We start from the raw sequence: 144,179 nt of genomic DNA, 5'->3' as shown, positions 1-144,179 counted from the left end.
AATGCTTCTTTCAGCAAGACACACTGACTTGGAACAACCAAATCTACTGTTCCTGGTGTGGAACAAAACAAGACGCAGCAGTAAAGGCCACCATAACCAAGGCACCGCAGATCATTATTTTTCACCTAAAGAGGTACAGTCTGTATGGGGCAGGACATGGCCATTGCTTGGGATTTGTGAGATGTGAAGGACAGTCACTTGCGTTTGCATAAAAGGAAAAACAACCACTTCAAATGAGTGTTTTCAGTACTGTTGGTATCTGGAAGTTAAATGGCCAGTTACAGCAATATACCTGTCAAACATGCAAATTGCATTCCTGAAATCTCAGGCGAGGTTCTGCCTTGCTCCGTGCTGCAGCACACCACGGTTCACTCACCACGTTTGGGATCTCCGAAGAGAAGAAAAACTCCACCGAGGAGCGACTGATTACAGATCAGTACAGCGGTTCCTGTGGTCAGGCATCCCCGCGAATACGAGTTCCTCTGGCAATGGGAGAGCTTGTGACTTGGGTTCGAAGTCTGAAGTTTGAAGGACTGAAACAGGGTGTTCTGCTTGTCCTTACTGCAGCTGAGACACTGTATTTTTGTTTACCTCTTAACTAAATCAGGTCTAAACAACTGGGTCTGCTAAACAAGAGAGGTGCATCAGTGCAGGAGCTCCCCGTTAGCAGACTTTACTAGCCACATGTGGCCAGATGCTAAACTTATTCTTAACAACTTGCCACCTATAAAGAAAATTACTCTGGGGTGATTTAGCTTCCCAGAACTACATTACGTAAAGTTGTTATTTAATTTCCCATTCAGCATCTGCTTTCCTTGACATGCTGAAAGGACCTTGTGGCCCCCAGCTGCAGCCCCTGGCCACATTGTAAATGTTAAAATGTACAGCGTCCTACTAAAAGTTACAAAGGAAAGAGGGTGGAACCTGGCATGAAAGAAGAGCTAACAATGGCAGTACAGTCCAAAACGTTTAGGACACAGTTGCAGTGGTGCAGATGTGACTTCTGGCTGCTCTTGGCACCTGTGTCCATTTCTGACAGACAGAAGGCTCAGGAAGCAAGAGCATTGCTTTTGTTGCTGGACATCCCTCCAGGGTTTAGGGCGTTTTCTGTCAGTTTGCTGTTCTTTCTCTTTCAAAGCACTGGGCAGTCATTCATTGTGTATCCCTTCCCCTAGGATAGTCAGTTAAGCAACCACCACAATGCAAGAAAGTTGATTGTTATTTAAAATAGTTCAAAATTTTATTTCAGGTTTGAATGGCAAGGCAGGCACAAAAGGAAACTCTCAACTGACATCTGCTACCCACTCGGCGATCTGGATCTCTCTCCCTACAGTTCCCCACTGTTCTGCAAGCAGGCAGAGTACAGCTTGTGTGCGGTAGTGGTGAGCTTTGCCTTTCCTGCTTTTATTTGTAATGCCCTACCTCATGGAGGAGATGAAGCCTCTGTTAGTTTGGACTTTATATATAGAGGAGATTTGTATTTTTTTCCATGAAGTTTTTCATAAACTTTTTTATTTTTACCTGCCATGGACATAATCCAGCAACAGTATGTAACCAGCGAAGAGAGAAGTTACTGCTGCTCTCTCTTTCCTCCCCCAGCATCCCAGTTTTAAAAAGCATCCACTCCTGGCAGGTAATGCCTGGTTGGAGCTGCCTCAGCCCCTTCAGCATCAACTCACAAGCCAATCCTGCATGGATCCTGTTTACAAATAAGGACTAAATGGTCTCTTTTTCCATCGCTCTCCCCAAGTGGGGCCTGCTTATAGTGACCTGTATCAGCCAATAGCTGGATTGCAAATTTAATATTGCAAAATAGAGCAGCATAATCATAATCTATTTATTTTTTAAAGCATTTATTTGAATTGATATTCCTCACTGAGGCCAAAAGGGGGTTAGAATCTTCTCTCCCATCTTTTCCAAGTGCAAACAAAAAATGATTGCCAGCTCCTAGCTTTGCTTGTAAGGAGAAAGAGCGAGACTTCTGTTTGAACACACTTTGTTTTGTTACAGAACCACACTGGTTTTCTGGATGATGGCCACTACACGGCGTTCTGCAAGCACTCAGTCACCAAAAACTGGTACAGCTTTGATGATGCACAGATCACTGAGATCCCAAATTCCTCAGTGCAGACTGACACAGCTTATCTCCTGTTCTACACCTGCCAAGGTCTTCTCTGCACCCATTAAAAATCTGCTAGCCATGGAAAACAAACAGTGAGTAGGCCAGCAATGAGAATTCACTGGCAGCATTAGCCAAGTCCTGTTTCATCAATAAACTAGAGTATTTGCGTTACTGATCATCTGTTGTGGTCTTTCAGGAAGTAATTTCTAGAAAGAAGACTTACAGCTTCCAAGCCTGTTAAGGAACAGGCATCCACTCCATTTGTACACGGCCTAGTGGTTGTTTTCCATGACAAACCTCATATTATCCCCCAAAAGAATGCAAGTGCTGAGCATATAGATGCACTTACCTGAAAACTCCTGTTACCCTATATCGGTTAAGTATATTATGCTGTTTTAAGCTACCTCTCGGAAGCCGACAGTAGGATAGTACGGTGAAAGGATATTATACGACCAGACCACGGAGGGTGGGTGTTTTGCAAGGGAGCGGGGGACGAAGTGACCATTAACATTAGAGAAAGAAAAGGCACTACTCCAGCACTGTCGGTTTCCTCCCTCTAGCACTGCCAATTTGTTTGCAGCTTGTAAGCTTCTGGAAAACAATCAATCCTGCCCTTAATTCCATCAGCAAGACACATGCACACATAAGCAGATAAAAGCTCAGAAAGTAGGATTTAAGATTTCTGAATGCCAACCTGATCAGAGAGGGAAAATGAACCGAAATCCAGAGCAGGGGAATGCACAAGATGCAACTACAATAGTTTCTAAACTAATCAGTTCTACAGAAAGTACTATTTTTGCCATCTGAACAACATTCAAACTGTGTCAATATGATTCGGACTATCATTATGTAGAATCCTCACCATTGCACAACTAGTGGAGAATGAAAACACCAAACCCAAACATACATTTAACAGGATATATTTTTAAATCATTTCTTCATTAAGGTTTTTAATGCATGTGTACGTGAAAATTTATATTAAAAAATTAAAAAGGAAAAATCTTGTTTGTTTAGAATAACTCTGAAGTGCACAAATATTGACAAAAGCTAACAGAAAAAAATACAGCTCTGCTTTTTTATTAAGTAGTGTTGCAATTACTTAGAGCTGGCAAATAAACGCAATCCTCTGAGTTTTAGAGATTCTCACAAAAAGGACAACATTTTATTATATACATAGTTCTGATGTGCAAGTATGCAATCAATATGTACACTTACATTCCTAACTGTTTACATCATTCTAGAGTATTCACAGTAGAATCAAGCTTAAGGTTAGAAATGTGAAAAGGCCATAACAGTGAAAGAAAAAAAATAAAAATCAAGATATGCCTTGGGATTTTAAGACATTTTAAACTACTTGTTAATAGAGTTCAGATGACTAAGCTAGACTTTAATTTTGGAGCAGACTAGAAATATAGGGTTTTTAAAAATAAATGGTAATGCAAGTATGCTTTTTTAAATGGGTTCAGAGATGGCAGTATTACCACAAGCATTATTAATCGGTCTTCTGATTTTTAAGCACTAGTACTGACCAGAAAGAGCTTGCTTGCAGGAAAGCTGCTGCAACCATCCCCGTATCTGTAAGAGGCTTTTTTTGTCATAGTTTTGCATATTTATATGCATTCCCATACCTACTTTGCTCTTATAAAAAGAAAACCAGTTTTCTTAACCCACACTACTTTACGTGGCCATGTCCACTGCTCGCTGTTCATAAGAAGTGTAAAAGAGAATATATGCAGCTGAGGATTTCACAGATGATGCTGAGATCTCAGATACTTCATGGTCATCAAACTTAAACCAGCGTTGTTTTGAAGCATTTTTGCAGTAGGCTGTATAGTGCCCCCCATCCAACCCACCATAATGATTCTGTAAACATAAGAAGAAAAGAAAAGAATTAATGGCCTCAAAAGCTGCCATTTCTTCCCTGGTTAGGGAAATAAACTAGAATGTTAAATTTTTTTACTTAATACCAATCATTCTTTCTAGAACACAACTTAATCTGCAGCCAGGTAGGCAGCCTGGAGACCTAGATGAATCACACAGGCTAACCTGAGTCTTGGCATGAAGACCAGCTGAACCTTGAAATGTGACATGGTTACTTACTGATACTGAAAACAGATTGTATCTCTTCAAGGTATTCTTTGGACCAATAACGTACTGCGAAAGGTCAAGAGTTTCCAATGGGAAGTCTACAGAAGTTTGAAGCTTTTGCTTCCATCTTCCATCATAGGAAAATCTAGAGAATTAAAAAGCATCATTGAAAGTTACAGGTTGTTCACAAACTATTCAGGAATGTTAAGCATGTTTGTTTTCCCTGTTTTTAACCAGGACATGACCTCAACTAAAGCATTTGGCCCCCAATTTTGTTAATGCTTGCACATGTGTTTCTTAGCACAAATGAAGAGTTTACTTGTAAAAGCACATTGTGAACTACAGCCTAATAACAGAGGCATCAGATGAAAATAAAATTCTTGCAACATTACAACTAGCAATACAACCGGAAATTTCTCTAATTAAAAACAGTTAGCTATTGCACTGGAACAATCAATCTCCATCAAAGTCTCGTCACTTCAGCCCAATTAATTTTCACCAATCACCATTTCTCTTACCGTTTCAAGTGCACAAGAAGAACAGGTGGTAATTTCCAAATTTCTATTTTTTTCAAAGAATCCCTTCGAGTTTTGCAATGGCTACAGTAAAACCTATTGTTATCAGTCAGCTTTTCCTCTTTGGAGAACAATCTAAGGCATTCCTAAAACAAAAGTAGAAACACAGATTGTGAAGGGCAGGTGTTTATGAAAGTGTAGCAAAAATGTTTTGTTTCCTATTTGGTTGTTAACCTGCATCAATTATCTGCATGCCACGTTTCACAAAAATGAGGAAAAGTAAGTTAAATCCATGTGTGGAAGTAAATTTTACTGTACATATTAATTAGCTGCAAGTCCTTCAAAATATACCTACATTATTTTGTTTAAAAACACAAAATATTTATACTGTGACCTACAAAAGCAAATACTATACATGTCTTTTCTGCTACTGTGGCTTCAATGTTTCCATCCTGCTTGCATGTCAAAGCTTTTAAGGAATGACTTATTTCTTTAAACTTCAAAGAATTTAAAATAATGAAGACTCAGATCTGTTCATGTTAGTGTAAATTGAGCTGGAATATTGATCAACCCCCTTCAACAAGAGGCTGAGCACAAGCAACATCATAGTGAAGTCACAGAGAAATGTTTTTACTTCAAGAATAGTTTCTCTCTAGTTCCACCGTACCTGCAGTGTACATTTACTAGTGGATGCAAGTGGTAACGACAAATACATGAAAGCCTCAAAGGTTCGGGACTTCTTGTGACATGTAAGACACTGCACTGTAGATTTGAACTGGCCTTGAAAGAGTGCCACAATAATGGATTCATTGAGCTGTTTGTGTTTGTGCCAGGCGAGTTCTGCTGCTCTGAAGTCATCAAGATGATCGTTGTTTTCTTCCTTGTATCTTTTCCTGTTGTCAGCCTGGATAACAGAAGTTTAAACACCATAGCCATATATTAACATATATAAAAATAGGAAGTCTTATCTATAGGCAAGCACACTATTTAGTATTTGCAAGAATATTTCAACACGTCAGTGTAGCCATCCATTTCTTACCTAGTTTGGCTTCTTCCATTACTCCCTTCAGTACCTTATACTGTTTCAATCTAAATTCCTACTTTAATTCTGAATACTCGCACTTCCTTCTATACAAGGTTCCAGTAACATAATCATCTTATGAATTAAGAGGTTCTTTTAGAAATTTACTTCTCTTGATCATCTGACAAATGTATAATTTGTTACAAGTGTATTGCTTACTTTATTTAGGTCTTCGTGCAAGCCATCCATTAGAAAGAGAAGCAATTCTTGGGAATCCTGTTGGCTATATCCTGCAAATTGGTCGTTAATCTTCCCAATTGTAATTTTAAAGTCTTTTGGACTGATGTATTTATACTGTCCTGTCCATAAAGCTTTCATTATTACACCAAACTCTTCAGCCACTTCACCTTTATGCCCCAGGAAATTTGACCTATACAATCAAACAGACAAAAAAAAAAAGCAGCCCTTCAGATAAATTTTGGTTTTAATATAACTGTTATTAATTCAAGATGGTATCCCAAGTTCAAAGTAATTTCTTTAGACCAAGAAAAACTGGCTGTTAGACTGAGTTAAAATTTTTGCCTGCTTTGGCATTGTAATGTGGTTCCATATTCAAGACTGGGCTGGTGGAAGGTACAGCAGTTTCCAGCTTGTTTTGTAAACTGCTATTTAAATATTCTGTTTGGTTTTAGGAGGCTCTAGTACATGTCTATTTATGACTCTGGTAAGCACAATTTAATCAAAACTGTCCAGTAAAACCTATTTCATCACACACACTAAATTTGAAAATGTCAAGACTGTTACAAGTTAGCATTTGTCTCCTACTTAAAAAACCAAACCACCCTCCTTAACCTCCACTAAGTGATTTTTTTGAATTAACAATCATAAAGGCAGATTTTTTCCTTCAATTACAGATAAAAGGATAAGAATAAAAGACTGTTACCTGTTAATATCATCTTGGTACAAGTTTCTGTTAAAATAATCAGCCAGGTGAGGTGCATTGCACAGACACTGTAATATGGAATTCATATAGCAAGTGTTCCCTAGATTACGAAGTCCTGTAAGAGCTGGTCCCGATCCCCCAAACACAGGATTAAGATTCCGAATTTGTGATGCAGAGAGTCTTGAAATTTCTGCTTTTGTGTAACACACTGGTCTGTAAGGAAGAAATTCTTTTTTAGGAGCCTCAGACTTGACAAGGCTGTGCACGTAAGTCAACAGAACCACTCTCCCTCCCAGGGATGAGGTATTCTGGGACAAGATGCCACCAAATGCAATACCAATTTAAAGTATTCAAAACCAGTCAATGCAATACTGAGAAATCCCTATACACTGGCGTATAATGAGGCTGTTATAGGCTCCATCAGCTGGTTGGTTTTTTTTAAAGAATGAGCTGTTGATTTCACCCAGTTTAAAAACTCAAAACTCTGCATCTCTCAAGCAGTCAGAACACCGGCATATAATATGTTAATACAAATACCACAACTTAAAAAGCAACTATTGTCCAATTACACTGTGACCTCTGAAATTTGTGCTAATACATAACAATTACATTGTCTCAAAAGATAACTACCCATACATTGAACTTTTTAGTAATGAAATTTTTATATCACTCTTGGATCCTTTCAAGCCTACTTAGAAAATATTAATTAATTTCACTTAGTTGGTTAAACAAAGTCCTATAAGCTATCATACAGCATGAGTTGTGGTATTAATTTATTAAACATACTTATTGTCACGATTGACTGCGGGAGTTACAGGAATTCTTTTCTTCTCTTCCTCCTGAATGGCTTGGGTTATATCCGGGGAAGAGTAGGAGCGCTTCAGTTTGGAGTGTTCTCTTTCTCGTTCAACAGTCACCTGTGGCTTGGGTTTATGAGTTGGAGGGGTTGATGGAGGAGTGGATGAAGGAGCCATTTCTGGTGGATACATATGAACAGTATTTGTTGGCGAGTGATAGTAACGAAAGGTTCCAGTGATTGGATCCAGAAACTTGGGGAAAAAAGAAATAATTGTTTCAAAACCAAGTAAAAATCCATCATTAACTTACCTATTTTTAAACTACTGTAAGAACAGTGCATGAGTTTATCAAACATTGACATGTTAACAGTCATGACTGGCCTCAGTACTTAATGGACTAAACTTACTGGAAGGAACCACTTTCACCAAAACGCGTATTAAAGAGCAACTGCTTAGTACCAGAAACAGCAGGAGCGCTCTCCTAGTTTCATTACAAATAACATTAAAATTCAGAAAATAATAATGTGGAAGTTGTAGGGGAAAAAAAAATTATAATGATAATTTAAGACAAAAAAAAAAAATCAAACAAGCTCTAACTTAGAAATAAGACAACTGAAATGCATTATGAAACTGCACAAGGCAAGTTGACTGCAACATCAGAATAGAAAGTTACCTTTGCCCAACCTGCAGGCAGTCCTGGTATTATCCTTCCCATTTCTTCACTTCGCGCTCTCATTAATGGCTCCCGCTGAGACTAATAAACAAACAGAAATGTAAGGTGCGTACAGTTATTTATGCAGAGCAGCAAGCTGCCTGTGACTTCCCTCTATAGTTACATGATTCAATGCAAAACAGTTCAGTAAGAAATCCTTGATTATAGCTGGAAATACAATGTATTGTAATGGTAATGTAGTACTATTTTTTATCACTCAATCTAAACAAAACCCATTTGTTGACATGCTCCAGAAAAAAAAAATACAATTCAGTCTCACAAAAGTCTGAATACTCAACTTCTTCCCTAAAGAACGTACTTTATTAGAAATATGTGCTTCTGTTAAACACATAGGGATGATTTTTCCTCCCTTTCAAAGTTAAGTGGTACGTGAAGGATGATGAACAAGTGTGGAATGCTTGTTAATGCAATCAGAAACAGATGAAGACTTCTAGTGAAAGCTTCAAATATTTTTTCAGATGAATATGACAAATGAAAAAAGTAAACAAACAGCTGTAAACATGCCATAGTCTTTTCTTAAGATGATGACTTTATAAATTGGAGGTGGAATTTAACATAATAGTCATAAAGCATCTACGCTTGATTGGTTTTGGCTACATGGAACACATTGTATTTACTTTAAGTCTTTCAGTATCTTGTTCAGAATCCTCTCTAAGGGGTCCTGGCTTTTGAGTTCCACTGTCTGGTTGTCCTTTAACCCCAGTTTGCTGTAAAAGATTTTGAGAGAAGACTTTCAATTTTTATCTGGAATGTCAGTAAAGAATGCTGATAAAGCAAAATAGGGAAAAAGCAATGTTATATTTTCTTTTTTGGTTGTTAAACACACATGCCACAAAGAAGTGGTTAGCTCAGATATCTACAAATCATTTTTATTCTTCCTAGTCTATACTACACGCAATTCACTGGAATAGCCTTTGTAGACTGTCTTATGTAATACGACATTCAGCTGTTATGTAGTTTCAAGAGCGCAGAGAAAGTACAGAAGTTCTGTCCACACTACTTCCCCCCCCAATAAAAGCTGTGTGTTTTACAATCTGTTTTTAAATGAAAGACTTTTCCCCCTTTTACTTCTCATTGCGACAAGCTTCTTCATGAAAAAGGCAAGCTGTGAAGCCAACATTATGAACTCTTTATCATAGGCAGTTATTTTGGGATTATGTGAAGTTGCTCTGCCAGTCAAAAGCTCAAGAACGATTGTGCTACGTTTGTTCAGGAAGATTTATTTTGGCTTTCTTGTGCATTTGCATTACACAACCATCAAAGTTTGGTCAAATAACAACTGCAAAGGGAGACAAAAAATATCCTAATGTTCTTGAGAAATGGTTTTAAAGACATCTATTCTATTATTAACTCCGCTTCACAAATGACTCCTGTTTCATGATCAGATGATTTTTACACTCAGAAATTTTGCAACTTTTTTCAAGAATCTGAGGAAAGAAGGAACTGTGACACCCAAGAGTTGGAACAGGACTGTTCTCAGCAAAAATATTAGATTAGGGTATTGCTTTGCTTCCTGTGTCAGTCAACAAAATCCTGTTACATCAGCATTTATGCAGCTGGGGGCACTAAAGAGTTTGTTACGATAATATAATTCTGTCCCTAGCGTGTGTTACAATGGTATAATATACAGAGCTGGGCTGGTACAAGAGATAAAATGCCACCATGCCTCTATTTTTGACACAGAGGACTGCAGCCTATGAACCAACCCTTCTAGTTCCATGTCAGTGGGAAGTGTTATCATCCTATGGGGATTCCATGCTGCCCACCTACAAGCAAGAACTGAGGCTGTCTTGCAAAAAAAAAAAAAAAAAAAAATCTAAGTATTTGTGTCTTGGTTTTAACTTTTTCCTCCACATTTACGTAAAAATGGCCTAAATAAAAATCCAATGATGTATTTAAAATGTCTAGATTGATACTAGAGTATGCACTCACAAATCATCCTGATTAATTACCCCACATTTGGTGATGACTTCCTCTTTTTCACTAACCTTGCCTGAAACAGTCACAAAGGTCTGAGATGCATCACCCAGTGCCCGTCTCTGCATTTCTGGTGTTGGAGTTCCCTTTTCTCTTTCTTCCATGGATATTTTGTCAATCTCAGTCCTTTTTGCACCAATGCTTTCTAATTCATTTTTGGTTTGCTTTTTTATTTCTATTGCTTCTTTGCGTGCTCTTTCTTGTTCTTCATCCTCCTGTTCTCTTTTCATTTGTTCATCCCTCTCCTTCTGTTCTCTGTCCTCTTTGGCTTGCTGTAGCTTTTCTTTGCATTCCTTTTCTTTCTGTTCTTCTTTTGCTTTTTGTTCGTGTTCTTCTTTTTCTCGCTTGAGTCTTTCTTTCTGTTCTTCTTGTTGCCTCACCCGAAGCTCTTTTTCCTGTCTGTTTTTCTCTAACAGAGCAGTAGTTTCTGCATGTACACAACTTTTTCCTTCTTCTGTCAGAATGCTCTTTGCATCACGTAATGGCTTTGTGGACCGGTCTGGAACTATTCGTCCATTCTCAGCAGGCTGGCTGTCACTAACTGTACTTTGAGATTTTGGTCTGTTATCATCAAGGATTTTTAGTGAAGGCTTTTTACTACGATCAACCTGTAACACAAAGTGCAGAACAACAATTCAGCTATTACTGCTCTGTTAGCTAAGCTTTTTCTAAATGACATTTATAAGAGAATAAAGATGATACAAAATTGACTTCTGCCAGGCAGATAGTGAACTTTCAATTTCATTAAATCTGAAAATTCAAATTGCTTGTTAGTAAAATTAAGTATTCACTTACCTTCTAGATGTGAGATAAGAATCAACAAGCCCTACAGAACTATAAGGATAGCAGTAAGCACTGATTACTACAACTCTGTTTTCAAGCTTTCAAAGGTGAACATCTTAGGGCAATCAAGCAGCCTAATTTGTGCTTGGCTCTCAATCATGTGACAGGGCATGTGATTAAAGCTGATCTGCCTGATGGGAAGAGGTATTTAAAAATGGCTTATGTTCACATCAGCTTCCTCAGGAGAGTGAGTTGGTTTTGATGTTGAAGTTCTGAAGAAATAAAAGCTTGCCTGGTTCAGGGAAGAACAGTGATAAAGTCTTTAAGTTTTTATGGTCCCATAGCTGAAATCTGTATTAATGGCCGTATCTAGAAGGGTTTAGCATTGTCTCCTAAGGAAAACATTATTTTAGTGCAAGGACTCTACAAAAGTTCTTTAGAAAGTTTTATCCCCATGAAAGGAAGAAACAAATTCCTATTTTTCCACTACTGGGCCAAGAGTAACAAACCACCTAAATGCTTTATTACTTGCAGGAAGATACAGCTGCTGGAAAGCAGACCTTTGGAATAGTCAAGGTAAGCCATGGCATAAATGCCCTCCCTGTATTTCATCGTATGTGTTTTTGAGTAGAAAAGTTCACTTACAGACTTTCTGAATTAATGATCAATTGCTGACCTTCAATTTCTCAGGTGCTCATATGAAAATATTCATGAAAAGCTCTGCAATTATGTTAAGTATATTCAGTTTGATAAAGTTCTGTGGATTAGTTACCATAGCTTCATGGACCACCAATAGTCTCTGTACCAATATACTGGCATACAAGGCTTAAACAAATATTGAGTATGTTTCCTTGTGGATTTAGGCTTCTCCATGTGGCGGGTCTCTCACAGATTAACCATATACTAACTCTGAAAAAAAGAAACACACCTTACCTCAGGGATACTTCTTGTAATTGATACTGGATTAACTACAAATGAACTGTCAGATTTTGGAACAGCAGCATCCTGTATATTTGGTCTGTTAAGTGATTTTAGTCTCTCTTCCAAATTATCTCCCATTTCTTCATTTTCAATCACTTCTGCTGGAGATGGCTTTATAGCAACAACAGGTGGAACAGAAGCTGGCTCTTCCAGAGATGGGTATGTAAAATCCACTTTATGAGGGGGAAGAGGAGGGAAGCATGAGAGCACTCTTAAAACAAAAACGTAACAGCAAAATAACCCCCATGTTCCACCCCAAAATTTAGATTTAGCTAGGACATGGCTATCCCGAACATACTAGAATGAATTAAAGATAGACCCAGTAATTATAAACACCTGGGGGGTGTCATCCTTTATACTTACAAGAAACAGTCACTGCTTCACTCCTGCTATGCTGGGGTGGAGTTACTTTAGCATTTGTTGTGTACTGGGGGAAACAAAGGAGCCAGTTTTCATAACCTCCTTCTAGAATTAAAGGTTCATTCTGCAGTATAGTTTTGCTTTCCCACTATAAGGAAAAAAGTTTGAAATGGTATTATTTAAAAATAGAAGAAACTTTTACATCTTAACAGTGTTGTTCAAATTTTTGTATCTAGTTGTTACATTGAGACAGGTTATTTTTGAGACTTTTAAAAAAGAATTAAATAGGTTGCAAAAATCCTTTGGGGAACAGGGATCCTCTCTGTGTTTCGAGAATGCCCAACACAGTTAGGTTCCTGGCTCTACCTACAACAGGTTCTAAATATTTCCAATATAGAAAGAACCACTTACTACTACTTCAGGTAATGATCCTCCATGCAGAAAAATATTTTTAGTATTACATTTGCTTCAGTTTCTTATCTGATAAGTTGGCTGAGTGATTAGGGGCATTGGCTTTAGAAAGCATAACATTAACTTTCTGAAAAACTCTTGAGAGTTCAGGCTCCAGACTGCCCTCCTCCTGAAGTCCTCAGTATTAGAACACGAACAAGGCACAGAGGCTCAGAGAATATTCTGTAAAGCAATAAACAGGGAGAACTGCCTGAACTATCTCTGAACCCCGGTCTTGAATGTTTAGGTAGATGTGCAGTCTTTCACAAGAGCCATCAATATAAAGAATAGGGACAACACAGCCATAGCCAGAGTTCTGACTTGAAAAAGTTGAGCATCAGCTTAATATTGAGTCTATAAGCTCTCTGCACTGATGAAGCTCAAATTTAATTTATGTTTCTCTTGAACTTACATTCAATAATGCAGAAAAGTTAACCAGGCTCAAAATATTTCTGGAGTCTCCTTTATCAAAGTGCCTGGCTGATAGGACTGTAAAGAAACTAGCCTTCTTTGGCCTGCCTATGCAGGTGGCCAGCCAGTTTCCCTGAATAAGGAATTACAGTTGTTAATACAGGAAAGAGGGTGACAATGTTTCTGGCAAACAGTACTAAGTACTTTCCCAAATAACTCTGTCAGCCAACAAGTTTATGAGCTAGTTATTGAGGAGGGGAGATGAGTCATTTTGCTGTTTACCTATTTAATAACTTATTCTGTCCTCTACTAGAGCACAAACATGGGAATGTGAAACCTCAGACTACACTTCCGCTATCAAAATAAGCCGTCTTTGAAAACTGAACCAAAATGTTTGCCTAAAGTGTCATTAAGTCTTCCATATACTTCGTAATTATAGGTGCTTTAAGACCTTCTTATTCACTGAGATGAATTAATATAAAATGTGAAACTTGCCAACCTTAAAAAGTGCATCTTTCAGGCTCTGAAGAGTTGTTCCTAGCTTTAAGTCTTCGGCAGAACTAAACCAGTCTAGAAGTATAACATAATCAAAGTGTCCTCTCCTCTTCCATGGATCTCTAGAATCCTCTGGGAGTCTAGCTTCAATCCAGTTTGCGGTAACTCTGAAACGTATTAGCATGCATTTAAAGACAAATGTACAAGTAACATTTTGTCCAATGACATATAATCCATACATGTTTATGTGCTTGGATAAAATAAATATGCTCTGGCTTGAAGTCACTACGTGCAAAAACAGAGCTGTCTACATACATCTTGCCCACTGGTATGCATCAGGGACTCTGAAACTAAGTGTACAAGCTTTAAAAGTATATAATTTTTTTCAGTCAACTTATAAATTATAAAATTAAATATTTTGCTATTATTTAGTATTATTTCATACCCAGGACTGATAGCTTCTTCTGGGACACTGATAGATCTTGGAATACAGGATTCCTGATAATCCTTCAATCTTCGAGCATCCATTATAATCAATTCAATATTTTTGTCTGACATCATTGCAAACAGTTTCTCAGCTGTGACTGCTCCTTGAAATAGAGAAGCTATTAGATGTAAAAAGCTACATTATAAATGGAGATAGCTATGAACACATCCAACTGTGCAATCAAGACTGCAAACAGATGAAACAGAACAGGAAAGTCCCACAAAATCATGGACGGTGAGACACTGTAAAATTAACATATTGGACTTTTGCTACCACTACTTCAGTGATTAGCACCTGATCTGCTGAATGGGACAATACTGAACACTTCAGTGATAAACTAGTTTAACTTTTTGTGGTCTCATTTAAATCATTAATTATATAGGCAAGCATTTGTAAACTACAGGCTGCAGATGTTCCTCTTCAGTTAAGAACATTTTCACATATTTATTACAGGAACAAAAACTAGAAGGTTAGGAGGAGAAAGGGAAAATTTCTTATTTAACTGTGAAAGCTGAGACATTTCAGCCTTGCCTAGATTAGGCTTCCAGTATTTAAAGGGGGCTTATAAGAAAGATGGGGACAAACCTTTTAGCAGGGCCTGTTGCCAAGAGGACAAGGGGGGATGGTTTTAAACTAAAAGAGGGTAGATTTAGACTAGATGTAAGGAAGAAATTTTTCACAGTGAACATGGTGAAACACCGGCACAGGTTGCCCAGAGAGGTGGTAGATGCCCCATCCCTGGAAACATTGAAGGTCAGGTTGGACTGGGCTCTGAGCAACCTGATCTAGTTGAAGATGTCCCTGCTCACTGTACAGGGGGGTTGCACTAGATGAACTTTAAAAGTCCCTTCCAACCCAAACTAGTCTGCGATTCTAAAATTATTTTTCTTATCAGGTGAGGAGACATTTTTCTAATTCAACCACTTTAGGGCCAATTCAGCTCTAGTTATTAAACTGTTGAAAAACTAAGTAAGGCTTTCTAAATTCAAGAGAAGTGATGAAGGCTGCAATACAGAGCTTAATTACTAAATCACTGTTACTGAAATGCAGGATACTAGAATTTCAAAATACTCTAACTGTGAAATAACTCCTTAAAAGAATTGCAACTGCTTAGGTGATAGGTGCATAGTCATATGGAGATCTTTTCCACACCTGTGTGAACATTGCATGTCTTACCACTTAAACTGTCAGACTGATCCTTTCTTTCCAGTGAATGCTTGCTCTCACCATTAATCTGTGTTGTAAGGAAAAAAAGAAAAGTTAGTTTCATATCTAATACTCAGAACCAAGGTGGCAAACAGACACTGACCTCAGAGCTTGAAGTAAACTGGTCAGACTGTAAACCACAGGAAGAAACCTAGAAAAAGGAAGCTTCTTCTAAAGATGTGTTGACAAATGTACTAAAAAGATAGCAAGGTTGCTGCCCTACCTAGACAGAAACCAGTTAAAAAGGCAATACAACCTAGGACAGCATCATCTGCTAGATGAGATTTGTGAAGTATTTGCAGAGAAATTAGTTTCTTTCCACACTATTGCTGAAAAGTCAGCTCTCTCCTAAAGAGGTGATGTTATTCATAACATCAGCTTATTACCACTACCTTGGGTTTCTCGCACTAGCCAGTTCTATTATAAAATAGAATTTGACTTTACAAAAAAAACTAGTCTATCTTATGCAAGACTTGCAGGTTGGTAGGACTCAGTATCTTACAAATAAATGTTAAAGAAGTGTTATGAGGAGTGTAAGCTAATTTAAAAAAAACACACCATGATTCTGAACTGGAAATGCTACTAACAGAGATCAAATGCTATATATTTGATAGACATTTAGACTAAATTAGAGAGTTGGTAAATGTTTTCAGTTACCCTTTGGCTTTTTCCTTTGGAATCCACAGCACTTTCTGAGGAGTTTTTGGCTGAACTCTTTCCATCACCTTTTGGTTCTTGCTTTTTCTGCAGCTCTTGTCTGTCTCTCTCTTCAAGTTTCTTCCGAACTTCAGCTTCTTCATACCTATTGAAAAAAAAGCCTTTTTTTCAATATTGCATTATTTTCTAGCTTTGGATAATTAACATCAGAATCACGAAGTCTTCAGGAGGAAAAAAAAAAAATTTATTTAAAAGTTTTAAAAAAAAAAAGTATTGTCAGTTTTGGTATTTCCAACAAACCCCATTTTTCCCCTGTGACTGCATGATATTATTTCTCCCACCCTTGGGTTAGTCTTCTTATTCTTAAACCCTGTTTTGGGTCTTATTTCATAGCCACTGCTTTTAAGGCTAATTCTTTCTCGCTAAACCTGGGGTAATGCTTAGCTGTGATACCACTAAATGTAATGGGGTTTTTATTTAATAAAGGAAAGAGTAAGTATTGATGACTTACAGGTAAACTTCAATATATTATAACAATCATCCCAGGTATTTTATTTGGTTTTGCAACAGAGTTAACAATAACAGCTCTGTCAGGAGTAAGTTAGCACAGTTACCCAACTTCCTTTTTCTGAGAAGCTGGATCAGAACAACTTATATGGTAACAGTCACCTTCAGAATGTAAGTTGGCTTTATAATACTGTTACGTCCTCACCTGTGTCCCTGTTTGTTTCAAACGCTGGGGTTACAGTAAAGTCAATGCAAGAATCATGTATACTCGAGAGTTTTGGTGGACCTAGGTCTTGCATACAGCTGTCCTTTTCATGGAGCCTTAGACTTGAAAATGAACTTCCCAGCCTTTTGCAATTGTAAGGACAATTACAATATTGTAAACCAGCGACCTCCAAACAGCAGCAACCACCAACTGCAGGTTTCTATAGTCACATCACTGTTAAATAGCATTCTATTATATTTAATATAATTGAGAAGCTTAAGGGTTACTAGGGATCCATAAAACAAAAAATGTTTTGAACTAATGATTCTGATGACTGAACCAAGCAGTGAAACATGAACACTGAGCTGTATTAGTAATTGCTCATTTCAATCAGATGTTGCCTAATCAGGATTAAAATGACAATGACAATACAGTTGTATTTCATATCAAAAGTACTGTATTAATAAACTAGATCATTAAATCAAATTCTGCCTCCAAGTCTGCTCCACTAATTGGCTACTAATAGGAAGGAGGCTGCAAGTCTGTAATTTTATTTTTTAAACAGGCTTCTTGATTTGGCAAAGGCATCATAAGTTAGAACAGAGCATGGTGTTCTCATTTGGAGTTAACAGCATTGAAGCACTTTTCAGATTTTAGTTTAATTCAGTCAGTATGGAATATCTACCCATCAGTTTCCCATTTATGCCTTTGAAGCACATAGTAGGTCTTTCATGTGGGTATTCCTACTCCTATAACAGATGCTGTTTCAGTAGCTCCACTTTTAGTTAATAATTAACACTCAAACTATTTGCTGGCCTACTGCCTGGAGAAGAAATTATACAAATAATTTCCCTGAAACCACTTCTGTAGTTACACAGGAGTCATGTTTCATTTGTATTCCCTTTAAATATATATACATTTTGCCCAGAGTAGTTGAAAGTTATGAGTCGTGTTAACTTTCAAAATTCTGTTCCTTTCATAAAAAGTCACAAGTTACTAAACAAATCTCTAAATAATTTCAGTTTTCTATAATTCTATCAGTATTTAGTCTCAGAGTAAATTTGTAGCTCTGTTGAATTGTAAGACTCTTAACTAAAAATAAGGAAAACCTAAAGATTGTTTCATGCGTAGGTAGCCAAAACAACCATACAGCCCTTCACTCACTCTCCCCTTGCAGTGGGATGGGGGAGAGAATTGGAAAAGAAAAAGTTAATGTAGCCCATGACTTTGGGCTCCATCTGACGTAAGTCTCTTAGGGCAGGAGAAATAGTGTTCGGAAAATTAACACTATCCCAGCTGAAACCAGGACACTTCGGAAAGTCTCTTTTCATGTATGTGTAACTACACTCTCATTTCCTTGTCCACCTAAACTAACTTTAAGTATTAAACAGTTTGAAGGGCATAGCATATGCTTTCACAATAATACTTCGGGGGGCGGCACAGGAAAGGAAATATGCCTAGCTGAAGGGAAAGAGTTAAAGGGTGAGAAAGGGGCGAGAAAGATAGTTGCTAAGGTCATCAGAAGCAGATAAGGCTAGAAGCAAGACATACTGCACTAAATATCACCAGAAGATAGATTCTAGCTTACAACTTCTTAATGACACAATTTCGTGGCTTATGGCACAAAGACATGTAACTTGACAGTTGTAAAGGAGCTACCCAAAAGCCTGTTAGCATCAGCTCAATTACATACTTGCAAAACTGTGCATTGCCACATACATGCCTGCACGTGGCAGAGGTAGAGAAAAGGTGTAGCAGCTAGCTAAAGAATCAAAAAATGTGTTTTGTTAGTGTAAACTAAATCCACACTAGGAGGACTTTTTAATCTGTGTAAATATTTAGGAATGTTCATTAGTATATTTGGTTTCAGATGACCTTATGATGAAAAGGGTAAGGAAGAAATGGCTCTTGATCATCTCTAATGTACCTATAGTTTGTATCTTGTAGTTTCTTTTTATTAGTCATTAAATAACAGGAGACAATTCTTGATAACTATGGTTTGTTGATATTAAGATACATTGCATACAGTGGCAAGTTACTGGAGTATGTGATAACAAAAATTATCTCTAATAACAGACTTCTGTGGATAAACAATTTAAGCTCTCTAGAGTTTTGGGTATCTAAGATCTACTCAAGTGCAACCCCTTACTACTAAATAGCATAAAAACCTGAAATTGCACATGTACAGGCTTCAGGTGTAATGAACAATATCTTATCTATTAATTGTTTCCACGTACCTGAGTTTAAGGCTGTCTGACAGTCTTTCAGCTTCTTCAATAGCTTTTTTTAAATTTGTAGGTCCAAGAATGGAATGAAAATAATCCTAAAATTATAAGCATCCACATATTAATAGTACAGCTTAATAATGCCTACTTCTGTGCATATCAAGAGCCACTAACATACAGAGAATTGGTGTTATAATGATATTAATGCCAACAAAAGAAACTGTTTTGAATCAAAATATTTTCCTCTCAGACATGAATTTCTAAGTAAAATTGTTCAATAACACTAATAAATAAAAGGCTAGGCAAGGCAACTGCACCCAAAAACTTTGAATGGGAAAGATGACAGGAATAGCTGTCCCTGAAAAAATATTCACCAATCTGGCAATTTATATACCTTACGTGTATTGAAAGCAAACTGTAAAAACAATTAACAGACTTGTCAAAAATAGGAAGGAAAAAAAATCGTGAGACAGTTTACTTAATACCAGTGTAATCCTTTGAATATACATTAGTGTAATTCTCTGTACTTCTGATACTTCTACCAATGCAGAAGAGGTCAATCAGAAAGCTTTTATACCTGTTGCTGCTTAAAATCAGGTCTCTTTTTAATAAAGTTATAAACAGTCACATATTTCATATATAGGATGTAAGCTTTTTCTTCATCTCGATCCAATCTGCTTTCCTCTGCTGCCTTGAAAATCTTAAGGGCACTCTGCACATAACTGAAATCAAAGAACAGGAGTAAAGCACGTGATTGTTGACTTGTCCCCAACCACTTTTTCATTGCAAGATGCCATTTTAAGTGTTCACAGCCTCTGCGCATATAGTAAGCATTTTATTTTACCATCTTAATATAAGTCTTATTAAATATGAATTACAATCATGCTCCTCCAAATGCTTCTCTTTGCTAGTTTACTAGCCTTATTTAAAATATTCCACAATTAAATAGCATACTGAGATAAAGAAAAAAGTACTTTCTCTTCTAAAAATAACTTTTTTTAAGGAAAAACTAATTCATAGTAAGACAAAATGAAATTGTTGATTGTCTAAAAATGCTAGAGGCAAAATATTTTCTATTCACACATTTGCTAAACTTTTTATAATTTTTAAGCATTTGCATTTATGTATCCTTTTCTCAAAGTACACAAACTTTCAGGGGCATTATGCTCTGTCCAAGTCATGTTTTGGAAGGATGTGAAGTTACCTTCTGTAGGCAGTAAGCATATCTGATGTGATAGTTGAGAGATCTATACACAGGACTATCAAAGATTTCATTTCTAAGAGAAATAATTGAGGAAATTTAGATCCACAACATAGTTGTTCTGGAATCTGCTCAGAGGAGTATCACTAATACTTCTAATATTAATCCAAAATCAATTAAAAAATATATACCTCTTTGTACTCGTCTTTTCAGGTTTTATTTCTGTCTTCTTGTTGAGATCTTTCAATGAAGTACAGAGATATAGCTCCTTAGGTACAGATGCCACAGCAGGCATGTTAATGTCGTTACTTATGTCCCTTCTAGGATGGTACAGCTGCTTAGAAGTGTCTATCAATATTTTTCTGTTGGTGGGGGGGAAAAAGTAGGGAGAGCCCAATTATATTCCAATGATTTTTAATACACTTATAGTTACTTGCATGGGGTTATTACCTAATCTATCTCACCTTATGTGAGCTAGCACTAGATATAAACAGAGTGGCTGAACAGTCAACAGTATAAATTAATCCCCCCAAAGTGACAGAATTATTGGAAACCACTCTAGGTAATTTATCAAGAATGTTAGCAATATGTTGCTAGCAGAAGAGTAAGAAAATAGTAAGAAAAGAAATGCTGACTTAATGTTCAAAATCATCATATCTGGCAAACTTATTCAACTGTAACACTAGTATGTATATTACAAAAAATTAGCTGACTTCTCTGTCCTCTAAATTTGTAATGGATAATTATTTTATCACTAGCATACCACAAACCTCTGCAAATACACACTACACCCTTGGAAAGGTGATTTCTAATGTCTTGGTAAAAGACAAGCTGAGTAAAGGACGGTTGCTACTGTTAAAGTCAACTTCAAACTTCTTGGACATACTGTAGGTCTTAAACTCCTAGGGACCGTTGTCTTTCTGCTTTCATTTGGAAGTGCTCTCCAGGTAGCCATGAAATAGTTAAGCAGAGTTTGGCCAGAAGGGACTATTACATCATCTCATCTGACATTCTGCATAGAGCAGTCCATTAAGTCTCATACAGATAGCCTAACTAAAAATCTTTGAATATAATACACTGTAATCTATTTTAGCCCTTGGGGTGGCAGGGGAGGAACTGAGCTCCCTCTCAAGAGGTGAGACATTAAGGTGCTAGCAAAACTGAAGAAATTAAGGGGAACTAATTAGAAGAAAGATGCTGAAATTATACCAACAAATAAATTATTTCCTAGTAGTGAAAACCCACGTGGCCTTTGACAAGATGAAGATAGGGCATTTCCCTTCCACCCTCAAGGTGATGACTAGCATGACAAGTGTGATCAAAAAAACCCCATCAACCAGTGACCTCAGAGTGAAGTTTCATACACCTGAATTAACCTGCAGCTGACTGGCACCAAATGAGGTGGTCCTGATTTCCCTCCCTTTTTCTCCTGCTGGTCTAGTACTTGTCCAACCTCTTACTGAGCCAATTCAGCTTGCTGAAGAGGCAGAAAGGCTACACAGCTTGTGCAAGGAGAGCAGTTGGAGTGCGCAACCAAGAATGAGAAGCCAAGATAGGAAGGTGATTCCTCCCCATAGCACACAGCTATTACAGTCTTTGAAGTATCACAGCACATAGTATCACTAGGTTGCCTGTTCTTGGTCTAGGAACTGGTTATCAAATAAAGATAGTAAGTTAACCCAAACCTTTGATAAGTCCCTGTTGGAAATAAATGCAAAAATAAGATACATGTCTAATGATGATTCTTTGGTTTAAGGTCTGGCTTGCCAAGGTCAGACTAAACAATAGCTAGCTAACTTACTGCTTGAACACAGATGCTGTACTTGCTAATTTCTAATTACACAGCAACTTTTCAAAGTTGATAAACTTGTCCAAAATCCTTGCTTAGGAGACTGATTTCCAGATAATTCTAGAAAGCAATTAATAAAGTCCTCAAATACTAATTTTAATACATAAAATTAAAAATATATTCCATACCCCACTTGGCTTGAAACATTGTCTTCCCTATATAAGGCGTCTTATGTTTAACTTTCAGGGAGATATCTAGGTGCTGAAAACAAGGCAGAAAATGCATTAGAAGTGCATTCAGTAGAAACAAAACAGAGACACACACCCTGCCCCAAAGAAAAGTACCTTTCAAATCTAAAAGCCATTTTGCCTAAAACATATCTTTTACAACCTCAAAGAATTACAAAGAAAGGCTTCACTCCTATTAAGATTTTAGCATTGCTTATCTAATCCTACCTTCAGAGCATGTCTTTACCTGGCTCTTTTTTTTTCCCCTTGGAACTGTAAATAGACTTTCTCTTTGAAGCTTTAAGTCCTTTCCAAATATATCTTCAATGTTTGCTTGGTTACGTAACCAGTATTTTCTTAAGATTAAGTGGCAGCATTTGCCTGTGTTCTAACAGAACATTGTAACTAAATACGTAGTCTGAAAAAGATATATAAAAAGTCTGAAAAACCCAAGATTATGTGGAAGATGAACCATTTAATGGAAAGCAAAAGATGCTAGTAAATTCTCAAGTGTGGCTGACACACCTTGACATGGGCAGCTCTTCTGGAACCTCATCTATACAAAAGTAGAACTAGTGGATAAAAGCCAAATCTGCATTTTGGCCCAGAACAAAAATTGGCTCTCCATGTTTTCCTGCTATGTTTACTAAGGTATAACTGCAGGTCTTTAAATTGCCAAACAAATTCAAAGCTGAACTTACTTTTATTTCCTGATCTGAAGACATTTCTACACCTTTTTTCAAAACATGAGCTACTAACCACAGTATCTGATGAATGAGGTATCACTCTTTGACCTCCCACAGCACCATAATACATACGATATGCTGCAGTAAAATAAGTAAGAATCGATTAGGAGTAACATGTTCTAATTTTTTTCTTTTAAAAATCAAATTCTCAACAGCCTACTTAATGGAATTACATACAGCATATGTCATAAGTTGATATGAGATTTCAGTTGCACCTTCTAATTCATTCTTCTATACAGAACCTTAACTATGGAACTATAACTAGCATTTTCATTTTTATGCATCAAAAATCCCCTAAGTGGATTTTAGTCAGTAGTGGCCTATAGACTGATCACTAGTTGCCAGTTGACTGCTCAGTCTTGGCTCATAATGACCCTTAGAACTCCTCAAGCTTCTATTAAATTTTAAGATCTGCTTGCACCTTCATTTTCCCTTACATGCAAATGAATGAGGCGGGGTTTTTTGTGTTGTTTTTTTTTTTTCTCCTTCAAGCAGGCTTTGGGAAGACTGATTTCAGAATCCAAATCAGCTCCTTCATATATAAATATAACCAGCTGATTTTGAACACAAGTTTTTGCAGATATCCAACTCCTAACTGGCCTGTTCTCAGTGGAGGAATCCAGCAAAATAAGTTGTGCTAACAAAGACGTCCAGGAGTAGTTAACATAGAGCAGTGAAATGCATGAAGATAGACTAGCTACTCTAAGTTCTGCACAAGGTCTTTATTTGTTTCCACTGGAGAAGCTGCAATGAACTGTACTTTGTTATCAGAATCACAACCATTTTATCAGGATAAACTCTTGCTGCTCCAGGCTGTATTGACTAGATTATGCTCACTTTTGCCAAGCATTCCATTTCCCTCCACGCTTACAATCACCGTATCGATACAATGGCAACACTGAGGCATCGATGAACACTTATAATTACATATGTGGATGTTTCATACATCTCTAAGGAAGAGAGGTATCTTCTTTCGCAGCAAGAAAAGAGCACTGGATCATAAAACCATGAATACAAGGGACTTCAGTCCATAATAGTTACATCTACTATTAGACAACTCTCTGAGGAAGAAGAAATGACCTATTTCAAGTTGTCAACTTTTTTCTTAAAAATTAAGATCAAACTCAAAACTGTGGACCTTTTCTGCCCCCAGCTGAACTATTATCTCAGGCTCCTTTTTAAGAGTGCTGAAAAACCAGGCCAATATGCCCAAAATAAGGGAAGGCATGCTTGGATGTTTATGGGCATTTAAATACTTAGAGTGAATAGTTTTACACTGACAGGGAAACATACCTGTTGGTAACAGGTTTTTCAACATCTAATTATCATGCCTGTTTTACTAAGGATATGAGTAAGCTTTAAGTGGAATGACCATAGCAAGAACAACGCACAGAAGCGGTTATATTGCAAGCAGCGTACACTAACACAGTCTGAAATAAATTGACATGCTAAGTACTGTGCATCACCAATTCAGGTATGTAAAAGTATTATTAATTCACTTATTTTTGTCTAAGACTTGAGCAAATGAGAAATGGGTTTCTCACAAGCATTAAGTTCCTCAGTTCTCTTGGAATTCAGTTTTACTGTCTACACTCAGACAGTTGTTATATAACACAAGAGTTGGTTTTGTTATCAGTATTAATCTAGAGATTCAGTATTTTAACACAACTGAACTATGCAATCAACCAGCATATTTATCTCTGTAAGCACTCTAGCTTTCTTTCAGGCCCTGGTACTGTTAATAGTACAGGCCTTCATCCTTAACTTAATATGCATAGGCTGATTATAATCACTGGGGCTTTTTATAGCAAGGCCATTATACTGACACAGAGTACCCAAACTTTCATCATTTTGCTGGGTACCACCACTTGTCATGACAGTAACACGCTGTGGGTCTGTCTTTGGCTGTGCACCATGCTTGTACCATCAAGCCTGGGAACCATTCTCTTCACACAGTGAGAAAATCCTTTCTGACAGTATGCTCATCCAACTGATACTGATGGGGTGGGAAGACACTATAAAGTTAAGTTGCTTTAAAAAAAATAAGTTGGATTTTATACAGGAAGTTTGCAAGTTATTCAATCTAACTCAGACTACGAATTGCTTCACTTCTTATTTAGATAAATTAAAATCTGCAAGGCGTATGCAAATAGCGTTGGTGATAAAAAGCCGGGGAGATGACAAGAGGGGCTGAAAACTCCTCCAAGTTTCTAACTGGGCGGCTAAAAACCCTGCGGCGCCAGTGTGCGGGCCCGGGACCCCGCCGCCGCGGGCAGGGCCGTGGCCGTGGGAGTCTCCATGACACCGCAGCGGGCCGCCGCGCCCGCCCCGGCCGGAGGAGTGCACTCTGGGAAGAGCTGCTCCCCTGCCATCTTTCTCCGGCGCCGGGCAGCTTTCCCCGACCCTGCTCACGCGTCACCCGGGCCGGGCTGCGGCCTGGGGGACTGCGGGCTGCCCAAGGTCACACCGCCGGCACCGGGGCGGAAGGCTGCCCGCCGGGCCAGGCCCTATCTCCCCCGCGCAGCCCAGCCCGGCTCCCCCCGGCCTCCGCAGCCACTTGAGGGCCGCCTACCGCCCTGCACGGTGGGGCCGGGCCCGAGGCTCCCCTCCAAGGGCGCCCGCCCCCTCCCGCCGCGGAGGGCGTGAGGCGAGTCTGCCTGCGCTGCAGGCTTCGCTGCCCCGGCAGCCCGGTCGCGGCGTCTGGCTAGCGCGGCGGGCCCGGCTGTGTACTCACCGCTGCGGGGACTCGCTGCCTCAGCCCGCCGGCCCGGGGCAGGCCCATGTCCGAGCGCGGCTGCCGAGAAGACGCTACGCTGCCATGGCTGCTGAGGCGGAACTCGGCGGTGATCCTCCCTCCCGGGCCTCCGCTCCCCCGCGGGGGCGGGGACTCTCTGCGGCCCTATCCGGGCCGCGGGGCCGGGCTCGGGCCGCGGCGGGAGCCTGGTGCCCAGTCGCTGTCCTGCGGCACTGTCGGGCGCGGACCAGGCGGGGATCCGCTCCCGCCGTGGCGCTCCCTCGGAAGCCGGGGACGGCTGTGTGGATGGTGTGAGGAGGAGAAGGGAGAGGCAGGCCACCGCCGATCAACGCCACCCGCGCGGGCTCCTCAGGGTGAGCCCTGGGGAGCGGTCACAGGGAGTGCGGGGCTACCCACGGCCCCGTCCCGCCGTGGCTGCCACCCGGGCGCTGCGCAGGGCTGAGGCCACCCTGCCCTGCCAGCCTCCTGTGGGCCTGCCGCCCTGCCTGGCCCGGCTCCTCATTTTGTTTGCAGGCGCTCTGTGTTGTCGAGGCCAGGCCACTAAAAGCAGGTTCTGAGGCCTGTCACATTTTGTGGGACATCCAGCCTTTGTATGGGATGTTAAACTGGCCCTTCTGATGCACTGTGAAATCTGGTGTGGGAAGGAGAGACACCTCCCCTTATGATAATATCCTTTTCTTCCTAGAGAAAACTGCATTAACCTGGTACATTGTGAGTTCAGATCTCCTATTTTGTTGATGGCTATGTTTTCTGTGCAGTTTGTGGTGTTACTACAAGCACCATACCTCAGGGATGTCAGGTATGTGCTGACATGCTGGTATACTCATATTGGGATTTAAAACACTGGGAGAAGGGATGGGAGAGGGTGGTGCTGAGCCTGTTGCTAGTCGGTCGGTGAGGCAGGTAGTGTCACCAAGGTCTTACACAAAACAGAAAGATGCTCTGTCCTGCCACAGTCCCAGCCTGTCCCCTAACTGTGGGAGATTCAGTTAAGATACTTTAATCTACTGCTCCATTTTGCCAATGGAAATATCCTGCGAACTGGAGCAGTTTCCCTTGGCCACTTTGGGAAACAGGGAGGTCATGAAGCCAAAATGAGAAAGATGCTTGGCTTCATGTAGCCTTCCAAAATACTACTGATTCATTGTCCAGAAGGCTTAATTGTACCACAGTACAGAGTGGTCCAGTAATGTTGGTTGGTATTGGGTACATGAAACGCTCAAAAAATATCCTCCATCTCTAATTCGCAATGCATATAAGTGATCAGACCTGTAAAAGATTCTGCAAGAAAGGAGTACAGCTCTAAGCTCTTGTGCAGAGGTTAATACCAAAGAAAAAAATGAATAATGTTAAAAACACAGTCCTCTTGTACGTGCCTTTTTTAGAACTGCTCCATTTGTTTTAGCCAAGATGGGTCATGCCAGAACGTTATGACAAGATGAAAGGAGTAAGAGCACTGATGTCAAAGCTTGGAATCTCAGTGTGCAAATTAATGTTGAGTATCACAGAGCATCCCTTTTATTGTTTCTCTCATATGAAAAAATTGTATCATAAAATCTTTTGGTCTTACATGTATGGGCAAACCCCAACCATATATAGAAAGGTCTTGGGGAGGATCTGCTTGTACAGTTAGCTTTACTATATTCAAGAACTTGTTAAAACATGCTAATATGCTGATTGTGTTATAACATGCTGTGGTGTTGCCTTAGGTTAAAAAACATTTTCCTATCAGCACATAAGTTACTGTGCAGCAGTAGTGAATAAATAAAAAAAGAAATTCAAATAGTAGAAATCAGTGGGCTTTTTAATAGAATGTATTAGATTAGTTAACAAAAAATATAAATTACTATCTTATAAAGCAGGGTAAAATAAAGGAAACCAGGTACTTTACAGATGTTAAATGTGGTTTTACTTGCCTACATCAGATATTGAACATCTCTCTCTCAAATGTACTTCTGGTGAATTCTGTCAAAAAACCCAGCATTAGATGATTATTTTAAAGATTTTTGTGATTTAAAGGAGCTTGTGATCACAATGATGAAAATTCATATCCAGTGCTAATGGACTAAACGCAGACTGCTTTCTTCACTTCTATAGAAGATTTCCAATAATACAGCACGTTTTGCTTTTCCATAGCACCACAGCTAATGCCACAAGGCATTCCTGCTCCTTGGCACATGCCTGTGAAGACATTGTAACATTTTCTGTATCTACTACTACTGTGTAAATAAAAACCTATAATACGGCAAAGCTAAATGCTTGTTGAGAGACACAGAACACTTCCCAACAATGGAAAAGAGATGTGATGACGGCAGGATTTAAGGTTTCTGTACTCTGGTGACAAGTGACAGCCCTGAGAGGTGTCTGGGCTTGTTCTCTAGTGCCGCCTTCTGGCTGATCACTTCCCAGAAAAAGAAGTCAACAGGTCCCTGAGCCAGGTGACAACATTTAAAGCATTAACTGGCTTTCCAAAAAGCACATGGAGAATTCCTCCCTGCAGCCTAACTCAAATCAAAAATACTGCAAGAACTGCAGAGAGTCCCATCAGACAGGGTGGCGTAAGCCCCGCCATTGCACTCAGCCAGGAGGGCTGTTCTGCCGCTGCGCATGGGAAATGCGTTTTTCTCTCCTGGACTGAACGGGTCTGTTTCTGCAGTGACTCGAGGATTCAGTTCTGTGACATCTGTGAGGTGACGTTCCCTCTCTAGAATCTGGTTATTTCTATTTTCTCCAAAGCTGTGTTAGGTTAGTCAAGGGCAAAAAATAAGGGATCTGTCAACAATGTTGTTACCAAGTATTCCTCTGATTATCTAGTAGGTATTACAATCTCCAAAATAAGAGTGGAATTTTGTGATTGATACCATTTTCTGAAGGATGTAGATTATGGGTTCTATACTTTATGGTGATTACCAGAACATTTGTGACTCGGAATAGCTTTGAGGAGAATGTGAGCATGACCATTTTGCATTGTTGAAACAAAACCAGAAGAAACATTTCAGGGGCTGGGATGTCTGGTCCAGTGCTCATTTGGGACTGAAGGCCAGAGCTGTCTGACAGAGCAGCAAAGGCTTAGGATCATTTTTGGCGTCGTCATCCGTATCAAACCCTATCTCATCATAGAGTGATCCCAAAGTGTAGCTAAAGCCTGCCTAGAGGAGAAAAGGCAGCAAAGTCCTTGCTCAGACAGGGCACCTTCGCCTGGCAGCACAACTGGAGCCCGAACAGCAACCCCCGCCGCCCGGTGGTAGAGGCGTCCCAAGAAGGCCGGCGTGCATGATGGTGACCCCTCTTCTTATTTCTTAAGCTGCTTCTGGGGACGATCCCCGCCGGCAAGCTGGCGGCTCGCCTCCACCCGCCGAGGCCGGCTGAAAGCGGCGGGCAGCGCCCTCCCCCCGCCGGGCGAGAAGCGGGACAGAACATGGCGGGCCCCTCCAGTCCCCGCTTCCCCCGCCTTTCCCCGCGCCGCCGCGCATGCGCGGCAGGCGGCACAGAGGCCGTATCCCTCCGCCAAGCCCCTTTTGTCGGGGATATTTGTGTAATAAGATAATACCTGCACCCCATGGTAAGTGCTGGGCGCCCCTCGAAGCGCTGCCCGCGGGCGGCCCGCGCTGCCTCACGCCCGGGCGCGGGCTTGGCGGCGGGGCAGCGCGGCGGGAAACGGCGCCCCTCCCATCTGCTCGCCGTGTCCCTCCGCCAGGCGCAGCGGGGACTTTTGTGTGGGGCTTTTGGGCGCCGATGAGCGGCGGCCTCCGGGGCCCCTGGTTGTTATCGCGGCGGCGGCGGCTGGGCCGGCAGCACGGTAAGGCCCCATCCCCACGCCCTGTCTCTCCCTCACCCCCCCGGCCGTCCAAGCTTTTCCAGGTCAGTCTGCGCCTTTGTATAGGGCCCTGTTACCGGATGTGGAAGTTGATCTCTTCGCTGGTAAAAAATAATTCCACTTCCCCCGGAACCCGGCGCCGCGGCTCCCTCCGCAGCGCCCAGCCCAGCCAGGATTTCCTGTTGGGGAGAGCGGGCGCGCTGGCCGGCCTTCCGGGGACCCCGCCGCGCAGGGGGCGCGGGCAGTGGCGGCGGAGGCCTGGGCCGCGGTGGCGGCCTGGGCGGCCTGCGGGGCGCCGGGCGCGGCCGGTGGGGCAGGGCCCGCGCCGGGGTCGGGGGCCGCCGCGCGGCCGGCGAGGCGGGGGCACGGGGCGCCTCGGGGCCCGCATGGCTGCGCCCGGCCGCGGCGGCCCCTTTCCCACGGCCGCGGCCGCTACACAGTCCCAGGAGAGTGCGGCGCGCCCGACGAGGGGACCAGGCGCTGAGGGGCAGAGCTGGGCCCGGCTCTTTCCCCGCCGGGCAGCCTGGTCTGGGCCGCGTGAGGCCGGTCTCGGGCTTCGCCTGGGATGGGGTGGCCGGTTCTTGTCGCGGCCTGGCGTCCCGGGGGCGGCTGAGCTGCGTGCGGAGCTTGGCGCCAAAGGTGCCCTGAGAAGGGGCAGCTTCGGTGGGAGGGGAGTGCTTCCCTCCTCTGCAGCGTTCCTCACCCGTAATCTGTAGCTCTTGTTTGGACACTCAATAAAGCGTATGATGGGAGCATAAACGTGGGATAAGATGTGTTAGCTTGGACTGTTTTTCTTGTCTGTCCTGGTAGTCAAAGTAGTTTCTGTTTGTGAGGCGCTGTTTGATGGCACGTCGGTGAAATCCACTGTAGGAAGTCCAATGTGCTTAGAGGTTTTAAACTTAAAGCAGTTGTATGTTGTCCTTTAACCTGCATGCTAAGGTAGCCTTGATTTAACGGCAAATACTTCATATTAGAGTTAAATGTGCTAAAAGTTGTGAATGCACACCTTGGAGTACTTCAGCTTAATATTTGTTAAAAAATTATTCATGACTTCCTAAGTGTTAGCAAGACTAAGCAGTTTGGTTGAAGTGTGTCTGCACATAGAAATAATTGTAAGGGTACATAAATCTGCTATGTAAATAAGCTTAAGAGTATACATGGCTGATCAGCATACACTAGGTGTAGACTCTTGTTCGTGACCCACTTTGCTGAAAACCTTTTATTTTCTGGGGGTTTTTTTTAGGCCTATGTGCCAGACAAAAACTGTCAAGGAAGATTCCTCATAATAAAACATATGCTTTAATTTAGAGAGGCTGGTGATTTTTTTTTTTTTTTTTTGCAGGTATTTTAAAGTTTCAAATAGTCTGAGGCATGCTCTGAAGGCTGTAGTACAGTTCAAAGGCTGCATCACAAGCCCTTAGATTCTTCATGTCAATCATAGCTGCTGTAGCGTAGCCTTTTTGGTATGTAGTGCCAAACTTACCTGTGAAAGCTTTGTAGCTTGTTGGCAGTGCCAACCCAAATCTTGATTGGTGCCTATGGTTCACCCTTATTGTGTAATATTTTTTAGATGTTGCATTTTATTACAGATAATGGCCAAATCTGTGCTTTCCTTTTTAAAGATTTTTCTACCGTCTGCATTATTTAATGGAGTTACGTTGATGATTGATGCTAATTTAAGTTAATGTATGAACCTAATTGGAGGACAGACCTGCATAAATACAGACTTGAATATCTTAAATGCTAAGCTATTCAGCAGTATGTTTGGTTTTCTGATAACGTTTTCTCAGATCGTATATTTTCATCTGATGCATACATAGTCCCAACATGAAGGTCATGTTGCTGTTTACACAAATTGGAGAGAATGTAGTTACAACACAGTCATAGAGGAAAGCTGAAAGCACTGGAACTAAAGCTGGTTGCAATTTAATATATTAGTGTAATTTTCATTTTAATAATAAAAATATGGATACTCTAAGCTTATGATATTTCTATGAAGATTTGAACTATGATATATGGAATCATTGTCAAAATACATTTGGGAGGGCATGATTCCTTTAGGAAACAATACACAATACAGAACAATACACAAGACTTTCTGAGTTTATCCCATGTAAGTTGCTCTAATCACTATTAAATGATATATAAGGTAAAATCATACCAAACTTTTCAAGATATGCTAGCACATGGAAATACACCTGGGTTTAATGCAGACTTTCTGGTTCCTTTAAAAGTTACAAAACTGTAATTGAAATAAAAACTTTTTGAAGCGTTGTTCTGAGTTCAAGTGTTGCACTATTATATCAGGATGTAAAGAAAAAAACCAAAAAAACAAAAACCAAAGCAAGTTGATCCTATTATTTCAATTCTAATAATGGCCAAAACTGAGTGCTTGATGAACGATTTAAGTAGTTACTGCTAGCTATTTATACTCTGTACTTAATTTTTTTTTTTTTTACCTTGGTATGGATAGGCATATAAAATTAGTTAGAAATTGCTATTTTAAATTTCTAGCAGTACTGCGCAATGTTGAAATCAGTAGGATGATGGCATTTCTGAAGATCAGGTCTGGGGAAGCAGGTTGATTTTTTTTATTATTATTATTTTTTTAAATAGTGGAAAGAAAAAGGCATTCTGAAAAGGGCATTCTTTTTCCAGACATAATGGTTGTGAGAGATTATGGGTCTCAGGCTATCTTCCAAGTATGATTCTGCTGGGTGTCACTTCAGTAGGGAAACCTGTTTAAATAGCATTTTATGGAACTTTGTCCTGGGGTTTTTAGGAATGCTTGCAAATCATTATCATAGATATGGTGTATATTTATTCAGTTTACCTTCCAGTAAGTTGCACTGCTGCAGTCCATGCTCTTCTAGCATAAGTATGTCTCGTTTAGGAGCATCCCTTGGTATAAGTACACTGGTAGCTGCAAGATCTCCATGTTAGCAGATATTCTGCAAGAACAGTTTTGTGCCTGTTGATTTTGACCAGCTGATGTTCATCACTGCAGGGGTAGCAGGGGAATAAGGCTGGGTCCAAGATCCTTGGGGCAGGACACCAGTCTGAAAGGTGCTGTAATATTTTAAGCCAAACTTAATTATCTTCCTTTGGACTGTAGACTTTGCTGCTCTATTGTCTGTAGGCTGTGGTGTGACACCTTGGGCTTCCCAAGCTGCATGTTTTTCAGCTCCCTCCCCAGAGAGCCTGTTTTGCACACAGTTCCACCTAAACTCTGGTGAAGTGCTGTTATATACCCCTCTGGTAACAGCATGGTGTTCAGAGTATTATAGAATGTATAAAAACTTAACTCTAAAATGATTACAAAAAAGCAGTATGTTTTCCTATTGAACAGAAGTAAAATAGCAGTAATAATTTGATGTAAGCTTTAAGTACCAATTAATTGTGTCATCTGGCTAATGATAATGTACAGAATGCATTGCAATAATGAAATGTGGAAGTTCAGGAGATGGTTAATGCAAAGAAGTCCAAACCCAGCAGAAGCTGTTCCCTATTTACTCAATTGTAGGCAAAACCCTCTGTTCATACAGTTGTGTAGGAGCTGTTAGAAGTCTGGAAACATACTCAGATTGCCGTGAGAATAACTATAATAGTCTCAAGACTTTATTTCAGATCCCGTGATGTTTCTGTTGTCTGAAAGCATCCTCTTATAAAGCATTACCCAGCTGTCATGCTAGCCAAGCTAGATGGAAATGACACGGTTACTGAAGAGCACACTCTAACGCAGTTCAGTAGCATTGATTTGTAACACTACCTGGAGTAGCAGCAGTACTAAGAGTGGTGCTTTGGAATGGAAATGTAATTTCAATTTTAAATATATTTTATTATACCATGTAGAGAGTTTTGCTTTTGATAGTATCACTGTGCTATTGTAGCATTACTAACTGATCTCAAGACAGCAGCTGAAGGAGGAAAGAAAGGGAAATCCTGATACTGCAGACCCTTCTTGGTATGTCCCAGTACTGGCAGTGGAAGGGTATGGGGGGAAGGGTGGGGCATGTTCTTACTCAAGGGTTTCCTGACCTTACTGCTCCTTGGAATGGTCTGCCAAGTAGAAATCAGCTTTGGGTTGACTACTCTTGAGAAATTTTGTGAATTCATTGGTTAAAAGTGACTAAGTTTGCATGAGTTTTGTTGGAAAGGTGTCTCCAGTTGCTGTTGTTAGTGCATTAGTGACATACAATGTGATTTTTGAGTTCAACTGTAAATTTTGCTAGGTTTTTAACTTTCTTCCACTAGATGGCCCAAGCATGCTTTCAAGTGCCCTATGAGAACTGAAACTTTTACTTAATTTCTACAATAAATTTGTGTGGTTTTAACTGAAGTTAAAATTCTACATCGTGAAACGTACGTGAACTTCCATGATGCTTCATGGTTGTTTAAAATACAAACACTTTATATCAACCAAGAGAGTGTTGGTTAATGTACATAACAGTAATGAAGGCTACATCATGTATGATCTTCCATGTCCCTCTTTTTTCCTTGATTAGAATATTTCTTGAGTGTAGTACAACGATGTTTAGTTTTGCATTGACATGAGAACTGATGTACTGTCACTCTGGCAGCGTGTTCAATAGTAGTGGTTCAGAGGGACTGAAAAGGTGTTGATCCCAGGCTGAAGTTTGTGCCTAACATTTCCTGGGAGTAAGACTTGTATTTTGCAGGCCACCGTAATTCAATTTTCTTTGCCGCTTGATTTTGCCACATAGGGTTTTGGTAACAACTTTGTAGTTTATTTCACCAGTATAGATGTGGTCAGTGGGTTTGGAATAGGTGTAGTTGTTAAATGTACAGACTGTAATTTAATTCGCCTATTTTTGTTGTGTAACAGACAGCAAGTATAAGCTTGTTATCAAGACTGTCTTTTTGATTAGTGGAGAAAGACAGGTATACACAGAAGGCAACTCTCACTATGAGGGTGGTTGGACACTGCAACAAGGCTGAAATGGTGGCATGTTTGTCCACAGAGACATTCAAAACTCATCAGGACCAAGCCCTGCGCAGCCTGAGCCTGCTGGGCCGGCTCTGACTAGGAGGATGAACTAGGTGATATTGAGAGGTCCTGTCCAGCCTCAATTACTCTGTGATTCTGAAAAGAGACTTTGCTAGTTCCTTTTCTCTTCTGGTGTTTAAAACAAAAGTAAGTATAAAGAAAATGAATTGTTGTTATTTCCAAATTAGTTCCTAACTTCAGTATTTTGCAGTAAGTTCCAACTTTTTTTCTGAAGACCTTCATTTGGTGGTATTAGACCACCAGAAAAAGTGTGTGTGTCTGTGTGTGCTTTTTTTCCTTCTTAAATTGTCCCGTCCCCCCAAAAAAGGGTGTCATATAAAGAGAGTGCTATATTCCTTCATTTCATTGCTGCACTTGCCAGATGCCTTCTCTGTCCTATTGTTGTTTTATGTCATTACTTCTACTGTTTGCCTTTAATGGTGATAGTAGATTTTCTCTTATTCCTGTTTCTCTTTTGCTCTTTTTCTTTATGGGACAGAGTGAGCTGTTGTCCCTTTCTCTGCATCTGAGACTGTTTTTTTCCTTCCTTTTCCCATTGTCAGTATTTGTCCTGTCCTGCCACCTTCCTGCTCGTCTTCCCTTTTCTGGCTGGAGACAAACCAACATGTCCATGTGTACTAGAGGGATGGACATAAATGGAGTATAATCTTGGTGAAGGGGATATTGCTGCCTGCAGTCAGTTCTGTAGACAAAAAAGCAACAATCTGCTCCAGTTCATGGCTCTACTGGTACATGTTGGAGGTCTGAATTTGCAGTATTTCTGTCTTCCTTTCTAACTTCTTCCAAAGTCAATAGCTTTCAGCTTGTTGAGCAATATACCACAGATTTTTCCAGTTGAGCCAGGTGCAAAGAACTTTCTAAGTATGTTGGTTTTGTGATAGAAGTCTGTGTTTAAGAAAAGAGATTAAAAATTATCATGTTGGGATTTCTTTCTGAACTGATACGCTCTAGCTTTATGTAGGAAATTGGCTGCATGGCCTTGCAACTACTGTTATTACTAATACATGCTTAACTTTGCTTGTGACTGGAAACCAAACTGATGAAAGTAATTCCATTCTTAGAATCCTGGTAGTGGAAAACATAGGTATAGGACTAAAACATTAATGATATATTTTGGTTAGTAGTGTAAGTTATGATTTTGTTCTAAATTTCCTTTTTACTGAACAGATTTAATATCAAGTGTGAAATAGAGTGGGTTTAAAAAGTTGTTACACTAGGAAATCTTTGATGCAACAGAAGCATATGGTAGGTGTCATTTGTTTACATATAGTTTTGCATGCTCTGTATTATATGGAACTTTTGAGTGCTGTAAAATGGTGATTATCTAAAGATGATGTGAAAGCTTTTCAGCTAGTCATGTCTCAATCAAAGTTTTGCACTTAACGTGTTTTTAGTAACTATAGACAGTTGAAGCAGGTAGTAATGTTTGCTTTCAGGCAGACATTTTAGTTCATATCTGATGCAAATAGTGCAATAATATATGCATATTGCATCATTTTGTAGCTGGGCATACAGAAATTACATTTTAGGGTGAACAGAATGGAGTGATAGTGATGGACAAGATGTGAGAAATGTGTTGTATTTCGTATCTACCTAAATGCATTTACATAGTGGTACTTCTTAGATACCTATAGGCATTTTGAATAAGTGAATGTAGTGCCATTGGGCGTGTGACATAGCAGCCATGATGTAGTACCATTTGAAAGCTGGACAAAGAAGCAGCAGATTGCAGTATGAGGTGAGAGCTTCTAAACCACTTTCTGCTATAAGAAATGTGCATACAGTTCAGTTTAAATTCAGTTTGATGCAGCTTTGCAGCTGCTATGGTTACAGCATTATAATACTGAAATCTTCACCCCAGTGTCACTTCTGTTTTGCTAACAAAAGCAATTCTAAAATCAGGCTGCTTATTACAATCAAAGCTTGTTCTCAAGGCTAAAACACCAACTACAGTTTTTGAACTTTTCAGAGTAGTTCAGAAATAATAAATAAAAAAGACAGCAGCATTTGTGTACTTAAAATAGTATTAATGTTGTTATTTTTTCTTTATATTCCTTTATGTCCTTCACCAGATGTCACTAGTAGATTTGGGAAAGAAACTTTTAGAAGCTGCACGAGCAGGTCAGGATGATGAAGTTCGCATTTTGATGGCAAATGGAGCACCTTTTACCACAGACTGGGTAATGAAAACTTTTGCAGTGTTCAGTAAATCCTCTTACTTTTCTCACCTGAAGACAATAGGATTATTACAATTAAGCATTCTATTGCAAGCCTGGCAAGTTTCTTCTTGGAATTCTGCAGTCACATCATCTAATGTCTAATGCAAAATTACAACTGTCTGTTTCTTCCTATGACCTCCTACTGATTTTAGTAACAGACTGTGAATGAGCTTGTTCTGGTGGTGTTCATTTAAGATGAACTTTGGAACAGTTAACGGGAGAAAAGCAGCAATCATCCTCCTAGTTACTGTGTTTATGCATTTAGGTCTGAATTAAGAAAGCAGTCCCCACTACCTGATATGTGTAGTTGAGAGCTCCCTGATATAGGGGCCCAGACTTTTCTTTTTGACTAGGTTGTATGGGGAGGTCAGGTACTTCAGAATTCTAGGATATTTACAAGCCCTTAAGTACCTTAATCTACTTAGTAACCTAAGTTTCAAGTTGATTCTGTTTTGAGCAGGAGATTGCACTTAAACAACTTCCAGAGGTCCCTTCCAGTGTCGGTATGGCGTGTTGACCAACACTAAAAATGGGGTTAGGCCCCTTGAAGCATCACACCTTAAAAAGACAGAAAAAACGTAGCACAGACCTCAAAGTTGCTTCCAGTGAGCTGTTTGTAGTGTTGTGATTATTGGGGGGAAAAAACCCGCAACTTTTTTTCTTCTTCATACTCTGTAAAAGCCCCAACAGCTTCTTTCCTTTAGACTGCAAGGGAAAATGATTTTGAAATGGTGGCCTGACACCTGAATTTGATAGCGCCAGAATAAAACAAAATACTGTATACTGACATCTGTTAAAACTCCACTTTTTCCGTTACATTGCAGTTGGGAACATCTCCACTTCATCTAGCAGCACAGTATGGACACTACTCAACAACAGAAGTGTTGCTGCGAGCAGGTGTAAGTCGGGATGCCAGAACCAAAGTGGACAGAACTCCATTGCATATGGCAGCATCGGAAGGCCATGCCAGCATAGTAGAAGTCTTACTTAAGGTAAAGACTGTTGAAACAAGGTCTGAGGTGCGGATATTACAATGGTTTATGATGAAATATTTCCTTTTAGTGATGAAACCAACATTGAAGTTGTATGAATATTTATGCTGTGTGCATTGGGTGCTTTGTTTTCCTGTTAAACTGTAATCTATTTTAGCATTAAAATGACCATGATTTCAGATGAATTATTTATTGCTGTCTCAAAATAAGACTACTTCCTAATTTGACATTGTGTAACAACCTTTAGAACGAAGACATGTTATGTTTTAGGGAGTCTTTAATCTTTCGAGGTAAGTAATTTATTTAGTAGTTAAATTGATGTACTTTTAATAAATCCATAAATATAACGTAACAGGACATTACTGCTGGAGAAAGACAGTTTAGAGCTTCATTGTGTGATCAGCATTATTTAATTCAGATACTTGTAATGACATAGTTTATGCAATGATCTTGTTTATAGCACGGTGCTGATGTCAATGCAAAGGACATGCTCAAAATGACTGCGCTCCACTGGGCTACTGAACATAACCATCAAGAAGTTGTAGAACTCTTGATAAAGTACGGAGCAGATGTTCACGCTCAGAGTAAATTTTGCAAAACGGCATTAGATATTGCAGTAGACAATGGAAATGAAGACCTTGCAGAAATATTACAGGTAACTTTTGATTCATGATGTTAAGGGAACTTAGAGCAAAGTACTTGTTTACACATGGAGTAAACTAAGTTTTTAATATAGCAGCTGTGAGACTATGTATTGACTGATAATGCTAATCTCCAGTCTAGTTCATGTCAAGGAAATGAGATTAATGTTAGTAAACATTTGTTGGCCAAAGAGTGTTTTCACCACCTACAAATTCAAGGATAAGTTAAATTTGAGTGTTGTAGTACACAGAACTAGGTGGAGTCTTCACAAGCAAGGTGTAAAACTTAACTCCCTACTGTGCCAGTGTGTGACTATACCCTAGTGTTCAATTAGCTTCATATATGAATATTAATTTCCTAACAATTGGAGATCAGGAGAGGAGAGAAGAGACGACAATTTTCCCAGAATTAGAAAAACTAGGATCAAATTGTTGAAGTGATTGGGATTATAATAGATACTTCCATGGAAATGTGTACTCACTCTTCAATAGTGTTCTTAAAGGCAAATTTAAGTGCTAAGCATTATTGAGAAAAGAATAGAAAGCAAATGAAAGACCATTATGACACTATAAACGTCCCTACATCTTGAACTGCATGAACTTCTGGTCTATTCCTTTAGCCTCCTCTTTATTGCAGAAAGGACATAGTAAATAAGTCAATAGTAATTCAAAGAAAGACAAAAAGAAGAATGCCATCTACAATTCATGACAATTACTAAGTTGGAGCTGCCACAGCAGTCTTGGTTCTTCAGGCCTCTAGTAGATACTTGAGCTTGCACGTGTACAGAAGGGCCTTGTCTTTATGTGATCCTCTTTGTTTACAGTAAATGGTAAGGAGAGGTAGCAGTGTGTCATTATTCTTTTTCACTTCAACAGACTTTTTGTCTTTAGGTTTCAGCAAAAAAAAAAAGTTTCTCGTACTTACGCAGAGCACAAGATGTGACACGTTGTGTGTATATTGCATGAGTAGAACAAGGGAGATGCTCCCTGTTAGAGTGGAATGTGCAATTATTATAGTTCTTAGAAGGTAAATAACTTCTTTTTAGCTACAGTTGGAATGATATTATTAACTTTGTCTCCTAGATTGCAATGCAGAACCAAATCAATACGAATCCAGAGAGTCCGGACACTGTGACGATACATGCAGCAACACCACAGTTCATCATTGGACCTGGAGGGGTGGTGAACCTAACAGGTCTGGTATCTTCTGCAAATACATCAAATGGAACAGGTATTTAGATGCCTATAGGATAGCTACTGGGATTTTATACTTTAATTGATTTTCACCATTTAGTGAAAAGGCTTGAGGAAAAACAGTGGTAAGAATAGAGTAGTTACCATGTTCTTCTTCAGTGTTTTTTACCTGTTGTAAATATTTCTGTACTTAAAACAAGTCATCACAGAAATAAATTATCGGAAGTTGCATTTGCTTAACAAACTTGCCTTCAGAGTAGCACTTTGGTTAGCAGAATGTTGCTGAGAACAGAGTGTGTCTTCAAAACTTCAGTGCAATAATAATAAAAAAAGGGACTTCACTGATTTTAAATTATCCACTAACTTTTTCTTTTTCATCTTACTAGATGAAACAGGAGTGTCTGCTGTACAGTTTGGAAATTCATCAACGTCAGTATTAGCCACATTGGCAGCTTTAGCAGAAGCATCAGCTCCACTGTCTAATTCTTCAGAAACACCAGGTTAGAAATCTAAGTCATATAACCTCATTTAATAAAATAAAAGTATATAACTGGTGCTTTTGGAGGTACAGTTCATACAGAAATGAGATTACAATCTTCCTTTTTTCAGTGTAAACAATTTTCTTTTACTTTCACCTAGAAGGTTGCCAGATTTGTATGTACAATTATTTCTTAATAAGATTTCTGACCACAACTGGTATTTCTGTGCCTAATATGAGTAGCATTCATCTCGCTGAAAGCAAGCATAATTCAGGAGATTGAATTCACATCTTTGTCTACATACAGTCTAGCTGCATTTGGTGGGAGAACGTTTTCTTTGAATGCTTCTTTCTGTTAAATATTGGGGAATGGCCCCCAATGTTGTTTGCATATACTTTCTTAGCAGTCGTCTTAATCTTTCACCCAAAAGCGTAAGAATATTTGGTGATCTTAATGTCCAGTTTGCCCACTAGAATGCCTATGGGTTGTCTTTTCAACATTGAGACATTCTACTTGAATTTATAACAATATGCAGTGATTAGTATGTCCCACTTCAGGCTGGTATGCTGTCATGGCACTGCAGGTAAATGTAAGCCTAGCACTACATTATTGTTCTCCTAGGAAGAAGCAGCCTCCATCCTTGCTGCGGCTACATGCACATTCCCTTATTCCATAAGGCCATGCTGAGAAGCCAGAAAGACACAAGGAATTCTGTTGCCCCTAGTTCCCAAGTTTGCGTTCCTCTTTCTTAACACAAAAACCCTTTACCCCTGCCCATGGATCTTTGCCAGTTACTGCTTTGTCTGAAAAAAATTTTGGTCAAGGTTCTGTACTCTATGAATTGCCCTGGATATCTTTCTCCATTCTTTCTGAATAATGTGGTGCTTACTTTGTGTGCTTTTCCGCATTATGTTCATTACAACATAAAGTGAAGAAAGAAATAGCAGTCAGGAGTCCTATAATCAAAGTGGAATATAAAGACTCGTCATTACCACTACGAGGTTTGAGAAAGAGAGATCTAAGCAAGGAAAAGACCTCCCTTTATAATTTAAGCAAGCTGTCATACCAGCTACAATAAAGTTAAAATGTGATCAAAAGCTTCCGAATTATTGAAAGTTACTTTATAAGAGGATGGCACTAAAGTTCTGTTCCAGACCATATTTTCCAATTATGGTATATGTTAATATCCTGCCATTGCATAAAAAAATCAGGTAAAACTAGCACTTGGGAGATCAAGTGCTATGTTAATTCTTTATTGGGTAGCTTTGGGACACAGAAAGCCCTAGTTTTTGTCTCTGAAGTAGGCTATATGATGTACTTAAAAAAAAAAAATTTCTGTTATTCTGAGAGTCCCAAAAATTGTTTTGGTGGAGATCTGGCTTTCTGAAGAAAGCTGTGAGGTATTTCATGCATACTTTACTTGCCCAGTGCTGTTTTTGCATATGTTGCTCCCTGGTTTTCTCAGGCATTATGATATGTCTGTAGCTTCTGGAGTTTTATGGTAGGCCAGGTTTGCTTTTTTGTTTATTTAATATTTATAGTATTACACTGACATGTAGCAGTGTAGCCTTATTTCCAAGTTAGCTTGGGATTTTGAGCACTGGTCGGTGATATGTGACAAGATGAGCCTAACCTCAAAGCCAGTGGCTGGAGATCACTGTGGAGAGCAACAACCCTCTGGTGATCAAGGGTTTCTGATGCTTATGGTAACCTGAATTTTTGTGAACATGTTTCTAAATAAATGCACTTATTTTGCTTTTTTTGTTGGTGTGGTCAGTATGATAAATTTTACAGAGCTGAGATACTTTGCATGACTGAGTCTTTGGTACTTAAAAATTCTCACAGAATTCAGCTTTGCAGATGACATCATTCTTAAGGACACAGTTTTCACTGAAAATATAGGAGAGATCTGTACTCTTAAGACTTGCTGCATGACAGCTGCATCCCAACGTATACCTGAGTGTTCATCTTTAAGAATTTTGAAGTCCTGCAGGATTTCTTCTTAATACAGCTCTTTACTACTACTCAAAGTGGTACCGAAGTACAACTGTACTGTTTTATCATTTAAATATTGCAAGTGAAGTGGATGATTCAAAAGCAGAATACAGTGCCTTTCATTACAGAAGAAGCTGCTGATGTTTTCAGTCAACTGATATAATTCAATGAAAGTCAGATCTAATTGTAGGAGAGAGAAACTCAAGGAGGGATTGCATGGGATTACAGAGCATTAAATGTATATCCAGGACTCGGTAGTAAATAGACTTTGATAACTAACTGAGTGTTCTCATGTTTCATGGCCCTACCCTTGCAGTGGTGTAGCATAACTTACGTTACATGTCAGTAAACCACTGAAGATAAAAATTATTAGGAGGCAGGAGATGACAGACAGGAAGGAATAAGCTTGAAATCTTGATGCTGTAGCTTCCCACCTTCAGTAATGCATCATAACTAACCCTCCTGTTTATTTCAGTTCTTCTGCTTTGATTTTTATGCAGATGCATGAGCAATCTTGCAGCATCATAGTATCTGCAAATTATTTCCTGGGTTCTTACTCCTGTAATAGTTTGTAAAGTGTGAAGAACACAAAAGTAGCTTTTTGTCACCTGTGCATCAGTAGTAAGTTTGTTCAAGGAAAAAAAGAAAACAACAACAAAAAAAAGCTTTGCTTTGTGCTTATCTTGTAAAAGATCCATTTATAAATATTCTCAAAAATTGTAGGATTGAGAATTCTGGTTTTGGCTCTTACCTTGTATTCAGCCTCCTGTATTTAAGACTGTATAAACTTGGGCAAAGAACCTAGGTTCTACCTTTTATGTTATTTCTGTCTAGGTTTTTCTTCTCTTTCCAAGTTAACTTTACCCCGATCTCTTCCCCCTAGTTCTTCATGTCTTACAGTTAAAAACACATCAATTTTGTAAAACCAAAGAAAGAAAGGTGCGTCTCACTGGAGCTGAATAGAATCACGCTTTTTTTAATTGTTACTCAAATGAAGTGTGTATGAGGACTTGGATGTTACGTACAAATGCGGTGTATAATGTATGTACGGAACTCAGAGTTGGAGTAGACACACATCTTAAACCAGATTTTTATTTGGAATGCAGTATTTGGCGTGGTACAGTTGGAATTAGGCATAGGTCTTACTGCATGTGCAGGTGTTCTCCTGCCACACACACTGACGAAAATAATAATGCACATTAATACAGAGATTCTTGAAAAATAATAGTGCAGCTGTTTTAAATGACTTCAGCTTTCCTTCAGCATATGAAATAGTGTGGTAACTAGTGATTATACGGATATAGACATGGAAGGAGAGCAAGGGAGGAAAAAGGAGTGTATTTATGGGTATACTTTTCTTTTATATAGAATAACTTCTTTTTAGACAAATCTCCATTTTTTTTCTTTCAAGGTCTGAAGAAGTCCTAATAATGTTTCCTTCCAGAACTAAAAGCCCAACGCTGAGTTTGAAACTGAAAGATCAGAGCTGTTTGCCGCAGCAGCTAGCATTGGCACTTGCAACTTGGAATTTTTGGTGACAGTGGTCTTGCTTACTGCTGAGCCTGTACTTGGAAGCCAAATCAAATTCAATACAACACCACTTATTCATGTAGGACTTACTGTTTTGGTTTACTGAATAAACACTCTATGAATATTTAAGCAGTGCTGTAGGACAGTAATCTCTGAACATAAAGATCTTCGGAAGGCAATGACTGCAGTCATTATTTGAACTACAGAGTGATTTTTGTGTCTGTTATATTGTAATTAATTTAAAAGATGAAAGCTTCAGGGATTTATCTACCTTCTCTCATCTTGAGTATCACAACACAGTCTACAGGGTTTTAATTTCATCTCTGTAGATAGAAGGCACTGTAATGTCTGTTATTTAAATCAAAGGCTTTGCTTTTACCCTGACAAATTGAACATAAAATACAGAGTTAGTGTGCTTGAAATTCTTTGATTGTGCTACTAGTGATCTTGCTCTTTGTCTCAGTATCTTGTTGTTTAAAAAAAGCCACAAAATGGTGGTAGAGCAAGACCCCAGTTACAGTGGATACTGCAAGCTGTGGTATGTGTTTTACCTATAAAATTATACATACAATGTTTATTTTACTTCTTTAGCTTTATCTTTCTCCTTCAAAGATGTAAAAATGTTGACTCTGCAGAACTTTTCCTTTAGTCCTGTTTCATGCTTTGTATACTAAATAAAGTTGTGGTTGTGTTTGAAGTACCCATGTAGTACAGAGAAAACTTAAGATTCTCTAGAGGTCCTTCAGTCTGTTACTGCCTTGAAGACCATTATGGTAAGCAGAGAAATCTGGGGCTGTGTCCTGAGGTACACCTCACAAGGCACTGGTTGAGGAGTAGTTTCAAGGTAGTATTTGAAGGTTTTTTGTTTTTTTTTTTTTTAAATTCTGTTAGTGCTTTATGTTGGCCTGGTGAAAGATTTCTATTAACAATATAATATGTACTAATGTATTAATTGGGGGGGGCGAGCAGGGATCAAATTTTAAAAGACATGGAAGAAATTTTTTTCTCAGCTGCACCAAAATGCGTTTGAAATCATAAAACTTAATTTATTAAATTGACTTTATTCCTTTACTACTCTGTTGATAGTTGTTGCCACAGAAGAGGTTGTGACTGCAGAATCTGTGGATGGTGCTATTCAGCAAGTTGTCAGTTCTGGAGGTCAGCAAGTTATTACTATAGTTACAGATGGCATTCAGCTTGGTAATCTGCATTCGATTCCAACCAGTGGAATAGGGCAACCAATCATTGTGACCATGCCTGATGGACAGCAAGGTGAGTGGAAACTTGTACAATTCAAGCTTGAGGAACTATTTTAGTTACAGTAATAATAATAAACTGTTAGGTGCAAATAGCTTGGACAATTTTGTGTAATTATAAATTTAAATACGTCTTTGAATCCTTATACTGCAAAAGGCTCAGATGCATGAGCTACTGCGGTTCAGTGAGTTGCCACATGTCAGCTGAGTCTCTGCATTGGAAGAAAGAAGGGAAGAATTACTAAACTGTATGCAAGAGAAATGGGACATTTAAGGGAAATTTGATAACTACTTGCTTTGCTTTCAGTAAACTTGATTCTTGCAAACTTGTTATGAAAACCAGAAGATGGAGTAAAACAAAAGCTTTCTTCCAATACTTATGGAAGGCTGTTGCCTTGCTGGAAGTACTGCAGGAAGGTGAAGCTTGGATTTAGAAATCTCACGCGTGAAACAAGCTGTGCAAGTCCCATGGAGTGTGTCTTTAACAGAACAAAAGCCAAGTCTTCCATGCTTGAGTTTTTAGAGGCGCAATGGCAGAACCAGTGAAGCCAGGGTGACACAAATTGTCCTGTTGGGACATATGCGCTTTGTTTGTGGAAGTTGCTAGTGTAATAAGTGCTATTTTGTGACATGCCTGTGTTTTTGCTGGTTTCTTTTAAAGATGCTTTGCCACTACTGTGTAGACAAAAATTATTCCTTCTCTGGTTTCTTCTTGAGGGCTCCCAGTGTGGAGCTTGAAGAGTTGTTCACAGGAGACAAATGATTTGGTTCACAGTCTCTTTGAACACATACAGCTAGTTATCAGAAAACCTGAATATGTGTAGGTAGTAATGAAAATGACAGTCACAACATTTATTTGCCAGATGGTTGCATGAGTAAATTAGAGTATGAATGTCTTTAGATCCCTAACTTTTTTCCCTCTAAGGTTAGTAAGTACTGGATTTTCAGTTTACCTAAGGTGTTCTAATTAATCAAAATTAAAAACCAGTTTTGTGTTTAGTATTTGCTTAAGAAACATTATAAAAGAGATGGCCTGCTATGTAAGTTACAGAATTGACAGACTGGTAACTGCTGCAATTCACTTACATGTTTGTTTACTCTGTGAAAAATGGCAATGATACTCCAGAGTGACAGCTAACTATTGTAGACCTCAGCAGCAAAGAACTTTAAAATTCTTTAGTAGCATACAAGCAGCTAAAGATTTTAGTAACTTTTCCCTGTACTGACTTAATAATGCACTTTATTACATAGTTGTGTTTTCATAAGGGAAAGTCTTTGCCTTTTATTGCTGTTAATAAAATAACTTAATTATATGAATTTTATATACTGCGAATATTGTTTGAAGTAAATGTACAAATATGTTTTCAGTATTAACAGTTCCAGCAACAGACATTGCTGAAGAAACTGTGATAAGTGAAGAACCGCCAGTGAAGAGACAGTGCATTGAGATTGTTGAAAATCGTGTGGAGTCTGCAGAAATAGAAGTAAGGAGTATATTACATGATACGTGTTAGCCAGGGTGTTCAGCACCGAGTACCTGATAGTGATTTTTTTGTATTGTTCTAGAGTTTAATTTCTGTGTTACCACAGAATGAAGTGTGTGAAACAACAACTTGTTCAGTCTCCCCTGTTACTGGAATTCATCTTTTACAAAGTTGTTGTAAAAAGAATGTAGGAGGGCTGTTTGCTTCATCCTCTGGTCATGCACGTAAAAGTGATACTTGTTTAAGTATTTGATAACTTAATTTTGTTGTTTTTCCTTTAAGATCATTAGCTAGTTTTTAAAACTAGGTACTGATATATTATTGGGTAACTTGACTCTTTCCTCTAGCAGTGAATGAGAGTACCATGCCCTCATCTTTCTGTTATGACCACATGCTAGTCCTGATTGTGAGATCATATTTTTAGCAATGTTTCCTTTCCATTCATGATATCTAGATAACTGTTAATGGAAATGTGAAACAGTAAGATTCTGTGTTTGTGAATTCTTATCTGTGTCCCACTCCCTCCCTCCCCGCTTTTCTTTTTTAATTCTGGAGCAGTTTACTATTACACATCTTTTGCACCGTCCTGTTTTTTTAAATTTATAGTGCAGAACATGTAACAACATTGAGAGAGCTTTCCTTTTTATATACGACAAATAGATGTAGCTGTTAAATTTAAAATTAGAGCTTTTTTTATATTAACCACAGTAGGTCAACCATCTCATTCCTTCTGTTACTCTAACTGTGCTGACCAGTTTTGGTCAAAGGTTTATGAAAACCACTGTCTGCCTTGACTAGGCTGTAAGTTGTCATTTTGTCAACTCCATGATATTTCACTTATCGAAGGTTGTATTCTCCAGCTTCTGTTCATATTATCGAATTGTGCCTCATTGAATACTTTTTGTTGTACAGTGTGTGCTATATGTTATCCATGTCTAATAACAATAATTACCACTTTTCATCACTTGCTTTCCCTCTCTTTAAGTTGTCACATCATACTTTTGGCCTTTGCAGCTTTGTGGTCATTACAGATTATCATGACAGTTGCAATTTTCTTGCTGCATTTTTTAAAATGTATGACTGTTACAATAAAAGCGTTTCTTTTGTTCACACTTTTAAACATCTGCCTGAATTATTCCTAAAGGAAATTATGTTTCCTTAAGTATTTTCATAATTGTTAGGTGAAGGGGAAAAAAAAATACAGATTGGTTAAGCAATAAATTGACCTTTTCCTAATTACAGGTAGTTGGTATAACAGTACAACTGTTCTTTTTGGTATAACAGTGTGTGTGTATATATTAAAAACTGTATCTATTTATATATATAACTGGTATAACAGTACAAACAATTCTTTTAAGGGGATTACCAGTTTCAATTATATATTTGAAACACATTTCTCAAATATCGAAATAAGTTGGTTTAAATCAATTACTTTATCTGTTACTTTTAAGTGCAAGTTTTGTCCCTACCTGTACAACTGGAAATGCAGATGCAGACCTCTGCCTCTGTGTGGAAGCCAGTTGACTTCAGGAGCCTTATTGTGGTTCACAGGGGTATGGTGCTACCTCACTTTGGTAACAAGGACATTCAAGAAGTGCACATAAAGTCAGTTCACTTCAAACTTCATCGTCATAAAAGGTGGTAGATACTTGGATTTGGAGGGAGGGGGACCCCTCCCCTCATTAATTTTTTGTTTTTAATGTAGAAAACCTTTATTGTTTGGTTTCTGTGCCTCATTGGCGATTCGTTCCTTTGTTTCATTATATAGAGTTGATTCAAGGCTAAGAGTGCTTCTCTTCGGCTGTTTTAAATTCATAGTGTATGAACAGTTAACTGTAGTTTGAAAGTCTTCAAGTTGAAGATCCTCCCATTCATGTGAGGTGACAAACTTTACTGTGCAAGTATTGTGAATGGCAAAAGCTGTAGTGGTGTGTTTTGATTTTTCTCTTTTGGGTCTGTTAAGTTCAAACATTTCAGCTCATTTTGAAGCGTGATGCCAGTTTTCCCAAACAGTTTGATATGTTAAACATAGGATGGCAGCAAAAAAACCCGTCACACAGATATTCTGTTTTCATTTTCATGCATAATTAATTAACATACGGTGATTTTTATTTTCATTCTTGAATTTGACTGTCTTTTCTATGTTGCATGTTGGAAAAGTGACACTCATTAGAAACAGGACAATAATTTCATTAGACTAAAAAAAAAAATCATAATTGTAAATTAATTATTTTAGTGAATTCGTATCATTGCTTTTTTTGTTGTTTAAAAAAAATGCTTGTTTGGTTATTTTAGTTATGGGTGTCCCTGTTGTCAATATAGAGACTGTTAAGAAAAGTTACATGTAATGAAGAAAATTGCCTGCTAAAATGGAAGATTTAAGAGCACTCGGGATCCTCTAATTTGATTTTTACCCAGACAGGTTTTTATACTGATACAAAAGGATTTCACATTATTAGAATGCTTTCAGTTGTGTTCTAAAAAATGTGCAAGAACACTTTCTGGATTTGATTAAATTAATAGACCAAATATAGTCCTCCCTATTCTAGATGTCAAAGTTAAGGAACCAGTTTTCACTGTTCAGTCCACTGTAGATGTGCATTGTTCCTCCAGAAGCATTGGTTTCTTTCCACTGCCTGGTTAAACAGTATACTTGGCCTCAGTTCCTTAATGCTTACGTTAGGACTATGACTGTCTAAAAACTACGCTTATTACTTGCTGGACTAATCTACACACTTTGGATTGCTAGTCTGTCTGGTAGATACTGGGTTTATCTTCTTGTCTCTGCCACTGAGAATTTTTTTTTCCTTTTTTTTCTATCCCTTCCTTAATGTGCTATAGTCCTTATGGGTACGTGGCTCTATTTCTCTCTTCTGTGCGAAGTACTCCTGTGGTCTGAGAACCTCTCCATCCCCAAATGTTTGCAGTCTGCACACACTCCATAGTAGTGATAGTGCCTTTTTGTAATGCATCGCAGAACCACTGGCCGGTGAGCTACTGGTCATTCTTATTCTTCTGCAGCCCAGTAGGTAGAGCAGCTTTGCTTCTTGCCACTAGTAGATTTCTGATAGTTTTTATGTGACAAATTCACAAGATAGAGAATGCCCAGCTCAGAATATAGAGCTGAGTGACTTCAAGAGGGAAGGGTTGCTTTCCACATGTAGCAGGATCAACTGTGGTGACTGCTTCCCTGAGAATTGCCTTGTAGCTTTTTTCACCAACTTCCTACTCCACGAGGCTGTCTTACATAAGCTGTTGGCTCCTGTTAAACTACATAAATAGCTTACAGAAATAGCAGTATGTTTTGGTTGGACTCATACTGGAACAACCTTGATGTGTTTCAGATCCTTTGAGATGTAGGCTCTACTGTTCATTTGGCATTCGTCAGTCTAGCTGCTACGTGGGATGTTCATAAAGTTGCTTAAAAAGCAGAATTCAAATTTTCAAAGGTGGAAGCTGAACTTTTTCAAATAAGTAAGCAAGATAGATGAGTTCTCATTTTATCAGCATATACTCCAAATGAAGCAAATGCTAGCTAGCTTCTTTCAGCTCTTAAAGCCCTATGTAAAATCAGGTTGTACTTAATGGAGTTTATTCTGTTCTGTATTGTAGATAGTCTTTATAACCTGTTAATAACATCTCTCCTTCACCTGTTGTTTTTGCTATACAGATGCTGCTGTTAGCAATGATCTGATCACCTATGTCATTATATTCCAGCACATTCAGCACAGCATGTGACTGCTAAATGTGACTGTGACAAGTACTGAGAACAGTAGCAAGTAGAAGGGAGGCAGAGTATTTTCTATTTTCAGGCTCTGACCATGAAAATATGTGAGTGCATCAAAGAGGTGAAGAGTAGAGATGCTGTTATGGGGTGTGGGGGGAGAAACTTCTAACAACTGTTTGAGGTATTAAATGGGAATGTGATACTGAACTTCTGGGATGGGAATAAGGTAAAAAGGCAATTTATTTTCACTGGGCCTCATTTTTTGAGAAGAGTTTTGTTTTCTGGGAGATAGGTCGCTTCTCCGACAACCTCTGTGAGTACTTAACAACTACAGTGGAAAGAATGATTTGAAATGGAATACTACCTTACTCATAAAAGTATGATGCACTTTAATGAAATGCTATTTGGTTGAAGATGAAAACAAAACTATTTTCCAAGCAAATTGCTTTTTTAATTGGGCTCAGTGCAGCATCAAACAAAATGACAGGACCTACGTCACTGGAGATAGAAATAAATTCTCCTTGGTTCCTGAGGCAGCTTCATAGGAAGTGGCATTTCCTGTATTATTTTGCTTGGAAACCATTTACTAGTCATCCATGACCCACTTGTATGCAGGACGGAGCCTTAAGTTTTGTATACATTTTTTTTTTTTTCCAGTATCAATTGTTTCAGATCACTTCATTTAGAAACCAGTTGTGTGTGTATTTCGATTAGTGGGCAGCTGTCACTTTCCAGTGCAAACTGCTGTTAGGTAGCAGTTTTTCATTTTAACTGTCTGATTACAAACACAACAGAGAGGGACAATCGTGTTAGATTGGATTCCAATTCAGAAAAGTAACAAAGGGAACTGAATAATTGGATAAATGTTAATATGCTATGTTAGTATTTGATCACCATGCTTCCGCTTTTTTATTTCACTCTCTTTCCATGAAGACTTGCTTGGTATCTTTGCAGATAAAGAAGCTTGGGTTTGCTATATATACACTTCAAGCCTTTTTGTGGGGAGTCCATCTGCTGTGACAGTTCATGTCTAATTTCCACAGCAGCATGCCTATAGGTTTGCCTGAGTAAGAACTGAACGGTTTCTACATGATACCCTAACACTTAAGCTGCATGTAAAGGAAAAGTCTTGCCATTTTAACTTGTATTTGATACATATTTGACAAAATATTGCTGGTTCTGTTTCTAATAGGAAAGAGAAACTCTTCAGAAACAGCTGGACGAGGCAAACAGAGAAGCACAAAAATATCGTCAGCAGCTTCTAAAGAAAGAACAAGAAGCAGAGGCCTATCGGCAGAAGTTAGAGGCAATGAACCGCCTCCAGACTAATAAAGAAGTTGTTTAATAAAAAATGAACATACTACAAAGCCTGTTACTTTCAAAAACCTGCAGTACAATCTTGAACTGTACGCTATATAGGTACAGACACAGGATTAAATGATAGAGAAGATGCTACAAGTTGATAACTGGACTTAAGCCGTGAGCTCTGAATTTCTTGTAACATAAAACCTCTGAATTTAGAAATTGTGAAAAGTATTTAAAATGAAATACTGTAAATAGTTGGTTTTTTTACAGTTTCAAAATTAGTTGATAAATCTTTTTGAAGGGATCCAGAAACACGAGAAGCCAATGTTTTTGTGAAATTTTTGATTTTAGTATGAATCTAACTTCTGAAAATCAGAACAGTTTTAAGGGTGATGTTGTTGATTTAAGCTGACAACTTGAAAATGAATTATGTGACAAAATGAATGAACAGTTATTTCTACATGGTAACAACTTAAACTTCTTTGAATAAGACATTTCCAGGTGGAAATCTTTGTACAGCTTTAAGTAGTTGTCTCAGATTCTCTGAAAACCGTTTTTGGTTGTGTTTTTTTTATTTTAGGTCGTGAAATTTTTATATTTAATTTCAGATATATCCAAGTAGAATTACATGTATATGAAGCTAATATTTTTTAAACTTTTCAGTTTGTACATATGCTGCATGTTTTTATAATTTCTACACATCTTGCCTAGGTTTTTTTCAACAAAGATGAGAAAAATTATGAGAAAAATGTTTAGTCTATAGGTCATTTGAACTAAGCTAGGAGCCAGTTTTATTGTGGATGGTATATTTCTTGGAAGAATGTAATTTGTAATGAAAAAGAACAAAAAAAAAAATCTCAATTTACGTATTAGAGGCAATTTAAAATTTGGTAGTGGAGGCATTTAAAATTCACCTTGTGTGTCTTATAATTTTCCTGTAGAAACATGTTGAAGTTCAGTAATGAATAGAAAAGAATGTCTCCACTGGAACACAAATAGTAGTTCTTTTAGAATATTCCTATTGATCTCTTTTCCCCCTTGAAATTATTTCAGTGATACATTTTTTTCTAAACGGACTTTTGCATTTTGATTATGCAATTGGACAAGTGATTTTTTTTTTTTATGTTGTAGTGATGCTCTTCTTACCTAGCATCATTGTTCTTCACTGTGATACTGTGTTTGTGTGTGTCTGTGCAGTGATCTATTATGCTTAGGATTGATATAGCACATGACATCTTCAGAGCATTGTAAAATCTTTTAAAGAACCCTTACTGTACTGCCTGAGGCAGGTAAGTGAGTGTTATCGTCTCAATTTTATAACTGGTATAAGTGCAACACAGGGAGTGTTAAATGACTGGCCCACAACTACATGAATCTGGTGGACCTGGGAATAGGTCTCAGGAGTTCCTGGCTTCTAGTCCTGTGCTTAGACTGATCTGCCTTAAGATTGTTCAGTGCTGTGTTACATGAAATTTTGAACTACTGTGCAGATTCCCTTTTTGTAAGATAAAACTTTGTGCTTTGCTTTGTTGTTCCATGTTTCACTGCTTTTATGGAATTGTTTATATAAACTTAAGCAAAAAGTCTAGTTTACCTATACTGTACACAGAAGAATTACCCTTAAAACTGTACTCTGGCCTACTTTTTCTATTTTACAATTAAATATCTTTTCCACATATGTATAGTGTAGAATCAATTCAATTTCAGTTGTTTTGTATGCACATTAGAAGGTCAAAGCTGTGCTGTGTAAGGCATTCAGAAAAATATGAAAAACAGTTTTAGGCTTAGAATGGCCCTCAAAGGAGGAGGGAGGACTGGGGAAAGAATTGCAGTATACAATATGAAGTAAAATCTTCCAACTTTGACTTGAGCTTATAGAATTGGCAATTAGGAAAAAATCCTAAATATCCTCGTATTAGTATAAATTTGGCAATTTGATCCTGACTGGCAAATTTGACCCCAAAATAATCAAAAGATAATAAAAAAATAGAAAATCTGTGGTGGTAGTTTTTAGAATAATTATTTTCAAGGATATAATCATGCTCAGCTGATACTAGGCCTTGAAGCAAGCCTTGTGCAGTGAGTAACTGGAAATGGCTATCTTTTAGGGTTTTTTTCAGAAACTATCCATTATGTCACTAGCAAATGAAGGAACCAGTTAGTCAAGTTACATGCGCTGGTTAGACATTGCTCCAACTGAATTATCTGTGATCAAAATAATGTTTGTGTCCTCACATCCCACAAACTTAACTGCAGTTAAATCTTTGTGAACTCTTAATAACGATAAGAATTTCAGCGTTAGTCTGAGTAGTGATAACGGTAATGTTCACGTCCAAATGGAGAATTTCCCACGGCTTTGACGGCACAGACCTTTGTAGCAAACAAAAGAACCTTTTTTATTCATTCTGCTTCCTGTGAGCAAATATTCTGTTCCTCATTGTCTGTAACAAAATCCTTCCAAGTGCAGGGTAGCTATAACAAAAATGTTATAACAGCAATATTTACCCTACCTGTAATTCATTATCATCTATTTTATTCCAGTTCCAAACAGGACCTGCTGTTTGTTCTCTTTTGTACAGAACGAGAAACCAACCTGATGAAACTATAACCTTTGAGCAAAGGCGTAGGGTATATGTCACATGGAATATTTATTGTGTAGCTGAGCTCCGAAAACATTGTGAAAAGTGTTGCTCCTTATTTGCTGTTCCAAATTGAAATCATAAATGTAATTAGCTACCAGCTTTCTTTGAACAGACATCTGTATATTGACGTAATGTATTAGTTACTTGTAATGAGCTAGAATCACAGTTTTTGAGAACTCTGAGCTCTTTTTGAGTTGGTCCTGTACTTGATGCCAGTCCCTTCTCGCATTCTTTTTTCCCCTTTATGGTTGCATTTACAGTAAAGCCAGGAGACGTTCCTAAATTGATATTAAGTGTGTGGGCAGCTTGTTACTTTTTTTCCTAATGTTTTCAGAGAAATAGGAGATAAAGCAGATGAATATGCTAGAGTATGTTTTTTTTCTGCGCTTCTTGTACTACTTCTTTCCATGTCTTTTTATCAAGTTTTTTTTAATTTCAGTATATTAATCTGATGTGCATGTATCAGAGCATCTTTGTCATATCTATGAAACAGTTCTTTCTGAAATATCTAATCGCAGCAGAAACTAGGAAAGGTTTTCATACTGTTCTGTAGAAAGTACACTGTGGAAAAGGACATAACTTTCTAGAATAATGAAAGCGTTTAGGCTGTGTTACAGTACATGAGGCAGAAAATCAAAACTGCTCTGACAGCCAGTTCTCTTCTGTATGATGAGAACAGAGAAACTGCTGTCGGGTATCAGACGAAGGTTCTGCCCAGCCTGGTATCCTGTCTCCAACGGGGCCAGCCTTAAGCAGGAGCCTAGGGTATGGCAAAAATAGGGCAAACATATATTGTAGTATGTAATAATTTCTGGTGCTTAGTTCATAAGTCCTACCTCTCTCTTTTCCCTGGGCTGCCTGGTATCAGTGTAGAGCAAGTGAGTTCTTTCTGGTGAAGAAGCTAAGTGCTCACCATTAAGTGCCGTGCCAAAGGTCGTGCTGCCAGAGATAGGTCAGGATATATTTTTCAGGTCCTAAAACTGGAACATGGGGGAATCTACATGGCTGTTCTTTGAAACTGAGAACAATCCAGGTGGAGGACTTTGGGGAATTCTGGAGATACAAGGCCAAATCCCAGTGCTTTTGCATACCATATGTGAGAAAAGCAAGCACAGTGGGGGAAAAAAGATGTGTTTTCCCAGCTCAGCAATCTAGGATGATACCAGTGGAGGAACATCACCCTGCAGTGTAACCTGGTCTGATCTGGAAGGGCAGGCAATCCACAAAGAGGATCATTGCTGCTTTGGATTGCAATTCTGGGACTGGCCGTAATTGTAATGCCTTTCCTTCTAGCAGGAAGGGACTGACAGCATAGGGACTGAAGACTTGTGAGGATGCAAGTATAATCTCTTCTTGGGGAAAACTCAGTCCTACAATTATTAAAAAAAAAAAAAAAAGTCCCTGCCCGCAATGTCAAATTCATTATATGCTGGTGCCTTGCTGCAATGACTACTGCTAGCGCAGTAGTTGGGTATGCTAGAGTCACATGACTGCTTTTATTTGGTTTTGGAAGCTCTTGAGATTTTTCTCTCCCACAAGTCTTATGTTAATGTGTCTTATATTCTTGACATGGATTACTGTAAGACTTCCAAAAGATTGTTTGAAAATGGGAAAGGAGTAGTGCAGAGACAGCTCCTCTTTAGAGACATACTATCTTACACATCAAAAGGGCACAGATGAGAACATAGAAGAGACTGTAAAAGCCCTCAGCTGGGAGGAGTTAGATAAGCACTCACCAATAACCTGCCTACATTAAACCTTTTCCAGAATGCATGAGTCTGAGAGATAAAGGGAGCTATAAAGGGTGAAGCAGCTAGCAGGGCACCAGACCAGACTGCCCACAGCTCCTGAAAGGTCGTGGCCCAGGTTTGAAGAGGTGCTTTTAGAAGGAATCTCTATGGATCCTGAGGAGTACAGAGAGAGAGGTGAGTGATCTCTGCTCTTGGAAATAGGTAGCATTTGCTCACAGAGATCAACTGTTGTAGTGCTGGGAGCGGTACCCAAAATTAGGAGGGGCTATATGCTCTTTATTTGCACCTGTGTCCTTGAGACTTCGATCTGAGGCTATGACAAAAATGTGTCCCAGGGTTGAGTTTAAATTAATGGATTTGGAGTCAGTGAATGACTTACGCTTTTTGGTCTTACATTTAAAATACTGTGGGGAAGCTGCAAAACTGATTCTCAATAAACTTGTGCTCAGGGGTTGTGCACAGTGGTTCTTCCCTGGCTGACCCCGTGAAACTTCCAGTGATACTAGCACAGTTCTGGAGATGGGGAGCAAACTTTAATCCCAAGGCTGGAGATTGCCTAAAAAGTGGAGAAAAGGTATGGAGCTGTGAGGCTGTTTTCAGAGGATGCAGAAGCGGGTATGATACAACAACAGGGAAACGTAGGGCATGATAAAAATTTCATTTCTGTGAAATGCAGTTTCAGTTAATTTGTAGGCAAGAAAAATCTGTCTATCAGTAATCAAACAAACTGTACTTGTACCATGATTGTATTTTAAAGGCACATTTGAACTAGTCAATGATGACACTGAAATAACCCTGTGAATCTGTTCTGTCCCCACAAGAAGCTGTGTGTTAGACGGACCAAGAAGGGTGTAGGAGGAAGGTTAGTTCCTGTGGCTACCCTGGGAGCAGTTTTCCAAGCCCTGTCCAATGCTAATGACAGACTGTGTGAAGTACTAGTACTACTAGTTAGTTTTCCCACAGTCAAAACTCAAAGCACTGGTTTGCCTCTTCCAGGGAAAGAGATGGTGGATTACATTTGCCAGTACCTGAGCAATGTGAGAGAGAGACGGGTGACTCCTGATGTACAGCCAGGATACATGAGAGCCCAGTTGCCGGATTCTGCCCCAATGGACCCAGACAGCTGGGACAACATCTTTGGAGATATAGAGAAGATTATTATGCCTGGGGTAAGAAATAAAGTATAATCATGACAGGAAAAAGCCATTACTACCTGGAGTGAACACCAAATCCTGAGAATGCCCAGGATACATTTATCTAAATAAGTAAAGGACCCAATGTAGAATAAGTCTTGCAGACATTATGTCCACAGAATAATTCTGGAGATTACTGTTGTGTTCCTAACTACAATTTTAGGGGATAGACTGAAGTATTTTATACATTAAGAATAACTCATGTTTGCTTAGAGGGAAACAATGATTTTCTAGCACTGGTGAATTTAACTTCACAAAGTCTCTACCTGCTGAACTGCATCATTTCAATTTCAGAGATGTGGAAAGTCATAACACAGCAAGGTGAAACATCTCTTGCCCAAGGTCTTGTACATGTAAGACTTGTCTCCTGCTCTTTGAATGTAAAGGTCTCCTTCCTCTTGTACATAAATACTGCACATTCTGCTAAGGGAGTTCATATTACCTAATTAAAAGCTTTATGTAAGAAACTTTCAAAGTCTATTTTAAAATTTCTGTTACAGATGTTTGCAGAAACTTGGTCTGTTACAGGAGAGCATTAAACATGCTTAAGCTGGTGTCCCACATACAAGCTCCTCAGGTGTATAGAGCGGGGCTGTATAATTGTAAATTGCTCTGTGTAGCTAAAGGCAAGCTGTTGTTTGACAAAATGAGCAAGAGCAACTTTGTTGCAAGGATTCCCCTTATTAATATTTTGATAAATGCTTCTGAGTCTGTTGTGCAATGTTCAAAAGACCATTCTTTCCTGTTCAGAATCTTTGTCTGCCTGTTTAATTCAGATAAATGCTTTTGCTATAATTTGGAATTTATCTAATAACGACACAGTGTTATCATTTGCTAGTGCTGCACTCCTGTTGATATTATCTCTGTAGCTTTCTGCTGGCAGATCTATTATTGCATTTATGTTGCTATGATCCTTTTCTATCACTTTAAACAGATGCTGATCGTTACATCTCGTGCAGAATTTTGTGATGTTTTCAGACTTAATTTGTAGATAATTTGTTCCAGGTAGTCCATTGGCAAAGTCCACACATGCACGCCTACTTTCCAGCTCTTACTTCCTGGCCTTCACTCCTTGGAGATATGTTGGCTGATGCAATTAACTGCTTGGGATTCACATGGGTAATTTTTTGTTGTTGTTATTTTAGATATTCATCTCCTGTGTGTATTATGCAGGAGCAGGTCATAGTCATTCCTTCTTGTTCTGTGAGTCAGTATAGTTATTTACTTCAACAAATTGTATGTTGTTTGCATAAATGAAAAATGTCACTTGAAAAAAAAATTGGATATATAAGAGCAAACACTACCTAGTAGTAAGATGCAAATGAAGAAAATATACCACTAGAAATGTCTGTTTTCTGATTCTTTGCATATCTCACTGTGAGCATTGTCCTGTCCTCCAGTCTGAGTGCCAAGACTGTTACACAAGCACTGCAGGCAATAGAGCAGCCACCGTCCATGACTGCAGGCTAGGTTGGGCTCCATTCCAGTTCTCCTGCTCCTCTGAGGGAACACGTTTCCTATTTTTCCTCTTCTGAAAATAATTGTTTGGTGGCCTATCCCAGAATATCTGAGTATTTTGTATTCTCCTGCAGCAACTACAGAGCACTACTTGGTTATGACTGTACATACCTCAGTAGTGTTCTGAAGCCAATGTTTTCCCCAGTGGTGAAGTTGCCCAGATTTTTAGATGTGTGTCTCTGTGTAAGAAAGCGGTAGAAGCTCATAAACCTGTAAGAAATTGATGGTTATGGTCTCCGTGTAGTTGTATCAGATTAGCTCATTGCATACACAGAAACATCCAGTTGTATGCCTTCAATCTAGTTTTGATAGATTTCTGTTAAGTTTGCAGTGTAAACAGATTCTCTCATAAGTGGAAAGCTGGACACTGCAGAACAGCTTTCATCTTTCTTTTGCCACTCTTCAAAAAGCCTCCCTTAACTCTCAGTTGGAAAACAGATCAGTACCCTTTCTCTGTAGGGACCAAGAGCATGTACGCGTGTGGTGAATTGCAGTTCCACGGTTTTGTCTCAAATGGCTCATTGTGATTTTTTTTTTCAATGACTCTGAAATTATTGATAGTTGAGAAGCTCAACACTGAGGTGATGCAGGTGATCTGGAGAGAACATTTTGAGGAGGTTGGTGAGAGTCTCTGTATTTGGTGCTGCACGACAGCAACTGGTAATGAGCAAGGTACCCAGAGGTCACCCTCAGCTGCAACCTTAACATAGAGGTCTGTATTACAGAACTCACCAAACATCATTTTTATTACAATAGTGTTGTGTTCTGCTAGGTATGGGCCATAGTATGACACAGCTGCTTATATATCCAGTGCTACAAGCTTGTCATCTGCCTTTGTTGCATCTCAATGAGATTTCTCACAAGGCAATTAAAAAGTGCTAATAGCTATTAATTAAAATGTGGTATGTGGTTTACTCTAAGGGTTATACTCCTACTGTGTTTGCAGAATGAATTACAGCCTGATCCTCTTTTTTGATTTTTCTAGGCCTCCAGTCCAGCCTGTACAGAACTGGAGATGAATGTGATGGATTGGTTGGCTAAAATGCTGGGCCTTCCAGATAAATTCCTGCACCACCATCCCAACAGTGTGGGTGGAGGAGTATTGCAGGTAAGGGGGATCGGGGGTGGCCTCATCGACATCTTGTTTTCACTCAAGTGAATTTCCCTCTGCGTGATAATTTTCCTGGAGATAAAACCAACAAGATTTGCTCTATGGGTCTGAATAGTGACAAGTCGCAATTTGACATTACTTTCCCAAGTTTTATTATTAAATATAGAAAATCATAGACTAGGAATTGCTATTGCTTTTAGTTCTAATTCTGTTATGGACGAGGAGCAGGTATTCTTGTGCCCTTACTAAGGATAAATGAGATTTGGTTTCTTCAGTCTGTTTCACATCACCAAATTATTCAATAAAGTGATTCTTACATAATTAGAGAGGGGATCCTTGTTACTGTCCTTCTCCCAGCAGTCTTTAGCCACACAGGAATTTTTTTTTTTCCTTCATGTCTACTTTGTGTCTCTGAGAGTTGCAGGATCAAGACCTGAACCTTTACCTCCTTTCATAAGGCCTAAGCAAGTATCATCTGGAATCAGTGCTGAAGCTCTGTGTTGTTGTAAGGACCTTTGCTCAGGTTTATTATTTTTATGGGGGATACTACATTTTAGCTGTATAGGAAAATGTGATTTATTTACTCCCCCCAACTTGGTCCTGCATGTTAAAAATATACAGCAGTTAAAAGGCTTTGTTTTGTGTTGCTGGACCAGAGCGCTGCTCATCAGCTAGTGACTTTCCACCACATCGCAGAAAAGCAGTACTAGAAATAAAAGAGGGAGTGGGCAGCTGAGCACTTCAATAACTTCAATAAATCCCTGACAAGATAGCAATAGAGGAGGAATATATTGCAGTAAATGAGCAATGTCTTTGCAGAGCACTGTGAGTGAATCAACTTTGGTTGCACTGCTAGCAGCAAGGAAAAACAAAATTCTGGAGATGAAGCTTTCTGAACCAGAGATGGATGAGTCCTCACTCAATTCTCGCCTCATCGCTTATGCATCTGATCAAGTAGGTTCTTATGGTTACAAAGAAAACAAATTTGCTTCTGCTATTTCACCCAGACTGTACAATGTGAACCACATTTCTGTACCAAGAGAAAACCACAAACATGAATGCCTCACAAGCATGAACGAATCCCTCTAATGTTGCTTTCTGCAGATGTGGAAACGAAATCGGTGTGAAACGAGGTTTTGTAGGGTCCTGGCAGTCCTCAAGAGACTATTTCATATGACTCATTTCTGCACTTCCTTCCTGTTTTTCACAAAGCCTTACTCCAGTAACTAGGTGCTGATCTCATGCTGCTTCAGCTCTTGTTTCTTCACAGCCTCCTTCTATTCAGAGACAGGGCATGCTCAGGGCGTTACCTCAGTGCCGCTCCTGGTTGCGGTCTCCACTCTAGGCCTCTGTGCTTGTTCTTGGAGGAGATATTTACACAGTACTGTGACTCTGCTGCAAAACCCGTTCTGTCCTTGGACTCCTGAACTGAACAATCATATTCCCCTGTGAAAACTGCAACAGGAGAGATGCTCATGTTGGTTCTCTCTGAGTATAACTAAAAGGGCTTTTTCTTGTGAAGGGTTTTCATCTACCACAGCCCAGAATTAGTCACACTTCAGGGGTTTTTATCTTCTCATGGCAGGGAGGAGGAAATAAACTGAGGTAGATCAGTTTCTAGAGGCTCCTTTAAAATCCGAGTTTTGATAAATGGCCCTCCAAATGCAAGGTGAGGATGCCTATTATTACATTTTAGAGACCAGTACCCAAATAAATGGAGCATATGCATTCCTTGGAATTACAGTGTATTATTTATTTTAGTTACTCACAAAGAAGAAACTTTCAGACTTGTATTAATACACATTATAATAAGGACCTTATCTCTGCTTTTCTTGCAACCACTGTCTTTTATAAGGCCATAACTTATCACAGCTGTTCAGCCTCAGAGCTTGCTTTCTTACTGTTTGTTTGTTTTTTTTTTTAAAGGCGCATTCTTCTGTAGAAAAGGCTGGCTTGATTTCTCTTGTGAAGATGAAGTTTCTGCCTGTGGATGAGAACTTTTCCCTCAGAGGTGAAACTTTGAAGAAAGCCATTGCAGAAGACAGAAAGAAAGGCCTAGTGCCAGTCTTTGTATGTTCAACTTTCTGCTTGGGGGTGTTGACATAGCGTTGTATTCTTAATGTCAACATAAAATTACATCTGAAACATTTCTTATTGTGCTAAAATACATTAGCTGAAGGTTAAAATGTGTACAAGAATTTCTATTTTATTGAACAAAAAAAATTTAATATCATTTGAACTATGACAGCCTCTCGACTTTCAAAGTGCTGCATCCATTTATTTAAGAAATGCCATCTTAACAAGTTTGTTTTCTTCTAGGTTTGTGCAACTTTGGGTACAACTGGTGTCTGTGCTTTTGACAATCTCTCAGAACTAGGTCCAATTTGTAAGTGCCTGATTTTAAACTATGATAACACAGAAAAGACGGTATGAGAATTTTTCATGCCAAAACCAAGAAGAGTAGGAACACTTATCAGATGAGTTTTTCAGATGTGTCTTGGAATCGGTGGAGTTAGCGCAAGACTTTGCAGTGATTTCTGTAAGATTTAGATTAGGATGCTAAAATACATTCTATTCAAGATGGATGAAATTTGCTAGCTGATAAATCTTTAATGTGGTTATTCAGGGAATACAGACTGTACAGTACAGAGTGCAGTAGTGTTGTAGGATGGATACATAAATATCTAACCTAGCAAAGGAGTTTTGAAGCTAGTGTTTGGTAGGGCATCCTTTGTAGCCACCAGTTACTGAACAGGTAAATTTGACATGGTTGCATTTGACATGGCTGCAGATTCTATTCCAGAATAAATTCTGACAAGTAATTACTGAAGACTTGTGGCACTGTCTCTTATGGGTCAGAGTGTGGCTTCTATCTGTGTCATTTTTGCTTGCCGTCTTGTCTTTATTATGGCTTTGTGCAACTGAGTTCTACTGGGGAATTTCACTTAGTAAAAAGGCAGGTGAGAGAAATCAAATGTTAAAAAGCCTCACATATGAAATATGGAATAGTGAATTTTGTTATAGAGTCCATCTGATTTCAGCATTTTCCTATATTCTGGGGTTCTGAATCCACAGCTGTAGCATAAAACTGGATTCTCAATTGTTTGTCTTGCTTACAATTTTTTTGTCAGCCTGTCTGCCTCCTGCAAAAACAGACACCTAGTTTTCAGAGAGGAGAGGTTAAGCATGTACTTTGGTTCCTTATGTCCCTTACATAACAATTTCAATTCCAACAGGTGAGGCTGAGGGACTCTGGCTTCACATTGATGCTGCATATGCAGGAACAGCATTTGTATGTCCTGAATTTCGATTGTTCTTGGATGGAATCGAATATGCAGATTCCTTTACTTTTAACCCTTCTAAATGGATGATGGTTCATTTTGACTGCACTGGATTTTGGTGAGTAAAGGCAGAACACAACCACCACCAAAAGGATAACATGCAAATTGCAAAGTCTTTCTCTGCACAATTTTTTGCTAAATACAGTTCATTCTACAATTGGTAGGGTTAAGGATAAATACAAGTTACATCAAACCTTCAGTGTTAACCCTGTCTACCTCAGACATCCCAACTCGGGAGCTGCTGTTGATTTCATGGTAAGTTGTTCTTTGAGTTGATATTTTAAATTGCCTATAAAATGTTCAAACAGACTGCAAAATTCCTCACACTCTGGAGCATGCTTATCTTATAGCTGGCCTTATTACTTAAAAGCGTAAACCCAATTATACTGAGATACTAATGCAGATTAAATAATAAAACTTTGAAGTGAGCCCTGATTATGAGAATTAATTATAAAATTGCTTTCAGATAGAGAGATTGAAGTACTTAAGATTTTTACAGAGATGGGGATCCAGCCTTGCCTTTTTAGTTAGAAGGGTCATTTCTGTGTGTTGTGTTGCTGAAGTAATTTCTGCTGATGGCATTTTGTGTTCTTCTCTGTAATATGTAATAAAAGATAGAAAGGAGTAAACAATGGAAACATCATGCTCTTAAACAGCAGTAGTATGAATTATATTTTTCTTGAGATTTAAGGTATTCATACAAGAGCTAAGAGGCATTTCACTTTAGATCGATCTTACAGCAGTTTTCAGTACAGTAAAACAAAAGAATATTCACTGCCAATTTTTTCTGCTATGATCTCACTGTAGTCCTGAGAAGAGAATTGTTTGCTTGAAATCAATAGTGCTTTTCACTAGAGAGTGAGTGTAGAGTGGCAGGAAAAAATATATCAATGAGTCCCTCCTGTGGTTGAATAAGACCCTGCATGTGCTTGTGTAGCTCTCTAGGAGTATTCTTTTACATGTTTTGTCACTCTTTTCCATGCAGTAGGTGTTACTTCTTCTGGAAGGGTCTACCCCTATATCAACTCTTGCTGTTCATGGTTGATTTGAGAAAACGTTAAAGATGGCACTTAAATATGCAAATTATAGGAACTGAAATGAGCACTCAGCCCTAAAGTGTAAATGGACACATCTTGAGTTGATAATGCTCTTTAGATGCAAAAAGGTGCGGTTAATTACCTAAAAATTCTAATTAGATGCAAAAAGGTGCGGTTAATTACCTAAAAATTCTAAGCATATCTAAGACATAAATTAAGAGGAATAGCCAAAATCTTATTTTTGCAAGTAATTGAAAAGTATGTAGACATAGCATTTCTTTGATGGCTACTTCCTAGGCTTAGCAGATTTTCAGTAATATGAAATTATTTGTGTCAACAGAGATTTCTGATCCGAGTCTGAAGTAACAGACTCAGTGTAAGGGGACACTCCTTTCAGTTGCTTTTGCACTCATTGATACACTGTTGTGTTTTCACAGCACTGGCAGATTCCACTGAGCCGTCGATTTCGTTCTTTGAAGCTGTGGTTTGTGATTCGTTCATTTGGGGTGAAAAAGCTTCAAGCTCATGTCCGACATGTACGTGAATTAACAATGCAAGCGTGTATGTATTATGTTAATTTATTGGTAGCCGAGTTTAATAAATTCAGTGATGCAAAGATGAGTAACAGAAATCCTCTCACACACAAAGCTTGCACGTGAACGCTAAATGCGTGCAGATTTTACTCTTAAGTCATCTGTAAAGATTCACTGTGTAGACAAAACATTTCCTGTACCCTTCTTGGAAGCACTAGGCAATGGAAAGCGACTCGATAAGTCAACGCCTTCTGCACATTACTGAGTACTAATCTGTAGAAGCTTTCTTTGAGGCAAAGTGGCAGCTGTTTGGGAGGCAGGCTGTGATGGATGGCTGAACCCATTGCTATGAAAATTTACAGGCTTAAGTCTTTGATGGAGTGTAAATACAAGGGATCATATTGTGGATCAACAGTTGCTGCAAAGGGACTCTAGTCTGAGAAGGCACAATTCTGTTTTCAAACCTTTTTCTAGAAAACTCCTATGAATAGTCCAGTCACTCTTGTCCGTTGTCACGCTTTTGGGTAAATAGAGACAGACTTTAAAATTCTTAGCTTTGTTGTCATTCTTCTGTTTGCTACCATTCATTCATTGGAATAATGTGTTTTAGTAAGGAAAGGAATTCTTTTTAACTACTTAGTTTAACTGTGTCTTACAGTGGGTTTGTGACAAACCAATACATAACTACTTTTTTTCCATAATTACAGGGTGCTGAAATGGCCAAATTCTTTGAATCCTTGGTTAAAAGTGACCCACTCTTTGAAGTTCCTGCCAAGAGACATCTTGGACTGGTTGTATTTCGCCTAAAGGTAAAGATTGGGCCTTTTACATATCTCTTTGTAGAAGTGACCACAGCTGATCTCTCCCCAGACATTAAGAACTGAGAATAAAGTTTCATGTATGAATTTGCAATGCTGGAATTCTCAGAGACGTTTAAATGTCACTGGAAATTCTAACTATAGTATTTTTTTTTAATTCATATTTAAAACAGGGTCCCAACTGGCTGACGGAAGAACTCCTGAAAGAACTAAGCAGTTCTGGCAGGCTCTTCCTTATTCCAGCAACCATTCATGACAAGTTCATCATTCGCTTCACTGTAACATCTCAGTTCACGACCAGGGAAGATATTCTGCAAGACTGGAACATCATTCAACACAATGCAGCCCAGATCGTTAGCCAGAATTATGGGTTGCACTGCACCATTAATTCTGGTGATGGGGCAAGAATTCCTAATACGGTAGTTAAGCCTAGTTCTGATGTCATTAGTAATGCTTCTCAGCTTTATCTAGATGGAGGAAAATACAAAACACCTTCCAGAAAAATAGTAGTTCAGCCTAAGAAGTTACCTGTGAGTCCCAGTATGTGCATGATTAGTAAACAAGTGAAAGGTCAAGGGGATCCTCTAGATGACTGTTTCCCGGAAGATGTCCAAGATGTTACCAAACATAAATTAACCTCTTTTTTATTCAGTTACTTATCTGTTCAAGGCAAGAAAAAGACAGCACGTTCCCTTAGCTGCAACAGCGTGCCAATGACTGGTAGTCTTGAGCAATGTAACCCCAAAGCAGCAGCCACTGACAAGAAGGAGTCTCATGCAAATGCCAGAATTCTTTCCAGGCTGCCTGAAGAGGTGATGATGTTCAAAAAAAGTGCCTTCAAAAAACTAATTAAGTTCTACAGTGTCCCAAGCTTTCCGGAGTGTAGCATTCAGTGTGGCCTTCAGCTGCCTTGTTGTCCTCTGCAAGCCATTGTTTAACAAGTGAAAGAGACTGGTCCTTAAGATGTCTCCAGGTAGAAAGAGAACCAAAGTTTGCTTATTCATATGCAATACTATGTTACTTTGTTCAATATGTAAGCAGTGGCAATGACCACTGAGAAAATTCCTGTGCTTTTACTGGTGGAAACTTTGTGTATTTATAGATTAAAATGTCAAATAAATCTTGTAGGCATGTAACATGAAACTCTCCCTTTTGTAGACTGTGGTAAAGAAAATGCCAATTTCTGCCTTACCAGTCCTGGTAATGGACAGTTTCTAGCTGGTAGGCTAGAACTGTTTTTACAAAATATGCAAGTAAGTAGTAAACAATTTAGCTCTCTATTTTCACCATTGATTTTTTTGTTTGTTTTTTAATATCTTGACTTAAACCCTCTAGACTGCTGTGAGGATCTGTGTGTGGAGACAATGCCAACATCAGCTCTGAACTGTGCAAAAAGAAAGGTGTAACCTCTTGTAAGAGATTTTGCTGTACTAGGGCTATTTTAAAACTCCCCAAGTTTAAAAACACAGCAGCCCTGCCATTCCATCTGTGCACGGGAGGCTTTTTGCCCTTGCTAAGCACCTGTGGCCTTTCTTGGCATTACCTAAGGTCTGTAAATCCCAAGCGCATGAGGAAAGAGAGTAAGAATGATATTTCACCCTTTCTCATAACAGAACAGAGAGGCATTACAGAAGAAAGGGTCTCTATGCAGCAAACAACCTTATTGCTACAAGAGACCAATGATTTACATAATTTCAAGAATAATTTAAAAAAATGGGGGGAGAAAAATCTATTGAGGGCAGTTTACATTCAGAGATACTACTGTTGAGTCAGGAAGCATGATGATTTCTAGGAGATTATTCTGGGAAAGCACTGCTAGATGCTTACTGCCTCCTTCATAGTTCTTTCCAGACACCTACAGTCACTCCATCTTGAAGGCAGCAGATCTTCAGTCTGACCCAGTACAACTCTTCTTACATTACATATAAACAATGAGACTGGTTAATCAGAATAATTTCCATACCTTTATACAACATCAGCTAAACTCACAGTGGGGTATATCGAGGCATGTGTTACAAGGAGCAGTAAAATTTGGCCTGGTAACACTTTCTAGTAAGAACAGGTTTACTTTATTCCATTCTGTAATATTATTTGCCTTTTTTTAAATTCTAGGGAAATCTAAGCTACACTTTATTACTGAAGTCCCTGGCCTGCCAATACTCTATTTGCACCCAAAGGAAAATACGTCTTAAGTTATTATAAATTGTTCTCATTCTGTGTATGTATTATTTGGTGCATGAAAAATAAGAGGGCATCTCTGCTGCAATGGATAAAAGTTAATGTAAGCATCTAATACAGATTTTTTTGATTAGTTAATTTGAGACAACTGTTAAGTTTCATTAATGGTCTCTTTTAATGAGTTTTGTGTTTTGACTTAGAGATGTAATATTTACTAATGCAGTGTAAATGCAGTCATCCTTTAATATCACTATAAATGTATTTGCATAAAGATGTCTTACCTTGTACCCACTTTCACACACTCAGATGCGCAGTATTAATGTTCACAGCATTAACAATACATCCATACACAGTAGGAAGCTAGGTAAGATTCAAAGTATGAAGGAGAGGAGAAGCCAGGCTAAGATACAAGTAGACTTGGAGAAGATCTGCTTTATTAAAACAATCTCACATTCACGCTTTATTTCAGATACTGATATTTGCTAATGTTAATAAGTACGATTTCCTGGTGAGGTTAGAATAACAGATGCTTTAAAAACTTAATATTATAAAACAGATTATTTGACATGCTCACAATTTGAAGTCATGTTTTTTTACTGAGTTATAAATGTCCTGGGTCATTTGTACATACAGGTTTTCTTTGTCATCCAGGAAATACAGGTGATCTTTGACGACTGCTGGATTGAAACCCTCCTCCACTAGTTGTACTTTACAGTACTTAAAAGTTGCTGTAAGTTCAATGGCACTCTACAAAACAAAATTACGTCTCTACTTATTAATGTCATCATATAATTGTGGGAATTAAATTAGATTTCCTAAATTTAAAGGGAATCACATTTCAAGAAAATCCATACAGTGCAGAAGTTGTAAGCCTTACTAATAGAGGTCTAAACTATCTGCATTCATCAGATAATAACACGACTGTGGAATATGTGGGACAGTAAATACTCAATGTACGAAGTGCTGGGGCCATCACTGAAAGGCTTACCTTACTATTCTGTTGAAATGAGGCAGGAAAACACTAGTTTTCATCTTTTAGGCAGAGACACTCAAGGGTTTTATCCAGAAAATAATTTAATTATGTTCTCAGATAAAAAACCAGCAGAAGTTTTCTCAGAAAAAAAGCAAAGAAAAATGGCAGTTGGAGACTGGGCAAGACTCACTGTACTTTACATGGGATGCCAAGACAAACCACTACCTTGACTGGTCAACTGTTTTGTTTGTACAACTCAAATTTAAAGATTGGTGAAATAATTAGGCATGCTAGTATCTCTGTGATAGTCCTGTTGAATCACCTCAGTGAATACGCAACTGTTCTCAAATAAGCAATGTTTATTTTAAGTAAATAACTTGTGAAGTACAGTGAGAGTAGCAGTCTTACAACATTTTCCTAATTCAAGTTAAACTTCAGTTTAGAATTTGGCTATTTATTCACTGGTAGGATAAAAATCTAAGGCCTCTCTTGCAAAAGACAGCTCTCTTGCAAGCTTTTGTTTGCGGGGGGATCTTTATTTTGCACAGAACAGTCTGTAGAGGGAGCTACACTAAACTGAGAGCACAGCTGTGTTACTGTGCTGAAGGAATCCAACAGGAAATGTATTTTCCACTAAGAGATCTTCCTGATTTTATATGTTAAAATGTACCAGGTATCCTGTAGCTGCTCATGCAAGTTGTTTTTTTTCAGGCTTAACTGAAACATCTGGGTGCAGTTCTACTTTCATATTGGTAAATGACAAGAGCAAGTGAAAGACAAAAGAAGCCTTTTTGAGAATTGCTAGTATAACTAGGAAGTCCACAGTCCTTGTAGAAAAGAGAGAAAACACAATGCAGATGGACACACCAAAGCTACTCAGGAACACTGGTTTACCTTAATCCTTATAAAACGAGGTCTTGCGTAGTTTGGAAGGTGAGTGTTAATATGTCTGTAAGTACTTTCTCCATTAAATTCAGTTTTCCTTTAGCCGAATACATGCCATTCCTGTTCTGCCTTCATAACCTGAAGGAATAACGACAGCAAATACCTGTAGTTCATACATAAACTTGAATTTCAGACTAACTTTTTTTTTCTCCGATAAGTGAACCCTTCCTTCTAAACCACTTTAATAACATACTAACATATTTTCCTTTAGACATCTATGTAATTAGATTTTCTAAAGAGCTGAAGAGCATGCTAGATGCCAAATTCTTTTGAAAGCCTAGCATCAGAATTATAGATGGTAGACATTTTGAAAATCATCCTTCTTTCAAAAGTCTTCAGAAAGACTTTGGAAAATCAGGTCTCAGTACTCTGAGGCAGAAGTCAGCCTGCAGCAGGATTTAACTGTGTGGGTTAATTTACTTTACAATAAATCATGGTAAATATGCTTGTACTTGTGCTGACAAGATCCATGCAGAAGGAGAACAGAAAGGAGTAAGACCCAGTTTAGCATTGTTTATTGCCACATGAACGATTAACTAAGCACTGCAAAAATCCAAGTACTTTAACTATGTACCAAGAGGGCTTCTTCCTCCCTTTTGGTGGCTGAGGGATGGGACACCATTTAAACACAAACCTCTTGGTGTTCCTTCTGTTTTCTGGGATTATAGGTAATGCAAGAAGAAACTGGTAATATTCTTATACAAAGTTTTACAGTAGAACCATATGAAAGCTTTCACAGAATTGCGTACAGGAGGAAGTGAAAACAGTAGCATTCTCTAACGTTTAAAGAAAAGTAGAGCACAAACATATGCTAATTTAAGATGAAATGTTCTTCAGTTTCTTTTGAGTCGTGTTTCTGTTTGCCTTTCATGCCATGTACTGATGACACTTGGCATTCCAATTTGTTTATTCAAACCTATAATGTTGAATTACTGAGTTCTCAGGTGATCTATACTATCACCCCAGCTACATTACTAAAGTACAAATATTTCTGTGCTGTGTGAAACAGGAAAAAAAAAATCCAACAACGCACAATTCACCCACTTCTTACACAAATGTAAGGTGAGAACCAGTTCGAACAATATTTTTTTTTCATAAAGTTGTTCCATAATTAGTTATTAACAGCTTTTCTATGTGGTTTTACAAGAGCACTGGGAATACGAGCATAACTTCCTCATCTCCTAGAGCGTAATCTGAGAAATACATGAAGAACTTAGACCATTTATGTTGTTAGCTTTCTTTTGAAATGTCTCCTAGGGCAGCTTTGTGTTTATCCCTACCACAAAGCAGCTGAAAAAATAAATGATTTAAAGAGAGAGGCTTTAATTTTAGATCAACAGGTGTAGCAGAGATATACATGATTAATAAAAAGTTTATTCATTTGAATTAAATTCACTATTCTAATAGATCATCTTTGTTTATAAACAGCTTTGTTATTCTAGCCTCAGAAACACTGGCCATTTCTATTGTCGTGTCTTCCACTTTTAGTAGAGGAAATAGTGAGTGGATCATAACTTTAACAGAATTTCTCATATTTTGAATAAGTGGTGGAAGGAAATGGTGGGTGCAGGAAGAATGTAATCTCTAACATGCCTTTTAATTCCAAAATACTAAATTGTCATTGATGGTGACCCATGTTATAATATACCATCGTCTGGAAACCTTTCTGGAAAAGTGTGATACCTGTTAAGTTAATTAATATTGTTAATGAATTCATAATTAATCTGTTATACCTGTTAATATCTGTTAACTTATTTAATAGGGGCTCCAAAATGCCTTCTCCTCTTTAAAACTGCTTTAAGGGCATGCAACGTATTATGCCACCCACTCCAAACCACTTGCGCAATGCAATACTTGGGATTTTGATCAAATCTAACCTCATTTGTTCGATTTTGGATCCCTACATTACACTGTAAGAATGGGTTCCATTTTAACTGTCCATCACAACCTAAATGCAGTGAGCAGCTAGATGGGAGTCCTATGGATCCTAGGTGAGAAGCATGGACAGGAAGGTACCTCCAAAATACAAGAGACAAGAAAGTATAGTAAAGCTATATGTTTCCTCTTTTTTCTTCCAGTATCTCTGGGAATCTGCCTTTAGCAGCACTGCCTCTCAAATGGGGGAAAAAAAAAAAAAAAAAAAAGAAAAACAAATCTGCTGTATGCACTTAAAGAGTTTATAAAAGTTCAAAGATTTCACAAATTTTTGAGGAGTAGAAAAAAGGCAGTAAACATGTCAGAACTACTTGCATTCCTTCAGATTGTTAAAGAAAGGTGAAAAACGGAGGAATCAATTTCTGAAGTAACGTTCTTGTTCTTCTACAAATTCAAGTCTATTTTGTTTTTCCTACAGTACAGTAATTGCAGAGCTATATTCCTGTAAAAGATGCACCAATGTTTATATCGAGGATACTTAATCTCAAATGTTCTTACATTCTCCTGTTAGAATTCTTTTTATACTACATCAATATAAGCTTTGGCTATTTTTTTTTTAGCTAGTTAATATTGCATACATTTAAATGATGGATGTATCAAATGTAGCTGACGAAAGATAAGCTGCAGTAGGGCTACCTATACTCTGCAGTTCTGTGTATTTTATTACTGTATTAAAAAATTCTTTTGTTGAAATACTTCCAAGTATTCCACTCATACCTGGAACAGATACTCCATATACAATAACGTCTTGAACGCAGTCAATCAGTCCTAAAACATCTGCAACTTCCGTTGTAGAAACGTTTTCCCCCTTCCACCTGGAAAATAAGCAGTCAATAGTAACGATTTCTACGTGTATTACATATAGCGATCTCCAGTGTTTTAATGTCTGACTTTACAATGAGCTAAGCACTGAGCTTGAGATCAGAAAGCACTTTTGCACTAGAACACGGAACTTGTTATCAAAAGTAAAGAAAAACATGCTGCAAAATTCAACAATGCATTCCAGATTATTCAAATCTCAGAAGAATTTAACACACTTAGTTTAATCATGCTTAAAATGGCTCTAAACAAACAAACCCCCAAAATATTACTTACCTTAGATTCCATCCGAGGCTTTCTGAGTTTTAAAAGTATAGTGAATATTGAAACCACAATGTTTTTCTTCTATGAATGTGACTGGTTTCTGACTGTTCAAAATAGCATTCACTCATCACCGTAAGCTGAACCTCTTGTAGGCTCTGTATGTAACTATGAACACAACTCAAAAAATACAACAGTGGAGATGACGTGGAGTCCTCTCTCTTTCTGACTGAAGTCAGAGAAATTCCTCTTCATCAGTCAGTAGGAAAGACTGGATATGAATTAAAACCTGAGAATGAGTCAGAATTTTCTCTTGTGACAAGCATCAATAAACTAACCGGAATGTGTCTCCAGTTCAATCATGGAAATAAATGAAGTTATCATTGTCGATCACTAAAAGGTCACCACTATTAAAATACAAATCCCCTTTTTCGAAGACATCTCTTAATTGCTTCTTCTCTGTTTGTTGTTTTGCTCCTGCATAGCCAGTAAATGGTGCATATTGGGTGATTTTGCAGATCAGTAGTCCAGGTTTACCTATGAAGAGGAAAAACATTTGTTTAAAAAGTACTGTTGTAAATTGCCAAAGTAACTAATTTTCATTGCATCAGTGAAGTTTGCAGATGTTACAGAGTTATTTGAGAATTTTGCCATAATCATAATCGTTTAAAATCAGTTGTGGATGTACAGATTGAGTTTCACCTTGTCCTCCCAATTCACTAGCCCTCAGAAATGCTAGTAGATAATACAACTTATCACCTGCTTGTATTAATGCAGCAGAACAGAATCTCTGAGGTGTTGTCTGGTAAGTGGAAAATAGTTGCTCACTCTCTAAAGAGCTTCATAAACCTCAGTTTAAAACACCTGACTCAACAGGAGCTGTGTCTACAAAGGAAGCACACATGGCATCAGGCATGTCTTTAGAAGGTGACCATTGGTACAGGCTACTTCCATGTAACTCAGTTGGCGTGGGGCAGCCCTACCTCTCAACCAAAAGATTCAGTTGGATTTAGGAACCAAGTATTGAGATTCAGCTTGCTTACTTTGAATGCAAAAAAGACCAAAAGGCTGCTTAGTATGTTCTTTAGTCTTTCATGTGCTAGAGCTGGAGTAACTTATGAAGGGAACAGGAACACCTATATATGTTTATGTAAATTGAAACCCAACCCATGTTATGTAGAACATGTACCTGCTGGAGTGAATTTTATCTCTATACAAAACAAATTACAGTCCGTTCCCATTGAGCCTGGGATTTTACATTTTTTCATGGGTTTCTCTCTTACATTGCAGATATTTTCCACATTCTCTGCAGTTCAGCAACTTAAACACTGGGTGCATTTATATAAATATGGAGTATTTGTGTGCACATCCCTCCTCATGCCAACTCAAGAGACTGTGTAGGGAGAGTTGGCTTAGGAGAGTATGCTTGTACTACATAGGCATACAGGCACTCTTAACATAACTGGTATATTCCCTGGCAATGAGAATTTAACACAATTGGTAACCTGTCCACCTGACCCCTGTGCACAGAGAAGGTGAGAATTTCTGTCCTCACTCACAGTACTGACTACACATGTAACAATAGAACAAAATCAAAAAGTATCACAAGTATCTAGTTTAAACACAGGTTTGCCTGTACCAATATATAAAGCCCTCTTATGAAAACTGATATTAAGAAATATTATAAAAAGAGTATTTTCATGTGTGCTTTCTATATTGCCAATGGCAAAAAATTTCAGCCACTGCTGGAAAAGAGAAGTGATTTCTATTTTGCAGATGTTTCTTCAGCCGCATGTTAAGTACAAAGTCTGAGAAGAATTAAATAGCTCCTGCTGAAAGTCAAGATCTGTACTCAAAAATGTTAGCATGTCACTTTTAAAACTAAACAAGTTATTAAAGTCTAAGTGTATAGATGCTGCATTCTGCACTGTACTTACCTTTCTGTTAAGCTGTATTACAATAATACTGATTTCTTACATACTTTCTAACTTTTATTTAAAAATCTGGCTTACTTGATGGCAATTCTTAGCATCTTTCCAGACAGAAGTGATGCAAAGAGATGTTATTTTAAAAAGTAAACACCTTCCTGAAATTTTTTAAAGGAGTTTTTACCTTTGGGAACTCTTATGCAGTATCCATTTTCATCTCGGACTGGTTCATCTTTCTCCACGTCATATTTAAGGAGTTCATAGTGTAAGAAAATTTGCAAAACATATACACACATGAATAATCAATCTTTGAAAAATATTTTCAGAATTATGCTTCATAGTCAGCTTTCTATTTAACAGGAGCCAAATTCATCACATTTTCACTGGATGTGCTGAGTTTAAATGTTTTTTTGCCTGAAATAGCAAGAGGTATCTCTGGTATTTACCACAGGCAGCTATAGACTGTATTTAGGTAGAATCTTCTCCCTAAACAAATTCATAACTGAGCCTTGGGTTCTTCCCAACTTGTCATACAAGTGGCCTGGTGTATGCCCTTGGCAATACATCAGACTTCACCAAGAGGGACAAAATGCCAGGTTTTGTTGTTATTGTTACCTTCTGCAGGCAGTTTACTCTTCCCACTGCACCAATTTTTCCAGTGTAATTAACAAAAGAAATGTTTCCTTCAGTTGATGCATAGAACTCCAAAATATTAATATTTCCAAATCTTCGGATAAACTCCCTCCAAACATCAGCCCTTATTCCATTTCCTATGGCAAGTCTGACTTTGTGATCCTGATCATTGTTTCTCTAGAAACAAGAAACAGTCATGAATTCACATTTCTGTTGAATGAAAGCAGAATTTCTACTTCTGGAAAACTCTGAAGGAAACTTTAGTCTAAAAGTATCGAGCATATTCTGAAGCAAAATGTGTGCAAACATCATTACAGTTAAGCTCATGATTTTGATGTTGAAAAGGAAAAGAAATTACTGAGCAAGTTAGGCTATATATCTACCTGTAGTTAGTAGTTAACTTGATTTGGATGAAGGCAGGAACAAATAATTCTACGCAGAAAGCCAGAATGAAACTCGGGCACTATATTAACTATTTTGTTTGTAAGCCTTGCGGTGACTATCAGCAGAAAAGTGTAATTTACCCTGAATTCAGCAAAAAGTTTGCAGGATTTAAAATGGTGTTTGGGTGGAAAGGAAATACCTTCTGCCATTTTAAGTGCAGGATTGATCCTGCTAAAAATTCTATTACCACATTTCACATCACTTTTAACAGTGCTATTAGATCTTTCTGTTTACACAGTAAAGTGATAAACACATAGTGAGGATGGCAGTCCATTTATGTCTTCTCTTAGGTGTTTGTATTTATCCTCAACAACAGAAAGTACTGAACTGGGTCAGATATTTGTAATTCATAAACATATCTAACGTGCTAGTGAATAACAACAGCCTGAGAGAATTTTAGTAAAATAGGGAAAGGCTCTTTTGTCCCACTTCCTGCCTTTTGCTCCATTTCTTTTATTACATAATTTAATATTTTAAGGTATGAGAAGTCTTTTTAAATAAATATTGGCTTCTTAACTCAAGAGTACTTTGTTGAAAGAGTAAGACTATTCTATCAGCAACAGACTGCAATGTGAATTTGTGCAGAATAAGTATGTTGGCTCTATGTCTTTCAGAAAATACAGTGCAGAGAGCAAAGCAGTAGATGGTAGAAGATGAGAACAGAACACTGGAATTGCAAAACGCTCTTTCAAGGAGCAATTCAAGAGAGAAGTCTGGCCATTAAGACAAACATCAATTGGTCTTATAGTGTCATATTTCCAGAAAAGACAAAAAAATGCCATAATAAGATGGCTACAATTTTTAAATACTGTAAAACTTTATTTTGGTCTTCAGTCATATCACTTCTGGATTATTATTGCTTTTCTGCAGAATAGTCTAGAAATGGATGTTTAAATTTAATTTAAAGAAGAAATACATTAATATATAGTCCTCTCTGTGATATTGAGAGATCTGCCATTAACATGTTGGCACAGAACCAAGCTTAAAATAGAACAATGAAAATCTGCTGAAATTCTGCATAGTGTCTAAATGACTTGCTGTTCACCTTTTATAAAATCTTCCGTTTGTTGCAGATGATGCCCTACAACACTGTACGCAATACCTCAGTCTCTCATGAGAGACTCCAGTTGATTGGGCATTTATACATCTGAGCGTATATCTGTTTTGAAATGATTCACTGGGGACAGGATGCTAGTTGGATCCACGTTGTCCCTCATCTTTTGTTGTTCTTAAGTCTGTATTTTCTATCTTTCTTCCCCATTTGCTTAGGCAGATAAAGAAAATTTGTTATTTAGACATTAATTAGTCACAGTTAATGCAAGAGGAAGGAAGGACTTAATGATTCACTCTTAAGGTGATTTCTATATTTCTGAAATGACTATGTAGGTTAGCTGGAAATATCATCAGGAAAAATATATTGATGTTTTTGTCATATTTAGGGACACTGAGGTTTTCTTCTTCTGTGGGTATGTAAAGGAAAGAAATGATAGCATAAAGTTACTAACATAATAAGGTAATGAAATGGCCTCAGTTAAGACAGATGACACCCTACAACAATGTGGATCTTGCTATACTGTGACTTCCTCATGGAAAAGACTGTCTCTCCATTACATCTGCAATAAGAAGCCAAGCCCTCTTGGCACCAAACAGTTTAAGTAATAATATCCATTCTGTCAAGTTCTTGCATTCTTAAAATGTTACTCCCATCTTTCTGGGAGTCTTGTGCACTCACAGTAGCATGCATATGGGTACATGAGATCAAATATTAAGCTTATAAACCTTGCTTATGTAAAGGTGTTTTCTCCACTGGTGTTGAATTCTACATACTTAAAATATGACCTTTGCAGATAAGCAGCCACCAATAATGAGTAATCTGTAAGACAGCCTCAAATACTACTCAATTGTATCATTCAGTGGGCTTCAGGTTCAGCCATTCATGTTATTTTTGATTAACAGGTCACTTTAATGGCTAAGCTAAATGTCTCTGTGTAGCTAACATTACCAAACTCACCCCATTTGGGAACTAATTTATACTTGTCTGGCAACTGTACACATCTTTGAGATACTGGTTGAATTCAAGAATTTACAAAGTATGCCCTGTGTCTCAGTTAAATTTGTGCGTGCATGCATGCTATCAAGAAACACAACTGTATCAAAATTATTAGCTCAGTCTTTAATTTTATTTTCCTAAAAAGCCATTCTGTATGAAAGGAGATAATCTAGTTTTTCACTTTTTCCCCCATTTTATTTATACCAGTTGAGTATTGGCCAATTATGAGTACTTTGCTAACTGGGATTTTCCATGAACTGCAGGAGTGATGTATAACTTATCACCACCCTTAACTATATGTTTCAAGTGCCCAGTTTCTTTAACTCAGTTTAAATCTCCTCCACCCACACTTTTTATTTAAAACTAGTGGCCCAGTCCAGAGGCCAAGTCTTCTGATTATTATAAAACTTTTATTCTATTAACTGCTCATTTTGGGATAACAACTCATGAAGAAATAATACAAACCATAGCAGAATCTTGCTTAGATACCTAATTCCTGAGGAATCCTACTGATTTCCAGTGAAGTTATTTCATATCTCTGTAACTGACATCAGAATGAAACCCCTGTGTATTTTATATTTTGCACATGTACATAAATTACAAAGAAATTGTGGACCTGATTCTCTGTTCTGGCTTATGGTTATCAAATGGTGCTAGGAAGACTGATTGATACCATCTTTGTTCTTACTAAATTCTAACTGCAGCTGACTGGCCTACCTCTGTGAAAGTCATTTTATGCAAACAGTTTTGAAATTAAGGGTTCACTAATATGATTGCAGGGATCTCAGCAGGGAAATGCCTATGAATAGATACCCTATAATAGTGCATCTTCAGAGAGGGCACTCTTTAAATAATCACATTAACGCTTTCACATGGGGATCAGCTGACTATCTTGGGTTAGGACATCTTAGCTACAAAAATCCCAAAACTCCTATTGCCCAACACACAGGTCCACTGGTTCTTAGAGAAATCTTCATTTTTGGTTTGCAGCTGGTGTGCTTATCTAAGGTAAGTGTTTTCTCTATTCATTTTAGCAGAATGTCAATTAATGGATTGCCATTGTTCCACTATTCAAAAGAATGATTAATTCAAGCCAAAAGCTCCTTTTTTTTCCCTGGAAAAAAGTTCATGTTAGTATGCAATGAGATTACAGCCCTTGTTAGGGAAGGTTTTTGTTGGGCTTTTTTTTCCCCCTACCCTTATGGTTAGCTTTTAAGCATAATATAACAAATATTTACAGTAATTTAATTAGCCAAAGAAGACAGGCAGTTAATGTTACCTGTGGCACAGTGCATAAATACCGAAGCACTTCCCCAATATACTGTATCACTGTTACGTTATATTTTCTGCAATCATCCCAGAACTGGCTTGCTGAAAATCTGGTACGCAAAACAATAGTTGCGCCTATAGTAAAAGTATATAGTAGAAATACTAGTAGAAAATATAGTAGAAGGAAGTAAAACAAATAACAGAAGGAACAATTCTTATTATATCATAAGACATATGATATATAATTATCATATCATAGATTACAATTTCTTAGCACAATGTTGTAGAAAACTTGTAGAATTAGGGTTATATAGCTTTTGGAACCAGTCTTCTTAAAACGTGCTGAAATACAATCCATGCTGAACAATTGGCTTAACCTCTATTTCTATTAATCAGAAGTTAAAGACTATTATTGCAGATGAAACTCTGTAGTAATTTATCCCAAAACTGTGCAAAGAGCTGTCATGTAAGATAGGATATAGCCTGTTTGTCCAGATGATGACAAAAAATTTGTGCAAGTCATATGAGGACAACAGAGAAATGAGAATGTCTCTTGACTTACAGAGTTTCTGGTAACAAAGACATGTATAACCAAGTATTTAATCTCAAAGTTTGGTTGCTACAGAAAGGCTTACTGTATCTGTAGTCATAACTGTGCATGAATTCTGCACAGTAACACATCCATTCATACTAGTCAAGTGCACAGTACCTTTCATGATACACCCATGGACCCCAACGAGGAGGGCAGAGCTATGATAGAGTGGTAGAACAGTATATACAATATCTTCTGAGGTAACATTGCCGGCATCAAACAAACCACAAGCTAGCATTATGCGTTCATGGTTAATCACTGCAGCTTTGGGAAGACCTGTTTAAAGTCAAGGAAAAAGCATGTAACTTCACTTGAACAATAAACATAGTAAGACCAGTCGGTTTCACAAGGGTTTACGAAAAGGTTTTCTCCCACTCACTGATAGAAGTGATAGTTCCTGAGTTCAGGGAGGTATGCAGCTTGTGTCTGTGTTTAGCCTTAGTGAAGCTTATGTCTTCTCACATGTAACTTCTAGGTGATTATCCCCCATCAAGTGCCCAAATTCCTAATACTATGGTACCTAGGAATAACAAGTACCTAGAGAATGAGGAAGTGGGATTTGGAGAATCTAGCATGCTGAGCAAAGGGAATGGAAATGCTAAAACAGATGTTAATCTCAGATCTTGCATCTCTCCTGGAATTAGGTATCCCCTTGCAGCCCTGAATCATCCTAGATGAAACTGGAATTCATACTACAAAAATCTCTTCTTGGTTTCCCATCAGACACAGTTGAACTCATTACTTGCTGAAAACAGATCCCAGAAGTCAAAATTATGGTAGTGCTTGCCTATTCTGTAAGAACAGCGATGTCAGAGCCCTTAACAGGGACAAAGACACCCAAGTTAATTGCCTTCTGAAGCCCGAGTAAGATTCAAATTTGTACTTCCTTCCAGGGGAGTTCCTGCCCTCAGAGGCAAAAAGACTGAGCTAGTGTGGAGGCACACCCTGCTCTTCATAATGAAGCTATAGGTGTGAGTGCCTTCAGGTGTTGTCTTCATCCCTGTCACCCAGTTTCTGCTGCAGTTAAGTGCTCTTAACATTAGATGCCTTTATGTAGAGCAGGTTGCAGCTCTTATACCAGGTGCAGTTTTGCACAGCAGCCACGACTAGCTGTATTTTCTTCTGCCCTCACTATTTTTGGTACTCTGACACCCAAAAATTTGATGGCCAGCATTTATAGCTCATGATCCAAAGACACTGAGTATAAGGTGGGTGCCAAGGCACATACCTAGGCCAGCAGCGTCTCTAGGAATGAGAGCGCAGATGTCTGGTGACTTTACTGGCATAAAACTTGTACCTTTAATTGGCTTTTACTTCAGTCCCTCCCCCAGATATAGTGCTTAAAGTCAGCCTGTATTCTGTGAGCTTTTTGGGTTTAGATACAAATATTTTCAGTTTCCTGAGGGGGAATGAATGAGCGTAGGAACTAATGTGTAGTAATAGATTCTCTCTGACACAGAGAGAGGAACGTGTGGCCTTCCATATAGTTTTTGTGAATTTATGTTACCTGTAGTACCAGAAGTATAAATGTACATGGCAGGAGTTTTAAAGGTTATATCTGATCTCCAAGACAATGGAGTAGACTCATCTGAAGCAGCATCTACTTTATCAAGAAAGCTCTCAACTCCTTCTGTAGCAGTTGTCTTGCTTAAATAGTAAACTTTAACTTTTTCTTTCTTCAAGAATGGCAGTATTTCTTCAACAGATTCCTTCAGCTCTTAAAGAGGAGAGAAAAAGTATTTTAAGAAAATTCTATATTATTCTGTGAACTATACTATTGGTGCATCAACTTTGGCTCAGCAGCTTTCATGTTTAGCTGCTGCTGGACAAACTTATGTTCAGGTCACTTCAGAATCCACCAAAAAGGACTGAGAGGAACAGTGTGTCCCCACAGAACTGGGAGTGATTTGATTTGATCCGATTTTCTGCAGCAGGAATAGAGGTGCAGAGGAGCAATCCAAGCACACTTCTCCTTGCCTGCAGACCCCGCGGGACTCTGAGGGAACGTACACCTGGCATCACCAGCTCCACGTTGCTACCTTCGCTATCCAGCATGAGGAAATGCCTCACCTGGCAAGCGCCCACACAAAGTTAGGTGCTGCTTAAATCACCACTATGTTTTATGCATAAAGATGAAACTCATCTTTCTCAAGTCCCAACACAAGTGGAAGTAACACTGAAAAGCAGAATGACTTTACTCTTACATGAGTAAGAGTGTCTTAGTAAGTAGTACTACTGAAGCCCAGACTCCTACACAGTTGCGTTCTGTCTCTCCCTATGCCTGTCTCCTACACGTGTCTTGATTAATCCCAGTTGTTCTCATATTCCCTCTGGTATCTCCAACTAACAATGTGCATGATTTCATTTATGTGCAATGAGTAGGCTACCTGCCTGCATGATCAAGTCCTGTCTGCCTTTCTCTTACTGAAACAGTAATGCAGGTCTCTCCTCTCTACACACTGCCAGTTTCAACCAAGTTGGAAAGAACTCATCCCTAAGACTTTTATTCCCTTAAGAAGCTGGATAATGGAATGGAATGAAGATGACCAGACAGCTGGTGCAATTATATATATACTTTGTTTCTTTAGGAATCCAGACTAAAAGCCTTCCAACTCAGAGCCACTTTTACTTGAATGGATAATCCACAAGATTTAAAGTGAATCCTCAACATCAATTTCACTGAGACATCATAATATAAAACTTTCCATAACATGTGATTTTTTTTTACTACTTCTATTTTATTTCAAAGGAAAGAATAAATTTAAATATTATTAAATCCACAAATCTCTGAGGTAATTTAATACTGAAAACTAAATCTGTTACCGAAAATTGCATCTCCACAATAACTGACTAGATAAAGCCAAGATCCACATCAAAAGTTTGTCTCAATTGCAATAACTTTAATAAAAGCATTACCTTTTCAAGTCTGTCAGACCCTGGAATTCCCCATCAAACAATTCTGTACTTCTGCTGCAACTTTGATCAAAAAAAACCATCCTGGGACTACTGTGGGTGCCCTTCAGGCACCAAGCTACTCATGAAAATCTAAAAAAGGCTTCTTCTAGTGAACAGGTAAGGAAACCTTAAAATATTAGCACAGCCTGGACTGTCTTCCTCCATTCCACCTATGCTCTCCAGGACTGCACACAGTAAAGTTGGATGGGAGGTGAGTTCTGCTCCTTAGACACTACCAGGCATGAAAGAGATAAAATAAGGCCTTTTCTGCAAGTACCTAGTGAGTTGGCACCCTAGAGATAAATAACCCTCCAATAAACTTTGACATTCCTATTTTATCGTATGTGTAAGTAACTTCAATGACATATAAACTATATTAATGAATTCAGCATGTTTCTTTTCAGAAACTTATCTGTGCAAGCACGCAGAGAGGATTTCATGTGATGGCAAGTTCTGATAAGGCCATATTTATCTTCTGCATGGAGTAGCAAGATAGTAAAGGATGAAACTTAATAAGGATAGCGAGAATAAAGATCCAACAGAAAAGACCTAGACTTCTTTTCTCTCCTGATGTCCAGCAATCACTAATGGAACAAAGCATGTAGTAAATGTTTATGAACAAGGCTCAATTTTTTCTTTTACTTTTTTTTCCTCAGAGCTGAAAGCTTTTCTTATAAACTTTGAGGCATGTTATAGAAGGAGAAAAAATACATTTCCTATCCTACACATTAGCTTTTCCCACATATGCTAATAACTCAAATACTGATTAATTTTGAAAGTTAAGAGATTGCACAAGATTTTTTCTCAGTGAGGCAGAAAATTATCATAGAAGGAGAAAATTTCATTGAACTCCTACAGTTTGGGGGCATAGAAAATATTTCAGTTACATACAATAATGAATGAGTTCAACTAAGATGAAATGGAGTATGTTTTCCTGTAGAAGTTGTTAACTCTAGGCAGATAAAGAGTATCTTTGACTTTCCATACGGTCAGTCATTCATACTGTATGCATACACATACAGATATACATAAAGGACTGGGCATGAAGTAAGGTCTCTGCTCTATATGGAACCGAATGCAGCGCTCCATTTAAATCATACTAATATGTCAAAGTCTCTTCTATCGAAAAGGAGTATAGTTTGTCTACACAGGTTCATGCCTTTTTCTTTGAACTGAAACCTGACAAAAGCTTTTATGTGGACTGCAACTCCCTTCATGTGTCTAAGCTGCTGTCCAGCTGCAGCAAGACGATTCTTCTGCATTACCTTGTTTATTTCTAATTTGGACATTTATGTGAACATAGCTGTGCAGTAATTCTGTTGCTTGTGGTCGAGGGCTATTTTATTTCTAGTCTTCGTTACCCTTACCAAATGGCTAACAAGCCATCAGAGCTCAATGTCCACGTCTTGTACATGAGCTGAAAATGAAAACACGGTGCAAACAGGAAACCTTGTCCTTTCACCTGGTCTGAAGCAACTTCCCAAATTCACCTTCAGAGGACGGGACGCAATCAGAAGAACGTGTCTCTCCGCTCCCCCCCAGCCCCGGAGAGGCCCAAGGCAGGAAAGGGCGGCGCTGCCTCCTCCGCGCACCGGCACGCCCGGCGAGGAGCCCCGTCACCGCGGGGGCGACCGAGGACCCCGACGCGGCTCCGCTCCGCTGCCCACCGGCCGGCGCCGGGCCTTCCTTACCTGGGGCCGCCAGAAGCACAGCGGCCGTGCTGCTCTGGAAGCAGCGCAGCAGGGACGCGCTCCTGATGTTGGCGTTAAGGCAAGCCACGGCGCAGCCCAGCTTGGCGCAGCCCAGCCAGACCCAGACGTAGGCGGGCCGGTTGCCCATGAAGAGGGCCAAGCAGCCGCCCGCCCGCAGCCCCGCGGCGTCGTGCAGCGCCCGCGCCGCCTGGCTGCTCCGCCGCTCCACCTGCTCGTAGGTGAAGACCTTGTCGCCGAAGAGCAGCAGCGGCTTGTGCGGCGTCCGCCGCACCCGTCGCGCGAAGACGTCCAGGAGGGTGCTGGCGGGCCGGCGGGCACCGGCTTTCCGCGCCCTCCGCGCTACCCGCGCCATCGTGAGGGCGAAGCGTAGGTCCTGGAAGAAGTAGGGCCGGGCGCAGCGCAGCAGCAGCGGCAGTAGCAGCAGCCCCGCCAGCGCGGTGCACAGCCCGGGCAGCATGCCGCCTCCCCTTCCCGCCGCGCCGCGCGCTGGGGCACAACCGCTGCGCCTCGCGCCGGGGGGGGCGGCCACCAACGGCCACTCCTCGCGCCCAAGGCGGGACGGGGAGAGCCAACGGCCGCGCCTCGCGCCCGCCTCCTCACAGCCCCAGGGCCGCGGCCACCTCAGTGCTGACTGGCCCCCGCAGTCGATCCTTCCCCCAGGAGAGCTGTCTAATTTGATGGAAGTCCCTCCCCGCCGTAATTAGAAGGCCTGCCTGATCACCGCTGTAGGGAATGGAAGTACAGCAGGTGGTGTGTACTAAGGTGGAGTGGCAGCCTTGCGGGTGCATGCGGGCTCCCCGCCTGCGTGCCGTGTCAGAGCTGGGCCCAGCGACGCAGCAGAAGAGACACGCAGATTCAGGGCGGAAGGTTGGCATCTTTCGTTGTGATCGGGACCAGTACCTCTCTGGGAAGCTGAATGCGTCCTGCATGGGATACAGGACATCTGTGTGTCCCCTTTTGAAGCTGCAGTCACCAGTGGCAAAGGCAGCCAAGCCTACTCAAGGTTCACACTGGGAGAAATTTAGGATGTGGTTTCTTGGCAGATCAAGTGGTGAGCTGCCCTGGGGAACATGTTCCTACCCTGCTCTTGTACCAGCCCTGGTGCTATTCCTTACTAGGTGATAAATAGTCTAATAGGTAAATTGTAGCTGCGCCAACTGAAAATTTGGGTATGACTTAATTTTTTTTTGCTTTAAACCTCCCACATTTATTAGTATTCTAGATGCACAAAAGGAATTTACAGTCTTGGTTTCTCTGTCTTGCTCTTGTCCAAGGCTGAAAGACGCATTAGTTACTCAGACAACCTTGAAGGAAACTCCAGGAATTTCACCCTTCTGACTGGACGTAGCAACCAGAACTCAGTGCTTTTCTTGGTGTAGTTTCAGCAGCTGTTACTGTGAATAAGGGCATTTTTTTATTTCTTTTTTAAAAATTATTTTCAATTTTGTATTTTCTAAGTGCCACCAAGAGGGCAGTTTCCTACCCTCTTGGTCACAGTTTTCTGCTCCCCTTTTATGTCAAATCTGATACTTCTCACCACAAGGTGAGTTGATTCAGGTCATTGATCTGCCAGGAAACTTCTTTCTTCACTGCAGACTTTGTTTTCCCTGCCACATAAAGTCACTTTGCTGCTAGGTGAGCTGTGGCTAGCTCTAATGCAATACAAGCGCTGGTTGTTCAAGCAGAGTGGGAGGAAGCAGAGCCATACAGTTAGTTTAGCTGTGGTCAAACCTCCCAGGCAGCTTCTGCAGTTGGAACTGGACCCGGTGGATTGCAAGTAGCCTACAGTCAGTGTTGCCTTTCCTGCGCACATGAGCCGGTGTTAGAACTCATGGGACTGAGTGAGGAGCTGGTTCAGGGAGCTAGTGCAGGTGAAAATAAACTGGATTATGTCTGGGGTAAATTTGGACTATCATTAAACTTTATCATTTGGATAAATCAGAGGGTTTTTACAGTTCTTCTGTAACAGAGCTACTGTTTCAAACTGATGCCTCAGGTATTTTTTTTAGAGTTACTGCACAGCTGTAAAAACTACAGAATATTTTTGAGAGCTACTTTATCTGATGGTTAACTGCCTGGGAGAAGTATGAGAAATTAGCACACCCTGTTAGCTACACTCACAGCCAGTCATTCCAAAGCATTGCAGAACTACTATAACTAATTCCAGCCTTTTGCTCGGAAGAGTGTGTAGCAGTATTGTGCTGTGGCCCTGTAATGGGCTTTCTGAAGAAGAGTTTTCCTATGTAACCTTTTTTTCAGTTACATCCAACCTTCTTGAATGTGGCATGGGTAGTGGCATTAGTTCTGTAACTTTAGTAGGGAATCGTAATCAGCAGCCTGGAAAGCTAAAAGCCTTAGGTTAATTGATCATGAATGTGTCTCAGTGGCATTTTGAAGGACCTTTGGCTGCCTTATTATTCAGGACTAATTTTTAAAAAAGACTTGGAAATTTTCATACAGCAAATACTTGGTTTGCTGTCCAGGCTTTTCACAATACATTGTTCTTCTGAGCTATTCCTCGAGATAAATGTTTTCCACTGTCCTACAATTACAGGCTCCTCATAAAGGTTTTCAGCTCTACAGAGATTTCAGTCATGAGCTAGCTACCTTGCTGAGACAGTTAAATTTCAGAGGCAATATTTACCAATGCTTAACTTAGCAACGGCAACTAGAATTCAACAGTTTAAACAGTAATTATGCCAGCATTACTAGACATTTGAATAGCCTCTAAATTTGAAACAAACTACACTTCTTAAGTTTGAATTATTTTCTTGAACATGTACCAAATCCTAGCTACCTATGTCTATAGTGTTCCTTCTGATACTTTTGATTTAGCACTAAGATTTGTTTTGTTCTCTAAAACCATACAAAGCAAAACCCTGTTGGGAATTAGGCTGTGCTGCACACTGGGACAATCTGTTTTTCGTCAGTAATCCCAAGGGGTGAAGGTATGTTAGTCAACTGCTAGACATAGTTTTGTTTGTTTGAGTAATTCTCATTTCTATAGCAGTTTTAATAGGTAATTAACTATATTGAGGTTAATATATCATGAAATGTGTCACTTATGATGTGGTGTGACTTTGAAGCGGCTGGTGCTTTTGTGGTTTTTTATTTTTGTGGGGAATTACTAATCTAGGCAGGTTATTTTGTGCTTGACTTGTGATGTTACGGATGGCCATAGTGTATGCTGATATTTTTACTCAAATAGCTGTCCCTTTGGCTATATATTGCAGTATGTAAGCTTCAGTATTTTTGATGAACCAAGTATCAATTTAAATATTGCTAGCCTAGGGACAAGGAGTGTGTTTTTACTGACTTAGTTGTCTGCTAGGTTTTATAGTTCAGTAAACACTATTTAATATCTTATCTTCCCTTTTTTCGCAGTCAGCTACTCTAAATGCAGATTTTTTGGAGAGAGCTGATGGACCTACCTATGACAGGTTGATTCTTGTTTAGCATTACAAGAGGCATGTGTGCTTGAGCCTGTGCTGGAAACTGGTCAAGGACTTGGCCCGCCATGGGCAATCGGCAGTGCGGTCCTGTGCTGGATGTTGCCCATAGGACCTGGCTCTGCAAAAGGCCTCTTGCCAAAGTTTGGCACTGCCCAAGCACCCCTTCAGAGCCTGCACAGTCATAGGCTGTGTGGGAAAAAGATGCTGCTCACAGCTGTTCACTCTGGTTTCAGTGGGTACTCAGTTAATGAGTTTATGACTTCCCATGTATGCTCCATTCCACCGTATCCTCATTTCTGGCTTTCAGTCTCCTAATGCTTTGTGGAAGCACTTGAAAAACAGATACCTTTCTGCTATAGCTCCATGATAGCTGACATTCATGGAACTCTTTCTTTTCTCTGCATCAGTATCCTCCACTGGGGATAGATCGAATTTCAAGGTGTCTGCAGAGGTCACAAGGGACTCTGACTCATTTTGAAGGGGCCTTTTTTGGAGGTTGGTGATTGCAAAGTATTTCAGTGAGCAGAGGTGTCAAATCAGCTGCAGATTGGACCAGCAAGTCAGCTCACCTAGCTGACTTACTAGAAATCCTAACTAGAATCTTACATTTCTTGTTATGTAGAAGTGATTTTTTCCTTTCACTTCAGCTATGAAATCCTAATTCCTAATTGCTCAACACTTGGTTATACTCAGCTTTAGACATTAGAACCTGTTTTATTAATAGAAAATATAGTTAATGAAATTTATTCACTACTCTCCTCTTTCCTGAGTTTCTGTGGTCTATTCTCTCATTTGCTTTTTTCCTACTTACCTCTATTACCAGTTCTTTGTATAGCGGGGCTGTTGCTACAGTGCTCATTTGCACTATTCACAGAGCAGGAAAGGAAGGAAAAATTAAGAAAAGCTAAACCTTTTCGGATGCTATAGAGTTTAGACTTGGGAAAGAGACTTCCACTCCACAGGTTCAGACACCCGAGGCTTTGCAGGGTTTGCCAGCAGGCAGGGATATCTTGCTTTGATCCACGAGATGTCACCAGAGGGTAACAAGTAATTGGAAGTTTGTATTGGGATTCAAGCTCACTGTGCTGTTAAGGGGAAGGTAAGTGGACAGGAAGCATGGGAAAGCACAGCACTCCTTAAGCTGGCTAATCATAGGGTTCTCCAGGCTGCATCATCTTCTGTGCAGCCAGCCTCCTTTCTTTTCTCTTCTGTTTTCTACTTTTTTATGGTTTGATGGGAGACCTCACTGTAATGGTACAAGGCAGCATACTCCATTCTAGCTAGCTCAAGTGACAATAATCGTAGCACAAAACAACACTTACCTAACTATTGATGAATGGCCCAGAGATGGGGTTCAGAGTGGATGACTTGTGGCTTCAGTGAACCTGTGTAAAAGGTCAGCTGTGTTGGTTCTTTTCTAACCTGTTTCACCTGACCCTTCCAGCTGAAAGCCTCAACTGGGTATTTTTCAGGATTGCTAAACTGAAGTCTACAATCTTCAGTTTCCAGTTTCAAATGCCTTTCTGTCCCATTTTCAAATTCACAGCTACTAAAGTTGCTCTTAAAGGTTTATTTACAGTATTACCATAGTGTTTCTGTAAGGTTGCAATCAGATGAGACAGGCTGACCTCATCTAAATCATTGGTGCTGACAAAAGGGGTGATTCTGTCTCCCTCTCCTCCTCATGTGGCCTCCTAGCTCCACTGCCTCCCTTACTTCATCTGTGGTGTTCTTCTGACACTTCAATGATGAATTCAGCTCACTAAGCCAGCAGAAGACTCTATTTTGCTGGGTGACTTCTCTACTGACTCAGTAGACCTGGCTCATCAAGGGGTCGTAGTACCAATATTAGGACCAATGCGAAGGAGGGAATGAGGAGATAATAAGCAACAGCTTGATCTCCCTTCCCTAGTGCTACACCTCAAATTCTCCTTCTGTTCCCTTCCCACTTCTATGTGGGTTGCAAAGTGTCCATTAACCAGGCAAAATAATTTTTCTAACTGTAAGAACCAAGTTCGTAGTCTGTGGAGAGATAAATCACTGAACCTACTCATGGCAGAGTTCAAGCCATTCCATTTTTGTCCTCCCTGTCTGGCAGAGGTTGAGGACATGATGGTCAGTGAAATATATGCTTATATATATGCACTTAAACTGTGATAACATCAGCAGTTTATTGGTACTTTTCCAGATCTTTCTCCACTTCTGAGGGATGATGCTTACAAATTTGTAATGCATCAGGATTTCTAGTAGGTCAGCTAGGTGAGCTGACTTGCTGGTCCAATCTGCAGCTGATTTGATACCTCTCTTCACTGAAATACTTTGCAATCACAAACCTCAAAAAAAGTCTCCTTCAAAATGAATGAACCGCTCCTGTGACCCTGAAATTTCCAAGAAAATTTTGTCTAATGGATTACACAGGTCCCTCCAAAACCAAGAGATCTAGATGTTACCTTTACCTTGCTGCACTCTGCCACAAACTCTTTTATGACATTGCTTTTAAAAGATAAAAAAGGTGCAACCTAGCAGTGAATAAACATGCCATGCCTTGTTAGACAAAAACCATATAGATAGTCCAGCATTGTATGCCACACATATAGATATCTAATAGTGTAGACGTACAGGAGATCTGCTACACTCCACAGAAGATGACAGGTGTGTTAGCAGGGTAGCATGAAATGACAATACTACTACTATGTATGCAATTAATAGCTATGGATCTTAGCTACCCCATCCTGCATATCATGACTTAGTAGTTTAGCCCACCTGTTAGAAGCATATATGGTATCTTGAGAGGGAACCTGGTCTTCAGAAGGCTCTAGTAGCTGTAGTTGGAGATCTAACCATTTTGCTGCAAAGCCAGAAGACTTGTAGCATATGTGTAGCACTCCAGCAGACTGTGAGTGTCTGTCTTCCCAGCAGCCTGTGTGGAAAACTGGAGCAGAAAGTGGAAGAAGGAAAGGGAACCTTTCCTCTGTTCTGTCTAAATTTATTGGATATAAAACCTTTTAATGATACCTTTCCATTTCAAGAAATTGGCATTTTGCAACTAAGAGCTTGTTTTGCTAGAAAATGACCCACCAAATCTCTTTACTGTGTTTGTTTCTAGGCTATTGAAATTAAAAATCTTAAAAAACTAAAAAACTAAAAAAAACCCTACTTTGTATTGAGTGGTGAGCTTAGCCATATTTCTCTGCTCATTTATTACTGGTTAAAGAAATTCTAGGTGAAGCTTTCTGAATCATAGTGAGACTCATCTTTCTGTTGCAGAGGTGTTAGAAGCAACTGGTATGAAATTCTAGGAACAAAATTGTAATATTCTACAGTGACATGAGAGATTCCTGGTGTTGGATGGTAACTAGATTCTTGGCACTGAGCCATCCTCATCTTCCTTGGATGGACATGGTTGGGATTCCTCAGAACAGATGTGCTTTTCAAGATCAGGGAAGGGAGCTGTGAAAGCTCAAGAATTATCTCATCTCCGAATACAGAAACACCAAAGGGAGCCTTGCTCAATTCACTTTCATGGAGTTGAGAAAATGTTTCCATCCCATAAATAGATTTTGAGTTCTGTTATTTCATTACAGATACACAGCCAAACTCATTCCAGAGCTATGCCAGCAGTAGTTCAGACAGTTAGGTTAGTACGGGTATCCCAGTCATTGCAAGCAAGCTGCTTGCTCCCTCCTCTCTGCTGAGGCCTTGTTATCTGTCAAGAACTGAAGTGGCCAAGGGGAAATGAAAGGGTAAGGATTAAGGAGAAAGCTTAGCTGAGCCTTGACCTCAATGGAATTTAAAATTACTCTTTTCTGCTAAATTTTGACTTTGCCATTTTGTTTTGTTTGCGATGGAAGAGTAAATGACATTCATGTGTCCAAATCCAGTGTTGTTTTTGAACCATTAACTTTAGGCTTGAATTCATGATGAATTTTGAAATCCTCTGAAGGAGACACTCAAATCAAACCCTACTTGTGTAATTTGTTACTATACTACCATCAAGGCAAGCTTATGCTCAGCAAACTTTTAAGAGGCGTTACAGTATGAGCAACACTCATAGAGGCTGCCAACAGCATCAAGTGATGGAATGTGCTTATCAAAGATCTTAGAAAAAAGGGAGGAGGGAAAAAAGAGGCTTTATCCTCACAGCCTTATTTACTGAGCAGTATCAAACTGAACAGACAAGATCTGCCATCTAGTTTAGTCTAAGGGTACTCCAACCTCTTTCACAGGAATGAACTGCATACATATACTAGAAGATAGTAATTGGGTAACTGCTTGCCTGTCAAAGGGAATATTCAAAAGCTCAAGAAACTACACAGAGTGACTGAGGCTCTATGGCTTATTCCTCTTGCCAGGGAGTCTCTTCAAGGTATTCTGTGGTTCAGTGTGGAAAGGAGAAGCAGAGGAAAGCTGTTTTTGTAGCATTCTCCCTAAAGTAAATAGAGGTCTAGTAACTTTGGTGCATTGGGCTGTCCTCTCCTGGAAGCTTGGGATGGGTAAGAGGTTATTGAAGAGCCAAGGCTTCCTGTCTCTTCCACAAAAGAAAACAAGTGGAACAAATGCTAAGTATTGCCACAAAAATAATGCAGACCCTTTCACATTAGGAGGCCAGTAACCACACAATGGTTAAAGGAACCGGAACTTCTGGAACTGTTGTCAGATGTATAATGTGAGATAGCTGCAATTTTAACTCCAATGGGAGTGAGAAAACTGGATGCAGTTGTTATCTCAGGGGCACAGCAAAGTTATATTAATAATTTCTATAAATATTCTTCAACAAAGATGTGAAGCAGTTTCCCAGTTTTAAATGCTAATGTACAACAGGCTACATCGCAAGACCATATATTAGACGTTCAAGAGATTTCAAATGTCCTAGAGCCACAAAATTCACTTGGCAGCCCTGACAGAAAGTATTGTCACAGTACTGACCCTAGAAAATGTTGGCAGATCATGTTACTGTATACATGGAAATACTGGTCTGAATGAAATCTATCCCACCAAGTGATGTGCCTCTTGCTGCATGAACCTCCTGCGTTTTTCAGTAGTCAGCATTGCACTGCCTCTGGAAATGACAGAGTGTAAAATGTCATGGATTACGATCACCAAACCCTTTGCCTTCATAGAACTTTCTTCAGCTCTGTCACTTTTCTATAATAGGAACATGACATCTAAAATTAGAACAGATGTTTATATGTATGTTGGTACACATATTTACGTGCACATACAGGGTAGCTAGTCAGAATGTGGATTTCTGCAAGCTCTATTAGGAAAAGAAATTAATTATTAAATCGGTCATTTCTATGTGACATGATTTGTGAGTAGCCAGAAGGATAGTGGAAATTCCTACCTATCTGAAATCAGGTAGATTCAGTCAACAAGGACTATATTATTTGCTCAAAGTTCCAAACATATTTATTTTTAACAGGTCAAAAGTTTTGTCTAATGATTATCTCACAAGAGCTCTGTCATTGTGTTTGCTATTTCAGTTGCAACTTCCATCTCCTCGCTGGCCAGTGTCCTGCCTTTCACATGTATGCACATGTATCTACTACCTGTACTGTTTCCTTTGCTCAGTTACTGAGCCTTGTTTTGGATGGGAATACATAACTGTGTTTCTCTACAGCCTCCTAGTATTCCAGCTGCCTGGTTCCCAAAAACGGAGTTAAATTATTTCCTAAATTATCAGACATGTTTGAAATTTGGTGCAATATATATTAATATCGATAAGTTCTTTTGAACTACATATGTTGAAATGCATTTTGATTGTATATGTGATTTGATTGCATTCTGCAATGAAATTTTAAGGGCATCTTAACAGAAACATATGAAGAGCAGTGTTTGCATAAATAAAATAAAATAATGCACTAAGGATTGAATCATACCAGCGTGCTAACAATCTTAAAAAATTTTGATTTATTGCTACCTAAGGTTCATATAGAAAATATTTACATAGGTAACCTGCTTTCAAACAGGAGAAATTTTTTCATCATTTGATTTCTTAAAGACAAGGAAGGTTTTAGTCTTGCTTCCTAAGAACATAAGGTTATATGACCGTAGGTTGTATACGTGCATGTATGTCTGTGTCTGCTCTCTCCATCCCCTCCCTGTAACTTGAACCTGTTGGCTACTTTCAGACAAATTTGAGAAAGGGTCATAGGTCTCAATGGTATTAGATTCCTACAAGTTTTGTGATAATAGCTAGCTGGATAGGAATAAAAAGACCCTTTAAGTGCCCCAACTAGCAGAAAGTAGCTGTTAGATACCAGAGTATCAACATTATGGAGATTCCTTATAAATTCTGATCTCTTATTATGGTAAATACCATCCAATTTATGATCATCATTTACCATATGAATTGCAGAAAAAGAGAGGAAATCAGTTTTACTTAGTTCTTTTACTCACAGGAGTAAGTATTTAATTCTGTAGTCAAATCTCCATTGTAGCAGATTGCGTTCAGTCTGATGGAGAATTTGGCACTTCAGCATGTCACACAGTGAAGATATCCTGGCAAGGAAGAACAGAAAATCTTCCCAAAAGTACCCAGAATTGGCATTTGGACAAAACTACAGGATTTGTCCTTCAGTAACAGTAAGATAAAACAGGCAGAAGCCATGTAGAGTTTGTCATCAATTTTAAAGATTAAATCAGGTTCAGTGAAGCTGGGATTAGGGAGAAAGAATTTCCTGCAATTTTACATATGTAGCTTGTTTGGTTGGATAAGAGATTAAATCTAATTACATCCTTTTTTTGACTGTGAAGAATGATAAAGCAAGATTTTGTATTATTTAATTAAAATTGAAATATCTTTCAAAGGACTTTGAAAATAGTACATTGATTTTCAGCCCTTACTATAGGTCACAAGTTAAAATATGTTAAATTAAAGAAATTGTTTTAATTATGTGTAACAAAGTATTTTTACTGTTTTTAGAGTTCAGAGTTGACAACAAAATTACGAGCTTAAAGGATTAAAAAAAATGTATCATTTTAATATTTTGAGGTGCATTTATTCTTCCCAACTGGAACAGTCCAGACTTCTGAACTTCAGGAAGTTTGAAACTTGCTTTCTAAGAAGCATACTGGATTCTTCTGTGTTGTTCCTGATAGCTAACAGATAAGATTTGCTGTGCCAAATTCTTTTCTTGTGGGTGCAGTCCGTTGGAATTTAGCAAGCAGTAGCCTTGACAAGGCACTAGAAGGAACTGAAGTCTCTCACAATCATATTGTTGAACAGAGTAAGCTTCTGTAAGTAAAGTAAAAGTAAGGATAAGTAAAAACTGTTGAATGTATGTAAATCTTGAGACCAGCTCACACCAGATATATTATACTAAATCACTTTAATCAGTAATATAGCAGAAGTACTGATAAGAAGGTGTAAACTGTTCCTTACCCTTAAATATCATGTCCCTCAGGTGCTTCAGGCATGTTGCTATACCACATTACAAATCTAAACAATGTCTGCTCTGAAAGGCAAGACTCAAGTCCTGGGCAGATAGAAATTCCCATTTAAACAGTAGTATAATCCTTTGAGACTTCTGTTTCTCTAATAGATATGTGCTAAAGACAAAGACATATGAGACTGAGACCAGGTACTGTCCTAAAACATAGCTGAGTTTATACTTTGATCTTCACTAACATGGGTCTTGTTGCCAAGGATAACTTCTCTCTACAGTATGTGTCCTGTTGCCTTTTGTAATTCTGTGGTTTTAAACGATAATTTTACTACTTAATATCTTATTCTCTAATGTTGTTGGGCCAGAATGTTGTTCTTTGTTAACTGGAATCATATTGCTTTAAATGGATTACCTAATTATCAGAAAGAGATGGTTTTGTATAAGCCTGCAAGGCATCTTGTGTCATTCAAAAATGAGGGATAGAATATTACAAAAAGTGCATAGAGCCCCATTAAAAAAAAAAAATACACCAAAACCTGCTAGTTAATCTTTATAGGCCAGATCTCAGCAATAGCAATGTGAAGCTCCTGTTCCTGTTTGAAGTTAAAATTCCATACTGAGGTGAGGTTGTGTGTAACAACATTAATGATGTGAGCTTTATAATAGGATCTTCTGATCTAAAGAGCTCAGCACCTACACAGTCAAACCACATGTTTAAGTAACTATCTTGTATTTGAATGAATAAACTTGGCTTTATTTACATTTGAATAATCACTACTGGTGTTGTGCTCCATGATTTATGTCACTGTTAAAATGTACATTGGTAGATCAAGCCCTTCTTGTAGAAGAGGAAGAAAAAGGTATAAAGAGCTACCTAGTATACAAAAGGCAAGTGGCCTCTCGTTTTGATGCCAAAGCGGGAACTGTGACAAATGACACTTCCATACACCATAAATGTGAACTGTATGAAGTCTGTATTGGGTGTTAGGGAATAAAAAGACATAAGCAGGGGAATATAAGTAAGTGACTGCTTTAAGGAGACAAATGTGACCCAGAAGATGGTCAAGTGATGCAAGAAGCTTAGGGATGCCACTAGAGTGCATTGTAGATGGTTAGTGCATTGACAGCATTGCAGGTATCGAGGCCCATGTGAGGGCAATCTGTGGGTCAAATGACTGGTACTCAGTGAAGGATGGAAGGAAGATGCTATTTACCATGAGTAAAGGTTTCAAGGTCAGACCATAAATGTACCAGTTAGCAAAAGGACAGAATTTCTGCTTTGATTGTACTTAAATGAAGATTGGATTATGTCCAGGAGGATCTACCCTGAAGAAACAAAGAAAGAGACCTTTGAGATACAGGAGAAAATGTTTTCACTGAAAAAAATGTAAGCACAGAAAATGCAGTCCAGCAGGAAAATAAATAAATGGTAGAGCATTCAACATGAAGCTCATTGTAATGATGTTGAGGAACCCTGTAAAGCATCAAACATATGTAGTAAGTAGAAAAAGAAGTATTGTGCAGAGTCAGAAAAACTATGTAAACCGAGTTGATAAAGAATGATTCAAAGGTCCAAAACCAGCTGATAAGTCAAGAAGGACAGAAAAAGCAGCAAGACCTTTGGATTTAGCCACAAGCCAATCATTAATTTTTTTAGAAGGTCAATGTGAGTAGAGTGACTTTAGCAAAATCAATTGAATCAAATAACAAGCATTTGAGCCGAACTAGCATAGATTTAGGTTTTCTTTAAAATTAACTAGATTACAAAAATTGGTAACTAGGAATCCAGTAGCATAAAGATAATTTCTTTTTGAAACTAAAATAATATCCTTGTATCCTTTTCAATACAAGAATAGGGTTTGAAGCAATTGTGTTACAAATGAGTCTTAACTAACTGAGTGAGTTACAAAAAAGTTCTGCGGTCATATCAAACAGGGCAAAGCACGCTTGGTATCATACCAACTAAAATAATTAACTTTGCTTCGTGAAGTATGTAAACTCATGAAAAGAGAACTCACCTTGTCATATTTCTCCTGGGAAGGTGTAGTGTTTACTTGTGCCAAAAAGGGAAACTGCTGAATGATCAATTACCCAATAGAATAAAACTTGCTTACTTGTATATCTAAGGCGTTTTTAATCTGTAGCTCATTTGCTGTATTCTAAGACCATAGCTTATGTTTTAATATACACTAATACTAGTGATGTTTACCTTTTTCCTGCTATAGATATGTCTGCTGAGTTCACTAGCACTACCCGTGATCTCGCATATAGATATTATGTTAAATATCATGTCTGTTCACAGCCATGCCCCGCTGTGCACTGTACCCTCTGAGTAGCAAGGCATAGCCCGAAGGAGTATTGAACAAGGCTGAAGAAATGCTAGGCACTGCATGAGTGATAAAGGCAGAACCAAAACAAGTAAGGTTGAAAGAAAGATGCAGATTTTTACAACTTTGAACAGGGTAACTCAGGCAAAACTAGTTTTTGATACGTCTGCTTTTTACTTCTGTAAGGGAAAATCCAATGATTTAAAAGTGAACTTGTATGCAAAGTTCAGAAAGTGCAGAATAACGTATCAGGCTAAGGGGAATATACTAAATATGAGTAGAGCAGATAGCAAACACATTTCTTGTTGTAGACTGCAGTTCTGTTGAGGTAGAAGTATTTTTGAAGATACTTCTGTTGATTTTATCATGGAGAGATTTTGCAGGGAAAAATAAACATAAGTCTAGCAGGAGCTAACCATTTTAGGTTTTCATTTTAAGAGGACTTTTCATCATATCACAATATGCATTTTGAAAAGACAGAATTTGAAATTAAGTGTTTGGGATATTCTTGAAACACCCCTTCAGTAGTTAAAGAATTTAAGTATTTTTAGGTGAGTTGCAAGATCTTTGGGTTGTAGTCTAAAAATCTGAATTCTTAACGTGAATTATTGGAATTTTTTGGTAAATTTCAATTTCTTTTGTCTACTACAGGTTTAATGAAGAATGTGCATATTTGATGACTAAAAATAACTGAATTATGCACTTCAGTGCAGTTTTTAAGAGAATTTTAAACCTGACTGGAAATCATTGAAGTCAAATTGCTGAAGAATGGAATTGTGAATTGTGGAAATGAAATCCAGGTGTGCCAAAAGAAGCTAGTGCTCAGCTTTGGAGATGGCCGGGCTGCGCCTCCCGGACTCCGACCGCTCCTAGCTGCTCTTTCATCCCGACTCGCGGGCAGTGCCCAGTTATCCCTGAACCATGAGCGCGGGGGCGCCGGCCAGGCCATCTCCCACCGGGCCCCCCACCCCCGCCGGGGCCCGCCGCCTCCCCGCAGCAGCTCTCCACGCACAGGCGGCTGCCGCCCCAAGTGGGCTCCACGCCACCCCGCGCCCCCAGCCGGCGGGCGGTGTCGGGGGCGTGGCGGGCCGCTATAAAGGCGGCGGGGCCGCGGGAGCGGAGCTGTGTGGAGCTGTCTTGTCAGCAGAGATGCTGCGAGTGCGGTGCTTGCGTGGGGGCAGCCGGGGAGCCGAAGCGGCTCATTATATCGGCTCGCGGGTTGGTGCCGCGCAGCTCCGCCGCCGGGCTCGGAGGGGCTGGGGTTGAGGATGCGTCGTCAGGACTGGGGCCTTGCGGCCCCTCCGCGGCGACGGGTGTGGGGGTGCTCCGTGTGGTGGTGGGCGGGCGCAGGATGACTACGGGCTTTTTTGAGTGAGGCTCACCCGTGCATCCTCCCAACTCAGCAGTACGGAGTTCAGCGACTCCAGTCGCCACTGTCAATGCTGTGTTCCTATGAGCACAACGGTGTGTATTTTAAAAGGCAAATTGTCCTTTAAGCATCTAGTAGGCTGTGAATAAATTAGAGTGGCTGTAACAGTGTGTTTCTGTTAATGCTCAAAATAATCAACTTTGCTTTGGGATTACAGTGTAAGGCAGTGACCCATTGCTTTTTGCCTTTTGTAAGGGAAACATAATTTTCATTCTTATTTTTATTTTAAGCTTGGAAGAGTCTTTACAGGATGGGTGCAGCGATCTTTCCAGAGCACCCAGGCAGCTACAGCCTCACAGAACACCTGTGCTGCTGATGACAACAAGGCTGCTAGCCCTGTGCCTAAGGACTGTCCTGTTTCCTCATACAATGAATGGGACCCGCTGGAAGAGGTCATTGTAGGAAGAGCTGAAAATGCTTGTGTCCCGCCTTTTTCTGTGGAGGTTAAGGTAAACAATAAAAACACAACCTTAAATAGGAAATAATGTGATTTTTATATATACAATTTGCTTAGGCTTTACAGTGCATAAGGTGTGGTCTTTACTCATGAGGATTCTTCTTTCAAACTGGTTGTTTACAACTGTGAAATGTAGCCACATTCGTGGGGGATATGCTTTTTCTTTCCACTTTGACCAGAGTTGGCTGTTTTAACAGAAGTCAGCAGTAGAGACAATCTGTGATATATACAATCTGCTCTAGTAGTATAGCCCTGATGCTATCAAAATACACACCCTAGCATTTAAGATAGTTGATAGCTGTGATGGAAAGTTTAACTGGCCTCAAAACTAGGTAGTGTTACCACTTGGGAAAAAAGTGTAGTTTTCTACTTAGTAGTTTGAGAAAGATTGAGTTCTGTAACTGTTGACTAGCAGGACCGTTCTGTTTAAAATAGCTCACTGGAACTCCTACGTGCTACAGTAAGTGGTGTATGGAAATGCATACTCCTCTGTTTTTCAGGGTTTTTCTGTGCCTAAAACTACAACAGCAACCTAAATAAATTCACATTTCTTTGTTCTCTGAAATGTTGTATTTTAGAACAGGAACATTCAAACAATGGTCTTCCTCCAGATTGTGTAATTTACCTGGACTTCAAAGTTGTGAAGTATGTGTTGTTACCTGCATTTGTGGGTACGATCTTGAATTGTTCTCTTCCAGTGTTACAGTACAGTACTGCCTTCAAGGCAGCATATAATCTGTGGCTGTCATAGGAAAATGAGCTGGTGCACTACTTCTGCTCAAGAGACGTTAGTAAAATTTTAAGGGATATCTTGACAAAGTTGACCTGAAGACCTCAGTTAGAAAAAGAAAGGGAATTCTTCAGATCTGACATTGAAGGAATGGCAAACAAAGATACTGAAAATATGTTTAAAGTGTTGGGAATGGTAGTTTAGAGGAAGGTTTGGATGTACTTGTGTAGAAGACTTCTTTTCCCCCAGCCCCCTTTCCATTTGTATGTTTTTCTTTAGACTCTGGGAAAAACTGTTTGGAGGAGTGTGACTGAATTACTGCAGCTTGGTAATTCTAATCCCCAGATAGAAGAGTAATCATTTGACTTGCATTGAGACATTTGAGATGATACCTTGGCCCCAGCGAGTGCAATGAAGAATTCATTATGACTTGTATTTACTCCTTGAAAGCTGAAGCTCAGTTACCAACTTCTGGAATCCTCTTTCAGTCACTCCAAAGATATTCTAGCAGCTTCAGAAAAAGAAGCAGATGAGGATTAGCATTTCTAATATACATGTGTGTACCTTCATGTACTTAAAACTGCCATGGTGAATGTACAACAAGAGTAAGGAAAAAAAGTTTAACTTTGTTACATTGTAACATTATCACATGCCTTCTGACAAGTATGAATGAGGGTCACTGGTTATAAAAACTGCAGTTTAAAACTAGCGAATTTGAGTTGTATAAGGAAAAAATTGAGGCTTTGGACCTGAGATGCTTTAAAAAAAAACACATCTCAAATCATAATACTTTTGGTAAATACTTGCTTTGAGGTACTTCTAAGTTGTGTTTTAGGATTGTATGCATGTTTGTTTACAAAATGTTTAAGTGCAGAAGTATGGCTGTATTCAGCGCTCTCCTGTACTTTGAGATGTTGTTTTGGTATACACAAGCCTTTTTGCTGTGATGTAGGTATGATGTGCTTGGCATAAGGAGGAAGGAAAGAACTGAATAGGGAGCCCTACATATCAGATGAATATTAATGGGCTGACACGTCATTGCATATCCTTTTGCAAGCTTGACATGGGCTATGTAGGTTATGTATGGGTAAATACACTATTAGGAAATGTGGGAAATCTTAACTAGGAGGTTAACAACTACACTAAGTAGGAAGACGCCCTTTTTGAATTAGTGCTTTGGTCAAAAAATCTCACAGTTCAGATATAGTCTTCTGAGGCAGTTGACAGTCAAACAGTTGAGCTTTACAGCTTTGTACTCTGCAATGTTTTTCAGTATATTTTGTGAATAATACTGGTGTTATTACTTTGGTGTTATTACTCCGTTATTACCACAGATCATTGTATCTTGAGTGAGAAGCTGGGGGGAAGTGTTTACTACTGAATTAGACAAAAGCATTTTGATCTGAATTTCTGTTTTAATGTCCTAAATTTAATAACTGTCATTACTAGCTTTAAGGTACAGCTTGAGAGTGTTAACATTGATAATGTTAATTATTTTCCACAACAAATATTTAAAATACATAGCAACTATAGGGAGTAATTCTGCTGTTTCTTAAAGATAATCTTTTCCTTATAGCACATTCTTAAATTTCTTTCTGAAAGGAAAGGATTTTTCTTAAATGCTGCTACAGTTTCTCAGGTACTCTCAGACAGTAGGTTATAAGATGCATTGAGGAGATTATTTAAAGCTCTTTTCTGTGTCCTGGCTGTGGTACTTTTTGAACAGTCTGAAGTGAGTTATATGTATATGATCAAAGGGACCTGAAATCTCAACCCTGAATTGGGATTAAACAGACGTTCCAGTCATACACCTTTTTCGCAGTTATTCAGAAGGTAGGGAATATGAGTGGTGTTATGGTATTAACCCTTACTCTGTCATAACTTTGAGATTATGCCGTCATATTAGTGCAAGACAAGTGTAATTTCTCAGGTTTGAAAAAGAACAATATTAGAGGACACCTGGTGAAGAGGGGAGCTGCAGCTCTTAGGAATTAATAATACTCAAATGCATCATTGGGTGGCTCTGAAAATAACTAGCTTAGGACAAATTTGTCTCATTAGCAGAACAGGATTCCATAGGAATGCTAGGCACTTCATATGATCTGCATGTGACTTCTGAACAGCTGGTGAGTCTGAGGTGATCAAATTACCCAAGACCTCCCTTAGAGAAAAAGAATAAATTCCTTCAGAAAGTTTGGGAACAACCTTCAGCAGTGGAGGAGCAGGATGGCCATGCCGAGACCTTTGCCTGGGCTCTCTACATAAATGTTAAGGATGTCTAAAAGGTTGAATTTTCTCTTCCGTCTCACCTCTCTAGCATGAGGGCAAATGTCCAGAAATAGTAGAGAATACCATGGATAGCATGGATTTTAAAGGAGGTCAGGCATGCCTTCAGATGAATGGCCTTGCCTCCTTGGAGCTCACTGACAGTACTAGCACAATAGGAACATAATTGTATTTGTGTTTTTTATGACAAACATAAATGTTTTTTTCTAGAACACTGCTTTCTGGAAAGTAGTCAGCACTGCAGTGTCAGGAAATAACCTCATGTTTGGGCGGTCAGGTTCTCCTGTGTCCCATTGCTGTCACTCCTGCTGCCTGAATGAGCAGGACTCTCTTTGGTAGAAGGAAGGCCTGGCCACTTGCTCACCTGTTCCTGATCCCTTCTGCTGCTGTTCCAGAAGGGCTCTATATGCACTTGTTCTTCTGTCATGTTAGTGTTAGCAGAGACCCATCAAAACTGCTGGTTTCACAGCTTATAAATCTGAATGAAGTACTTTCAAAGGTACACTGAACTGAAGCAGCATAATTGGTTTTGATTATGTATCTGGATTTTCTTAACCATGAGAATTAGGACATTATTTTGAATTAGTTCTTAATTTGAGAAGCTTATCACAGGATTTCAGGAGCAGAGGATTTAGGCCTGTAAATGTTGTACTTGTTTTAATCCAACCCTGATGGGTGAATTTAGTATCTCTTGCATTTTCTAGACTGCCGCTGTACCTGAAGTATGGCCTCTTCTAGCCAACAAGGCATGTTACCTGTACTTGGGATGCCCTTAGAATTTCTGAGGTCACCACTGTGACAGTACCAAAGTGGGATTTTAACAAGATGACTACTGATGTATGTGTTTTGCAGATGAGCTTAAGGTTGTTTTACTTTAAAAACATGTCTGCTAGCCTTACTAAATAACAGAGTCTATAGGGTTTGCTGTGTTTGTACAAGTCTAGTGTAATAAGGATCAAATCTTTCATGGTCACTTGGCAATACTAGCCACTAAAAATTAACTGAAGTGTAATGTAGTCTCTTAGTTTTCATCTGTGATTTGATAAATAATGAGACTTTCTGTAGGGTTATGGCTAAAGAGAGGAAGAGACTTTTAGGAAGATTTATTACATTACTTATAATAGTATTTTCATCAGTAGAAACAAGTAATATAAGCTACCGATCCATCTATATTCAAAAATACGAGGAAATTAAATATCCTGAAAAGCCCATCTAAAAGTCAAATGAAACTTGCAAGTGGGAATGAAATGTGCACTTGCCTCTCCATATTCCTGAATGTCTTTCCCATCTTTTTTGCTGCTGTTCCTCAGAGGGCTGTTTTTCTTGGGCATCATGACACATGTACAGTCTGTCAGCAGTAGTGAAACTATCTGCTAGTTCAATGAAACACCTTAGAACATAAGCTGAAACTTAACTTTGTTACTGTATGTAAGTATTTGTGAAGACATCATCCATTCACAACTACTCTAACATCTGCACTTACTTACATAAGTTTAATGACTGGACACACATGCACATCAAAACATCTGAGTGAAACCTTGCCAATGGCGTGTATAAATAGAAGTAGTAAAGACAAAAAATAAAGACAGCAGAGTGCTAGCGGGATAGGGATTCTTAACCAGGAATAATTGAGTGTTTATCTGGAACACTGAAGGTTCTCCCTTTTGTTTTTTTTTTCCCTTCCTCTCTCACCCCTTTATTTTAAAAGAATCATCAGGGCATTAACAATTCTTAGCAACTCTTAAAAATATTGCAGAAATAAAATATAAGGCACACTATGATGTGTTAGGGTCATAATGCATACAAAACAATGGGAAGTCAGTGAAGGAACAAGAAACTTTGAACATTAAGAATTGTTTATTATGCACCTATTTCACTCTGCCAAAATAACTAATGCTTATTCTTTGTCACTTACCTGTTCTTTTGTTTTAGGCAAACACATATGAAAAGTATTGGGGATTTTATCAGAAATTTGGAGGCCAGAGCTTCCCCAAAGACCACTTAAAAAAAGCTATTGCTGAAATTGAAGAGATGTGCAATATTTTGAAAAGGGAGGGTGTAATTGTTAAGAGGCCTGATCCAATTGACTGGTCTGTGAAGTATGAAACACCTGACTTTGAGTCTACAGGTAAATGTTCTTCCATTGCTGAAAGCCTTGGCTGTTTAGCTCTTGTCTGAGACCTTCTGGATGTCTTCTAGTCTACCTTCTTGCTTGGAGCAGGATTATTGCCAGTGCTAGATGAGGTCAGTGATGGCTTTATGTAGCTATGACTTCGAAAATCTCCAGGAACTGGGATTCTGCCACCTGGTTTGCTGACCTGTTTCAGTGCTGCATGGACTTCCTAATGAAAGATGTTTACCTATTGGCCACATTCTTCCTTGTATAGCACCATATGGCTTTGGTTATTTGCCATGAGAGCCCACTGGCTCATACTCAGTTTTGCATCAAGCATAGTCTCCAGGCTCCTTTCATGTCAAATGTATTCTTAAGTTGTTCTAGAGTAATTCAAATTCATTAGGGAACAGATAATGATAGTGAAAAGTCTAATGGGACTGCTTCCTGCACTACATCTGCGTAGCATCAAATTCCTCTTCTGTGCTATTGCTTTTTAAAAGGATCGCGTATAAAGAAATGAGGTCCACTTGGAAAACTTGCTACCCATCATCACCTTTTAAAGTTCTCTGAGTAATTCACAGGAATCTGTCTAGTTAATTTACATTAAGCAAATTGTGAAATGGAGGCTTGTAGATTGTGGATGGCTCTAATCTAGCCAGGAAGCTGTTATGAGTGAGGCTTTGTAGCAAACTTTTTTGCATGTATTTTGAACAAAAAAAAGTCACTTTCAAAACTTGCTGAAGAATGTAAGGACCTCAAATTATGTGCTGGTTTCCTGACTTCTGCAAAGATGCTTTTTGCCAGTCTTTTGGATAGAAGTAAAGGTAAAAAGGAGAATGAAAAGTGAATAACCTGAAAGAGCTGAGAAAAGCATATTTGTCTCATAGGTTAATGGCCTTTTTCCTTTCAGGTATGTATGCTGCTATGCCAAGAGACATCCTGTTGGTGGTGGGAAATGAAATTATTGAAGCGCCTATGGCTTGGCGTGCTCGGTTCTTTGAGTACAGAGCGTATAGACGAATAATCAAAGATTACTTCAACTGTGGTGCTAAATGGACAACTGCCCCCAAACCCACAATGGCAGATGAACTCTATGATCAGGTATTGTTCTTATTTTGCTTCAGAACTTCAGTTCTGGTTATACAGAATTTTATCAATTGTTTCAACCTGATATCTAGATTTCACAAAATTGGGGGTGGAACAAAGCAAGTCAGGAAATTTGTGGCTTTTCTAATGTCTGCAAATATTCTGTAGTCTTTCCAGGTGAAACTGTGTGTGTGCAATTAGGGAATAAGAAACGGGAAGTTGTGCCTATTGAATTCAAGTCTGGTTTGAATTGTTTTGATTACTGATTTTTAATTGTTTTGATAACTTAGCATTACTAAAGAGGAAGGAATGCTAGAAAGACATCACAAAGATTACTTTAAAGAATTCAGATTCCCTGAGAATGTCCATATGTCCTGAGCGTATCAGGAAAATGGGAGAGAATATATATTTTGTCACTGAAAAAAACCTCATAATCCTTGTTTTGCATGGATTGCATAAACTGTGAATATTTACTTTCCAAATATTTAAGTGAATATTTTCTTAGTATTTTTATTTTGTAATAATTTTGACTTGGACAATTTCCTGTAGGCCCCAAATGCATTAGGACCTTGGTAAGAACACCTGCAATAAGTGCAGCTGGTTATGGAATGATTGTAGCTTTCTGTGAACAGTGACATCTTATCGATGATGCAAAGAAGTCTTTATTAAACAAAATTACCTTAAAGTTATCTGTCAGTATTAGAAAACTTCGGAGCCTGTTCTAAAACCCAGTAGTTTTTGTTTGTGCTGTTTTTTCCCACCTCATTTTTTCTTAATTGCATTGTTTCATTCTAAAATCTATTTAAATTACTGAAGATCTACCATCTAGTTGGAAGTACTGCTTAATTCTAAAATGTGGAAACAGTAGGGAGTCTACCTTTGGTAGCAAATAGCTTGCATTCCAGTATTTCTGTCACTGTGCGGTGATTTGTTGGGCTCCATTACTCCACTGGTAATGAATACTTTTGATCCAAAAGCCAGAATGTTATAGGGACAGTGGCTCTGAAGAGCAATTAACTTCTTGGTATAACTATTGTCTCATATCACGTATTCTTGAATGTACTTAAAACCTCTTACTTGAGCTTCCACATTTATGCTTTCTTTTTTTAATTCTAGTAACAAGTAAACCAAACCACCTCCAAGGAACATACTAGCTATTAATATAAATATATTTTCTTAATTGCAAAATACTCTTCAGTAGCAAACAGTTTGAAAACTCTCCCTTACCATCTCCAATGACAAATTGTTATTCTTTTTTTATATAACTAGGATTATCCAATCCACTCCGTTGAAGATAGGCATAAACTGGCTGCTCAGGGAAAATTTGTAACTACTGAATTTGAGCCGTGCTTTGACGCTGCTGACTTCATTAGAGCTGGAAGAGATATCTTTGTACAAAGGAGCCAGGTAAACAAAGGTTTCTTCCATCAGTTTTGGTATCTATCTTAGTCATTGATATTTGTAGTTATGTCATCTTAAATTCCTGAACAGCATTAAATAATAGTGTTGATAAAAGAAGTTGCTGTTTATAGAATGTCTGATATGCAGGATGAGACTGTCTTACAGCTAAGGTTAGCTAAAGGCACAAACTTCCACTATTTTGGTTTTAAATATTTACTTAAATAAGACCTTAGATAAACTATGCTTGGATGCAGTTTATATTCTAGCCTAGTGAAACTTAATTTGTCCTGTTTTCAGGTTACAAATTACATGGGCATTGAATGGATGAGGCGACATCTTGCACCAGACTATAGAGTGCATATAATATCGTTTAAGGACCCTAATCCCATGCACATTGATGCTACTTTTAATATCATTGGACCTGGTCTTGTGCTCTCTAACCCAGACCGTCCCTGCCATCAGGTAAGAGTGTTGAAAAAAATTGAGGGTTTTCTGCTGTTCAGATGAGTAATCCCACTCTTTATTCTTATTTTGGAAGTCTCTCCTTTGGTATTGTTAACTGTACCAATGGCAGGAGGCTGGTAGTTGCTCAGGCATTCAGCTTTGAATAACTGAAGGAGAAATACTTTTTAAAGAGTAGGAAAGAGGCAAGACATGGTTTAGTAAGTAAAACCTACTACTTCACTCTGAGAAAAAGCTAATGTTGCTAAACAGTGCAATCGGATCAGAAAGCTTTCCAGAGAGCAAGAGCTCACCTTTGTTACAGACATGTTACCTGTACTGTCAGTGCTTGAGGGTTTTTGTGAGGATGCCCGTGATTTCAGGAGCTATACAGCCACATGGGACTAGCTGAGCCAATACTGAATCAGTGGGATAGAGCTTCATGCAGCAGAGATGATGGAACCATGTGCACAGCATAGCTCTTAGAAGCAATATTAGTCTCTTCTCAGCAAGTGGCTTCAATGCAAATGGTCCCATTGAATTACTGCCTCTTGTAATATCCATTATGAGAATATATATATATTTAAAACAATCCTAGTTTTTTCCTCCCCTTTTCCCTTCTATTTTTCATAATCTTACTTGCAAGAGGAGGTTCTTGGTCTCCTTATGTTAAACCCATGTGCTGGGACTCTCTTAATGGAAAACTGCTGTCAGTGTAGATAGAAAAGATAGGTGCAGCTTGCTTTCATAAAAATTGATTTGTCAGTTCTGGATGACCAGGAAATGGGGTGGGGAGGTATGGGTGAAAGGGGGCTTGTCTTTAAAATCCTCTCAGGCCAGGCTGGTTATTGAGTTTTCAGAATCGGAGCTCCACCTCGTGGTAATGCTTGAATAAAGAGCTCTTCCAAGTATTCAGGCAATGACGTTGAAAAGTCAATTCTCCTTAGCCAAATTATCCTCCTCTTATTTTTAACTTAATTGTGTAATTCTTTAGAGACAAAAATTATTTCCTAGGACGCCTTTATTTTGTTCTTTTTGTTAAATAAACTACATATTAAGTTTTTTATGAAGCATGATGCAAATATGATTTTATGTGGTGTTTTTGTTTCTATAAATAGCAATGTAATTCATATCAATGGCTTTTACAGTCATATGGGAAGAAATAATACCAAAAATAATCTAATACTTTTACACTGTTACTAATATCTTTACTTCACAGGCTCTAAACTGCACATGTAACCTTTTGTCTTCAACATATCTTAGTATACCTAGCATATAAAAAACATATATAGAAACAAATGCTAGCGGTATGCAAAGTTTGAAAAGGCCTTCAAAAATGCTTGTATGAAAACTGGATTTGTAGATGGAACTTGAATGAGGGCAAGAGCAGTAAATGGGGGGAAGGGGATGTCATGTATATTAAAGTAGTCTGAGGAAATGTGGCATAGGCTGGAGGACATGATGTGATACTTTAAGAACCCTGTTTAGAATCTAATTAAATTGCTCTTTCAGATCGAGCTCTTCAAGAAAGCAGGTTGGACTGTGATTCACCCCCCAGTGCCACTCATCCCAGATGGTATATTCATTCTTTATTTTCTAAGAATTCCAAGAGTATTCTTAAAAGTATTAGCATGGGGCAACATTGGTACAGTAGAAGGTTCATTCTCATGTGTTTAGATCACCCACTGTGGATGTCTTCTAAATGGCTCTCCATGAATGTCCTAATGCTGGATGAGAAACGTGTGATGGTGGATGCCAATGAGACATCAATTCAGAAGATGTTTGAAAGTCTGGGTATGTCTTAACATATTTCAACATATACTTAAAACAAAGTTATCTTGATACCAGCTATACACATCAAGGTGAATGAAGGTTTCACTTAAAGTAGTCAAAGCACCAGCACTGGCAAAGGTACTCGAACAATTGGATTAGCAAGTAAGAATCATTCAGTGATTTCTCTCCCGCATATTTCAGCTATATGAATATGGGCTTCTTAGATCTTGTGCCCCCTACAGCTTGCAGCAAATAAAGGTATGAGTAGCAATTACTGCTAGCATGCTTTTGAATGAGCTTTCTAATCTGAATTTGTCTGTTTAGTTTGGAGGTCAATATCTGTCTTGGAGAGGCTGAGTGCACATATTGCTGAGTGATGTAGAGCTGGCTAACCCTCATTGTCAAAATGCTTTCAGATTTTTCTAGTTTCAAATTCATTGTACTTTAAACTGCCAAATTAAGACCACTTAATTCAGATATTTCTGATCATTTATGGAAAATCTCAGTCCTGTGAGATGTAACCTCATGATAGGCTGGAATTCCTTTAGATATGCAGTGGCAGGAGAACTGTAATTGAATATAAAATCTTAAAATCTTATTATGCACAGCTAACTGCAAAAACAAATAATACAGACTTGAAAGTCTGAACTCATGCAGTTAATCCAACTGCTTCCATCCTGCTGGGAGGGAAAGATACAGGTACATCTACTTGTGATCATAGTTGGTTAGTAGGAGGGTAGCCAGATTGCTTGGTGCTACAGCCAGCTGACTGTTGCTGCAGGATAAGTACATGGTGATGCAAAAGTTGACAGGATAGAAAGAAGACTGGTAGGTAAATGAGAAAGGGAAGTGAGGGAATGTTGTATTATAGAGTAAAAGATAATACTCCCCAGTACTGAAAGACTCCTTTAAAGGCAGAAAAATGATGGGAAGGAGAGAATGATCCAAAGGTGGAAGATAGCAACCGTGAACCTAGAAGAAGGGTTGGTGCCATGGATGTGAGTGTACTTATTGAAGCTTCCCTCAAATCTGAGATGATTGCAGGTGAGAACCATGCAATCTAATTCTTTGATATGCTTATAAAGATGGCTATACAAGCTTTAGTGAATCACTTAGCTTTTTCAATCTTAGGTTGTTTTGATTCTGCATGACCAGGGAGCTGAGGATTTATAAATGTTTGAAAGTACTTAAAAAATGAGACTATTAATGCTAATCATGACATCTTTCACACTTGAACTTCACAGTCTGTGTGAGTTCTAAATAAACTCCTATAGTCAATAAGTTCCTAGGACTTACTGATGGGTCTACTGGGAACAAAACTATTGCTGACCTAGATGATAGATTCTACTGAGCTGCTCCTGAAAGTACCAAGAAGCAAAAAGGCAAACTTCATAACAGAAAAGTCTTCTGGTCCTAGTCCATCTGTCAGGACTTTGTATAAGCTGAGCCACAGATGAAACATCAGAGCTGAAAAGAAGTGGGAGGAAGCTTAAGCTAGGTATTAAGTATAATAGTATAATATTAAGTATAAATTAAGTATAATTCCTCCTTTCAGAGAAAGAGGGATGTGGAGCTCTGTACTGTGAATGCTTCTTTTCTTGAAAGGCACTTGAAAGAGCACATTCAGTGTCTGAACCTTCAGTGCTCTCACAGATTTATGTAAATATGCCCTGGTCATATATTGTAGCAGAATTTCAGCTAATTCTTCCCATACTGCAAAAACTGGATTTTTCTTTTTATTACTGGCACATCATAACATATCAAACACCAGCTGTGCTCCAGGCACTGGATATTCCTGAGGGTATCGCTGGAATAAACAAGCCAGCTGTGTTCCTAGCTTGTTATCTGCCTAGAATTTGGGAAACACATTCTTAACAAATGAGTAGAAAATACTTTCCGTACTTGCATATAGCCATATGATCTGATAAAGCATTATCTAATGTTCTGATCAAAGCTCACCACATGAATTGGAGATTTTAATTTTAAAGTATGCAATGTACATTTCTTGCAGGCATTTCTACAATTAAAGTGAATATCCGCCATGCCAATTCATTGGGAGGTGGTTTCCATTGCTGGACATGTGATATCCGCCGCCGTGGTACCCTGCAATCTTATTTTGACTAGTTATGAGCCAGCCAGACAGCAATGGTTCAACTTCTAAAATAAACTTAGGAAATGAACAAATTAATTTAACTTTTGTTAAAATGACTGCATGAGTTCTAGTACTTGATCAGTGGTCTGGTAACTGATTTATTCTTACATACTCTTCACTCTCAGCAGTATAATTGAAACTACTTCCATCAGCAATACAGGTTTTCTGGCTAGCTTTTTGAAAGACATCCTTCACCTGTGAATCCTTTTCACATTGGCTTTGAATGTAGAAACTTGACAAGATAGCTAAAGGGTCTTGCTAGAATAGCTTGGACACTAATGTTGGACACTTACCTCTGTCTAGTTATTCTATCTAATAGGCAGCTTGAAATGTTAAACTTGTGTGAACTTTTCTTATTCCTTTTAATCAGTCTATTGTTCTAATATTTGTATTTAATGAAGTTAAAGTAGATGCAACTGTACAGATCTTCTGTGGAACCAAGTAATTTTAATGTTTTTCATATTGAGCCATACAGATATTTACAGAGAATTTCCAGTATGATTTAACTTTTAAGACATGTTCACTTACTTGCCATGTCCTTCTACGTTTTTCTTCTGATGCATGTCATGCATCTGAATAGTTTTTTTATATTGCTTTTTGTATTGCTGAAATTGTTTTTTATTTGACTTTTAAATGTACAAGTGATAGCTAATATTCTGCTTGTACGGGTTTCACTCTGAATTGTTTTCATGAACTTAAAAAAAAAAAAAAGGCACAACCCCCCCAGCTCCCCTCTACCCCTAAGCCTCTGACATCTTACAACCCTTTCTTCCTCCAACTGTAGCAGATACAAAAAGATGCATCAAACATGCCAGATGCTATGAAGGAATTTGACTACTGATTATTGAATATGTACTTTTAATGCTAATAAAGTTTTTTTTCATTCTCAATTTCTTGCCCTTCTGAAAATGAGTAAGCATGAAAAGTCTGAATGGGTGCATGCTTGTAGAATACAGATAGATGTACAAAATACACGTGGATTTTTTTTTCCATAAAATGTGTAACATCTTAGACACTTGTATAATGCAGGAAACCCTTTTACTATATTGTTCATATAGTATGTTTCTGTTTTGCACAGAAGTACGACTGGTGCAGTAACAGTGAGGAAGTAACACTAACAGATATTTCTCACCAAAGTTGTAGGAATCTGTTAAGTCAGACAATGCAGTGCACCTTGACAGAAAAGATATCAAGCATAATGTGCTCACATATAAGCCATATGGCAGTATTCTACCCAGATTTGGGTAGGACTAAACAGGTTATATGTCAACAATCTAGAATGCTTTAAGGTATGCCAGACTGGAAGAGCTAAGGGGACAGCTGCCAGTACTTGACCATGTAGGGACGGTCCCTCTTTGCTTTAAAATCAAGGATTTTTAGACAATGGGAATTCATCTGAGTCTTCCTGTAACCAAGCTTTTGTTTCCAATATTGACGATGAAGCTGGACAGCTGTGTGGAGGAGCATGCATAGCAGGTTCTGCATGCTGTAGTGCTGAAATGATGTTGGTGTGTTTGTGCTGGCATAAGATATAACAAGGTACACCTGAACCCATTCAAAACTCTGGCTAAATGTGGATTAGCAGCAGGACACATGCACCCCTGATACCTATAGGATCAAGGAGACTACATTTTTGTATCACGTTATACATACTTGACAGGGCAGTGGGGCTTTATCTGAATGTTACAAATGCTCTGTCTTCATCTCAATATGCTCTTCTGAAGCAATTGTGGTATAAGACCGTTACAATTTCTTTTTTCACCCTAAATGAACATGATTGATCCCTAGTGATGAAAGTGCTGCACGTGCCATGACCTTAATGTTCCCTTTCTCTGGAAAACATACTGTTGTCTGCTCTGATGTGACCAGTCATTCTTTCTTCTTCTTCAGGGTGATAGGAGAGGAAGGAGTGGTGGGCATGTCTGCCTGTTTATTCTGATAATGAAGGTGTAGTTCCTTCAAAAATAGCATAGATTGGAGATTTTGACATGACAGGGAAACACTCAAGACATTTAGCTTCAGCATTAGACTAATAGCTTAAGTTTAATTCCCAACAAATGCTTGAACTCTAAAGTTTTTCACCATTTGTATGCTATTCTGATTTGCAGTGTTGAATTAAGGCATGGGTATCCAATGGTGAATGTGACTGAAAAATTATAAAGAACCTTTGGTAGTTGTTTATACCCATGTGGGAGAAATGCAAATGGAAGAAAAATCCAACAAGGACTGAAATTCACCCTTTGTGTTAAATTCACTTTTTTCCAGTTTGACAGGAAAAATGCTAGAATTCTTTTTTAGTGTTTTCTGTTCTGTATGGATTCTCACCGCTGTGATTCTCAGGCTCTGTTGCTTGTGGGCTGTTTCTTTTCAGGTATGCGATGCACTTCCATGGAACCAGGAATTCTTTGAATCTACTCAACACTTATGTGTTTTCCTGGGATTTTAAAGAAAGTGTAGTAATTATTACTTTGATGACAAATACATAAGTTCTAGTGCTTCCACAAAGCCATCTTTACAGCAGGCTTTTTTTCTTCAGTTCATTTTTGAAAGCTGAAATAACCAACCCAAACAAACAAAAGTCCTGACTAGGAAGTTCAAGCTTCTAGTTTAACAGGAAAGCAATGTTTTTACTATGCTTTCCTATTTAGACCATGAAAAAAAAATAGATTTCAAAGTTTTTAATGTGATAGTTTCGCTTTAGCCTTCTTATTTGTAATACTCATTTGAAGAGTAGCTTCAAGAATTGGTATCACTTTCTTTCGTACCAGGAATTTTGTTATTTTATTTAGGTGAAGTTAATACACAGATTAGCTGGGACTGCTCCCTTTCTGTACCCTTTTGGACAAACTGAATTGTGGTTAAAAAAATCTGGACAAAGTCTCAAAGGATCAGAATTTTGCTTTTCCATTCATAAAAGGAATTCCATTTAGAAAAGGATATTATTAAGCACCATGTTTAGGTGCCAAAACTCTGACTTTATAAACACTTCAGCCTTTTCCCAGCTTTTTTGCTTATCCCTTATCAAATGCTCTTTTTTCATCTTAAACTGTGCACATACTACCAAGTCTTTCAGCCTGGAAACCACCAGTATGCTTCTGAAGTTGGTTGGTTTTTTGGGCCAATAATACAAGTTCTTTTACGTAGGTTTCAATTGGTTTGGGAATAATTTGTCTCTTAAGTCCTCTTTGCTTCAACAAGGAAGGCAGGGGAGTTGTTCCACAGGAACAGAAGCTTTCTGTTCAGTTGCAGTAGTAGTGTCAGAATATAGATTGGAGAGACACACTAGCAGAAATGCACTGACAAGAGGAAGCGTTACTACTATCATTTTGGGACAGAGGCTCTGGTTGTGTGAATATTTCTGAGACCCTCTCAGACCTGACTCCTTCCCTGACCTTAAATTGGTCAGTTAGACAATCCATTTCCACTTAGGTACTCCATGAAGCGTAGCGATGGTTAAACAATAAATGCCTGGAAACTGCTTCAGCCTACAAAAGTGCTGAAGACTATTTGTGAACCCTGTGGGATCCTGTGTAAGTCTTCTGCAGCACAAAACCAGGGAGGAGAAAGTTTGTATCTCTCCTGGAACTGCAATATTTTCCCACCAGTGCAGGGAGTATGAGAATTTATTCACAGGGATGTTTACAAATGTCCCTGGGGTGGATATGCATGTCTGTATTACCAAATGTAAAATTACTGTGTCTCTCAGTTTCTGCTGTCCTATGGCTGTTATTTGGAGATATGATTGTTCTGCTACAGGAGAGAATTTGTAAAGTGGACAATGCAATGATAAAAAAAATTCAAAGGTAAATTTTAATGCTCTAGCGGGCTTTTTTATGGTGGAAGAACTTGAAAAATGCTGATGAGAAGCAACATTTTCCCCGAGTAACCCGTTCAGGAGGGAGTGATGCAGAGACAGCAAAATCTTTAGAGGAATGATGAAAGGAACATGATATATAACATTGTTATGGTGGATGCCACCACATAATACCGATACATATAATCTTCTGAGTTATTCTTGAAGAGAGGGAGGTCAGCCCAAGTCACAGTTGGTTTTGGTTAGACGAGACCCTGGAAATAGGAATGTATGGTGAGAAAAAGAAGGGCTTGGTTTCTGGTTTGATATGTAATTACAAGCAGTTTTTTGAGGCCAAATCACATGTGGGCAACAGGACGCTATTGTCTGGAGGAAGCAGGTATGATGGTGTTTGACCACCTCTGTTTCAGGCTGCAGTTTAATATTAAATTAAATGTGGGCTGGACTTGAATTCTCCATAATTTGTTTTTCATTGGCTGAAAAGGCCTTAAACACTTGCTATTGCTTGGCAGAAGGTCAGCTTCAGCTTTCAAAATAGACAGCACCATCAAAAGAAGTAGCAGAAACACAGACCTGAGTGGGAGGCCTAAAGCACTGCATCAGTTAGAGCCTAAGGAAAGGTTGCCTTATCAGTTGCCTAATGTACAGGTAGTTTTTCAGGGTGGGCTCAGCTCAGCTGCAGGGAATTAGCTAATTACTCCCTGGGCAGCTAGGATTTTGGTTCCCTTTTGCCTCTGAAACCTGGCTGCAGTAAGCTCACTGATTATGAGAAGCCATGTGTATTTGCATGGATGCCCATAGTAAAGATTTTTCATGTCTGTTTTTTAGATAAGATACAATTCTTAAAAGTCACAGCACCAAACCAGACAGGATGTGGAAAGAAGGTAAAGTCTTTGAGGCAGGGATAGCCTCCTCCTGCTGTGTATCTGTAGTTCATGGTTGGGAACACTATGTGCTGATATGATACAAAGGGGAAGAAGGGGGCGAGTTTTTGCCCTGCTTAGTTGGCAGAAGAGATATCCAGTCATTTGCTTCAGGCTGTGTCTGTGCTAGGAGAAAATGGTTGCTTCTTGTTTCGGTATGTCCTGTTTCTGCTGTCTAGCTTGAAATACACTCTTTTGGTTCTATTTTTTGGCATCCATATGATTAATAACCCAAATTGCAATTTGGTGGACAGTTCTGCAACTGCCATGTCAATGCTTAAGAAAGATAGGCTAATGTCTACATAACGCTGCATAAAATTAATCTTGTTTTTTAGCTCAAAAATTAGGCCCACTGGGGAAAATAACTTTTTCTCTGGTTTTATGCCGTGCTGGTGGATATTAGACTGTTGGATCCACAGGCGTTTCTGCTAGTCAAGGATATTGCTAGAGTTGAATTCACTGTTCCAGCCTCCCAGACTGGCTGAGGCTCTTTGTTCCTGCTAGGGAGAGAACCCAGTGTGTTTAGCTGTGCTGAAACTGTCAGGATGCCCCTCAGCCTCTGGCATTTATCACTTCCCAAGAGGGTCTGCTCCTGCTTTCCTTCTGCTAGAGCATTCTCAGAGCTTAATTAAGCAGCCAGGAAATAGCTTTATGATAATGAACGATGTCCCAAGTTAGTGGTTCATTCATTAGTTTATAGCAAATTGTCACAATTTATGAGTTAATGAAGTCAGATGTATGAATGAGAAACGGAACCTTCCAAACAGTTTCTTCCCGCTATGTTAATTTCATAAGCTTGGTAGTGTGATGAACTGGGCAGCCCCACAAAAAATAGACTAGCAAATCCAGTGCATGCTCTGTAATGGTTTACATCATCTCCCTGCTCTGTGTCTTGCAGGACAAGAATGAGGGGGAGGCTGTTTGGCTGATATCCAGACAGGATGACGTGAAGGTGATGCCAGCTGGCAGGGATAAGCAGGAGGAGGAACTGGCAGAGACTAAAGTAACTCCCTCAGGTACGTTGATCTATCTGCTATCTATGTGGATGATAGTTTAGGGACCTGATAGACCTAACTGTGCTTCTGCTGGTTCCCATATAGAAAAAGGTGTAGGAATACTATTTTGTGTTTATGTTGGCATCTCATTGGTGATGTTTCCTGATGTGTAATATACCTGTCCTACCGTCTTAGAGCAGAGCTATGGTGAAGTAGGAATGTCTGTCTGTCTGTTTTTTTCTTTTTTTTTTAAGTTCCAGTGCTTGCCTTTAGGGAGTTTTGGATCTTTACCTCATCTGGTTGGGGGTCAGATGCTAAAGTGACAAACCCAGTGTGACTGTAACTGTGGCCTTGCCACATTTGAGGCACTTGGTGAAAGGCAGCTTCTGAGAAACTGCATGTGAGGCACTCAGAATTATTAGAGCCAAATAATAAAAGGTAGGTCTGTACTTAAAGATAGACAGAAGCACCTTATGGAACTTATGTGGCCCCACAGCTTAGTATGGCAGAAACACTATTGTGGGCTTGATGATCTCTTGCCCTACCCCTGCTACAACTCTGACTGCAAGATCCCGTTGGCTCAGAGCACAGCTGAGCTCAGATACAGACATTTCACCATGGCCTGGTACTTCTTTCTGTCTGATTTAGTAGGATCTTGTATCTGTGCTTCCCCAGGCACAAAGGATAACACATAGCAATATGAGGGGAGGAAGGCTGAGTTGTTCATGGCTGTGGATGGGTGTATCTGTGTATAGCACTTGAGGCAACATTAATTCCTCCTGAGCTTTCCCTACAGCTGGAGGGAGTGAGGGGATGAAGGGTGGTCATAGTGGCTTGCTGCCCTGCAGCTGCTCCGTGACTCCAGGAAAGCAGTAAGTGTTTTTTTTAAAGTCATACCTAACCTTCCTCTTCTAAAGTATGGTATCTCACCCACCTTGTTTTACATACTCAATCTTGCCTCCCGTCTTTTTATGTTCACCACTGTGGCAGATTAATTTCTAGCTAGTTTATGGACCTGGACTTATGCACCTATTTTGTTGTGACTGACAGTAGTTACTTTTGCTGTTGCAGCTCTACATTATTTGAAATCTGTGGGAGTATTCTCATTTCTTTTTCCACTGAAGAATCAAAAAATAATCTCTGCCTTTGCACTGCTCTTTATTCCCATCATTCGGGAGAGACTGTGCTGTAGGTGCTGTTAACACAGCACAAGGATCCAAAATAATTGCAGCTTTTTATTCAAACATTTGTAAGTACTGATGGATTTATCTCCTTAGTCATTTATGTCTCATTTTGTCCACAAGATGATGTCGATATTCTGCCCTTATTGGAAGCTCTGTGTCAAATAAAACCTTCACTGAGGCGTGTACCCCAAAGAGCTCACCATTAGATAAACTTTAGCACTGCCTGTGTGAGACCCTTGAAGGCCAGGCAAGCATTTACAGCCTAAACTTCATGAAGTAAGGGAGGTGTAGGAAAGGGAACGCCTCGTTGAAACCCCTTCCCAAAACCACAGCCCTGCAATGAGCTTGAAAACCTATTTGGCTGTGTGCACCGAGTAATGGAGGCTGATGCCCACTGATCTATCTGTGGTGGCTTCCACACATGCCAGGGCCTGGCCCCCTTTGGCCCGTGGGATGTGATGAGTGCAAGGCTCTCAGCAGCCAGGGCCCTGTATGCCAGATTTTGGACAGCGTGGAGGCCTCAGGGACCGTCCTGAGGTCCCTGATGCAAGTGAAGTTGCATCCAGACACTAAATGTCTTAATTTTGTCTAGGAAGTGCTGGCAAATCCCAGTGACAGCAGCACTAGGGGGTGCTGCTGTGATGCCAGTAGCTTTCCTCTCGTCTACCCTAAGGGCGTGTTTTAGAACAATTTTTGTTTATTCATCTTGTTCATGTTGGTGTTTCGATTGAAGTCAGTGAAAACACCTCAGAATGTTTTCACCTGTAGGTATGATCATACATAAAGGACTATTTCTCAGCATCAAAAAGTATGAAAAAATCACCAAAATCATTTAAAAAAATCATCAAAAAGTATATATGTGAAAGCAATTGCTGTGGAGTGCAAGGATACAGTCAGACATTTCCTTAAGGGGTGGTTGTATTGTTTAGGCTTGCATAGGGTGTCAGAAATTATATTAGGCCCAAATGACAATTGATCTCTGCCTTTTGAAACCTCCCTCACATGGGCTCAGCACCACAAAAAATGTATTGACATAGCCGTTAATTTTAAAACTATTGCCCAAAAGCCATATAGGGTCATTCCTCACTCCTTTAGATCCCTCCTTGGGGTTCAGTTATGCCCCCCTCTCCCCAGGAAATTAAGCCCAAATGTTGGTATTTTATTGAGCTGTGATATGGGTGAGATTTCTGTGGGTGATGTGGAACAGCAGTTCCTGTTCCTTCAGATTACTGTTCAGAATATTTCCTCTGCTAATGAAAATATCCTGCTTGCTTTTAGAAATATAAAATCTATTTGGAAGAACCAGGAGTTAAGATGAACTGGAAGCTATTCACGTTACCCTTAAGAAATTCCAAGTCATTAGAACAAAAGACAATTTAAGTTTCTGTAGAAGCAGCAATTGCTTGTGGATTGCACATTATTTTTTCTGCAAAACGAAATCTCATCTTGGTAGTACCTCAGTGATGCACTTTTGAATGGCAAATTTAAATTCAAACACAATCTCTCCTCCTCACTCTTTTCTCTATATTACTCCTGAGTCAGCAAGGCACTGAAATAACTGTTAGGTGACCTGCTTAATGTTTATGGGGATGTTGGGTAGAGTTTGGCCCTAGCTAGATGTAATACTGAACTGTGTTCAAGGGAGCTACAGTTCAGCGACCCAGGCTCTGTTACATAGCTCATGTAAAAATTATACCTGAACTGTTAATTTTTTCTGCAGTGGACTAGTGAGCAATATGATCACCACTGAGTGTGTGACATCCAGAGAGAATAGGAAATAATAACACTTTTTTTTTTTAATATTGTTAAAAGTACCATTACTTAACACTTTGTGATATCAGTATTTATCTAATATATACAAGTATTTGTTTTACCACAGGCTTTCCTGTCACGGGGAAAAAAATGGTCATCGCATTCTTCAGTATGGTAGTGGCAACAGTGGATTTTTCTGGGTACGTGGGCTTGCTGTTCCAAGAGTAACGAATTTTGAAGACTGAGAAATTGTATACATCCACCCTTCCTTTCTGGGCAAGAAAGTCTGAACGAAATTTCTTTGGTCTTGTGGTGGGCTGGACTTTTCTTCGGATGGTTGACATCAGGAGCTGGCATCTAATGTTGCAAGGTGTTTGTGGTGCCACAGGGAGTTCCTGAAAAGAAGGGTGAAATGGGGAGGACTGTCTTGATTTAAAATAAGGGAAGGAGAAACCTCATTCTTCTGCAAAGCAAAGGCCTGCTAAAAGAGTCCTCTGCAGCACCTTGTTCAATATACCTGCCATGGCTTTGTTTTGAAGGGATAGGTTTCTCCAGCTCCTTTCCCTCAACCCTATTTACAAAGCCTCATTCCTTGGGAGAGCTCAAGGGTAGTCAGAAGGATGGTAAAGGTTGCCATGAAAGGAGAAAAAATTGATTGCAAAGGCTGAGTTACTTGGCTGTGGTGAAAGAGGAAATCAGATGAGACATGGAGATAAATAATCTATATCATCTATGTGTGTGGCTTGTACTTTAACCACACTGCCATTCTCTTTTCTATATATTCAGTAATGTGTGGTAAATGGGACACTGGCCATGAAGAGGCAGGGAAGAGGATTGCAGTGGTTGTCCTTATCAATTGTTAGGCAATGATTTCACAATTGTAGCTCATTTTCCTCTTTGTCAAGCTAAGAGACGGGCTGTCCTGCGCCACTGCTGTCTGCAAACACCAGCATATTCAGATCCTGCCCCCGCTTTTGCTAAAAGATAAGCACAGTATGATGCAGAATGAGATTTCTTTCCTAAACAAGAAGAGATTTATAATGGCCAAACACTCAATATATATGCCTAGCAAATACCAAAACCTAAACCATTTGCAATGGTCTTCAAGATGCAGTCATTTCTGTGATAACTTGGCCCCCTAGTTCAGCTCACAAACCTTTTCTAAATGGAAGTTTTATTTCGCTATACCGACTTGTGTTTTATCACAGCAGCCCTGATCCCTGCCTTGCACTTACCTAAGGAAGGAAAAAAATTTAAACCTTTCTTTAGTGTTGACTAATAGCGTCACAGGTACAGCAGGATGTCGATTAATCTGTTCTGACACGTTTGCTTGTGGCAGCAGCTTGTTATTGACAGGCCAGGGCAGCCTCTGCAACAGGCAGCCTTATCAGGGCTCGGGTCAAAGGCCTGTAGGACCCGAGGTCTGAGTTTTATGCTTGCGCCCACCACGTGTTTGGCTGAACATCCAGCTTGGTGAGGTATGAACAGTGTCAGGGTGTCACTAGTGGCCCAGCATTGCCAGGTTTGGGGCAGCTTGCAATAAAGCCACCCCCAGCCCCAAGTCAAATGTACCATCTCTGTAGCTCTGGCAGCTTCCCTCTAGTGTGCCTTCTCATGTAGGTCTTCTTGACGGTGTGAGCTCGGCTGGGAGCCTTTCGCTCTGCGGATCATTTGCAAGACCTCCTCCGTTTGCTGTACCACCTATTTTTGTGAACCTGGCATGTCCTCTCTGTTGAGTTTCCTTAAAGCTGGCCCATGTGCAAGGAACTCAGGCAGAGCCCGCAAGTAATACAGTGCAATATCCTCAGGAAACAAAATACAAAATAGTTTTTAGCTTTCCCTGCTGGTCCAGAAGAAATAACAGTCATTTCAGACATGTTCATGATGCTTTCTACTTGTGTCTGCATTAGAAATGCAGAGTTGTTTTGTCTCTATGCCCCTTCCATCTAACAGCTCCTTCTGTTCTCCTGCAGAGGTGTGTGTTCCTGCCTGGTTTCTGAGGGAGAGAGAGAAACTGCACCGTGCTGTGGGCTCTCCTGAAATGAAAAAGGAAACTGATCCCCAGCTGCAATTACAGCTCTCGCTTCCTGATCTCACTCCTGGGCTGTACTTCAAAGCCATCTTTAGACCCATCTGCACTTTCCCTTTTCTTTTTCCTCTTCTTTCCTTTCCTGATAGACTTTGACATCAGGATTGCAGATGTACAAATGGGCTGAAAAGTGTAGTTTCTTGCTTGGTATCGGCGATAGATCCTCTAGCCACAAGTCACCTGATGTGGGGAAGAGCCGTCACCCTTGTTTTACAGGGGAAAACCACTGAGCTGCAGAGACAAATGTGTCTGGCCTGTCATTGCCCAAGAAGTTAGTGACTAATCCATGGGGAGAGTCCTGATTTCCTAAATTAGTCTGGAGTAAACCAAGCTGCGGGCTATCCTTCCTGTGATCTGACAGAACTCAGAACAGATGTCTGTTTTACACCAAAGGCTGAAGCTGAAAACCTTATGAGTTTGCTTCTCCACAGCAACCATAGGAAAGTTTATCTTATGTTATGCTGCATATGGGGAAAGTGTTTCCTTTGATGGCTCTGTTTTAAATTAGGAAATGGCCAATTCAAAACCAGAAAAACTGAAAATTATTGCCACAGAATGTCATCAAAGTGGAGGACGTAGGACGGACACCTACGTGGATAATGAGATTGAGCACTTTTGCTTGCTATTTAACGCAAGCAAACTTCAGAAGGCTAGTTTTGCCTACTCTGGGCCATAGCTAATATGTCACTAAATGTGTGACCTGTAAGGAGAAACCAGATAAAAAACAAAATGCAAAGCAATTTGATGTTTCAGGCAGGCCCTTTGCCTGCTCTCTTAAAATTCAGCAGGCAATTAGTGATCAGAGATTTTTGCCTAAGAGAGTAAAGGGAATGGTGGGAAACAGTGTCCTTGAAGCTGCTGTAATAAACAGCCCTTGTGAATAATTGGGCAAAGATCGGTATAATTCCTCCCCACTCTGTTCTCTGTCTTATACCCTGCCTGAGGTTGAGCTGACTCCTGGCTGGGCAGGGAGGGCTGGCCAAAGTTGCCCCATGGAGCCTCCCTGCAATGCCGGGAGCCAGGATTGGTGAGAGACTGTTGGGCTCTGCGCCACGCTGTGAAAGCTCTTTGGCTCTCAGAAAACAACCCATGGCATATGAAATCACAGAAAGTTAGATTTAAACCTGGTGAATATTCGTAGAAGCAGCCTGTGTGCAGCAGAATCTTCCATCTGGGATGCGAGTCCCTTGACTGGTTATCTGCTGGTTTGGATAGTAAGCTCATATGAGCCTCGAATTATTTCAGACTAAGCAAAACTTGCTCAACTGTGCTGCGGCAGTGGAGTGAGCGTGTGCTTGGGACCTTGAGGACTGTAGACTTGGGTTGGCCACTGGGAGAAGGCTGGGATGGTGTTACACTTGTGCTGACACCCTGTGGGGATGTCAGCTTTGCTTCTCCTTGGGCTTGTGTGGGCTAATGATAGGAGAAGGAGTCTACGTGTCAGTAGACAGAGATGCAAGTTTGATGAAGATGTTGAACATCCTCAGGGCACAGCCAGCTGTGCTGAGTAGTGCTGAGTATTGCTACTCTCGCAGCACAAGTGGGGAAACTGAGGCACAAAATTTTTGATTTACCCTTCTAAATCACAGAAGCAATGGCAAAGACAGACTAGGTTGCTGGTTTCCAAATCCACACTCTTATCCTTTGCTTTGCTGTCTCTCCATAGAGAGACATGTGTGCCTTTATACTTCTTGCCTGTTTTGTGTGTCACATTTGATTTCACATCTTTGAGAAAAATATGTAATCAACAATGCATACACCTGGCTCACAGTTAGACATACACTGCTCCCAGCACTTGAGCGCCTGTAACTATTCATGTCATAGCCTAGATAGACACTTTTAGTTACTGACGATTGTGTAAAATGTAATCTCAAACTCTTTAAAGGCCAATTTTAATTAAACTACTGAGAAATATCTCATGAAATCCACTTTGATTAATGAAAAGATGAGTATATAATGGAGTATGTGATCTTGAGCAAATCACTTACGCACTTTGTGCTTCAGTGGCAGAAAGAGGTCTAAAAATCAGATCCCTGTAGCTGCTAATTTTTAACGATGCTGCCAATACGAACGTTTGATTAAAATATTTTATATTTTGACAGAATTAACTTTAATCTTTCTGCACAGTTGCCACCAAAAAAAAAAAAGTTGTCTCCTACCATATAGATATTTATGAAGAATTGTTCAGCAAGAAAGGTTGCATATTAGAGAGAGGAAAAAGTGGCCTTACTTTTCCAGAATTGCCAGTGACCCTGGACACCTGTGTTTTGGGGATTCTTAAAGAGAGGTCTTTCCTGAGTGGGCCAAGCAGCTGCACTGAAAATGAAGCCCCGTGTGTCTTTAAATAGATGCCAGAGATCACAATCAGTTTTGAAATATTAGGACACCAGCTATCTGCAATGGTACTGCCTGATATGCAGTGTAAACAGAACAAAGAGGATCAATCTTTTGTTACCTGCTTTTATTTATATTTATTGTAGCCCAACACGTACAGTGTGTTTGGAGAGAAATGTCCGTTTCTGAATTGAGCGTGCTCCTTTAGGCACGTGGTTGTTCCACACCCTGAGAAAAATAATCCATTTGCTTGAGAAAGCTCCCTTAGGCAGCCTGATGGTATAGCCTAATTTTTACGGACTCAGGCAGGGAACTGAGGGCTGTTTTGTAAATTCATCCCTATTTTATGTAGACTTTTGAGGGTTGAACTTTTTTAATCTGAGCATGTGGCAGATGGAAGTTTTGGTGGCTCACAATCTCTGCTGTAGGGGACCGTGCAGGGCTTACCCACTCAGCCTGCTGGGGCACATGGGTCTGCTCATCCTTGGGGAGACATGCTGAGGGGTTTGACCCCAATGGGATTTGCACACAGAGCTTTGTGGTTTTGTACATGGCCCACAAACATATGCCGAGAGCTTTGCATCGATCAAAATGAATGTATCTCAGCTCAGAACAAGTCAGCCCCCCGCCACCTTCTCTGGATTTCTTTCATCTAATAAAAATATTTATCTACCCAAGCAATAAGTCAAATGTAAGTTGGCTTTATTACCGTAGTGACGTAGAATGGTTGGTTGCTGGGTGACCTTGCTTCTGACTTTATGGTCTAGGCCAGCTCTGGCAGCAGAGAGGTGTGGCCATGTACTGCACTCCGTTGTCAGGCTTCTCCTGAGATGATCAGAGGTTCAGTGTCAGTTCTACTATAGTGCCTGGGAAGCCGTAGAGGTTGGCCATTTGTTATGTGAAAACCTGAATCAGCAAGGAAGGTGTGAGGGAGATAAATGCCTGACAAGAGGAGCTATCTAGGCTTGAAAGAAAGGCCAAGCTCTGTGAAAACTAGGATCTGCAACCTTGGATTAGACCAGCGACCATAAAACTGGTGTGTAGCTTACTGCAGGGCTTTCGCAAACTGGGATAGTAGAGCCTGCATGGTTTGGTTTGTTTTTGCCCGGAGGGTGATTTGATGTTTTTTATTGGAAACCGAAGTTTTTCAACAAATCGGAAATGGAAGAAAATGAAGGAGCAGATATTTTGGAAACCAGCCCTGTCTGTAATGGTCCTTGGTGCAAGGTGAGGACTTTTTTTTTTTTTTCCCTTTCCCCCTCTCCCCCCCAGTTACAGAAAATAGTGTCTCTCTCTGCTGTTTACAAGTGACTTCAGTAAACCATTGCCCTTGGACCAGACTGCACACAAACTCTGCATCAGTCTTTGTAAACAACTTCAGAAATTCCTTAGAGCAAGGTTGTGCTAAACATTAGAAATAGAAATGAAATGGTAATGTGTGTGGTTAAGCAACTGTCATCCACCTCACTGGAAGTTTCAAATATCTGAGTAACTACAGATTTCTGTGCTGTGGAAACTACCAAAATAGTTTTCTTAGGTGCTTGGAAAATCCAGAAACTTCTTAGAAGTTTAGCAAAGCCACTGCTTTGAGATCTGCAGGTCAAACGTGTTTAGTAAAACCACAGCAAGCATAGGGTAAGATAAGCATTAACTTGGGCAAACAAATTGACAATTTAACTGCGTGGAACTCGATGTCCAGCAGCAAACTCCTCATTCTCCCACAGCTCACTCAAGAGCATTTAACCTTCCTAATGGGTCAGCTGTGCTTCTTGTCAAATCTCAAACAGTGACGTTTGGAGATTGTTTTCTGTTTGCTTGTGTTTGTAATTTGATCTCATGTAACAACATTGTCCTCAGCTCACATATAACCACAGGGGTAACTCTGACATCCTGTCTGAAAAAAACCCCTTGTTGTTTCCTGTGCTTGAAATTTGAAAGATTTCCAATTTGGACAGGTTAGCATGTTTATATTAATCTCATCCTGTTACATGAGATTAAACGATTAGTGTTTTGGGAGCTGGGCGTTCTACCTCCATTTTGGTTTCCCCAAAAATACTGGGGGTTTTTGGTCTTTACAAATTCGGAGGGGACTGGTGTAAGTTTTGCTGTTGCCTGTACTGGGGCCAGGATTTTGGTCCAGACATTCGTGCTTTGGAGAAATAGTCTCTGGGAGATCACATCAGGAATGTGCCAGTTTAGATTTTAGCTCAAAATTGCCTTTTCTTGATAAGAGTTACTGGAAATTGAGACAGAGAACTTGGGAAACTGGCAATCTGCAAAATAACTGATTGTTTGCTACTCGATAAAAATTATTCTTAGTAAATACAGAAATGTGTGTATCTAATGAAAATATGTGTGTTTCAAGAGCTGGTCAAATGAAAGAAACACAATCGCCTTGTCCTGTTGGAATGTCTGCTTGGTGTTGGTCACTTGGTGCATCTCCCGCGGTACTGCCCAGACTGTCGTCCTCATTAGTGCTTAGGGTCCCTCACATGAGTATGTCTAACAAAAATGTGCATTGCTCTTGCATTTACTGTTTGTTATTTTTATTTCTTGTTTACAAAGTTGGATATCCCATTAAAAGGAAAAAGCAAGCAATACTCAAAAAAAAAAAAAAGAAAAAGAAAAAAGAGACAAAACAATGACAGCAGTTTGTAAACACTGAGGCTGAAAATTATTCACCCCAAATATTTGGCAAGTGGGCAACAATAACAAAATATGTTCACACATCTCTAGACCATTTTGCAATCAAAATGTCTGTGTTTTCATAGTATATATTATTCATCTTGGATTCTGATTTCTGTGGAGGCAGAGAATTAGAAGCTGATTTCTGGAAGTAGCATGCAGCTATACCCCTTGCTCATTCAGATTTTTCTTCATCTGCAAGTATGCCTTGTTTAAAGAATGTTGGCACTTCTTTAGACATTGAGATTTGAGTTCATGCGAGCCTGGGCAGGATGCATGGTTGTCACAGGAGAGTATATATTCAATAATAATATGCACTCTCCCATGCCCTAAAAGTTCACAGAATAGGTGAAGTTTTGCATACTACTGTTTCATGACTCATATGATTTTCCGTCTGTAAACCTGGGATTTTCTAGTTTTTTTCCTTTAAAAACTGGAAAAACTTTTTTTTTTCCCCCTGGGAAAAACCTGCAGGTTTTTTTCAACCATATTTAAGTTATATTGCAGTCTTAAAAATTTTACTTCAATGTGATAGCACATTTTTCTCAGTAAGTATTGAGAAATAATGTTGAGAATAGCTCATTAACCAGACATTCAGTAACGGCCTTTGCATTTTTTCAAGTGCAAATCTGTATTTGCAAATAACTTTCTCTGCATCTTATTGTGGGTACAAATGTTAGTCATTAGAGTGTCTTTGTTGGCATCCCAAAATGATGTGGCAACTGAAGATCCAGCTACAAATATTTGTGTTTGTGTTCCCTATCTTAGTGTTTAGTTTAAGAGGGTTCAATCTTGTTTCAAGATGCGAGTGAAAGTGCATTGATGTTCTTTCATTTATGTTTATTATAAAATCATAAAATATTGCCATTTTCTGTAATTAGACTGGGGAGCGCCTGTGCTGTGACTCAGCACGGAGACGTGCACGCGGGCTGGCTCGCACCAGTGCCAGCAGGGCCTTGCTTTCATAGAATTTTAAATGCACTTGTAGGTTTTTAAATAAAAAGAAGCTGGTTAGTTATTAACTCACAGAAATATCTGATTTTAGAGAACAGAAGATTACGAAACAAACTGGATTTTCACCAGCTCCTGAAGGGCAAACAGTACACTGCGTCTGGGCGGAGAGAGCATTTGCTCCTTGTGTTTCCCTGCAGTGTGTTTGTGTTGAAGCTTTTTCACTCTCATAGTACTTGATGTAAATGTTAATTAGCACTCCGGGGGAAATGTGTTAACAAATGTACCTTTGACACAGGTCCACAGCCACACTTTGCTCTGTAGCTGCAGGCTGGAAAGATTAGCTGGCAACGTAGCTTGTGCTGCTTTTGAGGAAACTCTTCAAACACAAGTTCAGCGAAGCTTGCTGAATGCTTCGCCTTTGCTGCTCTGTTGCAGCTTGGGCTGTGCTTTTGCTCTGCAGAAGAGGTGCCAGATAAAATGTGAGCACTTGTAAGGAATAAGAAAAAACTCCTAGAAAAGGGCTACTTCTAGGCTGCAAATTAAGTCTGCCTGGGCTATGGCTTCCATGTGATGAAGAAAAAACAATGTCTTGACTTAGCACAAACTTTGTGGCAGAAATGATTCCCTCCTCCTCCCCTAGTGCTGATTCTTGATTAGCAATAAATATGGGTGGTAAAGTCATTACTGTAAGCCGTTAGAGTAGAAAGCTAACAGTAATGCATTCATAAACACATTTACATCATCACTGCACTTCTCTTCCTGTCCATAAACAGCAGGTCAGGATTCAGAAACAGAAATCGTTTGGAGGGTGAGTTTTTTTTGGTAGTGTTCAAATCTGCCTTAACTCAGGTTAAGATATAGATACCGAGGTGGTGGTGTCTGGACAGGTTAATTCCTGAACCTGATGGATTCTATACCATGACTTCTGTGAAAACATATGCAGCCATTTTTCAAGATTTGGCTTGTTCAGCTGTTCATTGCTGTTGCAGTATCAAATCCTGATTTCTCCCTAGTGAGGAATAGCTCATATTTAAGATGCTTACAGAGAAGAGTCCAAGGTTACTAACAGTTCTCTGGAAATGAGGTCAGTAATTTCAGCCCAGCCCTCATGAGCCTGGGCTTTGGGGTTTGCACTAGCGACGGCAAACCCTGCTGGAGAAGAGTGCCCGTGTCTCTAGGAGCAAAGGGCAGCAGTGCTGTTGGGAGTCCTCCGCTTCCCTAGCGTGGGATGTTGTGCGAAGGATGCTGGCATAACAATGTGACTCTTACTCAGCTGGTCTGACCCTGGCACCGCTATTGTGTAACCCTTGGTGGGTATTTGCAAGAAGTCTATCTTATACTTGTTTTCCTTAATGAAAAATGGTATCTTTCTGGCTTTTGTGGTCCTGTGGGAAGTTTCAAGCCTGTGAGCTGACTGTTGCTGGTGCGAGGCCATCCGCCTCCATTTCGGAGCTAACTTTGAGGTTTTCAGAGACTTCAGCAAGGAAGTGGGCAGTGTGGGCATAATGTGGACTAGTGTCCCTCTGAATGGTGGGTGGCCCACAGGGCATGGTGCAGGCCCCACTGGGCAAGCTTGACCTCTGTCAGCTGTGGAGAGGCACTGCTGCTTTCTGCTTGCCGCATCTCCAGGTTACAGGTGTGAACCAGGCTGCACAGAATGTACTCAGGCTGCCTGTCTCAGCTGTGCCCACAGCTCAGCTTTGCCCGGCAGCTGTGGTCTGGGACAGCCCTGGGATGGCTTTCTGGCAGAGGGAGTTCATGTGAGCACTTTTATTTTGAAGTGCAGGTGAAAGAAACCCCAATCTTCTCGTCAGTGGGAGATCTCCTCACTTTGAATTGCAGCTAGATAAATGTGTCCTTGACTCAGTAAAATACATCCAAAACTACTGGATGGAAGCCCTCTGGCACAGTGCTGCCTGAGGATGCTGCTGCTCAGGAGGAGAGTTTTACTGCGTTTCATGCCTCCCTCTGCAGGGAGCCCCATCTGAGCAAACAGCCCCTCAGCCGTGGTTCTGCAGAGCTGCCCAAACCTACCGTGCAGCGTGGTGCTGTGTAGGGATGAGGAACCTGTGAAAGCACCCATGGCATGCAGGTGTCCAAGCCTGCCCAGGAGCGTGCCGCTGCTCTGTTGATGCCAGCGGCCCCTCCATGTGCACGTCTGGATTTTGGCCTCATCCTATCAGCCTATGAAGTGGTGACAGAAGTCAGACCTGAGCTAGGCCAGCTGGTGCTGTGATGTGTTAAATTGCTTTATGAAGAGACATGGGCTGGGTTAGAGTCTGGCCCCACTCAGGCCAAAAGCTTTGATGTGGTAGGTGCTGGGAGCTGAGTTTGGCTGCCTGCAAGTACTGGTACCCAGCACGCTGCCTCTGACACGACTTTGTCCTAAGGCACCAAGGCCCAAGATCCCTGCTTGGGCCCATTTCTGCCTAAAGTCAAGTGTTTTCAGCCAGGGCGGCAGGGCTGTGCTGGGGAGCAGCCAAGCCCCAGCAGGGAGACACCTCCTTCCCTTGCGGGCTGTGGCACAAGGGGTCTCTGCCTCTCCTTACCCTGCTTCTGGCCCCGGGAGGAGATAGCTCGTGGCACCTCCAAAGTCAGGCTGGAGGGAGGTCATGACCAAGCAGACTGCCTGCTTTTGCGTCCACAGCAGTGACAAAAGATAGAAGTAGTTTTTATCAAACCAATTTTTCTTTATATAGTCCCTCCATTGCAATTAGTCATCTCAGCTGTTATACTTATGCTGTTGGTTTCTATATTCATAAATTCTTGCCTGCCACATTTTAGCAAAAATAGGTATACCAGTCAGCAATTGTCCAAGATGATGTAAAAATTGAAACTTTAAAGACAACAGGTCCATCCACAGGGTTACTGTCTATCTGGCTGGCTTTGGTTTTGGCTCTTTCTGTCAGTAATCTGACTCCTCAGCACCCAGCCCGGAGTTAAAATTCAGCTCAAGACAAGTGCAAAACTCTCCTGAGTTTTGATAGCTTGTTTGCTGTCTAACTCAGCAATAGTCTGGTTCTCACATTCGAATAAACTGATGACCCAGCAGGAACTGGACTCCTGCCTTGTTGAATGATGAATTTTGCTTTATTTGCTTAAAAGGAGAACATACAAGAAATGCAGAGTTCTTGTTGACCCAAACAACTGAAAGAAACATCACAACATTCCGTAAATCAACAGATGGCAATTGTTAAAACAAAATCTGAACAGCCACCAGAAGCTTATAAGGCAGGATGTGATACTGTGGCTAAACAAAGACCTTGAATCTTCCCTGCCTAAACTGTGGGGATGAGCTGGGGAGCTCTGTCTGGTGACGTTAGCTCATGGCTCAGAAGAGCTGCTTGTGCATGAACCTACCTGCTTTGCAGTCAGGAAATTTAATTATTGCTTCCACAGTAGCCCTCGCGGAGTACCCTCTGCATGAAATATGCATTCATATGTGATATGTCCCATAATACTTTTCTGTTTCCGCATATGGAGTTAAGGTTAATGTTCCATACACTGTAGACAAATAGTAGTTGCCATGGGTACCATAGCCTTGAATTTCCAGTCTCTCGAGTGATTAAATTCCCCACCTTAATTTTACTTTATTGGTTTATTTCTGTAACTACTTATTTCCTTGGTTTGCTGTCTCCTTGAGAGAGCAAAGCAGGACATTTCACAGGCTACTTGTGTCTTTTCAGGCTTTAGCATTTTGCACGCCAGTTTTGGGGAAAATTGAGGGTGTTTTTTCACAAGGTGTATCAAGCAGCAGGAAATACAGCAGGGTGACGCTCAGCACCCCAGACTGTGAGCTCTGGGCTCTGCAGTGGATACCGAGGCTTCTTAAAGCCTCTGCTACTGGTGACCTCGTAGCCTTGCTGGGCAGCCTGTGCCAACGCTTTGATAGCTTTAGCATTAGAACATTTCTTCCTACCATGCTGTCTCCATGCTGTGTGAGCCCACCTCCTCTTGTCCTGTCTGCAGGAGATAGAGAGAACAACTTCATCTGTTCTCCCCCACAGGAGCCTAATGCTGATAACAGCCAGAACGAGTGGTCAGCCTGCATGCTGGGATTCACATGGAGAATCTCAGGAGGAATCTGATGGGGTTTGAGAGTTTCTATCTCCGGTCCTACAGTAACAAAAGGGCTACATTTGTCTGATGGGATTTGGGGGCCTTTGCAACACTGCTAGCTGCTTTCCCAGTGCGTTACAAACTGTCCAGATGTTTAGGTTTGTTCCATAATACTAGCCCTCCAGAAAATGGCATAAAATAATATTGAAATGGGAACCACAAACTATAAAAACATAGTCCTAGTTGGTAAGTAAAATGAATAAGTAGCTGTTAAATGCAAAATGAAAAGGCATAAAAGGACAGTGGGAGCTTTTGCTGTTCAATCTGAAGTGTTCTATAAATAAAACTAGGTTGTTACATATTGACAAAATTGGTCACCCCTAATTTAAGGCATGTCATAGGCAGTGGAAAAAGTGTCCCATAGACCTGACTAATGTGGATAGAAATAGTAATTTGGAAAAGTAATGATATAATGCCAGCCTTGTAACTGCAGACCCTGCAAACTGGATGTCAGTACCGTCAGCTGAATAGCGCTTTCCTCCAACAACCATTTATGGTGATTGAGGTCGACACTGTTTACTTTGAACTCATGATAATTAAAGTTAGAGTGTCATCTGCATTGTAATTAACATGCTCCTCTGCACCTAATTCATTCTGACAGTATGGATTAATGATGGTAAATGACCAACAAGGATTTATCATGAGATGATTCTTCGTTCTACAGGCTGCCTCAGACAATTACAGGAAGTGATTGTTAAGTTTAGGCTATTGTCCTGGTGTAATTGTGCATATTCATGTTTAGCTTTGTTTTGCAGTAAAACCCATCCAAGGGTTTCATAAAGACTCAGTTATGGTCCCTAAGAGGCTGAGCCACACTCATAAGTGGGGGAGAGAGGGGCATGGGCTGGTGATACTACTCTGATTTTTCAGTATCCCAATGCTTGTAGTCCCTGCTAATATCAGTAGGAGTTGGGACTGATTAGTGTTTCTGCAAATCAGGTGCTTTTGCAAATGTAATTCTGTTGGGAGGTTGAGCAACAGGGTCAGCTGTGCAGTGAGGTGCCTATCTGGGGCTGGACAGCCGTGTTTGGTACCAGTGCTCTTCCTTCGTGGCAGTGCTTGGGCCTCTTCCTTCGGTGCCTGGGCAGGAAGGGCCTTTTTCTCCGAGGCACACTACGGGTCCACAGTAACTCAGCAGTCGTGTCTGCCAAGAACTGCTGTGCATCTAAGCAGTAGGCTCAAGAGTGGTCAGTATTTTGAATGACTAAAACACCCTGTATAAAGGAGGTGCCCCCTTGAAACAACGGTACTAAGTTCTCTGCAAGCTTAGAGCCTCGGGGCTTTCACTAGTCCTGCTTGCAAAATCTTGACTTTCAAGCCAAACCAGTCACGGCTGGGGCTACAACACCATGTCATGCTAAACAGAAAGTCATGAAAAATGATATAAATGAAGTGAAATTTTCCAAAGCATATAAGGCACTCAGTCCCTGGTTACTTCTTGCAAAAAGTAGTTTCATCATTGCCTTTTCTTATAATAGCTTCCTTGTGTACACAAGGACTTAACCTGGCTTATTTAAACTGCGTCACATATTGCTGCAAGAATACCTGATTAACAAGATGATCAAAGTGTGCTGTTCCAGGTGTCAATCAATAGGAATTAATACACAGGAGCCTAGTCAAAAATGTGAGATTATAATGGAGATTTGGTTTTCTTTGCACTGAAGCGTTGCTGTGTGAGCAAACAAGTGCTAATATGATGAGCTGAGCTCCACTGCCTCCCCTCCCTAAGGCTGGCATTTTTCTCACTCCTTGCCTGTTCCCCCATTTCTACCAATCCCAACCTCCCTCCTAGGTGTGGTGAAGCTCCTTCGTGTTTTCAGCAGAGGTCTGAGATTTTTTGATAAAAGGAGTGAAACAGTGGTATTGCGCAAATGCACAGCAGTGGTATTTTACCAGCAGCAGGAATCTGAGAGTGATGGGGATTTGACATTTTCCCCCGATGTGTGCACAGCCTTTGTCCTGGGAATCAGGCTGCAAATCAAGTGCCACAGCTTATAGCAGGTACTGATCACAGGGCTAACTGTTTATTCCTTAAAATAAATAGGGCACATGGAGGATTTGAGTTGACCAAGTGAAAGCAATTCTCCAGATACCTCTTCTCAGGGCACACAGCCAGACCCTGGCTTGCTTTTCTTTGTAGACTAGATGGGCCACAAGGAAACTAGTGATCATAGCCTCAAAGTTGAATGGACTAATTCCTACATGACTACAGTAAGGACTTTTGGCAGAATGCACAGCAAGTCAGCTTCTCTCTAGTGGCACAGTAACGTGCTGCAGTGCCAGGAACAGCTTGCTTTGGGTACAGAAGGCGACTGTGGGCTCTGTTGCCCCCTCCACACGCTTGCTTTTCCTTTTTGTTCTTGACAGTAGCAAAGGGAAGGTGAGGAGAGTGGGATGATGGAGTTAAGAGAAGGAAAAAGCCCGCAACCAACCAACCAAAACCAAAAAAGAATTTAGGATTTTGAAATTTACTTTTTTTTTTTTAATGGACAGGAGGGGCATTTTCTTAATAAGAATAATAAAAGCTTTAATAATAATCATTTTTCTTCAGAAAAAGTTTGCTGGATGGAAACATTTTGACTATCTCTATCAGAGACTGAAATACTAAGAGAAGCCAGAGGTTTATCTGATAACTCCAAGACCCCCAGTATTAAAACAGGTAAATTATCCCCTGGGCCCTGTCTACCTTGGCAAAAGCTGTTTTATAGCGGAGCAGGTCTACTGTGCATTGCGGGGTCTCACTGCTGGGGTCCCAGGCACAATTAGGGAGCTATGTGCTAATGAACATGCCTGGGACATAGATGGGCAAGTGGCATGGAGAGGATGCCCAGCTGCCACAAAGCCTGCAGGTGCTCAAACCCTGTTTCCCTCTGCCCCTGGGACGTTCCTGGGGTGCCCCTCCAATCTCCCGTCAGTCCCAGCAACCTCTGCAGCACCTTTTGCAGTGCTGGCTGTGAGCATGTTGTTGGCCAAAGCTGTCACTGACCCCAAGTGGACTCGAGTCAGCCTCTGGTGTAGGTGATCTGCCAGTGTCGTGTACTCCTGTGTCAGACCAAGCATAAGGCTTAACTGCAAGTGTTTTCAGTGTTGATAGGAAAATATTGCTCTGCTTTGCCCGTGCAGCCCCAGGGACACTAGCTTGATCCTGGTGGCTGCTGCTTGTGCAATGGTGCTTCCTGTGCTACTTCCCTCTGCTCTCTAACCAAATAGTTTCTCTTCCACCAGTAACCAAACAGGATAGGTAAACAGACCCAGGGAAAGAATGAAAAAGCAGAATCACACACACACATCCCTTCCCCCCTTCTTCGCCCTTGGAACAAAATCTATTAGGAAATGGATGCTGTCCCTCCTTCGGCAATCTCAGAGAGATGGTGACGAGGTGGCTTTGGAGGGGAGGGGCATGTGGATGAAAGGGGAGGTCTCTGGGGCACCATGGCCATGGAAACGCACAAGGTTGGCGTTAGTGTTTGTTATTGTTGGCTGCAGAGATGCCTGCTCTGCACCTTCAGCCCTAAAGAAGCAGGGGTACATCTGAGGGGGTTTATCATCTTTGCAGTTTTTCACCTGTGAACAAGAAAATAGGGGTTGGGAGCAGAGCTGGATGAATGGTGAGTTTTTTGGTTTGCTCTCTGACCCTTTCACCCCAAATATGAAAAATAAACATTGGTCTAATGAAACTAAAAGCAGAGGTTCCTTTGGAGAAAATTGAGAATGTTTACAAGGAAAATTCTTAAATTTTGCAAAATGTTTTTATTCAGTCCCAAGCAGAATGCCTGGTGTTGCTTTATAAGATGTTTATTTTTGTCCCCTTTCATTTTGGAAAAGAAAAAAATCAAACACAAACCATTTAATTTAGAAAATACCAAAGCAAAACATTTCACAGAATCATAGAATAGTTGAGGTTGGAAGGGACCTCTGGAGATCATCTAGTCCAACCTCTCTGCTCAAAGCATATTTGAATATGCTATACATTTCTGTTTTGAATTTTTGTCTGTGTTCACAACCGTTTCCCAAATTTGTCTTGAATTTGCAAACAGATCTGATCGCCCATAAAAGTTATTTTGTGAGTGAACTTAATACTACTGATTTTCTATTTTGTCAGGCTTCTGCTTGGGACATCTGTCCTTTCTGCCAGGCTGGCAATGTATACTGTCTTCGGACTCCGTATACAAAGTGTTTCCCAGATGTCACGGATTTCACATAGCTCCACATTTCTTCCTTCATATGGCTTTTGTATAGCCAAGAGCAGACTTTATATTTGCTTATTACAGCACTTTTCTTACTTAAAAATATGTGGACACTCATGGAAGCAAAACATCAGTACTTGTTAGGAAAAGCAGTAATCTACTGTCTGGCTGACTTCCTACCTATGTCCATACATCTCAAAATGCTGATCCATGTCTGCCAATGATTCACTGAAGGGACAAAGTAATACCTGTCATTTACCCATTAACTTTTTTGGCCAGGTTTAAAAGAAAAAGATAAAGAAAAGAAAAAAAACCAAGAGGGACTGATGGCACATAAAGAGCAGCTGGTGACCCAGAAACATGAATGACTAGGATGGCTCAGACTTGGATGTACCCAAAAGTTTACACAGAGCCTGAAAAAAGGTTGCATAGGGAAAGTAATTTGTTGGTGCCCACAGCAGTGTCACCTGTGTGCCCAGTGGAGTTTGATGCCTGAATTCTTACTAGTTGGGGGGAACTGCACCGAGCTGCCATTTTGGCAGCGATTTTTGATGGTAACTGGTGTGATTTGGGCACTGGCTGGAGCAATAAAACTGGTTTTGTCACATTGGCACACATGTGCTGCGGGCAGGACTGAGGAACCATCTTCTACATCTGTATGCTAAGGGTGCTAATGTAAAGCTCATGTAAGGGAAGCCCCTACTCTTGCTTCCAGTACAGTATGAAACTTGTCCACTCTTTGTGAAATGGAAAAAAAGTAATGGCTCTGCCAGAAAATGCAACTCAGCCCTTCTATTTTTTTTTCTTCTATCAAGGATTTTAGTTTCCTTTTCTGCCTTTTCTTATTGCAAATCATAAAAACAGGCTAAAACTCAGGGGTTCCTTTGTAAAAGTATTCCCTCATGCTTTCAGCTGGAGTAATTTTCCAACATTGACATGAGCTCACAAAATGTTAGTCTGATTCTAAATAAGATTTTCCAGAGTTGGCTGAAGGTTTTGGCTTAGTTCTAGAATAAACTGTTTCGGAAACCTTTCTGGAGTGGATTCTGGATAACCTGGCACCATTTAAAGGATTAAAAAGTCATGCATAATTTGCCCTTTCAAAATACTCAAGGCTTTTAAATTTCTCACCCCAGAAAATATGTGTCTTTTCGTCAAACATCAGCTGTTTCCAGTTGCTTAATTCTATTTTGGTCACCTATTCTCTTTTTTTCTTTCCCATGCATGACTAAATATCTTCTTTAAATCAAGTTGAAGCAATTCATTTTTCCATTCATCCATTTGGTTGTGCTCGTTTCTTTCCCCTTTGGAATGCTACATGAATGTCATACATTGAAGGAGCAACATCATCTGTGCAGTCCTAAGTGCAGGAGTGCTTGGCACCAGTTCTGCAGTTTAATACTTGAAAAACATGAAGACAGCTGCCAGTTTCTGCATGTTTTAACTGGTTTATTTTCTGCAGCTCTGAGCAGAAATGCTAAGGCCCTGGCAGCCCCACACAACAGCGTGATGCCCAGGTCTGTGGTCTCGTGGTAAGCATGCCAGCTCCTGAACCAGTGGGACTAAGTCTATCTCAGCTCAGCGCTAAGCTCAAGCAAACTGGTCCTTCTGAGAGTCAAGCACAGTAAGCCTAGGAGCCGGGCCACAGCTGCTCCCGCAGTGCTGCTTGTGAGTGATTCCTGAGCTGCCTCTGTGCAGTGCTCTGCTGCTGGTTTAGATGTGCTGCCTTGCTCAAATCAATGGCACTGGCTCTGCGCTGTGGTCTTTTGCCTGGTGTGGATGTGGCCTAAGAAATAGGTTACATTACTGGATGTCTAGGCAACTGGATCCCTTGTTAAAAGTGCAGTGAGGTGCAGGTGCCAGCCCTTCTATTAGAAGATGTGTCCATGCAAGTCCTGCATTGAGCTTCAGTGACAAAAGAAGTGTTGCTGCTTCTCAGTCCCGCCAGCTCTGTAGCACCTAAATGCAATCTTGCATTTGCCTTCATTTGTATAGCTGACGAGCGGCATACTGCTCTTCAGTAACCTTGTTTTGTTGTCCTCAAATTAGAATGAAGTTTCTCCAACCTTTGATCTCTTGTATGATACACAAACACCCAGCAGGCTTCTGATCAATGTGTATGTGACACATGCATTTTCCGTTCGGTTGACAAACACAGAAGCTGAAATTATCCAGAAAATATAGATATCAAGGCCAAGCATAGGAAAGGGTTTGTGTTGTTTTGGTTTTCTTTTATTGGTGAAGATAAGAATATGCTGGAGACAGATTTGGGTCTGAATGATCCAGGTTTTCGTCACAATTGCCTCCCAGCTCTAGCTGTCGTAGTCACGGCTGATCTAAGCTATGCTGCACTCTGCAAGGGAAGGAGTCAGATTCAGACCTGCCAGAAGGCCCCCAGCACTAAACCTTTCTGTCCGGAGTGGGATATGTAAAGCTACGTTTCCCCAGGATTGATGCCAAATGACTAATCTTGGACACTTTCAGGCATTCCAGCATGTCTGGTTAGTGGTTACTCTAGCCATCCTATCATGTTTTTGGGAACCAAATGTCTTGCATGCTAAAGCAAGGTGCGTATTATACAAGGGGTGCCTATAATGGATTTAGGTAGAGTTAGTAGCCAGCACACAGTGTCTTTACATCAAAGGTAACCCTGTGAAGAGGGAGCACTGTGTATATACTCAAAGTTAGAGACGTGGGGGAATCAGACCCCTTTCTACATATTTTACTTAGGAGTCATGGGCGGGGGGGGATAGGAAGGAGAGATTTTTAAACACTGAGTGAATTAATTAGTTCATTAACTTCTGTTTTCATTTCCATGTGAGTGACAGCTACCTGTTATGCCCAGAGGTGAGCTAATGAGACGGTAAGCCACTACTCAGAGAAGCATCACACTATTTACAGTAAAAAAGAGCTCATATTTTCTAGAAAGAGATCCCAAGCTCATAGACTATTCTGTTCCATAACCTTGCTTGTTCCTGTTTACTAATGGACTCCCTAAAATTGGACTAACTGTGGTGATTCCTTCATTGCATGGTTCACAGAGCTGTCTCAAGGCATACTCCAATGGGTATTCAGGCATCATCTCATAGGATTTTCCTTTTTGTTTAAGGTACAACATATATTTTAAAAAAAAGCAATAATATGTCCAGACACTTATCATCTACTGTAAGTAGCTTGAATGTTTTCCTGTAGCCAGTACACCTGCCAGAGGCTACTCCTGGTTCCTGTGAATGTTCTTTGGGGTTTCACTGTACTTTTTACTTCAATGATAAATTATTGTGGTTTACAAAGGTTAATCGTTAGTACTGTGCAGAAGAGATGTCCTGTCCAGGTAGTATGGTTTCCTTTTAATTCTCTTTTTGGATCTAGCTTTGTTCTATGGAATAACGGAGCAATGGCGGCACTGTGCAGGCTGTTTTGATGAGAGTTGAATTGCACTACAAAATTTTCCTTTTGATCTTCCTTTTTCTTCTAAACTCTCCTGACTCCTTTCTCTCCTTATATGGAAGCCCTTTGCCTTGTACCTTCTGTTTGGCATCAGTGCTTGATGGGCTGGATCAGGTCGCAGTACTCACTTGTCTGACTGAGACAGCATGGATACCCAAGAGGATGAGCTGACCTCCACCACAGCAGCTTATGTGAGGAGGGAGCCATGTGCTGGTGAAATCAGGTTCCCAGCCCCAGCTAATACACAGTGTTGTCTTGTCGTTGTACGTAGCACTGAATCTTCTTATAAATGTGTTAAAATTTTGTGGTTACATGAATCTATTGTCTTTGTTGAGAATTACAGTCAGTAACCTGTTGTACTGGTGCAAGGAGCTATTGTCATGTTCTAACATGTTCCCCTGACATACCAGGTGTTTACACAGAGGAGGCTTAAAAGCTCTTTGTCAGGGTCCATCCACCCTGGCTAGCTAAGCCCAATTTTAAACTTCTACAACTCAATACTCATGAAACACACTTTAAAAGGCGACTGAATAGCTGCTTTAAATTTGAAGAATTAGGAGGGGCTGATGGCTGTGAATGTCACCCACCAAGTGCCCTGACTGGATGGCTATGGCTGGGGTGTGGAAGGGTTGGGGATTGTCCTCCTGCACGCCGTGTGCAGGGCAGTGCAGCGAGCCATCCCAGGACGTCGGAGAGCCGTGCTCGGCCCTCCCAGCTCCACTCTGTACCAGGAAGGGGAGGGAGTGCTCCAGCTGCATCCGGCCTGTTCGACTGGCCAGAGGAGGCCCTCAAAGTACAGAACAAAATAAATTCCCTCAACCCTAGAAATTTTCTCCAAAGCAGGTCAGCAGGCGGCAGGCCTATGTTCTGTGGTTTGCAGTGGGCATCTGTGAGTGTCCCAAGATGCCTGCGTTTTGATGACATATCCCAAAGACATGCCTCTGGTGTTTCTCTCTGCTCACAAACAACGTTTGAAAGACATCACATAGAAGACCAAAATAATCTCCAATGGCTTCAGTGGAGTTGCTTCTGATCCTAGAGCTCCTCGTCTGGTTACCAGCACCCAAGCACTCCAAGTGATTTGGCTGCAGAGAGCCATTAAGCAGGCTGGGAGATAGCACGCCAGCACACCTCTGTGCCTGCTGCTCATCTCGCCTGAAGTGCTGCTCTCAAAGTCCTTCTTGAACAGGAGTCCAACTGTTATGCAGAAAATGCCAGCAGTTCCATTCTCAAACAAGAATTAGGAAGTCTTTTAAACCAGAGGAGTTAAGAAAATAGACGGACATAAGAACTGTTTCCTTGTAGAGCTGTGGGGAGGTTCTCTGCGGGTTTCTGAGCTTCCTCAAAAGCATCATGTTATTCCCCATATAAAAGTCAGACACTGACTAAACCCACTGCATGTGTCTCCCCGTGCACCAGCTCCTTTTTCTGCAGTGGTTTCCATTCGTAACAACGCTGGGAGACATTCCTTTCTAGGGACAAACCTGCTACATTAAATCCCATCTTGCTTCATGGACTATTACTAGTATTTTCATGACAAATTGAGCTTCAGAGAAGCACCATCTTAAGTATGTATCAGAAAGCTGTTGTGTTTAAAGCCTCTTAGATGATCATTGGACAGTTTAAGACCACGGTTGACATGAAGCGGTTTTTCACTGACAGTGACTGAGGTGTGCTAACTCTAGGAGAGACAGCGCTTTACTGCAGAATCATAGGTGATGTTAAAAGTACTTAAAGAGTATAGAATTTTACTTGCCTGTATTACCTACTTTAAATACACGATTTCCCAGAAACCACTGAAGTTTCAAAAGGTCGATACTGTGGCGAAGGGGGTCATATTACAGCCTTGCTTCCAGGCAATGACAAATACTTCCTAGGTGACTTAGGGCAAGTCATTCAATTTATGTTTTCCCATCTGTAAGGAAATAGAATCATAATTCAACCAATATTTATGATGCATTCCAGTATGTCTGTGATAGGGCTATATAACTTTAAATAATTAAAAGCTTACTTTTATTTGCTGCTCAAGAGATGAAAGAAGGCAATATAGCAACTCTTCTAGAAGAAATCCAAGGTTTCTGTAATCTCTTCTGAAGTTCTTTTTTCACTGAAGTGGTTAACAAAGCTTGGACGTAGTGTATTCTAATGTGCATAATTTAGCTGAACACTTAAAATTCTTTTAGTTATATGGCTCCTGTCTGTCTGTTTTTGTTTTACTTTTTTTTCCACTGCTGAGCTCTGTAATTGCTCCTTTTAGCCACAGTCACCTAAGGTCAGACTGTACCTTGCTAAGTAGCCGAACTGCAAACAAGGCTAGCTAAATCACGTGTCTCCAGCCGTTCCTGTGATTAATCCTCCCAAGTTCTGGGCCTAGCACTTGGCAGAGCAACAAAAGTAAACTTTTTATCAGACGTTCACATTCGCTTAAAGTAGAGGATGAGCTGGTAATTCCTGTCTCTTTTTAAGGGTGTAATATGGGAGCTACCTCAGATTTATTTCAGTAATGCAGGGGGCACAGAGAACTATATTTAAAGACCAGTGTTTATGCAATGTGAATTTAATCTGATAAAATTCTGTTTCTGTTCTCGAAATGTCTTTCAGAGTGCTTTCATTAGTAAATATGTTGTCACTGTAACAAATATGACGCTGGCTTTAAACTGATGAGAAAATGGCCAAAGTACGTGCAGTTTATAGTCTGACAGGAAGCTGGTCTGGGTATTTAGGTTTTGTCTGAAATCTATAGCACTACAAAGAATTCAGTCTCTGTCTAGAACGGTCACTGCTTAATTTACTTTCTCTTCCTCTTAAAATTTTCACAGTCTTCATCTCTGCTTCAGTTCTTTGCCTGTTAAGTTCATTGTGTGGGAGCAGGCACAGCAAATTCAGAAAATCCAATTGGAAAGGTTGATATACTTTGTCCTCAGAGCCTCTGGGCAGTCCCGGGGAGCCCAGGTGCTGCCAGCGCTACCCTGTGTGAATACAAGGATCTAACATAAAATGCTATGCTGGGATAAATGTGGGATCAATCTGCCCAAATTCAGGCAGCTCATATAGCAGCATCAGATAAATGCCTCAGATGGGAATGTATAATTGTAATTCTTAATGTGTTGATATTATCAATAGGTCACTATATGAAGATAATTAAAAATGTTGTCATGTGGCAAAATGGTAAGAAAAACTAAGGAAAAAACAAGATAAAAGTAGGACTCCTAAAAAGGGAGAAAACCAGCAGCCCTCATCACTGTGTTTACATATTCCTCATATAGGTCAATATTTAGGTACATGTGGGAAAGTGCTTACAAAGTATTTTTGATAAATAGCCTAATCCTTCTGAGACACGAGGTGAGGAGTTACTTGCATGCTTTGGAATGGCTTGGTGTGCTCAGGCATCCCGAGTCGCTGTGAGAGCATGCAATCTATTCTGCTTGGTACCAGAGTGGTACAGCCATGCAGCCCAGCTGGGTCTTGCTGTATTCAAGTGTTGACTATGAATTAGTGGCATCCAGAAAAAGTCTAAGACTGAGAGGAAGGGGAATTCAAAGAATGGTTCTGCTGTGGGCTGGAGATGGTAATGGTGTCCACACACCTGAAGAGCAACATCTAAAGGGAGCCTGGTTGCTTAGAAATTTAATTTAATTTAGATTGGATATTAGGAAAAATTTCTTCACTGAGAGGGTGGTCAGGCATTGGAGCAGGCTGCCCAGGGAGGTGGTGGAGTCGCCATCTCTGGAAGTGTTCAAAAAACGTGTGGATGTGGCGCTTCAGGACATGGTTTAGGGGACATGGTGGTGCTGGATTAATGGTTGGACTTGATGATCTTAAAGGTCCTTTCCAACTTAGTGATTCTGTGATTCTGTGAAATAGCTAAACTGCATTATCATCTGCAGTGACATTGAAGTATGATTTCCAGGACTGTGTCCCTACCAGATTGTCCTAAACAGTTAATGGGACATTTAGCACATTCATCTCTTCCTCTAATGAGCAAAATTTTTAGGACTAACAGGAAGCTTTTAAAAATGTGGCTAGTGCTGTGTTAAGGTGAGTGGTGCAGCATTGTGCTAACGTACAAAAAAATGAAACTAAACGCAGTGAGCAAAAGTGAAGGTCGCTGATCTAATGGAGTTCTCTGTACTAATGAAAACGCAAAACTACAATAAACAGCCAAATAAAGAAAAGCAAATTTGGTTTAAGATTATGTCAGTTTGCCTAAGTGCCATCTTGTAACCACGAGGGAGACCTTTAAGAAGGATTCTGGATACTAACCTCACTGCATTGGAGATATGAAATCATCAGGTATGAAAAAGTCTGGGTTTTCTTAGAAAACAATCTTGTGGTGAAAAAATGTCTCCTTCTGTTTGACCAGCAGTAAAAGCCTGTGACTGAGGCTTGAATCAACAAGCTATTAAGGGCTGCAGTGAGGTGATGCCATTGTGCAGCCACCATGAGGAGCTGTGAGCTCCTCGTGGCATAGCTGCCCACCCTGCCCAGGGTGCCCCCGGCAGCCCTGGCCCTGCTGCACGGGAGAACCAGCTTTTTCACGGGGTCCTTTGTATCCCAGAGAGTCACCTTTTTGTGACAACTTCATTTCCCTCTTCCACACTTTAAGGATCAGCCAATACAGCTTGCCAGCAAAGGGATAAACAACAGTGTTTTACAAAGCACATGCAAACA

The 144,179-nt window shown here is 39.7% G+C and overlaps 6 protein-coding genes across 8 annotated transcripts in view; 4 read left to right on the top strand and 2 right to left on the bottom strand.

Moving 5' to 3' along the window:
* Positions 1-2,218, top strand: part of USP50 (ubiquitin specific peptidase 50) — a gene marked incomplete at its 3' end in the record, with an annotated part of 4,277 nt that extends 2,059 nt beyond the window's left edge. Inside the window, 4 exon segments of the mRNA XM_082005065.1 lie at positions 1-133; positions 1,250-1,382; positions 2,011-2,163; positions 2,165-2,218. The exon segment at positions 1-133 is cut by the window's left edge and continues 10 nt beyond it. Of these exon segments, the coding sequence (XP_081861191.1) occupies positions 1-133; positions 1,250-1,382; positions 2,011-2,163; positions 2,165-2,218 (473 nt within the window).
* Positions 2,219-3,799: 1,581 nt separating this feature from the next.
* Positions 3,800-20,459, bottom strand: USP8 (ubiquitin specific peptidase 8; the record flags this gene model as incomplete). Its single annotated transcript, XM_082005430.1, has 19 exons — positions 3,800-3,985; positions 4,223-4,355; positions 4,729-4,871; positions 5,393-5,629; positions 5,966-6,176; positions 6,690-6,902; positions 7,476-7,738; positions 8,160-8,240; positions 8,837-8,926; positions 10,208-10,804; positions 11,913-12,133; positions 12,324-12,468; positions 13,681-13,843; positions 14,122-14,266; positions 15,340-15,397; positions 16,027-16,171; positions 18,976-19,061; positions 19,541-19,685; positions 20,356-20,459. 19 exons carry the CDS (start codon positions 20,457-20,459, stop codon positions 3,800-3,802), a joined length of 3,366 nt encoding a protein of 1,121 aa, XP_081861556.1.
* A 16,140-nt stretch (positions 20,460-36,599) lies between these two features.
* On the top strand, positions 36,600-51,389 carry GABPB1 (GA binding protein transcription factor subunit beta 1; the record flags this gene model as incomplete). 3 transcript variants are annotated; one of them, XM_082004980.1, is made up of 8 exons in its annotated part: positions 36,600-36,707; positions 37,571-37,738; positions 38,199-38,393; positions 39,463-39,574; positions 39,960-40,073; positions 44,664-44,849; positions 46,202-46,317; positions 51,237-51,389. In XM_082004980.1, the coding sequence occupies 8 exons, from the start codon at positions 36,600-36,602 to the stop codon at positions 51,387-51,389; spliced, it is 1,152 nt and encodes a 383-aa protein (XP_081861106.1). The 3 variants fall into 3 exon arrangements, with proteins under 3 accessions (XP_081861106.1, XP_081861105.1, XP_081861104.1); XM_082004979.1 differs by having other exon boundaries at positions 46,202-46,340; positions 51,242-51,389; XM_082004978.1 differs by having other exon boundaries at positions 39,463-39,610.
* Positions 51,390-55,888: 4,499 nt separating this feature from the next.
* HDC (histidine decarboxylase) lies at positions 55,889-66,231 on the top strand (the record flags this gene model as incomplete). Its single annotated transcript, XM_082005387.1, has 12 exons — positions 55,889-55,916; positions 56,739-56,911; positions 57,941-58,054; positions 59,439-59,561; positions 60,384-60,518; positions 61,491-61,634; positions 61,884-61,950; positions 62,801-62,963; positions 63,070-63,160; positions 64,380-64,478; positions 65,183-65,284; positions 65,467-66,231. 12 exons carry the CDS (start codon positions 55,889-55,891, stop codon positions 66,229-66,231), a joined length of 2,004 nt encoding a protein of 667 aa, XP_081861513.1.
* A 1,810-nt stretch (positions 66,232-68,041) lies between these two features.
* Positions 68,042-84,625, bottom strand: SLC27A2 (solute carrier family 27 member 2; the record flags this gene model as incomplete). The annotated part of the gene is given in 12 exon segments (XM_082005429.1): positions 68,042-68,218; positions 69,339-69,420; positions 69,422-69,467; positions 72,042-72,139; positions 72,743-72,759; positions 72,763-72,941; positions 74,517-74,607; positions 74,948-75,142; positions 78,739-78,863; positions 79,438-79,596; positions 80,828-81,037; positions 83,967-84,625. Coding segments are annotated over 12 exon segments (1,857 nt in total). The 5' UTR covers positions 84,445-84,625.
* Positions 84,626-98,303: 13,678 nt separating this feature from the next.
* Positions 98,304-110,997, top strand: GATM (glycine amidinotransferase; the record flags this gene model as incomplete). Its single annotated transcript, XM_082004932.1, has 9 exons — positions 98,304-98,372; positions 98,814-99,032; positions 103,989-104,184; positions 105,083-105,273; positions 106,528-106,665; positions 106,957-107,121; positions 108,613-108,676; positions 108,778-108,894; positions 110,885-110,997. The coding sequence occupies 9 exons, from the start codon at positions 98,304-98,306 to the stop codon at positions 110,995-110,997; spliced, it is 1,272 nt and encodes a 423-aa protein (XP_081861058.1).
* Positions 110,998-144,179: the final 33,182 nt, after the last annotated feature.

Source organism: Phaethon aethereus (assembly GCF_964289735.1).
Source record: "Phaethon aethereus genome assembly, chromosome: 12".
NCBI lineage: Eukaryota > Metazoa > Chordata > Aves > Phaethontiformes > Phaethontidae > Phaethon > Phaethon aethereus.
The sequence above is the reverse complement of the archived record's forward strand: the minus strand, read 5'-3'. Positions and strand labels throughout refer to the sequence as shown.